The sequence below is a fragment of the Physella acuta genome, unplaced genomic scaffold, assembly GCF_028476545.2.
Source record: "Physella acuta isolate Inbredline_101_S28 unplaced genomic scaffold, ASM2847654v3 ptg001213l, whole genome shotgun sequence".
In the NCBI taxonomy this organism is placed as follows: domain Eukaryota; kingdom Metazoa; phylum Mollusca; class Gastropoda; family Physidae; genus Physella; species Physella acuta.
The window spans coordinates 741-144,919 of NW_026732730.1; the positions used below are offsets into that span (position 1 = coordinate 741).

The following is a 144,179-nucleotide window of genomic DNA, read 5'->3' on the forward strand; positions in this document are numbered from 1 at the left end:
CACACACCACCCCCCCCACCCCCACCCCTACACACACCACCCCACACACACACCACCCCCCACCCCCCCACCCCCCCCCAAAAAAAACATGTCTACCGTCCCATTCAACGAAATATAATTATATACTTTTTCCAGTGTCCGCCCCCTCCCCGAAAATTCTACACCCGCCCCCGAAAATTTCAAGTACCCTCACCCCTCTCCGGGGAGGAAAAAGTCTAAATTAAAACCACCCCCCCACTCACCCCCACCCCCCCCCCCACACACACACACCACCCCCCCCCCCCCCCCCCCCAAAAAAAAGCATGTCTACCGTCCCATTCAACAAAATATAATTATATACTTTTTCAGTGTCCGCCCCCTCCCCGAAAATTCTACCCCCGCCCCCGAAAATTTCAAGTACCCCCACCCCTCTCCGGGGAGGAAAAAGTCTAAATTAAAACCACCCCCCCCCACTCACCCCCCATCCCCCCCCCCCCCCCACACACCCCCCCCTCCCCCCACCCCCCCACCCACAACCCCCCCCCCCCTAAAAAAACATGTCTACCGTCCCATTCAACGAAATATAAATTATATACTTTTTCCAGTGTCCGCCCCTCCCCGAAAATTCTACCCCCCGCCCCCGAAAATTTCAAGTACCCCCACCCCTCTCCGGGGAGGAAAAAGTCTAATTAAAACCACCCCCCCCCCCACTCAACCCGCCCCCCCCCACCCCCACCCCCCCTCAGACGTTCTTACGCGGGGGTGGGGCTTCGCCCCTACCCGAAGAATTGTATGCAAGAAACTCTTCACGCAAACCATTTAGATTAGACAACATTTCCTTTTTTTCAATGTTTCAATGACGTCATTACATTACTGTGTGCACTCTCTGGTTTGAGATTATGTTCTACTCTACGCTAAATGTGTCGACGTCATATTTCGTTTTCGAATTACTGTGCAGGTTTTTAAATTCCTTGTGTTTTCTCTAGAGCGTTCTTGTCAGACAGATAGATAGATAGATAGATAGATAGATAGATAGATAGATAGATAGATAGATAGATAGATAGACAGACAGCGAAACCTATTATTATAGATAAGAATATTCGAGAAAGTTTAGGGGAGATCACTCCCGGTTTATTTCTAGTTCCGCCCACTGCTTTTAACACAGAAAAGTAACCAATTGTGTTACATTAAAAGAAGAAAAGGTAGTTGAGGGAGTGCTTTTCCGCCAAGATAAATGGAAAGGAGTTACACCGGAACGGTGAGCAGATACATCGCTTAACACTTGATGAAATTTCATATACAAGTATTATATCAAATTTGTGGTAGTGTATCAACTTTTCAGCGATTTCCGATAACCGGAAGTGGAACTTATTCTACTTTTGGTGTTTCAAAAGCCTATAACTTGACTACTATTACAGATAAATTAACGAAATTTCAAAATAGGTAAAATATCTAATTTTCTGCCTATTGTCAAATTTTGAGTTATTTCCGTTGACCGGAATTAGTAATTTACGCTATTTCCGATTCCTAAAAAAAACGCATGTGGATTTATAAGGTACTAATAATATTCCGCATTGTCAAACACAGATTATTTGGCTTTCACTTGGTGCGCACTTCTTTTTTTCTACGAGTTTCTATTCTATTTTTAAAAAGTATAAGTAATTAAAATGGATTGAAAATCATGTCTATATCCCGAATTGCCATCCCCTGTAGTGTTATATAAGAATAAGAGCTGACCCGTGGGGTATCATACGCCGCTATTGTTTTATTTTCTACATTTCAGTACTTCATAGTTAGTGAATACTACTCTCCCTTCCATTTCCCTTCCCCCAACCCACCCCCATCCCCCGCCATCGTGAAAGCATCAGTCAACACAGATTTTAGTGAAATAACCGTCTGTACAGCAGGCTAATTTTTTGCATGCACCTATTATTATTAAAATAAAAGTAAATTATGTAGATAAATACGTATAAATAAATATGGATGAACTGTTTGGGGGATTTTTTGTTACACTTTTTATACTTTTTTTTTTATAAAAAAGGGGCCCTTTTCCCTCTTTTAAAAATTTTAACTTTCTCATTGTAAATATTTGTTTTATGTAGATAATTTTAAATAGAAAATGGAAATGCACATTCTTTTCTACTCAAGAAATAATTAAAAGTTCCAAATAGGCCCCCGGCTCTTTATTACTGTACAAAGAATGGCATTCAGTAGGGGAGGCCCGTTATAATAACACTACCTACAGGCGTTGTCGCATTGTCAGGCAAGCCATTAAGAGAATTAGCATATAAATAAACTTTTTTGTGAGATTGTACATGTATCGCTACAAACCCCAACTGACTGTGAAATTACCTACACCTCTCTCCTACCTGAAATTCCAAATAATTTTAAAGATTATATAGGGAAATACTACTGTTCATTTTTTTTTTACCGAATTATGAAGTTTTCCCAGATATAGCGAGTTTTTTCTGACACCCCTAGTAGTTCTTCTACGGCCTAACTAAATATCAATGGGGGTCGTTCGCCAAAAGTTATTTCGTTATATAGCTCTAATAAGGAGAATTTCACTCGCGGTCATTTTTTTAGCCCTCGTCGAGGACTTTGAGTAGAACCGACAGTTTTTCCATACGGCCTAATCATTTACCAAGGTGCTTGCAAACAATTAGCCAGATGTACAGACGGTAAGTGCCCTAAAATCTGTGTTGATATTACCCTCTGTTTTTCCTGTAAATTACAAATATTATATAGAGAAATACGACTGGTCAGTTTTGACCACTTTTCGAAGTTTTCCCAGATATGGGTAGTTTTTTCTGACACCACTAGGCGTTCTTCTATGACCTCTCAAAATATCAAAGGGGGGGGGGGGGGCGTTCGGCAAACGTTTTTTTTTTCGATATAAGGCGCCGGTCAGTTTTGACCTCCTCATCGTCGACTTTACGGCTGACAAGCACGGGCCCCGGTGTTTGAAGCCCCTGCGGCGCCGGGAAGTGCCCCGGGCACCCGAACACTTTGCTTTATTGGCCTAGGGTCCTATAGAATCTTTTTATTCTTTTCATAAAGATTTGCTTTTTTAAAGAATTGTGACAAGATGTTCTATTTTTGATCAGGAAATACATTTGCATTCTGGGATATATCCGCTAACCTCGCCCTCCTACACGGAAGAGGCTAACAATCAATAATTAAAATAAACACTTCAGATTAAGCTAGATCTAGACTAGCTCTAGTTTAGGTAAGAATTTTATTTTACGAGTAAATTTTTTTTTAGCTTTTATAATGATGTTGTTTGGGCTGTACTTTACTAAAGAACGAGATCTAGATCTAGGCGCTAGAATGCATTTGTACTTGCTACTACACTTTTGCGATTTTGATTGATGACTCTTCTTGAGTCTTCTTCCACTTCACTTCATCAACTCTTCACTCTTCCTCTTTTCTAATTTTTAAAAATAAATTAAAATAGATAGATCTAGGCCTAGATCTTATATGTTTACATAACTATTAGATTAGGTCTAAATTAAATCTAGAGATCTAGATTCGGTAAAACTCCATTTTAGCATATTTTTTAAATTCCTCGCTTCATGTTCACCTCCAGTTTAGCGTATTTTATTATTTTAAAATTTTGTATTATGGCCTATTTATTTAGGCATAGATTAAGAAAAGATTCTTTTTAAAAAACCTGCTAGTGATTAGGGTTCCCACAGAGGGGGGGAAAAAAAGAGAATTTTAAGATAAAATTTCCCGAAGAATAGGCCTAGCTGGTAAATTTTCACAATGGCTGGGAATTATTTTCATCCCCCAAATATCGTGAGATTTGGACTACGCATGAGCCTAATCTTACGGTACTGTAGTCTCGCCTGTTCACGTGGGTTAGAGTTAAGGCGCACAAAACTAGTCTCGTATTGGAGCAAACTATAGGCCTAAGTATAATCACATATGATTTGCTATGGTTGCTACAATTTCCAATTTTTTCAGGGGTGCCACTTTTACGGATTATCCATTCCCGGGTTATCAAAATTTGAGTTTTAAAATGGCCAGGTTTGAAGTTAGAAAAAAAAACAAGTTGACATATGATTGTAGAAATCGATTTTAGTCCGGAGCCTTTTTACCATTGATATGTTTTCCGCCAATAGCACAAGCCTATATGCAGACATGCCTACCGTCCAGCCAAAAGCAGAACCGTTCCGCTTTTTCACCTAAAAAAGTAATTTGTTCAGTCAATCCGGTTTTGACTCAGTTTGTTCCAATTTTTTTGAAAAAAATAATTAATAGCCTAAAGAAAGGTAATAAAGTGAATTGAAAAAAGGCAGGGAAAAGCAATTATCTCCCTTTGGCATACGTTTCTGTTTCCTAGTTTACGTACAATATTTACAATTATCATCTAATACTAGATCTAGCTAGTAAATCTACTACTACTAGATCTAGAATTGTATCTAGATCTACTAGTAGATACTGAAATAGTGAACACTGATCTATCTTGTAAGTTGTAACTTAACTAGTAACTACTATTATGAAGAACTTAGTAAGAAGTAACTAGGACTTTTACTAGGTAGATCAAGGGTCTTTGCTCTTAACTTATATCTATATATATATATAATTCTCTTCTTGGAGACGTTAGTCGTTAGAAAACACCAAGCTGTAAGCCTGCTCCCTACCACCCCCACCTCTACATGGTCTGGTGAGCTGTGGTTCACGCTAACTCCGACTAACTGACTTAGATATTGGTTCGAACAACTTGTCACTGAGCGCAGGGTAAACTCGTACCGCACCGTCGAGTAAAAATGATATTATATAACATCAATAATTAATATTTGTGCAAGGAGCTGGAGAGCTGCATATGGACATGAAAAGAGCAGCATGCGGCTAGCAAGACGCAGGTTGCCGACCCCTGGCTTACGGCTTAACTCACTATATTAATACTAACTGTATAAACAGTTTTGTATTGAGGGAGATTCTAGAAATGTAATGTCAGTTTTTCCAAAAAAGTCTGCAATTTCATTTTCAATAATAATTTAGTATACTAATCCTATATATATTAGGCCTATATATAAAGTTATCACAGCCATATTCATCAGTTACCTCCTTCCTTAGCCATAAATCTTTTGTCAAATTGACATGCCTAAAATTATAGATTACTGATCCTTATCATATTTCTCATCAAGTTTCAAAATTTAGATCTAGATTTCTATTAGTTGTTAGTTGAATTGCTGCTAGTGCTAGCTAGATGGACTAATTCACTAATCTACTAAATTTACAATTAAACTGTAACTGTCTTGAACTTTGGATATCCACCTAGGTCAGTAGAATAACTTATTAGTAGCCCATTTTACTAAATTTTGCATTGATTTATGCATGCACAGTCTAAAGAAAATGATGCCTTCCATAAAGGCAATATTTTCATTCCAAAATGCATATGTTAACAAAAAGGCACTTTCACCTGACCTGTTCTTTCTTGCCATATATTCATAATATTTATTCTTTGTTGATATTATTATAGAAACTGCTGCACTTAGATATAATTAATAATTGTGTTCCATCATTTCAATAGTCTCTGGAAATAAAGCACCTGTTAGTTTACTCAATTCACGCATATGCTAAGCCTTGATGACACATAAAGTCTTGTTAAGTTCTACTAAATAAAATTATTGCTGAAATTTAGTGCGAGACAGTAAAAAAAAATGACATGTGTCTTCAAGCAAGATGTGCCATTTTTACTTTCTCGTATATACGAAGTATAGAGAAATTGTAATTGTGCAAAAAAAAAAAAATCGAGATTTTAACAAATCTCGACGTTTTACACCTCACTGATACGGAAAAACATAATTTTGCAATCTTGTCCGTGTGTCTTTTGTGTGTGTAAACACGATTACTTGAGTACCGTTACAGCTAGGTTGATGAAATTTCATATATAAGTATTTTATCAAAATCGTAGATCCGTATCAACTTTTCAGCGATTTCCGATAACCGATAAGCCTATAGCTTGAGTACTATTTCAGATAGATAAATGAAATTTCACATGTTAGTAAAAGATCTAATTCTCTACCTTCTATCAAATTTTGAGTAATTTCCGTTGACAGGAAGTAGTAATTCACGCTATTTCCAATTTCTCAAAAAACGCATGTAAATTTATAAAGTACTAATAATATTCCGCACTATTATGCACATTTTGTTTAGGCGTTCGCTTGGTGCGCAATTCTTTTTTCTAGGAGATTCTATTCTATTTTTAAAAGCTTAAGTAATTAAAAATCATGTCTATATTCCGAGTTGCCATACCACGTAGTGCTATATAAGAATATTCGAGAAAGTTTAGGGGAGATCACTTCATGTTTATTTTTAATCAAATAAGTTTAATGAGTTAGCCATCATAGCGGGCGTTAAAAAATTAAGATGAAACAATTTCAGAAGTTTAATAGTTTAAGAATCAGGTGGATGTCAAAAATGAAAGACCTCATAAGTGGTTTGCCCACACATTATTTGACCACAGTGAGGGTTTGTCCACTGCTGGGGTTTGATCACAAGTGATTTGACCATAGGTGGTTTGCACACCTAACACCAATCACCATCTACATGACCAACACCTAATTTGTCCACGGTTAGGGTTTAATCACACTGACAATGGTGCTCATTTTAAAGATCACTATACATCAAGAATGGACTACTATAATCCTTGACTAAATTTTATTTATAATCGATCGCACTTTTTAAAACGACTGTATAGAAAAATAATGGAGTTCATAAGTTTCAGTGACTCACCTTGCATTTACTTTCCTCAACTCACAGACATTATGTGGAATTCATTTTGAGATCTGAACCGGAGAATATTCTGTGTTCTACTGCGCGGCAGTGAGATCCCATATTATATAAATTCTCTCCACCAATGTTTAAACTTATTTTATCCCATAAACTATTGTATTAACTTGATAACAAGGGATGCCAAATTGCACTCTACCGGGGAGCTGCACATGCGAAATTGAAATTTTGTTTCCACAGAAACCTCCCCAGGAGTCTTCAACAACTTCCCAAAGTTTCATGGTGATCAGATAAAAGGTGTAGTAATAAGTAAAAGACAAACACACAAACATACACATTGCTTTATATATATATTATATATATATAGATAATAGATCTAATTTGTTTTATTTTCTACATTAGTAATAATGTAAAATAAATATTTCAGTTTCTTTTTCTTTACTGTAATGTAGCAAGTAGCACAATTTTGTTTCCCTTGAGCTTGATATTGTTGGATTTGGATTCGCTTCACTAGTGAAACTTTGTAGTTTTTATTTATACATTGTTTTAATGAGCCTCCTTTAAGTGTACTTTATTATTACAGTGTGTATAATAAATAAATATATGTGTGTATATATATATATATATATATATATATATATATATATATATATATATATATATATATATATATATATATATATATATATGTATAAAAAGATAGAATTTTTTACTACTCTTGGCATATTGTGATGAACTTAGAGTTATTTTAAAATAAGCTTGTGATGAACTTAGAGTTATTTTAAAATAAGCGGTAATCCATTTATGGCGTCCACAAATAAAGCAACTGCAACTGTTTTCTGAGACGGGTGGCATACAGTTACATCTCTTATACATTTATTCATTATTTGAGCTGATGTTTTTCTAACATGAGAAATGCCTGTGTCATTCATATATTTGACCCCACATTCATGCACATTGACCCCCCTGTGCACATGTGTCCATAAAAGTTGATTTTCTGGACCCCTCCCCCTGGTGGACATGTCATAAATGGATGACCCCATCCAAAAGCACAGTTGACCAGTAGTTTTATTTCTTTTTTTTTTTAAATTAAAAAAAGATGTTTGGTTTTAAATAGCTGTTTTGTTGGTGTCGTCTGGATTCCACATGCACCTATCTACTGCATTTTTCTGCTTATGTTCTCTTTAATGTTGTAAACTTTAATTCTCAGTAATCAATTTTTTTTTAAAACCAAAAGTAATATGAGATTTATACATTAATAAAGTTTATATTACAATAAACTTTATACAAGCAAAATTATAGTTTGTCAGGAAAACATTTTATTTTATTGTGTCTTTTATTATGACTAATCAGCTTGTCAAATATTGGAGTATTAAAAAAATGTAATCTAGCTGTTAGGTTGGTAAAAATATATTTGAATTGTAAGATAAAAGAAGATGATTTTTTTTTCTTTTAAATAATTTCAAGTTTAATAGTCATTGCAAATTTACATTGGATTTGTTATTGGTATTGTATGCTAACAACAATTAACAACTTAAAAATTTATCAACAGAATTAAAAAAAAAAACATTTAAAAAAAAGTGATTACACATTTTTAATTTTTACATGCTATAATTACTTGGTTTAATTTGTATTTTTTGTTTTAATAGAAGTGTGACTTTTATGTAGTAGTAATTTAGTCATTATAAAGAACTTGTAATGATGATAGCACCACTTTTCCCTCCTCTCACAGAATAACCATACACCTGAGTGGATGTAAATTAACACATAACAAACTGCACTGTAGTAATAATTGAGCTTTTTTTAAACTTGGATTAGTTGTTTTTTAATTAAATATTCAAAGTATAAAAATTAGACTCCTAATTTAGACAATTTAGATTGCTAGCTTTTTTTCCTATGTAATGTTAAAGCCAGAACCATTAACCCTTTCCTGTCTAGTATTTGACTTAACTTGAGGGGGAGGAGTCAAAGTATGTTTATAGAATTTAGAATGATTATTAGTATGCTTTTCTCTTAACATTACTAGTCTTAACTGTCTAGGATTTAATAATTGAACTTAACAAATGGCTGTCAATTGTGCTAAAATGATTTCACATCTCTGAATACATAGCCAGGCAGTAAACCTAGATTGCTGTTACAAATCTAAATAAAAACCAAACTAACACTACTTGATATTGGAAAGATTAACTGTTACTGCCCTACCCTGTTTTCTAAAAGCAAAGTGTTCATTTCCTTGTATTAAGTGACTAGGTTTCACAGTGTATCCATCATTTAGGATGGTAAGGGATCCTTCTGATAGAGGAAAGATAGTTTCTTTGCTTTTGCACATTTAGAGGTGGAACTTGACTAAACCATGTAACCTAAGAATAAAATAGTTTAACAAATATTATGATACAGCTTAATCTGATACACAATACTATTTTTAAATAAGCTATAAGCTAAGACTTAAATACAATTGATTAAGAGGCATTGAACATAAAATGGGCACATATTTTATATGCAACTACTTTTAATTTAGAAGTACTAATTATTGATTCTATAACTATACCAAATATTGCACCATCTAACTCAAGATTTAACTAATAGCCTTTTATACAAAAAATGCAATAATATTTATATTGTGTAATACCTAAATTGAGTCATGTCAGATGATGCTTTGACTTGAAGTGAAATGTGTTTTATTCTTGTAATGGACATAATATTATGTTAAAATTAATTGTAAACAAAACTAGCAAGCTATTTTACTATTTAGAAATAAGTAAAGATGTTATATTTAACTGTGGTTTAACAGTAGACTGTTTCTAATTATTTATTTGAATATAACATTTTTGGATACTTTAAAAACTCCACAGCAGTTTCTGTTGCTGTTCTACAGAGCCTTTAGCAGAAATGAGAGAAGTGTATCAATGATGTTTTGTTGTTGTGCTAAAGATTCTGACAAATATATTGTTGATGAGGAGAAGCAAAAAAACACATCTCAGACAGCTGCATCAAAGAAAGAAACTCTGCCTTCATCTAGTCAAGGGCATTCAACAGAAAGAGAGATAAAGCCCAGTTCCATTTCTGAGAAGGAAACTGCAATAACATATCAACCCAAATTACAATCTAAGATTGAAACTAAACTCACAGTAAATGATCAAACTAAACTTGAAGAGAGCAAATCAAACACAGTTACTGAACATTCTGGTTTAAATTCTGACAAATCTAAGGTTGAATTAATTATAGCACCCAGCTCAGTGGGAGAAGCTGTATCTCACAGATCTGTTACTAAGTCTGAAGAATCTCCAATGTTCAATGACAATTTTGAATGTATAAATATAGATCTTATAAAATTAGAAAAATTAATTAGTGAAGCCGAATCCAAATCTTACTTGGCTCCCAAAGCTAGACTTCCTGAACTAGGCAATCAACTTAAAGTTTTAACCTCTCAGGTATTAGCATCTTTGACTGACTCTGAAGTTATGGGAGACACCAAAGCACTACAAGATCTTGTCTTACGGCTAGAAGCTGTGACATCTAGACTTGAATCCCTGGAATTAAAATCTGGTGTTGCTGCTCCTGCTGCTGGAGGGGATTTTGGTAAATAGCATTTAGAAACTATTTTTAAAACATTAATTTTTTTATCATAAATTACTTATATTTGATTATATATACATATGTATATGTGTGTATATTAATGTATAAATACTATATATATATATATATATATATATATATATATATATATATAACGTGTGTATATGTATGTATGTATATATATGTATATGTATGTATAAATGTGTGTATATGTGTGTATGTATAAATGTATGTATATGTATGTATAAATGTATGTATATGTGTGTATGTGTGTATGTATAAATGTATGTATAAATGTATGTATATGTGTGTATGCGTATATAAAGTCACCGTCTAAAATCTCTTATTTAAGTTAAAGTGTTGTTTTATCAAAACACTTAATTTTTAGTGAAAAATCTGTTTATTTAAAAAATTTCCAAAAGATACTGTGTCTCCATTTGTTCTTGCCTATGATGACATTTTATCTGGACAATTGGCTAAGTTTTTGTCGGTTTCTCATGAGATTGGAGGAGATGTCGAGACTCAGGTATAACCTTCAATATTTTTCTGTTTCGTTGTTTTTATTCTCTTAGAAACCATTGTTTGTTTTATCACAATAAATTATTGTTAATAGCTGCAGCATTTTCTTCTTGTTGAGTATATATATATATCATTTATGTAAAACTAATTTTCTTATTATTCATACAAAATAGGCTAATCTTGTAAAGGCAGCTTTTGATACTCAAAGGACATTTTTAGTTGTAGTATCTAAGAGCAAACAACCTGATCAGGTATATTTTACTTCATTAATAGTTTAATGAGTCATTTTCTTTTTTTTTTTATATGTTGCCTATAGATATTGAAATAAGAGATTTAATAAATGCTGTATATTAAAAATTTTACCATGGTTTCCTCTGTTAAAACTTAAGAGCTGATTTGTTCTAAAGAATAAAATTTCTTTTTCCTTTATGAAACTACCAAATTGTTCAAAACCCATATTTGCTGTATATTGAAACTTTAATTTTAAGGCTTGTGTACATTTATTTCAATACTTTTAGAATACTTTTATGGAACTCTTAAAATCATCGGCAGATAAATTGCAAGCTGTTCAGGTAAAGTGTTAACTGGCATCACTTAGTTTTTTATTTTAAAGCAGTTATTTATAGTATTATTAATCTGACAATAAAATTGAATATAGTCATAATAAACTCCTGATGGTTCTTCTTCTGATAAATAATTTCAGGATTTTCGTGAAAGTCATCGTAAAAGTGAATACTTTAATCATCTTTCTGCTATAAGTGAATCTATTGCATCTTTAGGATGGGTGACTATTGTAAGTACACTATATCAATATATATATATACGAGCCGACCCGCGGCATATCATACGCCGCTATTTAGTTTTTGTTTTTTCTACTTTTCAGTAATTCATAATTTGTGAATTCGACAGTACCAACACTGCCACTGAAAATATTTCTTTAAAACACTATAATTAGCTCGTTAAGGACGATAACCCCCCCACCTTCCCCCCCTCCGTTAAAGTAAACTCTACTTAGTTACCCCCCCTCCCCCCTGCGTTTAAAATTGTTTCAAACTAAATTATCTGCCCCTAATAGTCGTCACTAAACCCGGCTCTGCTTGTAAACATTTAGCGTGAACCACAGCTCACCAGACCATGTAGGGGTGGGGGTGGTAGGGAGCAAGCTTACAGCTTGTTTTCTAGCGTCTCCCAGAAGAGAATTATATATATATATATATATATATATATGTATATATATATATATATATATATATATATATATATATATACATTTTTGTAAAAAATATTTAAAAAACAGTTGTAGACCAACAGGTTAATAGGGCAGGGTTAAACAGAGTTCACAAGTTTCAGTGACCTTGCATTTACTTTCCTCAACTCACAGACATGATGTGGAATTCATTTTGAGATCTGAACCGGAGAATATTCTGTTTTCTACTGCGCGGCAGTGAGATCCCATATTATATAAATTCTCTACACCAATGTTTAAACTTATTTTATCCCATAAACTATTGTATCAACTTTATTAGTAGCGACTGTGCTAAATGTTTTTTATTTTTATGGATTCAGTTGATTTCTCTATAACTGCAATTTTAGAGCCCTGCTCCTGGTCCATATGTGAAAGAAATGCTAGATGCTGGGACATTCTATACAAATCGTGTACTGAAGGATTTTAAAGAAAAAGACGCTAAGCATGTAGAATGGAGCAAGTCATGGATCAGTACTCTTACAGAGCTTCAGGCATACATTAAGCAGTTCCACACAACAGGCTTGGCATGGAATCCACAGGTCATAACATTTAAAAAAAAAAAATTTTTTGTTTAAAGGCATGAAAAATGCATCCAGTAAAAAGATTCAGATATCACTAATTTAAATATGTCAATTTAATGATGGGTAGATACTTCATTTTAAATTTTCTTCTTCTGATCATAATTAATTTTATTTTCTTATGGTCAAAGCTAACAGAAATTTGATTAGTTGTAAAATGTATTTTTGAAATTAAAATATGTACATTAATTAGGGTAAAGATGCCAAATCTGTCAGCCTCAAAGTTAGCAATGAAGTCACTTCACCTCCAAAAGCAGCAAGTGGTGCACCACCACCACCACCACCACCACCTGGTCCCCCACCTCCACCCGAGATGAGTGCTAGTAACAAAAACGATGAAGAAAGTGCTGCTGCTAAAGCTGCATTGTTTGCAGCTTTAAATAAAGGAGAAGCAGTAACCCAAGGTGAGTTTTATTTGCTTTGGCCATTCCCATTGTCTGCACTTACCAGACCTTATTCCAATTTCTGATCTTTTTAGATGAGAGTAAGTATCTTGTACTCTTAGGGAAGTCAGTTTTCCACTTTTTTATGGAAATTTTATAACATTTTTTGGAGGAAACCTGTACAAATGTGAAGTGAAGGTTGAAAAGAGTGTTTACTCATTGCTTCACCCATGTGAATTCATTAACCCCTTAATGCCTGAATTATGTACCAAGCATGTAAAAAATTATTTGTGCTGATTTTCTCTCATACTGACACTGAATTTGAGGTACATTGTTGTTTTTATATTTGGACTTTTTTATGTTAATTACGGTATGCGAGAATTCGCGATATTAAGTACTAATGGACCAAACAGTGACTTAAAAAATTGTAGGCTGGGTCATTGTACTATTTTTACTGACAGGCATTTCTCTAAATATCCAGGCACAAACAATAGGATATCACCAACTAAACATATGGGTATGCAAGGAGATGTGACTCGTAAAATTCATGAAACCTATAGTTTTAACTGATCAGGCATAGAGTTACATAACTCTGCTACACCTGCTGATCACTGTACTGTATACCTCTTATGAATGGGTATTTTGAAACGTTGTTGTGGTTCTACTACACTACAGTAACACCACATATAAAAAGACTTCCTCAATGTATATAGCCTTCGATGTCCCTGATTACGCCCTTATCATGAACTTCTATTCACGGTCAGCTAATAAAGACGCATATTTCTCATTTGACCCATATTTGCTCTACACAACAAGCAAGTGAACACGTACTGTCCAAAATGACAGCCATTGTATATTTTTCCATGCTCAATTTATTTGCTGTGGGTGCTTAATGTCATTGCTATGGGTAGTCAGTGCCACCGGTGTGGGTACTCACTGCTATTGGCGATAGTACCCAATGTTTCTGCTTTTGGTACTATGTGCTACTGCTGTTGAACTCGAATGATACTGCTATGGATACCCAATGAGTGTGCTGTAGCTACATATTGCCACTGCTATGGGTACTCAGTGCTGAAACAGAGGGTACTGAGTGTTGAAGCCATGTGTACTGAGTGCTGAAGCTTGAGTACTCAGTGTTACTACTGAATCATGTGTTTTGGTACTCAGTGCTGAAGATTTGAGTACTCAATAACTTTGCTGTCAGTACTAAATGCCACTGTTATGGGTACTCAATAGCACTGCAATTGTTACTTTTTTCAGTATTCAACCGTACTATATTTATTACGAGGTTTAGGTCTGTGCTCAGTGTTATTATTCACTGTGAAGACCTATCTTTAGGGTATCAAGGATAGTGGTCTACCAACTCACTTCCTGTTGTCTATTTATTTTTTATGTTCTCCTAATATTTTACAATGCTATTTCAAAGATAAATTTGTCATATTATACTGAGTGCATGATCACATTCCAGCATCGATCTCTCTCCATATGCCAAGGTCAGTGAAACAGGTGAACTCTACTTCACCTGCTGCATGGACCGCAACGTTCAGAAATGCACTTTTATACATAGGGGAAGACTATATTGTAAATCCTTTACTTATTTATAATCATACTTTAAGAAATCACAGCTTGGCAAGGCATCTTATTTTTCTATACCTGTTTGACATCCTAGTACAATTTTATGTTGCCGGATGTGGCAAAAACTTCACAAACAGTAATCAGAAGATAACTTCCTAAATTATTCTCATATGTGATTTATACTGTTTATATACATAAACAGGAGTGCCACTTTTCCAGGATATCCCAGATTTCCCGATTCGAGAATCATATTTTTTTCACTTTCTGGATTAGCAAAAATTTGAGTTTAAAATTTCCGGGTTTGCATTTTAAAAACAAATAAACTTGATAATTGTTTTAATTAGCAAGACACCTGAGCATTTATACACGCTTATGGACCTTAACGCCTTTCGTGCATGCGTAGATGTCCACTGCCGCGAAGGCTAGGCTAGTCATAACCATGGGTGTGATGTCATTTTTACATCGCAACTTTTGTTTTCTTAGCCAATGCTGAAATAACTTAAGTGTGATTGTACATTGGTACCACCTTATATAGTTCAGGCCTGCTAAACACATTTCTAAACAAGATGTTTTGGTTAATGTGCATTGGGGAGTGGGTGGGGCTGTAGAATAGCATATTTGGGGGTAGAGATGGGTCTACAAATATTTTAAACAAATTTTATTATAAACACAATACTTTAAATATTAATTTTTGTTAGAAGATTGTATAAGAGATTACCACTTAAGGACTCTATAGAATATAATAATGTAAACATAATATGAACCATATGTCTAAAAAAGGGTTGGTAAAATTTGGGGAATGATTTTCAGGATTCGATAAAAAAATTAGTGGCACCCCTGCATAAAAGAGTGAATAATAAAGCTATTAGTATTTTTTGTAGTAAAAATAATCAATGTAAGTAGGCTGAATTCAAAAGTAAAAATATTTATGATGCGCATGAGTGTGACGTCATAAATTTTGACTTGACAACGTGACCATTGGTACCGATGCACAACGACCAGCAGCAGTAGTATAAATGTACCTATGCACAAATTCTAAGCGTCAAATCGGTATGTCGCGTTTTAGCGACAGTCTGTGTTAAGGGGTTAAACTATGCCCAAATTGACTAAAAAAACAGACTAAAAAGTTATCAAATTTTACAAAGCAATGTTTTGTAATCATCACATATAAAATAAGCTGGAATTGTTAAGTAACAGATCACACACATACAACTCATTATGGAAGTGTGTGTATTGAGGAGAACCTGCCAGGTTCTCCAATATTAAAGGAGTACACCATCACAAAACATATGACAACATGTGTTTTACAATAATAATTAATGGCAGAATATCAACTTTTCAAATATCATATCCTCTGTTTTTCTCTTTGAATCCTCTGTTTTTCTCTTTGAAGATGTAATGTATTACAGAAATCAGTCCACTAATATTTTTCGATTGACCATATTTTTCCAAAAACAAATGGGAGGCATTAATGACAAAATTAAAAAGGGATTATTAAAAGATTAATGTAGTATAAGATTTTACACTTTTATTTTCTTGCATTAATTATTGTCATTAATAATTGTTATATTTATTTGTTTGATAATGTGAAGGTATTCTTCACTGTTTTTGACAAGAGTAGAGTAGTAGACACAAGTTTTAATCTCTATTTCTTCCAAATAAAATTGTCAATACAACTCGTCTCTTTCTATCACAACCCTTCACTGCCATAAACATCCACCATTACACACCTTCCGTTTACTCCGCTCACAACACACCCTTGTCAAGTGAGTAGTTGCCTTTCTTGTGAACTCTGCACAACAACATACATGTCAACAAATCTGGACTCCATTTGGTCTAACAATACAATAGTATCAGTACTCACACATGGTTTACAGTACTTCGTTCCACATTAATATCTGTCATACATTTTACATCACTGTAAAAATGGATGTGTAAAATGTCAAATGTAAGGCTTTAATCTTTTAACTCTTCATCATTAAAAAATGAAAAATTGCGTTTAGCTTTTTTGCAAATAGATACTTCTCTCTTATCCTAATAAAGGTTAGTTTAACCTACTTATATTAGGGCTCAAAGGTTCTCACTTACAAAATCCTATCACAACCCCTGAGACAGACTCACCAAACCCCTGAGGTTCGATCAAACCTAGGTTAAGAACCACTGATTTAAACTTATGTACAGTAGCAGCTAAATATACTATTGGTTTAGTAAAGTTGCTTTTTAAAGTGTTTTTTTATGTGTTGTAAACTATTGACACATCATTACTGTATGAGCTGCTTAGATACCATATCTGCTTTTGATCTTTTCAGTCAATATGAAGCATTTTAGCGCTGATTTTAATTTTGAAGATAGTTTAGTCCTTGAGTAGTCATAGTTTACCGTTAACTCTAAACTAAAATGGGATTCTGCTTAAACATATCTCAGTTAACAGAGAGCTCAGCTTGTAAAGATAAAAGGATTTTAATAAAGCAGTGTCTAGTAGATCATAGTTCATTTTAGAACAGCAAGGTGGCTCATCTAACACATCACCAATAACACATCACTTATCACTATACAAGTTAAAAGATCATTAAAAACTAATTAGATAAAAAAAAATGTATTTTAACATATTCTTTTTTTTTGTTCTGTAGACAAAATGAAGAAATAAGTTAATGAGCATAAATTTATTTTAATTCAGGTCTGCGCAGGGTGACAGATGATATGAAAACACATAAAAATCCTGCTCTTCGCCAAGGTCCTGCTCCATTTAAGCCAACTCCAGCATCTAAGCCACAGACATCTCCAAAACCAACACCTAAAACCAATGTGCCATTAAGTAAGCCTCCAGTAATTGAATTACAAGACAAAAAATGGGTTATTGTAAGTATAATTATTACTTATTTCAATACATTTTACTTTAATAAGGTACAATGGTACTTCAAGTCACAGAATTAATATGTTCTGTGATATTGCTTGTATGGCAGATTGCTCTTATCTCATAGCAATTCCATCCCCAGAAGTTGATATAATTGCTGTTGATTAGTTCCAACCCCCAAAGTGCTGTCCCATTGGTTATTGTTATGATAACTTTTGTATAAATATACATAATTCTAGAAAATGCAAAGAAATAAACAAGTTTTTTAAAATGTAGTTACCTTGGAAACCAGCCCACTTGTGTGAACAGAAGATTGTGGCAGAGGAACTTAACTTTCTTCACCTATCTATTCTAAAAGTTTTCTGTCACTACTTCTATTCAATGACTTGCTACACTAAAGCAATGTTTTTCTCAAAATTAAAAATAATTCAGACTGTTTATTTTCATGAGAATAACCAGACTTGCCAAATGTTCCACCTATTGCAGAATTGTTAACTAATTTACAAAAAATATTGTCTTGTTCTACTTTAGTTTTTTTTCCCACTAAATAGCAAAAAAAGCAAAACTATGTAATAAAAAAAATTAGTGAATGGAATAAATAAATTAAGATTAGAGGGCTAAAAATCATATCAAAATTTTTTTTTCTTGCACATTGAAGTAGAATCTGAAAGTGTGTTCCTCTTTTTTTATTCAAATTCTTCTTTTTAATTGTGACTATTCCTTCTCTTGCATGACAGTTTTTGCAGAGAGGAGGGGAGAGTAGAAGTTTGTGACATAATATTTAAGTTGAATGTAACTGGTGGTTTTGTGCTTTAGATAAGGCATAAACCAAGGCCCAATATGCTAGAACGAAAATATGCCTAGAGCAGATTTTTAACTTATTGAAAAAAGCTTATAACAACCACAACATTCTATGAAAGCTAATAAACCTTCAAAAGTTACACATAAAAGGTGGGTTTTTTTCAGCTGAGCAGTGTTCAAACATTATTCCATTCCATGTCAATAGAAAAAACAAAAACACATTTTTATGGTTTTCTGTACTTTTTGTTTGTTTTAGCATTAGTCTATTGATGTTTGATGAGGACAAAGTGAGACCAAAAATTGTTTTAAGATTTATCTCTGTTGCTTTTGCCTGTTGTTCTTGCCAAAGGTCTTAGTCAGGCAGTAAATTTATATTTACTTTTGATATCATATTGATATATTTGTTAATGTTTTAAGCATTTAAAAAAATATCTGCAGTATAACTTTTGAATGAATTTCTCACTTTCAGTCGCCTAAATTAGAATTTTAGTTTAATCAGTATGTTACTTAAAATAACTGAAATTTATGATTTTTTTTATATGCTAGAATACCAGAGGTAAAACAACTTCTTTATTTGCATATAAATATGTTTCATCTTCTTTTGCTAGGAGTACCAAAAAGACAACAAGAACATTGTTCTTGACAATACAGAGCTCAAGCAAACTGTTTATGTTTACAAATGTGAAGGCTCTGTTATTCAGGTTAAAGGAAAGGTCAACTCCATCATATTAGGTAAGCATAATTAGAGTAAGCAAGTTTTCTTTTAACTATTTTATATTCTTAAAATGTATGTATTGTTTACACTTATGTCACATACTTGATACTATCCAATTCATGTTATGAATTTAGCAAATTATTCATTGTACTGGGGAAAATAATGATATACTCACAAGCTCCTTCTTTGTCCCCACCTAGTAAGCTTGTAAATCAGTTAATATGATATTTATGAATAGCAGATTAGGAATTCAAAGTACTAAAATGCTTTTTTATACCAGTTCAAAGTTAGAGACCTTAACATAATTGAAAACTAATGGTTATCTTGTTTCCAGATTCTTGTAAGAAAACAGCTGTAGTTTTTGATGATCTTGTCTCCTCAGTTGAGTTTGTTAATTGTCAGAGTATGCAAGCTCAGGTCAGAAATATTATATTTAAAATTTAGAAACATTAATAGAAACAAGTTTAGAGCTCTCTGTATAGTATCTGAATACTTTAAACCAGTTCACCATTTGTGGTGAGATCCATTTTTAATTTAGTAACACAAGATGAACTTGCAATTTTAGCTTTCTTATTCACTTTTAATGTAAACTCACTTTTTAGAAAATAGTATTGATTCATATCTTGAAAACAGTATAATCTGATTCTTAGGTTACTGGAAAGGTACCAACTCTAAGCATTGACAAGACAGATGGGTGCCTTGTTTATCTCAGCCCTGCATCACTTGATGTAGAGATAGTAACTGCCAAGTCATCTGAAATGAATATTTTAGTTCCCCAGGGGGACGGAGACTATGTATGTGCAATATTTTTGTCTAGTGGAGTCTATCTATGTGGGTTTTTTTTTTTGGAAACTTAACCTCTCTCCAGCCATCACATTGTCTTTATTTTACATATAGTATCAGTTGGCTGCTAGCTATATGCCAAGATCAAGAAGCATGAACTCTTCTTCATCTGCCCCATGGATCTTTAGGTCCAAAAAGGGAACATTACTTTTATCTTTTAGACCAGTCCTCCTTCTAATCTCTTTGTTTGAGATTAATATATTGTACCTAACTAGTACCTCAATATATTGGAGGAAGAGGGTATGTTTGAAGGATGTGACTTTTCAAAAGTAATCTAAATTATTCAGTTTTTAAAATGAATTTTACATCTTCCAAGCCTGGTAATCTATCGATATAGCATAATCAAAGGAAGTAGAAGTGAGACTGTTTCAAAACCCATTTGAAGCAGATGTGGCCTATTGCCCAGATGAACTGCAGCTGGAGGTCATTGAGTTTGTTAGCAAATGACCTCCTTAGGGACAAGTTCAATAAAGGACTGGTGGGTTTTTACAAGTTTTTGCTCAAAGAAGACTTTCCTAATTCCAAAACTTATGCATCAAAGTACCTTTCAATTTTTGTAACAACATACCTGTGTGAACAGACATGATCAAGAATGAAATATGTGAAGAACAAGTTGAGAACAAACTTTTCCGATGATAATCTTGGATCACTGTTGATGATAAGGACATAAAATCTAAAGCCAGAAGTTTTTGCTATTCTGGCTTCCAGGAAACCATTTCACAATTCTAATACAATGACTTGCTATCCCGTGTAGTGTAGCAATGTGTTATTAAATAATAACTGAATAATATAATATTATACAAATAATTAAAACCAACATCAATGTTTTGATTCGGACCCCGAACTGGTATTTGATAATTAAAGTGGCCCTCAGGCTGGAAAGTTTGGAGACCCCTACTATAGAATAGGCCAACAGATTAAAAAAAACTGAACTCAATGTGTCTTGACTGTCTTGTTTATAGAAGAAAAATTACTATACCTTTCATTTTCCATCATCTGAACCTAAAACTTTCACATTATAATTAATCTAAATCTACACTCTTGACAGTTGAAGACTTTTTTACCATGCCATTCTTTAAAATAATGTAATGCATAATTTAAAATTGAAAACAAGAATACAACTAGACTTGATTAGTACAGTTTAGCTTTATGTTCAAATAAAATTGCCACTTAAGTAAAAAAAAATTTCTTAAAGTTATTTATCAGGTAAACATTAAATTGCAATTAGACAAGACTTACAATGTTATTTTAGAGTAACATGAACTTCTTTTATTTAAACTATTCTTCATTAAACAATTAATAATTCAGTAACTGTGAGACTGTTTTAACTGTGGTAAAAAAATAGATAAAACATTGAGTTCTTGTGCATATATGATTGCTAACTGCATAAGTCCTTAGTTTGGATACCTAGGCCGATAAGGCACAGAAGCAGGGGACATAACCCATCTAGGAGAGAAAACTCCAAAATGGAACACCTATTGTCTTTAAGATTGTCCAAAACTGGACAAAGGCTATGGAAACAAATCTAGAAAGAAAAGCAGGCTGAACATGTTAACTCAATCCTCAATTGTATCAAAGGAAATCCCTTTCAACTTAGAACAAAGAAGAAGAATGTGCTTAGAAATAAGCAAACTGTACATGGTTACTACTGAATGATGATAATCTGTGTTAGACAATGAAGGTAATTACCGTAGGGGTCATCTGTTGTTCCACAAAAATTTGGAAACATCTTTACTATTAAAATTTGGCAAGTCAGCTTGACATCATACTTTTTACTGTTTTACTAAACATTGTAATTATAGACACTTCTTGACACACGTTTCCATATCACACCTGACCACATGAGCACATTTTATTGCTTGAAAAGCTATATTTATTTATAATATTGATATCATTTGGAATACTATGTCTGCTGATTTTCCTTTAGTCTTAATTTATTTCTTAATTTATTAAATTGTTAGCAATTGTTAAAAACAAACTATTCTCTTGATTCATGTTGATTTAACCCTACATGATTCTGTGAGTATGTCTATTTTCTTTTTGTTTTCTGTCCATAAATTCATAAACACACACACATACATACATATAAATATATATAATATATATATATTATGTATATTATATATATATATATATATATATATATATACATTATGTTTTTTTACTTTCTGTCCACAGAAAGAGTTTGCCCTTCCTGAGCAGTTTAAAACAAAGTACAATGGTCAAACAATGGTAACCATTATTGCAGATAGTATATAATTCAAGCAAAGCGTTTGTAGTAATTAAGATTACCCTATAATAAATTGATTTTAAATATCATTAAGTAATGTATTTCAAATAAAACATTAACCTTGGAAAGTTTGAGATAGGGTTAAATCTTAATTATTTCTGTTTAAAAAACATTTTTATTGAACAAAACATTTTACCCAGTTCATAAATAATGATGCATTTTTCTTCTAATTATATCAGCTAATGGTCACAGCAACTTTTTGTTTTTGTAGATTAATGCTTATTGTGTAACATTTAGATTCTAGTAGAATTATTCTTCAATACTATGTTAACATTTATTGTTTAAAATTTTGTGCTAAAATATTCACTTAATAATTTAGGACTGATTTAATTAGGTGTGGTTTTTTTTTTTTTTTTAAATGTAGACAAAAACGTTTTGTATCAACTGTCACCTTGTCATTTTTAAAAATGCTGCTAGTGCTTGGGATTCACAAGCTTGTTGTAACGATTCATATCTATGCAATTTAAAGAAATCTGTTCAACTGATTTTATTTATATTTTAATATCTTGTTTTTTTCTTCTATTTCCGTGTAACTAACTGGTCATTAATCAATAAATCAGTGAGTTGTTGATTAAAATAGTGCATGATTCATTTATAAAATTATTGGTTCTACCAAGCCCACTTCTTTGTGATTTAACTGTACTTTTCCTAAATTGGAAAAAGCATATTTTTAATGTTTTTTTTTGTTATACTTATTGTTATGGTTCTGACTAGCTCTGTATGTATACTGACTTTGGTAAAGTAAGGACAATTTTTTCTTTTAAACAACCAATTTAATTTAAAACCAGTTAAGTTAGCATTTCCATTTCTAAATTTTGTGTAAAAGTAAAATGTTATAATTGCCAATAAAAATTAATATAAAAGAAGGTAGAACCTGTAAAATAAGCATACCTAAACATTAATATTTTTATTGAACAGAGATAATTGTCAAGTGTAATTTAGTTATTTTAAGTTGCATTGTTCTATTACCATTAGCTGCTTTTAACAAATGTATTTCTTACTCAAATATTATAGTGGTTGAAGTTGATAACAATATCAATAATAAAATCCTGCATTTTTTACTGTCAAAATTTTAGCCTTATTTTCTGTTTTGAATTTTCCAGTAATGATACTTTGCAAGATAATACTACTTAATTTTCTTTTTAAGGACATCTTAACCGTTTTACACTTTGTTATTTAAAAATTACTGTTAATAAATTGAGTACAGCTATTTTTTGTTTATGGTACACATTAATTGGTCTTTTTAAAATAATTTACCAAAATGTACATATGTACTCCTCAGCCATACAAGTTCAGCACTTTCAGTTGAACCTATAATACAGATATTTATAGTAGTGGTACCTTAACAGTACATTTTTAAAAATGTATTAATTTATATAAAACTAGTAATTTTTTAAAGCCTAAATTTGTGTACTGTGTATGTCATTATTTCTTAGTTGCTGGTATTTAATGCTTGGTTTAAACTTGATTATTAAAAGCCTAACAAATGAACTTACCTGTTTTCTTTCTTTTTTACTTTCTCATATATACGAAGTATAGAGAAATATTGTAATCCTGCAAAAAAAAATTGAGATTTTTTGTTTTGTTTTAGAAATTGTGGTTAAAATTTACAATAGTTATTTAAGTTGAGCATCAGTGATGCAGCAAATATTTGTTCTAGATCTGTATGCTGAGGTCAACTCTACTTCACCTGCCCAGTGTCCTCCCAACTCAGACATGTTTTTGTCTGTGAAAACACACATTTTGGCTGAGTGTGGGTCTGACCACATATCTCTTCATATGCTGTCGTCACATGTGAACTTTTCACCTACCCAACACTACTTCACCTGCCCAGTGTTCCGCAAAGTCTCAGACATGTTTTATCTTTAAAAAAAAAAGATTCCGGCCGAGCACGGCTCTGACGACACTATCCACGATATATACTGAGGACAAATAAACAGGTGAACTCTACTTCACCTGCCCTGTATCCTGCTAAGTTCCAATAGGCAAAGGCAACATCATTCACAACTAAAAACAAAAAAAAATATTAAAAATAAAAAACACTAGCATGTCTAGAACCCATGCCCAGGGGGTCAAAACTGACCTCGACTTACCGGCGCCTTATATGGGCTATATTACGAAAAAAAATTTCCGACGACGACCCCCCTTGAAATTTTGTGAGGTGGTAGGAGAATGCCTTGCGGTGTCACAAAAAACTCGGCATATCTGGGAAAACTTCGTAAAGGGGTCAAAACTAACCAGTTGTATTTTTCTATATAATATTTGTATTTTATGGGAAAAACAGAGGGTCATTTGAAAACGGATTTTAGGGCACTAACCCTCTTTACATCTGGCTAATTTTTGGCATGCTTATAGGTAAATGGCTTGGCCGTAGGGCAGACCTGACGGTTTTACTCAAAGCCATCGACGAGGGCTAAAAAGTGACCGCGAGTGAAATTCTCTTTATATGAGCTCTATTACGAAAAAAATTTCCTCCGACGACCCCCCTTGATATTTTGTGAGGTGGTAGGAGAACGCCTTGGGGTGTCACAAAAAACTCGGCATATCTGGGAAAACTTCGTAAAGGGGTCAAAACTGACCAGTTGTATTTCCCTATATAATCTTTGTATTTTATGGGAAAAACAGAGGGTCATTTCAACGCAGACTTTAGGATACTTAAACTCAGTATATCTGGCTAATTTTTTGCATACTCTTAGGTCAATGGCTTGACCTTTAGGGAAAACTGTCGGTTTCACTCAAAGCCCTCGACGAGGGCTAAAAAGTGACCGCGAGAGAAATTCTCTTTATATGGGCTCTATTACGAAAAAAAAATTTCCTCTGACGACCCCCCTTGAAATTTTGTGAGGTGGTAGAAGAAGGCCTTGGGGTGTCACAAAAAACTCGCCATGTCCTGGAAAAAATCGGGAAATGGGTCAAAACTGACCAGTCGTATTTCCCTATATAATCTTTGTAAAAACAGGGAAATTTTAACACAATTTTTAGGTTACTTAACGTCTTACATCATGCTAAGTTTTTGCATACACTACTATAGATGACTATGCCGTATGGAAAAACTGTTGGTCAGACTCAAAGCCCTCGACGAGGGCTAAAAGATGATCGTGAGTGAAATTCTCCTTATATGATATATATATATATATATATATATATATATATATATATATATATATATATATATATATATATATATATATATATATATAGACGAACGATCCCCTTAATATTATATGACGTCGTAGACCAACCCTGGAAGGTAACAAAAAAAAATTATTCCCGTCGGAAACAGCCCTTATAGTCGTTAAATATGTTCATATACCGTAATTTCTTATATAAGCATAGCAACTGTTTGTAAAAAAAAATAAACAAAGACTTACGTCATACGGTCAGTTTTCAAGGGAGGTAACGTTTGTAAAATTATTATTTTTCAAATAATTGTATACTATTTTAAACAGAAACAGAAAATAACGAAGTATAGCATTTGTTTTAGTACAAAATTAAGTTGTTAATTCAGTTACGTATCCTAATTAAATAAATAAATAAATACATTTCAAAAGGCAATGTAATATAAACTATGAGATATACTGTTCATGGAACCTGTGTAATTCTAATTCCATTTTAGTTATACACTAGGCATGCTGCCCAGCCTCGCTTAGGCTTACGAAAACATTGAGAATTTGAATGCTTAATTAATTCGCCCGAAGGTCGGTCTACGACCTCAAGAGTTATGAAGAGGTTCCTCCGTGGACATTTTTTTTCGATTTATAGCTCATATAAGGTACCGGTCAGTCGAGGTCAGTTTTGACCCCCACATCGTAGACTTTTCGGCCAACCGGCCCCCGTGTTCTGTCGCACCAAGGCAAGATCATGCCAAATTTGAAGCGCCTGCGGCGCCGGGAAGTGCCCTATCGGACACCCGACAATCTAGATCTAGATCTAGATTCCTAAAAGAACTTTTTTTTTAAGTTTAGCCCGAGCATAATAAAAAAGAATACATTAACCAAGTTGACTTGCTGTGTCTCGAACCCGCACCACCTGCGTGGTTTAATGTACACTAACATCTCCGATATTTAGGCACCTTATAAAATACGGAGAATGAAACACGTATTTTAAAATCTTAACTAACGCGAATATGCCTATTCTTTTAAATTAATTTTTTATCCCAAATTAGCCAGTTCCAAACAAAGATTTTGTATAAAATAAATAAGTCTTGAAATAGTTTAGTCCTAATATAGAAATTTATTTTTGGAATTGATTTTAGAGAAGTTAGAGTCTAAATCTAGATCTTAGCGTCTACGTCTAGATCTAGTTATTGCGTAGATTTAGATTTAGTCTAGATCTAGAATCTCTAGATCTAGAATCCAAATACATAAAATACATTTTATGAGTTTAGTCCGGAAAAATTGTATTGTATACATTTCATAGTGTACGTAGATCTAAATCAAATTTGAATGAAATAGTTCATTTCTTTTCATTCTAAACACGGCAGATGACGTCATTAGTTAATGTATAAGCAATAGTGACGTCACAGTTTTATGCGTTCTTTTTCACACATATTAATGCTTTTCCGGTTGCATAAATAATACTGTTTATCTACATTCGAATACGCCTTTAATTTTTATTTTTCTTCATTAACTGAAATTATGGTTATACATTTAAAACATCTAACATATTATTTTCAACAAAAGTCCGTAAAAAGTTCTTCATATATCGCTGCCGATTGTGACGTGATGTCCGGCGAAAATATTTTGCGGACAGACAGAGAGAGAGAGAGAGAGAGAGAGAGAGATGTGCGAACGTGGGGATTTATATATTAGGATTGCGTACTTTCCAATATCTCTCTCAGAGCGGTATTTAAATGACAAACAAAAACATTTTTTCTCTAAAGTTAGCATTACTGTTTAAATTAAAGCTCTCCACACCCAATCCATCGCTAAATAATTAAGTATTCAAATTCTCAAATGTTATTTAAAAACCTAAGCGAAGCTAGGCAGTATGCCTAGTTAGTACATAAAAGCTTGTTATTAAAACGTTTTTTTAATGACTTTTTTAGTACTTTATATGTTTTTATTTACAACTAGACTTACCCGTCATCCCTTGGATGACTGTGGGTTTCGGGGGTCATCCATAAAAAAACATCGCGTCTGTCACTTATCGTCACAAAAAACCAGACCCCACATTCAAAAAGACGTTTTTCATCTTTTAAAAACACCGATTTCGGCTGAGCATGGGTCTGACCACACTATCCCTTCATATACTGACGTCACAGGTGACCTACTTAACTCTACTTCACCTGCCCAGTGTCCCGCCAAGTTTCAGACAACATGTTTTTATCGTTTAAAAAAAAAACGATTCCACCCGAGCATGACTCTGACCACACTATCCCTTCATATGCTGAGGACAAAGAAATAGGTGAACTCTACTTGTCCTGTCCTGTGTCCCGCGAGGTACCGATAGTCAACTTGATCATTCACGTTTAAAAAAACAAAAATTAAAAAAATAAATTTACTTTGTCGTGATGTGTCTCGAACCCGTACCACCCACACAATAATAATAGTCATTCCACTGTCATCTTAGCTATAGCCGCTATAGCGGTACTGACAAACCGATGTGAAATTAGTCCTATGATGTACTGCAAAGTAGAAACCAGTTACGCGAATAGGTCCTAATATTTAAATTTAATTAGGGACCTAGATCTAGATCTATATCCCAAATTAGCCAATTCCATAGCTTAACAAACAAAGATTTATATAAAATAACTAGCTGCATCCCGTGCTCCGCCACGGTAAATCTTTTTTAAATGTACCAAGTTGGGAACAGAACAAAACTAAACACAACGCAAACGAACGCAAAAAAAAAACACAAACGAAAAAACAAACACAACACTCATAACATAAACTCAATTTAAATGTAATCATAAAGGCATATTGCTCACAGTCTATCCCGTAGCGCCACATCGCGCCCTTTCCGAGCGCCGGCGGACGCGTCTGACACAGAGAATGACTATAAAACAGAGGCGTAGCTACCCTTTCCGGCGCCCGGGGACAAACTTTTGATTTGACCCCCCCCCCCCTTAAACTTACGATTTGCACCCCCTCCCCTCAAAATTTCAATTTCCACCCTACCCCCCTCAAACTTTCGATTTGTACCTCCCCTTAGACTTTCGATTTGCACCCTCCAACTTTCGATTTCCACCCTTCCCCCATCACCCCCCCCGCAAATTTTTTCCAACCCACATTGGCGCCCATTTAGGTCGGCGCCCGGGGACATATGCCCCCCCCCCCCTTGCTACGCCTCTGCTATAAAACCTCTAGCTTGTCCGCAAACCAAAAGATAGAATAATAATTAGTAAACAATACGTTCAGTGTATAAAGTAAATTAAAGGCAGTATTTAGAATATCCGTGTTTTACCGACCTTATTGCACTTTATAAATTCATGCATTTTTTTCAGTACTTTTTAAAATTTACAATAAAGTTTCACGACTAAAACCATTGCGCACCTAATGAACGTGATGACTTAATATAATAATGGAGAATAGTTGATAAAACATTATAATTAGTAAACAGTACATTCAGTGAATAAAATAAATAAAAGATAGCCTTTTATCAATCAATTCTAATTATAATATTCCAACAATAATGTACTCTTACACGTCTGCATAATTTGCATTCACATTTTGCTAATTATATTATTCCAACAATTATTCCGTCTTGCAGATTTTGCATTCACATTTTTAGCGCGGGTTCAATTTATTTTTAAATTACCTCCTTTGGCAAAATTACTAAACAGTTTAATTAGATTTTTCTACCCTGCTGTTATTATGTTATGAAAATGTATCCATTTTTTCTAGGAATATAAACGAAAATGATATTTGACATTGATCCTTTTAATATGCTTTAGCAATGTGCGTGTATTTAATATTTTCTTTACGTTATGCAAAAAAAAAAATAAAAACGGTGGCAATTATAAAATAGCTCTATGCCGTTATATAAACAAACCCTACTCTATTTCTTATAATAAGACACTGCAGTGCACTGAAAAGCACAGTATGGTGCGATTTTTACTTTTATGGTTTCAAAATCTATAGCGATGACAGAAGGACTGACACACGCTCAGCCCGCTTATATTATAGACGAGAAAAATGGCCCGTTGAGGAAGGATACACCGGGCGCTAGGTTGATAGTGCTGTCTCTTTTCTCTAAACTAAAACCAACCCATCCCCCACACACACCTACCCCCAACCCCCAACCCCACCCACCCCACACACCCCAACCCCACCCCACCCACCCACCCCCACCCCCACCCCCCAAAAAAACATGTCTACCGTCCCATACAACGAAATATAATTATATACTTTTTCCAGTGTCCGCCCCCTCCCCGAAAATTCTACCCCCGCCCCCGAAAATTTCAAGTACCCCCCACCCCTCTCCGGGGAGGAAAAAGTCTGAAAGAAACACTGGTGTTGCGCTTAGCCACTACGCGAAGAATTGCATTAAAGAAATTGCGAGAAAACCACTTTTTAGATTAGACACATTAATTAGGCGGTAATTTTATTATAGAGTATCGATGAGGAAACCACCCCACCCCACCCCCACCCCCCCACCCCCCACCCCCCACCCCCCACTCCCAAAAAAAACATGTCTACCGTCCCATTCAACGAAATATAATTATATACTTTTTCCAGTGTCCGCCCCCCTCCCCGAAAATTCTACCCCCGCCCCCGAAAATTTCAATTACCCCCACCCCTCTCCGGGGAGGAAAAGGTCTGAAAGAAACACTGGTGTCGCGCTTAGCCACTACCCGAAGAATTGCATTAAAGAAATTGCAAGAAAACCACTTTTTAGATTAGACACATTAATTGGGGGGGGGGGGGGGCTCAGACGTTCTTACGCGTGGGGTGGGGCTTCGCCCCTACCCGAAGAATTGTATGCAAGAAACTCTTCACGCAAACCATTTAGATTAGACAAAATTTCCTTTTTTTCAATGTTTACGCGAGAATCAATGACGTCATATTACTGTGTGCACTCTCTGGTTTGAGATTATGTTCTACTCTATGCTAAATGTGTCGACGTCATATTTCGTTTTTCGAATTACTGTGCATGTTTTTATTTTGCTTGTGTTTTCTCTAGAGCGTTCTTGTCAGACAGAGCGTTCTTGTCAGACAGAGCGTTCTTGTCAGATAGACAGACAGACAGCGAAACTATTATTATAGACGAGAAAAATGGCCCGTTGAGGAAGGGTACAACGGGCGCTAGGCTGATAGTGCTGTCTCTTTTCTCTAAACTAAAACCAACCCACCCCCCCACACACCACCCCCACCCCCCCGACCCCCAGACACCACCCCCACCCCCCACCCCCACACACCATCCCCACCCCCCACCCCCACCCCCCACACACACCACCCCCTCCACACACCGCCCCCCCACCCCCACCCCCCCACCCCTCCAACCCCCCCTCCACCGTCCCCCCCCCCCCCCCAAAAAAAAACCATGTCTACCGTCCCATTCAACGAAATATAATTATATACTTTTTCCAGTGCCCGCCCCCTCCCAGAAAATTCTACCCCCGCCCCCGAAAATTTCAAGTACCCCCACCCCTCTCCGGGGAGGAAAAAGTCTGAAAGAAACACTGAAACCAACCCACCCCCCACAAACCACCCCCACCCCCCACACACCACCCCCACCCCCCCACCCCCCCCCCACCCCTCCACCCCCCCCCCCCCCCCCCCAAATAAAAAATTGTCTACCGTCCCATTGCAAGAAAACCACTTTTTAGATTAGACACATTAATTTTATTATAGAGTATCGATGAGGAAATTTCTTTTGAGTTGGGGAGGGGGAGGGGCTCAGACGTTCTTACGCGGGGGGTGGGGCTTCGCCCCTACCCGAAGAATTGTATGCAAGAAACTCTTCACGCAAACCACTTAGATTAGACCAAATTGCCTTTGTATTGAATGTTTACACGATAATCAATGACGTCATATAACTGTGTGCACTCTCTGGGTTTGAGATTATTTTCTACTCTGTGCGCTAAATGTGTCGACGTCATACTTCGTTTTTCGAATTACTATGCATGTTTTTAAATTGCTTGTCTTTTCTCTAGAGCGTTCTTGTCAGACAGATAGATAGATAGATAGATAGATAGATAGATAGACAGACAGCGAAACTATTATTATAGACGAGAAAAATGGCCCGTTGAGGAAGGGTACAACGGGCGCTAGGCTGATAGTGCTGTCTCTTTTCTCTAAACTAAAACCAACCCACCCCCCCCACACACCACCCCCACCCCACCCCCCCCACCCCCACACACCACCCCCACCCCCACCCCCCACACACCACCCCCCACCCCCCCCCCCCCCACACACCCCCCCCCACACACACCACCCCCCACCCCCACCCCCCACACACACCACCCCCCCACCCCTCCACCACCCCCCACCCCCAAAAAAAACATGTCTACCGTCCCATTCAACGAAATATAATTATATACTTTTTCCAGTGTCCGCCCCCTCCCAGAAAATTCTACCCCCGCCCCCGAAAATTTCAAGTACCCCCCACCCCTCTCCGGGGAGGAAAAAGTCTGAAAGAAACACTGAAACCAACCCACACACCACACACCACCCCCACCCCCCCCCCCCACCCCCACACACCACCCCAACCCCCCCCCCCCCCCCCCCCCCCCACACCCACCCCTCCACCCCCCCCCCCCCCCCCCCAAAAAAAAACATGTCTACCGTCCCATTGCAAGAAAACCACTTTTTAGATTAGACACATTAATTAGGCGGTAATTTTATTATAGAGTATCGATGAGGAAATTTCTTTTGAGTTGTGGAGGGGGGGGGGGGGGGGGGGCTCAGACGTTCTTACGCGGGGGGTGGGGCTTCGCCCCTACCCGAAGAATTGTATGCAAGAAACTCTTCACGCAAACCATTTAGATTAGACAACATTTCCTTTTTTTCAATGTTTACGCGATAATCAATGACGTCATTTTACTGTGTGCACTCTCTGGTTTGAGATTATGTTCTACTCTACGCTAAATGTGTCGACGTCATATTTCGTTTTTCGAATTACTGTGCATGTTTTTATTTTCCTTGTGTTTTCTCTAGAGCGTTCTTGTCAGATAGATAGATAGACAGACAGCGAAACTATTAGTATTAATTAAGGCCCGAAATAGATTCTAGATGTAGAATTTACATTAAGTCTAGATCTAAAATTTACGTTAAGTCTAGTGACCTAGATCTAGATTCATAACTTTTTTTAGCGCAATTTCCTTACAGGAATTGCGATTACTCGTCATTTCTGGATGGATGGATGTGCGCAGCTTTGAGTCGTATCTCCTCCTCAACGAAGCAATATCGAGGACTAGTTACAAAAGCAAATATGTTAAGCAAGTTCCGAGGATGATTGTGGGCTAAAAAAATTCCTGGAATTCCTTCCTGGATTTCCCGGAAAAGCCAAAAAAACTCGAAAAAAATGCAGTTTTTGGCCCATATCTCGGCAACCAGACCACTTAGCGACTTTAAACATTTACCAATCGATTCCTGCCATAATGTAGAACAATATTGCCGAAGAAAGTTTTCAAAAATATCCTTTCGTTCGGTCACAAAAAATTAATTAAGGAAATTGCGCTTAAATTGTCACTAGACTTTTTATTAACTTGTTTTTTATATACAGACTTATTCAGTATGATAAATATAATGGTAATAATTCTCACTTCACTTGTCATTTCCATTATGTGTTTTTAACTGGCAGAAAATTGTGCACGAGATGTTTTTGCTTTCATAAAAATTGCCTTCAAATATTAATTGCAAATATTCTGCACATGGAACGTTTTTTTTTAATCTGTCCGGCTCATTAGCCTAGAGTGACCACCATATTACATTATTGCAATTATGTTTGGTGCCATCATTCCAGACACATAATTAATTCGTCGTTTATCCTCCTATACCGGATAAAATCAAAGTCCCAAAGAGTAAATAGTATTTTGCTTGCCATGACACTGACAGCATCATTGGCCAGCACATCTAAAATAAACCAGGAGTGATCTCCCCTAAATTTTCTTCGAATATTCTTATATAACACTACGGGGGATGGTAACTCGGGATATAGACATGATTTTTAATTACTTAAACTTTTAAAAATAGAATAGAATCTCGTAGAAAAAGAATCGCACACTAAGTGAACGCCAAACAAAATGTGTATAAAAGTGCGGAATATTATTAATTAGTAGTTTATAAATTCATATGCGTTTTTTTGTGAAATCGGAAATAGCGTAAATTACTATTTCCGGTCAACGGAAATTACTCAAAATTTGACAGAAGGCAGAGAATTAGATTTTTTTAACATGTGAAATTTCATACTTGAAAAATTGAAAGTAGAATAAGTTCCACTTCCGGTTATCGGAAATAGCTGAAAAGTACACATTTGATATACTACTTAAATGTGAAATTTCATCAACCTAGCTGTAACGGTACTCAAGTTATCGTGTTTACAGACACACACACACACAGAGACATACGGACAAAATTGCAAAACTATGTTTTTCCGACTCAGTGAGGTGTAAAACGTCGAGATCTGTGAACATGTCGATTTTTTTTTTCACTATTACAATACTTCCTCTATACTCCGTATACGAGAAAGTAAAAAAAAATATTTTGTGGAAAGGGTCATAACAATAACATCCTGCCTCATCCAATTCAAGATCTTAAATAAATACCAAGATCTGGCCATGTCAATAGTGACAATAGTCTTGAAAAGTCTTTGTAATCATACTAAATAAAAAAATATCTTTAAAAACAAATATGGCAAGCGATAAAATTATAGTTACATTTCAAAAACTTTAAGCTGTTTGGGAACCATCAATTACACTTATTTTCATATTTTTGTATTGACTATAAGCAGTTGAAAAGAATTATTTTACCAATTCAAATATTTAAAAAAAACGCCTTCAACCTTTCCTTGAAGTCAACCGGAATGGCCAAGGAGAGTAAAATAATGAAAATCAGGACACGTGTTTTCCATGATAAATTTGACAATAGATGTCTATGATATATAGCCTAGTGTTGTATTTATATTCTACAATAAAACATCCCCTATCTCCACAATACCATTGTTCTGCTAATCCAAATTAAAAATAAAAGTGTTAGCTAAATTATTGTTACATTACTAGTACTTATTTGTCGGACTATTCCTAGCCATAAAACCGGAAGTGATTTTGTACTTATTTAACAAATATTAAATTGGTTGAAAATATGCTTTCTGGCAACAACAATTTGGAACCAGCTTTTCATGCCTGTTGGCATAGATCGGTGGTTACTTTATTTTAGGGATTGAAAACAATCTTGGTTTGATTTGTTTTGATATTAATCTTAATGTAAAGGAAAACAGTTTACTATTTGAAAAAAAAAGAAGAGTTCTGTTTCTTAGACATACATGAAAAGATTCGTGCGGCGTCTGAACGGCCAATGTCAAAACGGTCTCGACATAAGAGCCCCGTCTATAGGGCCAGCGACAAATGGACCCCGTCATAAGTGCTCCCACCGTTATGACTACCGACAAAAGGGCCCTTGTCAATAAGATTTCCAAAGTCTCCCGGCGAAACGTCCACATTGCCAGTGGGACCCCTTCATCAATGCTTTTTTGTTAGCTTAGCAAACACTTAAATAACTCAATGTATTCATCTCTTGTTCGTCAGGCCTTATTTTCATTTTATTTTTATCTAGTATAAGAAATAGCATGTTTTAAATTTAAGGGTCATCTAGCTATGACTTTCATCTATTGAGTCTGTTGTGGGCTGCTCCAACTCCATGTGTGGGGAGAGAGGTCCATGTTGTACATTTACCTGCAGTATGCTTGTAGGTTATCAAATCAAAATGCCGTTATCCTGTCAGCAGCATGTATATCATACATTTAATCGTCAGTGTCAGTGCTCAATTTTAAGCAACAGATTTTCACTGTTGTAAATTTAACATTATCAAAATTTTAACATTGGTTGAATTTAGCTGTTAAGAGCTCTATTTGTTTGTGAATTGATGTTGGTTCATGAAAAAAATTTTCATTCAGGCATTTAAAAGAGGTTATAGTGGTAGTTGAGGTAGGAACTGCATGTGGTTGGTGGGTTGGACAAATTGGTTACGTTTATGCCAATAGTGGTCATAAGATTCATTTGTCTGGAGCCGATATGTCGGGAGCCCATTTGTCGAAAGTCCATTTGTCGGGAGCCTATATGTCGCGAGTCAACATGACGGGAGCCGATTTGATGTGATCCAAAATGTTGTGGTCCTTTTGACGGGGCTATTTTGACTGCGTAGTTTTGTCGGGGCCGTATTGACGGTGTACCGAAAAGATTATGTTTAACGCCAGTGCACTCTGAGTCCATTAGGCGGACTTGGGAACATCTAAATAAAGACTTACAGGTCAATGAGTTGAAAAAGAATTAGTTTTCAACTGGATTTCTTGACTAACATATAAATCAGTTAATAACTAAAAACAAAAGTAATAGTCATATAATGTATAATCTGTTAAGTATAAATTTATTTGAAGTCTTTTTTATGGTAACTAAATTAAGGAGATTATAAAATGTAATTTCTTTGTAAAAGGAGTTTTGAAAACAAGTAAAGGTTTAAAATATTATGCTGACAGACAGTAGTAATTGACTTCCTTTAGAAATGCTAATTTACAATTAAAAGGTGATAGTGGTGATTAAAAAAATATTCTTCAAAGTCAAGACAGTGTTCTCTTTGATTTTTCCAATGACTTAATTTACACGGTTTGTGAGGAGCCCATGTACATCTTTAAGAAGCGCTTCTACTCTCTGACGCTGGAAAAAAAAAAAAAAAAACTATTTCAATTTCATGCTTTCTTTGTGCTTGCAGTTGAGTTGGTAATATAAAAGCTGTAGGTAAAAATACAAATTTGAAGCAAAAATTCACTCCACATACATGTGTTATATGATTTTTAAAAGGGAAATGAATTTCAACCAAAAACTTTACATTCTTACACTAAATTTATCTAGTAAATCTCCTTTCTCTTTTATCTCTGCATGTGGGGGTACCAAGGCTTGCAGTCGTACAGCTTTTAGGGCTACAGGTTGACAAGCAATCAGATGGGAGATTTCTTGGGCCTGAAAAAATAAAATACATTTCTTTCATTGTCTTTGCTTTTTATAATCTTTTTTTTAATCATTGTATCACTGCGTATCTCCCTAAAAAAACCATAAGAGCAGTGGTTCTTAACGTGGGTTTGATTGAGCCCCACTGGTTTGGGGAATCAATCTCATGGATTTGGTGGGTGTCTTGACCTCCATCAAATCCATGAGATTGATTCGTATGATTCGTGATAGGATTTTGTCAGTGCAGACGATAAAACCATTAGGAGGTCGGTTAAGCTCATGGTTGCTGAACCGTAAATGTCCCGAGTTCGAACACCCAGGTAGATGAGGCTCGATAGCTGGGGACAGCCACTCATCTAGGAGAGACAATTCAAAAATCAAACAATAAAGCTCATGGTTGCTAAAAATCAAACAACTGCTGCCTTGTAGTTTGTTCTTGGTTGGACAAAGACTATGGAAGCAAAAAAAAGAAAAGAAAAGCAGGCTGAAATCGGAGGCAACAGCCTATATGACGTACAACAAACTGACACGTATTACTTAAATGTGTTGAAGGGAATCTCTTCCACCACTAAAATTAAGAACGAAGAAAAAGATAGAACTATAAAGAAAAATTTGGTGAATATGCATATAAAACTGGTGAGGTTTGGTATATCCAAAAAGTTAAAACCACTAACATTGAGCTTCCTTATTTTTGATAGGAAGTAAATAATCTCTAAACTTGTACAGTGGCTCTAGATGTCATTTCATCATATTTATTTTATTGATTTTTACTTTTTCGTATATTCGAAGTATAGAAAAAAGTCTTGTAATCGTGCTTAAAAAAAATCGAGATTTTTGCAAATCTCACCGTTTTCCACCTCCCTGAGTCGGGAGAAAAAAAAAGTTTTGCAATCTAGCCCGTATGTTTGTGTGTGTGTGTGTGTGTGTGTAAACACGATAACTTGAGTACCGTTACAGCTAGGTTAATTAAATTTCACATATAAGTAGTATATCAAATGTGTACTTCTTTATCAACTTTTCAGCGATTTCCAATAACCGGAAGTGGAACTTTTTCTACTTTCAATTTTTCAAAAGACTATAATAACTTGAGTACTATTTCAGATAGATAAATGAAATTTCACATGTAAGTAAAAATCTAATTCTCTGCCTTCTGTCAATTTCTGAGTATTTTCCGTTGACCGGAAGTAGTAATTTTCGCTATTTCTAATTTCTCAAAAAAAAAAAAAAAAAAAACTGCATTTAAATGTACAAAGTACTAATAATATTCCGCACTATTATACACATTTTGTTTTGCGCTAACTTGGTGTGTAATTCTTTTTCTACGAGATTCTATTCTATTTATTAAAGTTTATGTAATTAGAAATGGATTAAAAATCATGTCTATATCCCGAGTTGCTACCCCCTGTTTTATATAAGAATATTCGAGAAAGTTTAGGGGAGATCTCTCCCGGTTTATTATTCTAGAAACTAGACTCATTCATTCAAGTTTAATCTTTCAACATAATGAAATACAGGATGATTCAATATTTCAATAATTTTTGTTCAATGTTTTTATAAAAATATTTACCAGAATTTAAGGCTTAATGAAAAGTATTTAATTCATAATTTGTCATATTTTTCTAATTTGTGTAACTTACTTTGGTTGGTCTAGTTCCCTTATATAATAACTTTTTAAATGATCTATAATGATCGCTTGCAGCCCACAAAATACGCCAATTCCAAAAGTAAAAACAAATATTTACCCTGTTAGCTTGATAGCGCAATCTCATGACCCGTAATCTATTTCTTGCTTCTGCTGCTCTAATGAACAGAGTAAAACAAAGTTCTAAGCTCACATAAAATAAAGGGGAGCTCGAAACAATATTTTGTTATATCTGTATGTATGTATGTATGTATGTATGTATGTATGTATGTATGTATGTATGTATGTATGTATGTATGTATGTATATATATATATATAGCAAAGATATATATATATATATATATATATATATATACATATATATATATACATATATATATATACATATACATATATATATATATATATATATATATATATATATATATATATATATATATATATATATATATATATATATATATAAAGATAGATGGATAACTTAATCATAGCTTAATGCAACAAATGCCTGTCAGCCACTTGCCCGAAATGAAATAATATAGTAAATTACATTATTACCTCATTGCTTAACTTAAACACTTTATCTAAATAAGGTGCATTAAAACTAAGTGTGCCGGCAGATAAAGCTAAGTTAAGAGAAAATTAAATAAAAGTAACTAAAAAATTGAACAAAAACATAATTTAGTTCAAACTAGAGCACGTGTTGCTTCAAACTTGGAAAGAAATTCAAGGAAACGCTTTATGATAACATTCAGTTGTTACCAATGGGGTATTTAAAGCCGCTTGACCTAATTTTCAATCCCCACCTATCACAAGCATATTGCATTTGAAAACCCCAGACTTTCAGTATACGTTAATCACTCCCAGCATGGGTGAGATCGAACACTCCTCGGCAAGCAACCAGGTGTGAGGGTTGTTTCTATGTGCTATTGGGAGCCACAGGTTACAAGACAGCATGGGATCATGGTGCAACCTCTGCTTCAAGTTTAGTTATTGAATGTAGCAGCCCAATGTTTCCTTTGTGTATAAAACTGTTTAAAACATATGTAGATGCCATAGTGCTCTTAGGTCACCTAACCGATGCGGTACTGGCTGATGCACCTAGTGCAGCCCTTAGGGAACTCGGGATTAGAAATCCCCTTTAATTGGATAAAAGGTGTAGTAATGCATAATGACTAACTGCCCACAGCAGACCCACATGCTTTTATTTTTAAAACATATAAAGTTCAGCAAGTTTAGTTACATTCAATTAAGTTAAAGGATAAAGAGTAGTAATAAGTGTAGTACAGCTAAGGTAAGTAAATGCAAGTATCAGAAATAGTTTAAAATTAACAGCATAGCGAGTATGTGAATGAAATAAAGCTCCTCTGAATATCTCATCTACACTGGGGTGGCATTTTAGTACTGGGAAGGATTAATGGCATTGCTATAAATTTCATGTATAAATATATATGCATATTATATACATTATCATAGACACAGAGGTATAGCGAGGGGGGGGGGGGCGGGGGGCGGTGCGGACCGCACCGTTGACACCATTTAGGGGGTGACACCAAGGCAAAAAATAGCAAAACATATAGAGAAAAATGATAATTCCACTTAATTAAGTGGTTAATTCGAGTGTTAAATAGTCTTTTAAGAGGTGCAAATCAAAAGTTTGGGGGAGGGGGGTGCAAATCAAAAATTGAAAGTTTGGGAAGGGTCGCTATGCCTCGGGGGGGGGGGGGGGGGGGTGACACCATTAAGTGCCGCACTGGGTGACACCCGACCTCGCTACGCCACTGCATAGACATAAACATATATGCACACAAATATATAAATGTGCTTTATATAGATTCTGTAGTACCTAAACATACACGATTTTTTTTTTATAGGAGCTGTCAAGCAAGCTAAAATTTGCCATGAAATACAAGATAAGAGTAACTGCATTAGCGGGTTTTATAGTTAGAGGAAAAATCACCCTGACAAAGTTGCAACTGATTGTGCATCAGAGCTATTTAATGACTCTTACCAAACACATTTCCAAAACATTTTGAAATAGAAAAAAAAAACCTCATTGAACGGGTTTATTTTAACCACTTGTATGGAAAAATGGGCGGAGTGAGGAAAGTATGGCGAAAAAAAGCTGAGATGAACAAAGAGAAAAGCAGTGATGAAAATTATGCGAAAGTAACGAAATATTATATAGTAATATTTAGGTTCAATTATTTCTGGTGAAGTTTCATTTCCGTTAAGTTTAGAGATACAGTTTAGCATTAGGAGTGTAACAAGTAAGTGATTTAAAGAGATTGAAAGAGCTTAGCTTGAACAATGAGTAAGTTTAAACGATGTGAAGCTCCTCCCCTTATCTCTTTCACCCTACACCTCCACCAGCATCTTCCGCAAGCTAAAAGCTAATTTTCAAGGTAGATACACGTTTCAAAACTAGTTTATTTCCTTGCATTATCATATATTATGTTATTAAAAAATATCTGTCAAATATAAATACACTTTTCTTATAAAAAACACCAAAAAATAAATAAATGGGGCAACATTTTCGGAATGGAAAGGATTAATAGCATTTCAATTAATTTCAATGAAGAAAACTGCTTCAACATAATATAATATGAGCTATTTGAGGTACGAGTAATGTTACAGAATGATGCAATTTGTTTCTCGAGGGGACACTGTACTGTATTAAGAAAAATTAGATTTATTTTGCAGCAATCGAAAATTGAATTTTTCATTTTTTTACGTTTTTTTTTCTCCATTTAAAAAAAAAATGCCTATTGTCCGAAAGGCTTTGCTGCTTATATACATGCATATATATATATATATATATATATATATATATATATACACACACACACACAAAGTGTTGGCATTAAATATATTAAAAATTAATCATGACTTACTTTAGTTGTCCAATAAGTTTAGCATGCTTTTCTTTTTCTTCTGCTTCTTTTTCATTCAATGGTATATTTTTACTGTGGAAAAAAAAAATCCGGTCTGCTCTTTCAACTAGGCTGACATGTAGATTTGTAAATTTCCAATGTTATTTCACCCCAATCCACTTCGGTGGACTTTGTATTTCATGTTACCAACCCCCACCCCCTGCTAACTTTTTGTCGAATGGCTTCCATCTATATATAAAATTCTCTTCTGGGAGACGCTAGAAAACAAGCTGTAAGCGCGCTCCCTACCACCCCCACCCCTACATGATCTGGTGAGCTGTTGTTCACGCTAAATGTTTACAAGCAGAGCCGGGTTTAGTGACGACTATTAGGGGCAGATAATTTAGTTTGAAACGATTTTAAACGTATGGGGGGAGGGGGGTTATCGTACTTAACGAGCTACTTATAGTGTTTTAAAGAAATATTTTCAGTGGCAGCGTTGGTATTGTCGAATTCACAAATTATGAATTACTGAAAAGTAGAAAAAACAACAACTAAATAGCGGCGTATGATATGCCGCGGGTCGGCTCGTTTATATTAATCCACCCAGTGGCACAGGATCGTCTCATGGGTTGGGGGGGGGGGGGGTGGGGGGGTGGGTTTCACATTTTTTCCATCATTATATATAAATATATATATATATATATATATATATATATATATATATATATATATATATATATATATATATATATATATATAGCTGTATGTCATTGTAAAATAAATTGAAAGAAGTACTGTGATTAAATAAGAAAACATACAATGTAGGCCGACAAAAAATAATTATCACTCTAACCGCGAACAAACAAAAAATGTACACACAATACAACCAAAAACAATGAACGCAACACAATATGTTTTGTAATCGTTTAAAAAAACAATTTGACATATTGATTCCTAGAATATTAATTAAGACAAGCGAACTAGGGGAAATAATCACTTTCTTAATATAAATATGTATATCGTAGTGAATTTGTTAAGAATGGGTCAATTGTGCTTAGTAGTGCATAAGGAAATTTCGTATCTTATCAATTTTTGTTGATATAGCATGAAGATTAAATGAACTATTAGACCAAGCTAGATCTTTAATTAGAATATCTTAGTGTTAGTTAGGACCAAGTCAATTTTCTTTTTTGAAAATCTAATTTAATTATGTGTATTTGATGATATTTTTACGTTATTTGCATGTTTGAAGTATTATAGTGAAAAACCTTATTGATATTGTTTTTAATTTGTATCATTGTGAAGGGACAGTAGCGTACGCAGGGGGGGAGCAGGGGGAGCGGCCGCTCCCCCTCTGGCCATTTTCAGCAAAGTGGCGCCTTTTTGGAAACTTTTTAAACTCAAAGTTTTAAACAATGATATTTGTTAAAAATATTTTTGGTCGGCACATCTATGTAAATCACAAGATTTCTTTTCATGCAGCAATTAAGCATTATTGTACTAGTCTAGTAGTGTCTACGTTTACAACACGTATTAACAGCTGCATCAGTTTGCCATTCTAAAAATAACCATTACGATGCATTGCAATGTTTAAAAAACCTCTACGGGTAGTACCACTTGGCAAGAGGGGTGTTAAGTTTAAGGCAACTGTATAATGTATTTGCTTACGAATAATTGAATTAGAAAATGTTATACATAAAACTTCACACATAATTACTTTATATATACAGTTTGAATCGTGTGATTAATTTAAAAACAAGTTAATTAAAGGATATTTTTGAAAACTTTCTTCGGCAATATTGTTCTAAATTATGGCAGAAATCGATTGGTACATGTTTCAAGTCGCTAAGTGGTCTGGTTGCCGAGATATGGGCCAAAAACTGCTTTTTTTTCGAGGTTTTTTTTGGATTTTTCGGGAAATCCATGAAAGAAACCCGGAATTTTTATGGCCTATGTTCATCCTCGTAACTTGCTTAACATAATTGCTTTTGGAACTAGTCATCGATATTGCTTCGTTGAGGAGAAGATACGACTTAAAGCTGCGGACACACATCCATCCATCCATCCATTCATTCATACATTCATACATCCAGAAATGACGGGTTAATAAACGCAATTCTCCAGAATGGAAATTGCGCTAAAAAATTACAATACAGAAATAAATACAACTGATGTGGCACCTCTATTTAAATTTATTGATGAGCAAACTGCGTAGTGGTGGGGAAATTTTGACAAGGTCAACAACGTCAACACTATGAAGTAGTAGTATTCTTACAGTTTGGGCGATAGTGATTACGATTACAAATTATATGAAACAGTTACAACCTCCCTCCCCCATGGACCCCTCTGTAAAAAAAAATATTGTCATAATACCACTGCTACTTATTTAAATCTATTTGTGTAATATATATTTGTGTAATATATATTTGTGTAATATATATGTATGTTTAGAACAGTCATCTAAAAACTGACTCTATGTTCACTCTAAGTTGGTTATCTCCCCCCCCCCCCCCCCCCACACACACACCTCACCACCACAATTGTGTAGAGCGACATTAATGTCACACCTAGGTATACACTGGGTTGGATAATTGACCTAAAGTGACCGGACAGTGGCGAATGAAGTTGAACCCCCCCCCCAACCCACCCCGAACTGATCTGTTAAGTACATGTAGAAAAACGCGTAGTGATGTACCAAAGTACCATGCCGCCAAAAAAATTAGCTTTTTAAACGTAAAACTCTGTGAATATTGTTTTTGCAATTACCAGTAAACAGGTGTGTGATCAATTCAGTATTTCTAACCCATAGCTATCACTATGTTAAAAAATGATCTTTAAAGAACACAAAGAAGCAGTAGTTAATTAAAATAATATGATCTGAACTAAAAGACGGATATTTAGTTAAATGTAGGCTTTTATTCCGAATGTTTTCTATTATATCGAAAAGCGTGTTTTTATACCAACTCTGATTTAAAAAAAACTTTCATTATGCTGTATTACTTTAGCATTTATGATGACGATATATTAAATTATGATTAAAGACAAAAACATTTTGTAAACACGAATAGTGTTAAACAATGTAATTATATTCTAAAGTAATTATTTATTTGTTTTGACATTTATAATTAAATGTGTAGATATATACATATTTATATTAAGAGAGTGATTATTTCCCCTATTTCACTTGTCTTAAATAATTTCCCAGGAATTATTATGTAAGAAATTTGTTTACAAGAATTACAAAACAGATTGTGTTACGTTCATTGTTTTTGGTTGTAGTGGGTGTAGATTTTTGTTGTTGTTTTTGTTCTAAATTGATACAATTTTTGTTTTGTCGGCCTACTTTGTGTTTTTTTTTCTTTTTACTTCAGTTGCTACTTATAATTTATTTTACATCATAGCGAAGTAATGACATACAACTAGTAATTATATATATATATATATATATATATATATATATATATATATATATATATATATATATATATATATATATATATATATATATATAATACACGTATATATATATAATACACGTATATAGATCGCGTTAAAAAATCGGCGCCTTTTTTTGCTCTTTTTGCTCCCCCTACAACGAAAACCTGGATACGCCTCTGTGAAGGGAGCTGGGGAATTTTAGGAGATTGTGTTAAGTTTTTATATAGAATTATTAAGGTAGGTTAGCACAAAACCAAGGGAAATTTTCACAGGTAAGCGTTAGGATTCGTACCGAGAGCAGGGTGTAATCCGAGACGCTCGCGGGTGGGGTATATAAACCGGCGGGCTAGCCTTAGGGGGGATGGAGAAACGACGTCTCTAGCCACTAATTTATTAGTCTTGTTAGATGCGCGCTACACAGACAATTCCCGGTCAAGGGGTCGTCCATAAATGGCGTCAAAAAATTTAATTGTAAATGTCTAAACAGATCAATAATTACTTTCGTATGTAATACTTTCGTATGTAATATAATAGCGTAACACTATTCGTATTCACAAAAATATTATTATGTTGTCTACAATCAGAATTGGGTGACGGAGTGGTCTAGCGGTAGAGAGCTGGACTGCTAACCCGTAAGTCACGAGTTCTGTTCAAGTCAGTAGACCGTCCCTGATGGGTACCTAACTCACGTTAGGGAAAGTAAAGGCGGCTGGGCATAGTGCTGACCAGTGGCGGAACTAGAAAAAAAGGGCCACCCCGCAAAGAATTTTTTTGGGCCCCATATATATGTATATATATGTATATATATATATATATATATATATATATATATATATATATATATATATATATATATATATATATATATATATATATATATATATATATATATATATATATATATATATATACGAAAATACCAACACAGAATACTCATTTCGGGCTTGTTCGAAATTTTAAAAAAAGATCACTAAAATACTTAGTAATACTTAATAAGTAATACAAGTTACAACAGGTCATTTGTGTGATTGCTATTAGTCTGTTTTGAAAATATCTGTTATAACATATCTACTTAGATGCCGTCATGATTAGGTCGGTCGAAATAATATAAAGCATGAAAGCTGTGTATGTGTAATGGTTTCTCGCCTTATGTTTATTTTTATGTTTTTTCCTTATAATATTATTAGTTTTAAATGCGTTTCCTTTTTATGCTTTGTTATTCTTTATTATGTATTTTTTTAAAAAATAATAATTAAGAGAAGTAATTGCTTTTTAATTTGTTTAGTGCAAATTTATTAAAAGGCGCTTAAGAGCACACATATTTGACTAGTTAAAAAAGGGAAATAAGTCATGGAAGTGGTTTGAACAATTGCGTATCTTTCACGCGATGGGTTTATTTTCAAAAGAATTTTGCCGACAACAGCGTGTGTTTGATTGTAGGAAAAAGAGGACTTGAGATGGTGTCTATAGAATAAAGAAAATCCAACCGCAGCTGCAGTATTCTTTTTACAAAACAACCATGAAGTAAAAAATGAAAGAAGATTATTTTTTTTTAACTGTAAAAAAATTGACTATGGTCGGCTGCGGGCCCCTAAACGTCCCGGGCCCCCCCGCAATGCGGGGTCTGGCGGCACTGTAGTTCCGCCCCTGGTGCTGACCATAGTATCGCTTCATATGCCGAGGTCACAGAAACTTCACTTGCTATATAGACCGTCAGGTTTGAAAAGGAACTTTACTTTACTTACAATGAGAATTAAATATATTGTCATCATAAATGCTCAAATATTACAGGATAATGAAAGTTTTTGAAATCAAAGTTAATATAAAATCAAGCTTTTCAATAATTTAGAAAAACTAAATCTAATAATTGGAACATTCTGAATAATAGCTAAAATATAGGTCATACAGATCATTCATTTTTTATTAGCTACTGTTTTTTGTGTTCTTAAAAGATCATTTTTAAACATAATAATAAGGTATGGGTTAGATCACTGTATTGATCACACACCTCTACTGGTAATTGTAAAAACAATATTTTCATAGTTTTAACTGTTTCATAACGTCAGTTTTTTAGATGACCGTTCTAAACATACATATACAATTATACATGCATACTGATTCAGGACTAGATTTAAATAAGTAACAGTGGTATTATGACAGTAAACATTTTTTTTACAGAGGGGTCCATGGGGGAGGTTGTAACCCCCCTACCTTCGTCACTGAATCCACATAGAAAAAGCATTTCGGGGCCTAATTATGTTACTAATTCAATTAGTTACTAATTCAATTAATTACTAGAAATTACTGCTTTTGTATTAACTTATTACATTTGGTGTCACCCCCCACAGGTTGATGGATATATCAGTTATTACAATTCTCAATAAAAACTTTTTTCCTCAGGCAAATATTATAACGTTTATTTGGTGTCACCCCCGCCCCATGATAGCTTTAAATTGTGCACACATTTAATACAGCTTTAATATTAAATGTGTGTAATATTTAAAGCTATCAGGGGGGGGGGGCTTGACAGCTTTAAATTGTTCACATTCAATACTAACGATGTTTATATATAATCAATTATTAATACAGCTGGATGTGGCATTGTTTTCTCTATCGTTAGCAGGTTTACGCCATGGTGTCATCCCCTCAAACTCACCCCTACCCTCTTTTGTCGGGATTTGTCAACTTTGCTCTTAAAAGACTATTTAATACTAATCATCTCATTTAACTGGAATGATCTTTTATATATATATATATATATATATATATATATATATATATATATATATATATATATATATATATATATATATATATATATATATATATATATTGCTAGTTTTTGCCTTGGTGTCACCCCTCTAAATGGTGTCACTCTGTGCAGTCTTTGACACTTATTATAAGTAGAATAATACTGCGTCTTCACACAGAAAATAATTTTAAAACTTCTATTTTCCTGAAAAAAATATAAACGGTTGATATCTTCATTCCATTTTGGTTCACACATGAAAAATTTCATATATTTTTACGGATGTCATAAATTGATGACCCTTTATTTAAAAAACGATGCCTGTAGTAGTCTACTTAACTTTTTCAGCCAAAAAAATTTAAAATTTATCATTTTCTTTTCTGTAGTTCAACAATTCAAAAATGTAGATAATTAAATATTCAACGTCTTTCATATTCAAGCAAACATGAAAGACGTTGAATATTTAATTATATATAAGCAGTATCAACCTTTTAATCTTAAAACATTTGTTTTAGGGTTTCTGCCTCTTATTTTAAAATAGCTAAGGGACTAAACACACCACTCACTGTAAAACTTGCTTTCTCTATATTTTTAAACTTGGTTTTAATTAATTTAACATTTAAAAGAGTAACACTACATACGTATTAAGCTTTTGTTTTCTTTCAAGAAGCCTTTTTTTAGAAATGGCTTGAGCATCCATGACTTCTTTGGGAGGTTCTTGGTACTAAAATTGTTATTATTTATTTATATCAGTATGCATACATTTAATAGAGATGAATTTGTTTTGGACATAGACTACCACATCAGCTGACCTGTGTTTGTTGCTCACCTTAACAAAACAAATTATATTACTAGATCGACATCAAGTGACATGTGGTACCTAAGCACTTTACACATTATTCAATCTACATGTCTCAACACAACTTCATAAAAACAGATAGCTTAAATTAGGTAAGAGCTTGAATAATTTAACTGTTCCTAAAAATTAATTTGTATAAATTGAACTATTATAATAATCGCTACTTACAGCCATGTAACGACTCTTTAACTGAGGTGGCAATTTTTGCAGCTCTTCTAATGGAAGCTGTTTACGCAGAGGTTGTCGCTTATTCTTAAAGTCAGTAAAAATTTAATACAAATCAGCAATAATTTTAAGTGAATTGTGAACAACAAAAAAAAAAACCTGTAAAAATCAACAATACAAACAAGGTGGTATTATTTAAAACTGAATTATTGTATATTCTATTAAAAAACTTAAAACAGCTTAAAATTTAAAAGTTACTAGTTCAATTAATTACAAAATTATCACTGCTTTTGTAGGAATTTATTACATCTAGATTCTAGATAAACCATCTATAATATCACGCTAGTGGTAGTGTGTCAGTCAGTTATTGCTACAGATTTTGGAAGTCTCTCTCTCTCTGGGTGCAGACGCCCGGGTAAACGTGTTGTAAGGCGGCGGTTTAGATGACGACGTGGGTCTGGGGGAGGAGAGATGTCTGGGCGAACGTTTGTGACAGCATTAGGCAATTTTTTTTACCTTAGTTTCATTTTCATGAATATCCATATTTGCACCAAAGTGCTACCGACACCTGCGCGCACCGCGGTGCGCTGAAGGAATATCCGCCCCAATGCGGGGACCCCCATCCGCGCGAAGCGCGGTAAACTCTGAGGTAATATCCATATCCACACCGTAGCGGGGCACGGGTATAAGCGTTTGTGATTAGATTTTGTTCTGTTCCCAAGCTATTCAATAACAGTTTAGAAGCCACTCCTAAATATCCCCTATGTATACTTTTATCTTTCGGTTTGCTTTGCTTTGCGTTTTCTCTTGTGTTTGTGTTTTCTTTTGTGTTTGTGTTTAGTTATGTTCTGTTCCATAGTTGTTACATTTAAAAAGATTCCTTGTGGCGGAGCACGGGTATGCAGCTAGTACAGGGGTCGGCAACCTGCGGCTCGCGAGCCGCATGAGGCTCTTTTGATGTCAAGATGCGGCTCTTCAGTTCAGTGCACAAATAGAAATAACGAGCCAACCCGCGGCATATCATATGCCGCTATTTAGTTGCTTTATTTTCTACTTTTCAGTAATTCATAATTTGTGAATTCGACAGTACCAATGCTGCCACTGAAAATATTTGCTTTAAAACACTATCAGCAGGTCGTTAAGAACGATACTACCCCCAACCCCTACCCCCCCAACCCCTACCCTACACCCCCCCCCAGTGTTTCTTCCAGATATTTTTCTCCGGGGGGCGGTTGAAATTTTCGGGGGGGGGGGGGGCGGTAGACTTTCTTCGGGGGGGCGGACACTGTTAAAAGTATATTTTCTATATAAATTTCATTTCGTTCGGGGGGGGGGGGGGGGGGGGCGGTAAAAAAATTTCGGGGGGGGACGACCAAAGTCGCCGAAGAGATGCCTGAAAGAAACTCTGCCCCCCCCCCCCGTGAAAGCAGCCTCATCTTCGTTACCTCCCCTAAGTTTAAAATCGTTTCAAACTAAATTATCTGCCCCTAATAGCCGTAACTAAACCGGCTCAACGAATGTAAACATTTAGCGTGAACCACAGCTCACCAGACCATGTAGGGGTGGGGTGGTAGGGAGCGCGCTTACAGCTTGTTTTCTAGCGTCTCCAAGAAGAGAATTATATATATATATATATATATATATATATATATATATATATATATATATATATATAATTTTATTTTCAAAACTCATAAAATATTGTTGTGCAACACTACTTAATGAACGATATGATAATAAATATAAGCAATAAACACTCGCTCTTCTATTAGAGTATTTAGTTACTCCCCATTTCAATGTACTTCCTATTAACTTGTCCATCCCGAATTGAAACATTCAACTTCATGGTGGATATCACAAATAAACTAAATGAGCTAAATGTAAAACTGCAAGGAAAGGAAAACCTAGGCTATGCCTTGCTGAAAGAAGTGGATTGTTTCGAGAAAAAAAAATCTTTTTTTTTGGTTGAAAACACTGAGAGCGATAAATTATTTAATTTCAATAAATATGAACAAAATATTATGATGAAACAAATGCTACCATTAACATAAATCAATTCAGCATTGCTATAAACAGAATGAAGAAAGGATTCGCTGAGAGATTTGAGCATTTCAAAACAAGTTCTTTGACGTTCATAGTTAATTCTCTCAACACAAAAACAAATGCGAGCAACATTGAGCCATTTAGAATTGGTGCTGGCTCGCTTTAAATGCAATTGCTGGATTTGAAAACCAAACATTTGTGGAGTGGTAAGTTCACGGAAATCAAGACTAATTAGAAGAGTAGGAGGTCCAGAGAAACATGCACGTTTTGCTGCACAAGTGAACAGCTCTACAAGAAATGTCGCGAGTTGAGGCACTATTATGTGACGCATGGAATAGTCTTCCAGGATGCTAAAGTGAGGTGAAGAAGTTGGCATTTGGAGTGCAGACGGTCTTCGGGTCAACATATTCGTGCGATGAAGCATTTTCTTGCATGAATATAATAAAAAGTAAGGAAGTCAATCAGTGTTTCTTCCAGGCATTTCTTCGAGGAGTCTACCGCACCCCCCCCCCTACCTGAACAAAAACAAGTTTATTTAGAAATATATACTTTTAACAGTGTCCGCCAGCCCCCTCCCCCCGAAATTTTCAAGTGCCCCCCTCCCCCCGGAGCAAAAAGTCTGGAAGAAACACCGCAGCCAACTAACAAATAAAACTCTGGAGGCGTGCTTGAAACTGAAAACAAGTTATGAGCCAGGTTTAAACAAACTTTCAAAAGGCTTGCAAGACAAAACTATTGTAAATATTATAAAAAAAATATAGTTATGTAATTTGATTACTGATTTTATTATTCTAGAAGAGCTAGTTAAAATACGTTAATATGTTTTGTGGGAAACATGTGTATGGTTTTATATGAATAAATATTATTTCATTTTTAAAGCTAATTATTTTCAATGTGTATATATATTACGGTCAAAGCCCGAAGTCGGTCAATGCGCGCATTGGCCAATATTGCCTCTCATTAACCGGTCAAAGTCCGAAACTTAACTTGATTTCGGCGTTTGGCCGATCAGTCCACGGACTGGCCATGGTGGACCGGCCAAAGTCCTAATTAGAAGATCATGAGCCGATTTAGGGTTTTTTCATACCGTAAAGTAAGTAAAGTTTCCCTTTCAAACCTGACGGTCTATGGGGCAAGTGAAGTAGAGTTCACTTGTTTCTGTGACCTCGGCATATGAAGAGATAGTGTGGTCAGCACTATGCTCAGCCGCCTTTACTTTCCCTAACGTGAGTTAGGTACCCATCAGAGTTGGGTGGACTCAGGGACGGTCTACTGACTTAAACCCGGATTCGAACTCGAGACTTACGGGTTAGCAGTCCAGCTCTCTACCGCTAGACCATACCGTAAGGATCACGAAATTTTGATTATTAATTAAAGTAAATGACAGAAACATTCAAAGTATTTTACTGTACTATAGTCTCAATCAATATTATCACTTGTTACACCAAGTTGAACTTTTATGGCATTCAGAATTACATAGTAGCTTGTTATTTTTACACTTGCAGCGATATACAGATGCGATGGTTTAGAGATGCGAACATTACCTCCCACTTCAGCTTGTTTAAAATTTTTATCTGATTTTTTTTTAGCGTCTTGGCACCTTGAGTTTGCAAGCTAGTATGAGATGCTGACCTGTTGTCCATGATTTCTTGTTTAATGTGACATAATCTGCAAGTAATGTTCCCTCCGTAACCTTCGTCTGCTTCATATTCCATGGACAACGTTGGCACAGGATCTACAAGAATGGGCTGCACTACAATATTTTTCACAAACTACACATAATCTATTGGCCATATTATTGTCACGCAACTGGTCTGGACGTTCCGCTACGGCAGTATATGTGTTAGCTGAGGATGTCGTTGCATTTATGACAACCTCCATTTCTTGTTCAATGTTCTTCCTCAGTAACTAAATTATCGAGAGCCACTCTTGTTAGATTTGAAGTGCTAAGTCCCACTTTTATTTTGCATCCAAACATTGATTCGTATGGTGATTTGTGGTTTACTTTATGAAAAGAAAGGTTTTTCATAAATTGAATGAATTTCAGACTCTCGGCCCAATGAGCTGATTCATTTGTCTGCATCCATGTCACCATCATGTTTTGAACATCTTGGTTGGCACGTTCTACTGAACCTTGGCTTTGGCTATGCTTTGGATTTCCGTGAACTAGTTTAAGTTCAGGCCACATGTTATTTAGTTCAGAAATAACTTTATTCACAAATTCTCTTCCATTAGGATTTGGATTATTTATTTTGGCAGCCATCTGGTATGTCCGTCACTTGGTCTGACGGCCCTTTTGGTCCGTGTCGCATTGCTTAAAGAATGCTATACAAAGAACAGCCAATCAATACGTTACTCACAATGAAACCTCACCCAGAATAATGACAACGCGATCACAACTTAGTCTAGATAGAACATCCCGGCCAGTGCGCGCATTAGCTGGCCAATGTATGAAATACTTCGTCAATTTTAAACTCTTCGGACTTTGGCCATCACGCCCCGGCCAGTGCGGACATTGTAGGAAGTACTCTGTCAAGTTAAAGGTCTTCGGACTTTGGCCAGTACGTGCCGGCCAGTGCGCGCATTGGCCGGCCAATGTACGAAATACGCTCTCAGTACTAAGCTCTTCATGCTTTGGCCAAGAGGGCCAGCCAATCCTGGCTTTGGCCGCACTTCGGGCTTTGAGCGTAACATATATATATATATATATATATATATATATATATATATATATCCATATATATATATATATATATATATATATATATATATATATATATATATATATATATATATATATATATATGGGACGGAGTGGTCTAGCAGTAGAGAGCTGGATTGCTAACCCGTAAGTCTCAAGTTCGAATCCAGGTTCAAGTCAGTAGACCTTCCCTGAGTCCACCCAACTCTGATGGGTCCCTAACTCACGTTAGGGAAAGTAAAGGCGGCCGGGCATTGTGCTGACCACACTATCTCTTCATGTGCCGAGGTCACAGAAACAAGTGAACTCTACTTCACTTGCCCCATAGAGTGTCAGGTTTAAAAGGGAAACTTTACTTTTATATATATATACATTGAAAATAAATAGCTATATATATATATATATATATATATATATATATATATATATATATATATATATATTCCTAATTAAATATCATAATATTGAAATAAAAATGTTAGTGGCTCTTTAAAAACTGGGAAATTTTGTAAATTGTTACATTTGGCTCTTCCGTCTCAAAAGATTGCCGACCCCTGAACTAGTATCATATGTAACTAGATCTAGAATCTAGATCTAGCAACATTGATTTTAAAAAATGACTTAAGTTTATTTGTAGCAAGCTAGATCTATATGAAATAGTCTAGAATCTAGATCTACTAAAATACTAGATCTATCTATACACTAGATCTAATCTATATATTATATCTAGTATAGTATCTATATATATAATTCTCTTCTTGGAGACCATAGAAAACACCATGCTGTAAGCGCACTCCCTACCACCCCCACCCGTACATGGTCTGGTGAGCTGTGGTTCACGCTAACAGTTTACAATCGTAGAGCCAGGTTTAGTGACGGCTATAAAGAGCAGATAATGTCGTTTGAAACGATTTTAAACTTAGGGGAGGTAACTAAGAGGAGTTTGCTTTCACGAAAGGGGGGGGGGGGAGGGGTTGAGGAAATGAGGAGGTATCGTCCTTAACAAGCTACTGATAGTAGTGTTTTGAAGCAAATATTTTCAGTGGCAGCATTGTAATGTCGAATTCACAAATCATGAATTACTGAAAAGTAGAAAATAAAACAACTAAATAGCGGCGTATGATACGCCGCGGGTCGGCTCGTATACTATATAGCCTAGGCCTAATATAATTATAGAATCTAGATCTAGATCTATCTAAAAAAAACTACCTCAATGTCCTCAACCTGAGATACTCCCTATGTTGTATGTAAGCTTAATAAATGCTGCTTTTTTTAAAGATGGGTTCTAGACCTAGATCTAGTAAGTAACTAAGTGTTGGCCTAAAGTAGTAGACAAGTAAGATAGAGCTCTATTAGTACTAGAGCTCTATCTTACTTAGGTCTACTACTTAGGGCTTAGGCCTACTGTAATAGTCTAGAGCCTCTAGACTATTACAAAATAAAAAAATTAGTTTGAAGATTTCTAAAAGTCAAAAGTCTTTTAGAAAAGTAAACTAGTCTAGATCTATTTTCTAGATCTAGATCTAGCTCTAGATCTCTAGATGTAGAATTTGTAGAAATCTAGATCCAGATCTAGAGACTAGATCAGTCTATTCTATTATACTATAAAATCATAAAAGAAGACCTGTCCAGACTTACCTCTGACATGTTTATAACTTTTAGATACAGGGCTTAGCTCAAGATATAGAATCTAGAAGTGATTTAACTCTTTACCTTATCTCAGTGGTAAGTTGTAAAACTGAATGGTTTTGTCATTTTTATAAAACTTGTTACCATGGAGATTTGCACAACAAAATCTGGCCAGTTAAAACAATCCATGCTATTTTTTTTTTTGCCAAATTAAATAATAGACCTAGTAGGCCTAGCTAAATGCTGTCAGCTATACTATATGTGCTCACAATATTAATAACATTTACTTTTTGTCATGCCATGTGACATGTACCACTTAGGTGTAATAAGCTAGTAGCTCCTTTCCTTAGAGCATTTAACCACAGTCCATTGACATAGATCTAAATTACTTCAATTAACAAATAAATAACTTATAGACCTATTGTGTACTCAAATCTAAGAGTTAGCAGTTTGATAATAATAATATTCTAGGCCCCCTTATAGGCCTAATAATAATAAATGAATAATAATAATTTCCTGTGTAATAAGGTTGATTAGGCTCATTAGATATTAGTAATGTTATATCTGTACTAGCTGCATACCCGTGCTCTACCACGGTAAATCTTTTTAAATGTACCAACTTGGGAACATAACAAAACTAAACACAAACACTAAAGAAAAAACAAACACAAACACACTGCAAACACAAATGCAAACGCAATAAACCCCAAACGAAAATGCAAACAAATAACATAAACACAACTTAAATGTAAACATAAACACAAATTGCTCAGTCTAGCCCGGGGCGCTAAATCGCACCCGGCCGGGTCGCCGGCATAACCGTCTAATACCCCAACTTATCCATAAAATAAACAAAAGGCAATATTTAAAATAGCCATGTTTTACCTACCACGGTGCATTTTATCAATTCATTCTAATTATAATATTCTAACAATAATGTCCTCATAATTCGCTTTGACATTTTTAAAAATTAGTAACGTGTGAGTTGAATTTCTTTTTAAATTACCTCCCCTGGCAAAATTATAGAAGATTTTAATTATTTAATTAATTCGTTTTTTTTGTCCGCCCCCCCCCCCCCCCCCCCCCGCCCCCCCCCCATTCAGATAGTTTATTGTCAAACTTTTGCATTCTAGATAGAAAACAAATTTAAGATGCTAATTAGCAATTTAGAAACATTTTTTTAATAATTTGTAATACGAATTGATTAAAACACTGTATGCTGTCCGAGTCCAGCCAAGATTTCAGAAAAAAATCAATGTTTTAAGAAAAATTCAATTTTTGAGAGGGTTGTAGGCTAAGGAGTGACATCATTTTAGGGGGGGGGGGGGGTGTCTGGTTATTTGTGACCATGTGTAACAGAGGAAAGGGGTGTGACTTCTTTTATGGATGACCCCTTCCCATTTGAGAACTTTCTAAGTATAGCCAAAAAGAAACAGATGATATGGGCATGTCACACAAGTTAATGACCTAACAAAAATAATCATGCATGCCAGAAAGAAGACGACAGAGATGGTAAAGATGACATTGGATGTAGGAAATCAAGGAATGACTGAATAGTCCATTTTAGAATGAAAGCAGCATAATACCAACAAAGAAGACAGAAAATTATGAAAAAATCAACTGGTGCCCCAATAACCCCCAAGAGTTAAGGGACAATTGATTGATATATTGATTAACTGAAATTTTATTTTAGCCTGGTACTTTAAATAAGCCTACACAAAGACTGCAAAACTAAAAGTAAAACAATTGTCTAACTTAGTAACAATATATACTAACAGTGGTACCTCGAGATACAAGTTTAGTTCCAAATGTAAAATTGCTAATATGTAAAAAAATTAATCTCAAAGCAGTTCTTTCCATTGACAAATTATGATATGCCATTAATCTGCTCTAGCCTTCCTCCAAACTGAAACCCAAGTTATTTTTGTCAAGTATTTTTAATAAATAGCAAATGGTGTATAAACATAAAGAAGGAGAATGTAAAGAAATAAACTGGTTTTAAAAAGTGTGTATTCTTTGTAAATCAGCTAACTTGAGCTTACTTAAGGTGCTGGTGGAGATGTAGCAGGGAGGAGCTTTACTTCATTCACCTACTCTATACTTTGATAATGCTAAACTCTTTTGGTCACTTTAATTCACTTAGGCGTTAAACTTTTAATGCTACACTTTATCCCTAAACTTAATGTAACTTAGCTAAAAATCACTGAACATAGCTGAATTTAAATACTACTTCATAATATATTATAACTTCCATTTAATTTAGTGACTGCTTTTCTCTATACTGGTCTTTGCTTTCTTTGCCACGCTTTACTCATTTTCATATGAAAGCCGTATAAAACAAAGTATGTTACAGTTACAGCTTTTAGATAACTGTTTTAATAAATTGTAATAGTTTAGACAAGATTTTAGAAATATATCGATGTTTTAAAAAAATTCAACTGCAATTTTGAGGGGGGTTGTAGGTTGAGGTGTGACGTCATTTTAGAGGGGGGGTCTGGCTTTTTGTGACGACGTGTGACGGAGGGGAGGGGGAGGTAAAAATCGTCAAAAAAAGCGTGACGTCATTTATGAATGACCCCCAAAGCAAAATAAATCACTCTTCTCAACAGCTCATATCTTGAAAAGCTATTAGCTCTGCGCACTTCTTCTTCTTCTGCGTTATTAATTGAAATTATTCAGAGGATTTAAACAACAAGTCCAGCTTCATGGATGAACTGGACTGATCTCCAGCTCTGCGGGTGCCCCATATAGTTTTTCCCGGGTTGCATAGGGCCAGTGTTTGGATCGCGCCTGGTTGTACAAGGGGCAGTCCTGAGAACATGCTATGCATTCTCCAGAGCCATGCCACAAGGGCAAGTTTTGCCAGGACAAACTTTTTGTTTTTATACCTGTGCTGTTTCAGTCTCTTGTGGCCTGCACTGAGTCTGAAGATAATGTTTTGTTCTTTCAGTGTTAATTTGTAAAATCATGTTGTCTTTTGTGTAATTTGGATGCATGCCAGACCAAATTTGAGATTGTTTTATTTTAATGATTCTTTTGAATGTAGTGAGATATCTGGTTGTTTTTCATTGCCCTAATTTTTGCTAGCTGGTCTGTGATCTCATTTCCTTGTATGCCTGGGATACACTGAAGCACAATCATGCTGAAGGTATTGTTTAGTCTTTCAAAGGCTGTCCTGAGTTTGTAATTCTGGAGTTTTTAGAGACTGCAGGACAGATTTTGCATCCATAAGAAAGACTATCTGACTATTTGGGGATTCAGGGTAATTTGACAGGTTTGCTGCATGTTCTAGTTTCTTTTTCTGTTCTAAAATTTGGCACTCATATGTCAAGGTATTACTGAATCAACAAATATAGGTCTAGTTTAAGTAATTTTACTTAGCAGTTGAGTTTGTTAAGCTTTTTTCCTTAAACTTAAGTGAAAAATTGATTAATTCCCTTTAGTTCTTACTAGATCTATATTATATATATAATATTCAGTGGTGTCGCTAGGTCGGGTGTCACCCGGTGCGGCACCTCATGGTGTCAGCCCCCCCCCCCCCACCAAATAAACAAAAGTATAGGCTATATATATATATATATATATATATATATATATATATATATATATATATATATATATATATATATATATATATATATATATATATATATATATGCAATAGATGTCACTTGCCAAATTTGTGAATTTGTGAACACAAATTAATTCACCTACTAATTCAAGTGGAAAACAGCAACGTTTTCATTGTAAATTACTAGATAAGTTGTCACCCGGTCATTGATTGATTAGTTTACTTTTCCTCTGTAAATGTTGCAGTTCATGTCACTTTCACCCCAAGGTGATAGTTTTAAAGTCTTCAATTAATGGTAACGATGTTTATCTTTAGATGGTTATTAATACAGCTGGTTGTAGCATTGTTTTCTCTATAATTTGCAGGTTTACGTCATGGTGTCATTCCTCCCCCCTCCCCTTTCCCCTCTTTGTCGACATCGTCAATTAGTGCTTAAAAGACTTTTTAAAATCTAATTAATTGTATTTTAACTGACAAAAGGCATTTTTCTTCTATATTTAATGGACATTTTTGTCTTGATGTCACCAGGTGCAATCTGCACCCCCAGCCCGCGCTCATGACGCCTCTGATAATATTATATAGGCCTCATATATATTTTATTACTAATATAGTTTGTAGCTTTAGGTTTATAAAATTTATATTATAAAAACTGGGGTTAAAGATCACAGGAGCAAGTTGACAAAAGTAACATACTACACAAGTTTGATAATTTTATTTAAATTCTAAACTATTTTTAAAAAAGATTAGCAAGAGTACAAGTAAAATGATAAATGAAACTTCTCACACTTTTTATTCTTCAAATGCTATTAAGTAAGTCAATTCAAATTTTCAGTGAATTTTAAATTGTTGCAATTGTGGAGAGAAAACATGTTTTATGAAAATGTATTAATCAAGCTTAGATTATTTAAAAAGAAAAAAAAATCTCAACTTGGTTATTTCCCTTGTTGTCCAACATTTCTGGCATAAAAAAACAAAATGGTTTGACCTGCAACCTGTTACTTTCATTTATTCTCCAGGGAGTAGAGGGGGCAGACGATGGGATTTAAGTATATATTTTCTAATTAAATTATAATACCTTTCATTTTACCCAGGAGAGATGCCCGAAAAAAATTAAATTGTCTTAGAATTAGACCTATATCATATACAGAAAATTTCAAGCTCAGTTGCTGAGTGACTTAAATAAAAATTTGCATTCTCTCTAGTTTTTAGATAATTTATTGTTGAATTGTAAGAAGAATAGCTACATCATTTTCCTTTAAAATAATCAAGTAGTGTGTCCATAATCTATATATCTACATGTTTATTTTCCTTTGATTACTCTTTCTATTATTTATCAAAGCTTATAGGCCTATAGATCTACTACTATATAACAATAGCAGACGCTCCAGGTCAACAGTCATGTTTGTTTTCAAAATATAAAAATATATAAACGCTGCTACAGTAAAAATGTTCTGGAGAAAAAAGTCTGGAAGAAACACTGTAGGGCATTCTAGGGACCTATTCTATTCTATAGTCTAGATTAGCTATGAGCTAGACTGATAGGCCCAATATTTTTAATCAGAACAAATTAATATTGCGATAATTAGTAGATTCTAGAAATCTAGACCTCAATAGTAGAGCTGCCTAAAATAGTAATATAATATAATATAATAAATATTCGCCTAAGTTAACGTAAGTAATAGGCCTTTATTATATTAATTATATTATATAGGCTATATAGGCCTGATATATTAATTAATATTAATAATAATTAGGCTAATAATAATAATTGGTAATCTATCGTTTTAGGTACGTAAAATCGGCCGAGGCTAGTAATGTGCGAGAAAGGTGGCTCATCAATATGGCTTTAATACAAGTATATTATTATATTTTTGTGTCAAATATAATAGATAATTGAATAATAAACCAAAAGCAATGTCTAAATTTATCAATAAAGGCCAGATATTGACTTTAAACAGACTTGTTTGCGAGCAAGATTTGCTAAATATTACTATATAAATAGAGGCCATCTGCAAATTAGAGTGGTTTCCCCTGAATCTCTCACTAAAATGTTACCAAAAAACTTAAACAAGATGGCTTCTAAAGTAAAATGAGCTTGGTTGCATCTGATGAAAACATAGCTAATCTTTATTTATTACTGAAAAGTTTTAATACAATTGTTTTAAAATAGGTAGGCCTACATGAATGAAGGGTTGAAACATTTCTGTAACTTTTACAACATAAATCTTTCTAAAAATGTGAAATAATTACAAAAAATTGATGAGTCACCCCTTTTTCGCCTCGGCCGATTTTACGTACCTAAAACGATAGATTACCTAATAGGCCTATAACAATAATTAATAGGCCCTTACGGTGCCCTAAGCCTATCTATCTACTAGTATCTAGAATCTAGATCTAGATTCTAGATCTTGAATCTAGATTCTAAGTCTAATAGTAATAATCTAGTAGTAATTACTAATAAATAGTCTATTCTTAGATTCTAGATCTAGACTAGATCTAGAATCTAGATCTAGTACTAGATCTAAATAAATTTAATTAAATAGAACTACTATTAAATCTAGACTATATCAATATTACTCGATCAACTTACTTTACATTATTTAGATCTAGATCTAGAATCTAGTATTTAGTCATATAGTCTAGACTAGTCTAGAGTCTAGCTGATAATTCAACACACTTGTAATGTTTGTTGCCATGGAAGTTGAGCAACAAAAGATTGCTAACCTGGCAAGCTTAAGACAAACCCAAGGGAAAGAACTGAAACAGCAGTAGCAAATTTAAGTGTACTACAAGGCCCTCTATACTTTGACTAGTCTGGTACTGGGGTCGGCAACCTCCCATGCGGCTCTTTTGATATCAGGATGCGGCTCGCCAATTCCATAATTATTATATTATTTTATTTTCATAACTCATAAAAATATTATACTGTAAAAAAACAAAACAACTTTAAACCAGTGGCGTAGCCAGGGAAGGACGGGTGGGGCGGCCGCCCTGGGGGCCGACCCTAAGGGGGCGCCAAAAGGGGGAGAAAAAATAAATTTAAAAGCTAATTAATTACTAATTATAAGCTGAAGTATTAAATTATATTCAGTCAAAGCTACGAAAATAAACGACTTCAGGGCTTTTCACATATTAATTTTGTGGCACCGAAATAGAAAATCTAATGGCATAGTCACTGGTAGTGTAGGTAAACCCGTGTCCCGATAATTATGATCCAAGCGCAGGCATTGTTTACATTTAAATAATTCACTTTTAGAAAAGACGGTCACACGTCTAAGAACATATGATTGGTAACGCGTTTCTGAAATCCTTCTAATACATTTCGTCAAATTTTCTTCTATCCCCGCGGCAACGCGCGGGGGACGGGTACGCTAATATATATATATATATATATATATATATATATATATATATATATATATATATATATATATATATATATATATAAACTAACGTACCCATCTGGCCGTTGCTGCGGGCTGACGCAATATTTTAATGGATTTACCAATGCGTTAACAATCGCGTAATTCTAAATGCGTCGCCTTTTTTTTTCTAAAACTGGATTCTTTAGAAATGTAAACAATGCCGGCGCTCTATGTCTTGAATCTAAGTCGTTATGGCGCGGGGTTGTCCATGCTATCTCCTAGAAAGTCTTGAGTATATGTTAGTCACCCTCTCTAATAGTGAGGTAAGCATTCTTCGGCGACCGCCCATGTGTCGGTGACGTCACTGGGCTCTCTAGGGAGCCACCGGTTACAGGGGCTCCGGGTAGGCTTCTAGTTTGGTTTAATTATCAGATATCGTGTGGCACCGTTTTGTTTAAAATGAATATAGGTGCCATAGTGCTCACAATGTAGCCCGGGGTGCTACTCCCGACATCTTAAGCTCGGGGAACGCCCTTGATTAGATTTAGTAAACGATATACTAGCATATTGTGTCCATAGTGTATCAGTCTTTAAAAGGAACTTCGGTCAACAGCATCTATGTATGCATGATCGGAAAATATTAGCAATTTATGTTTCTATGCATTTAAGAAAGAATGGTGGCATTTTTTAAATTAAAATGTAGAGGAATGAGAATAAAATATATACATCTATATATGCACACATACACAGACCAACTTAAACATGCAACATAAACACACACACACACAAACACACACACATACTTACACAATTTTCTGCCTGTGCATTTTTCTGTGTGCGCAAATTTCTGTTTGCGCTTTTTTCTGAGTGCGCTTTTTTCTGCGTGCGCATTTTTCTGTGTGCACAAATTTATGTTTGCGATTTTTTTCTGGTTGCGCAATTTTCTCTTTGCGCATTTTTCTCTTTGCGCAAATGTATGTTTGCGCTTTTTCTGTTTTGTGCTTAATTGTTGCGCATTGTGTTGCGCTTTTTTCCGTTGCGCATCTTTCTGGTTACCTAAATGCACACACTGATTAAGAGATTTAAATGATTCCGTCAAAACCGAAATTTGAGCACACAGAAAAAATGCGCAAAGAGCAAAGTGCGTACACAGAAAAATGTGCAAAGAGAAATGTGCGTTTCACAGAAAACACCCAAATAAATATTGGCGCACACAGAAAACTACACACAGATCGCTCACCAATGAAGATTATGGCAATGTGAGTGTGATGTGTGCTTGCATGGTTGAGTTTGCACGTGCCTATGTGCATACATAGACAGAAATATTTTATTTCAACCTCTGTATATGTTTTTGTTTAATAATAAAAGCGGAATCATTTTCTAAAATAATAAGTAGAATAATCAATTCCTAAGATTTCCGATTTATTTATGCATTTTGACCAAAAGCGATAAGCTCAAATTTTCTTTGATCACAGCCAAGGGGTTTCCACAGGCAGTTTGTTCACCGCGGGTGTTGATCACAGGTTATTTGACCATTGGTGATTTGCATAACTAAACCTACACCTACACTAAAATATATACCTACATTTACAGCTACACCTACCGCCTACCAACGGACCGAATGACCCACCAACACACACCTTGCCTACCTGTCTGTCTGCCTGTCCATCAGTCCGTCCATACATCTAAATATCATTCAAATTCGATTGTCATTGGAATAACAGGTTGTCGGTTAACTAAAAGAGAGCAGTGCAATTGCACGCAAAAATATCAGTACCTCCATTTGAACATGTCAAAGAATAACTTGTAAGCAGGATGGACGGATGCTTAGCTCATGTAATAACTTACAGGGAAGCAGTGTTTCTTCCAGACTTTATTTCCGGGGGTGGGGGGTAGCGGAAGCTGATACTGTTATAAGTATACATTTTCAATATTAATTCCATTTCGTTCAAGGAGAGCAGAAGACTCTTATGGGGGGGGGGGGCACTGCAAGGAACGCCACTAATGCTTGACTTCAGTGTATTAGACCGCAATCTGTGATGCTATTTTAGGGAAAATAATTGCTGTTCGTTCTGCTACCCAGTCACCCATCTGCAAGACTCTCGTGATTTTGACTTAGGTACAGTGCCGGATCGGTCGGTCGGCTCGTCGGTCAGTCGACGGTCGGTGTAGGTTTAGGCGTAGTCGTGCAAACCACGTTTGGTCATATCATCTGATTACACAGCCCTGGTTTACAAATTCGCGTGGACAACCCTTCGCTGTTGTCAAACAACGTGTGAGCCAATCATCTATGGTCGAAGAACCTTCGGTCAACAGCATCTATGTATGTAAGGTCGGAAAATATTAGTAATTTATGGCATTTTTTATAAAAATATAGAGGAATGGGAATGAAAAATATACGTCTATGTATACACACATATACAGACCAACTTAAACATGCAACATAAACACACACACAAACACATACTTACACAATTTTCTGCCTGTGCATTTTTCTGTTAAAAATACCTTAATATTTTGTGCCAATCATGTGTATGTTTAATAAATATTATTTCATATTAAAAGCTATCTATTTTAAATTATATATAGGCATATTATATATATATATATATATATATATATATAAATATATATATATATATAGTCACACTTATAATTGATGAAAAAACTGTGTTTCATTTTCTTTGTGCATATTTTTCTTATTTGCTCATTTTTCCGTGTGAGCAATTTTCTGTGTGCGCAAATTTCTGTTTGCGCTTTTTTCCGTTGCGCATTTTTTCCGTTGCGCCTCTTTCTGGTCACATTGGATGGCATATAAATGCGTCACAGACACAAAGACTGTTAACCTGTTCAGAGCTACGGTTATTCTATATTTCCATATAGCAGGATCTGCTGTAGATGTCATAATTTATTTTTGTATTTAAAAAAAGACGCATTTTCGACAAATTGTGGATTCTGCACTCTTTTGATTAGACGTGTTTCAAATGTAGGCCTACGTGTTATACGCATACATATTTCTTAAATTAAAAAAAGCGTTGTTCCCCTAGATTTTGTTATAACTACTTATCAATTATGCTCTTTCATCAGATATTTTGTTGGTGATTTTTTTTTAAATGTACAAAATTTGTGTTTTTTTACTTCCCTTTTTAATTTTATAAAAAGTGAGAAAAGCTAATTACGATGCAATTAATTTAAATGATACTTATTTTTAAGGTTTGAAAAACAATGAGTCTTTTCTCTGTGGGTCTATGTGTTGAGTTCAAAAGATTGAGTTTGTGTGATATACCTTTACAGATATAACTCCCAAACATGGCACTTTTTATGATGTTGAAAGACAATTAAAAAACGAACTTTTTAAAACGTCATAATTGTTTTTACTACTTGAGATTTATGAACAAAAAAAGCTCTGGGACTGTTTTAAAAAGGCAAAGACAGGAGCCCATGACAGTGCATATATGAAGGAGGCACTGGGTGGGGCACACTCTGTGAAAGGCTCACTCAAAAAGTTGAATCGCTAGTGAGTGGAGCTCCCAAAGAAGGCAGAAGATAGCGGGCCCAAAACGGAGTCTTGGGAGACTGCAAACTCGACAGCCGGGGACAGGACAAAATGGAAGGTTATGATTAAGATAGGGGTCTTAAAGGTTGAAATGGGCTCCCTGCGAAATACTATGAGACCGCCCCTTGAGGAAGAGAACTTTTATGAGGAATCTATTTTCCTAATCAATTCAATATTATTGACACATTTTACATTTAGCAGGCATATAAACGAAATGACAAAGATGGGCATAAAATGTTTTTGTACTTTTTTTCATAATTAGGAAAAATATTATATGTGAGAAAGTGAGCAAGGGGTAGGCATTGCCACACAACCCAAGTTTGAAAAGTAAAGTTAAAAGTGACCGCATATGAAGGGATAGTGGTCAGCAATACTCCGTCGGCTTTACTTTACCAAATGTGAGTAAGGTACCCATCAGAGCTGGCTAACTCAGGCTGAACTCAAGCCCAGGATCAGAACTCGATACTTTTGGGTTAGCAGTCGAAAGCTATGCTATCCAACTACGCTATCTAATTAAACTGCTATACACATGGCAAACGTTCTACACATTTAAGCTCTTCATTTGTTTCTTCTGTAAAATAAAATAAACATAGCAAATACAGTTTAAACTTAAAGATAATAACAGGCCTCTCTAAAAAGCTTTTAAAAAGTCAGCACACAAAAAAAGTGTTAAACAAAAAAGATGTTTATAGTGTAACTCGCAATTTTATTATGACAACTTGGTTGCGGCTAAGGATGTGCTTTTGATTCCTTTGTTTGCTTCCTTACTTTGCTTTTTCTTTAGCTGTTCCATTTGTCTCTCTTGCCTCTCTTTTCGTCTTTTTTCTCTGATAGCTTCCTGAGCTTTCCATGTTAAATCTTCTGAAGCATCTTCTACATCCCAAGCATTAGCTTGATCTTCCCAAGCTTCCAATTCAGAATGCTATAATACAATAAAAAAAATTTAACCCACGAACTGTGGTACACAACCGTTTAGTATTATTATATATTTAAAGAAAATATTTTATTTTCTACTTTGAATTAATCGGAAATTTTCAAAGTTGGTACGTGGGTCAAGACTTGAAGACAATGCAATAATACAATAAATTTGACTGAATTGGATGACTAATTAATTGTATTATAAATTAATTAAAATTTTATGAAATTTGTAGGGAGACTTGTGCTTCTATTTCCGCGTTATCATGTTCATTAGGTGCTCAATTGTTTTTAGCCATGCAACTCTATTAGGCTATTGCACGGGTTCCCAAACTGGGGGTCGTGAAAGCCTTTCAGAGGGGTCGCCAACTGGTATGCTAAACCTTAGTAATGAGAAAGAAAACATAAATATTTAAAGGAGTATCTGACATTCGGCTTTACTAACATCACTGGAAATGGAATAGGGAAGAAGCAATGCGTACTGTACAAATTTGTTCTCAGACACGAGATTATGAAATCTCCAAAACTAAAACGCCACTTGAGACAAGTCATTCGGAACACACCAAAAAAAGATATGGAGGTCTTTCGTCGGCAAAAAGCGAGCTGCAAACGTCAGCGACTTGACAGAACAGGAAGTTTTCACGAAAGAAACACAGCATTAGTGCAAGCATCAAATGAAGTCGCGATAGAAAATGCCAAGCAAAAAAAAAAAAAAAAATACACAATAGGAGAAAATCTCATCAAACGCTGCATGTTGAAGATGGGGATGTTAATTCTTGGGGATTCCAGTGCAGTAAAGATGCAACAAATATCTCTTCCTAATAATACTATTCAGCGGCTTATTTCAGACATGTCCTTAGATGTTAAATAACACATTTTTTTTATTTAAATCAAACTTTCACCATTGTTTGCCTTTCAAGTTGATACATCAACAGACATGAGTTCGTGTTAGCAGTTGCTGGTCTTTGTCTATATTCATTTAGATGATAGCAAAGAAGAGTTGCTATTTTGTGAAGATAGCATAGAGAACATAAATACGTTTTATGAAACTGGGTGATTAAAATGGGTTAAAACTGCTGTGGAGGTTTGTACGTATGGTGCGCCATCTATGTTTAGGTTAAATCGGGCTTTCAGAAAACAGAAAAGATTAAGCTCCCTAACCACTGCCCTCGCCATCAAGACTTCATTGGTAGTAAAAGTCGTAAATTATATTAAATCTGGAGCCTTCAAAGAACTGAGCAAAGACATAAATAAAGATCAAGAGGTTCTGCTTTTCTACACTACAGTACGCTGGCTTTCCAAAGGAAATGTGAATCGTGAAGCTTGAGGGAAAATGAACGAATCACTTTCCATGATAATCTCGCGGCATTTTTTTATCAAAGCTGCAAAATCGGCGAAGAAAATAAATCTCGGAAATATTGTAAATTTGAGAAACTCTGCAGTGTGGTAGATGAATCTGATTGTGAGATAATTAAAATTTTGAAAGAAGCAATTTCTGGGCATCTTGAATCTCTTGATAACGAACTGCAGCGCTATTTCTCTGAGCTGAAAAAAGAGGAATCTGCATTGACGCATTACCCATTCTCTTCTTCCTTTAATGTTCCCAGCATTCCCGATGAGTTACAAGATGCATTCTTTGATTTGCAGAATGATTTCGCGTAAGATGAAAAACTGTACACACAATTTTGCTGTAGTATTCACCATTCATACCCAAACGTAAAACAAAATTAAGAAATAAATTGAATGTTGATAATGACATAGGTTGGCGTTAACAAAAACTTAACCGTGAATGTTTAGTAAATGGCATGCAATTTTACTCATGGTATTAAAACAGATATAAAGGGTAGTTTATATTGAAAGTCTACTAAAAAATCTTATCTTAGTGCTTGTTAATTTCCATACTAATTTCGGCTTTTTAATTCTATGGGGGTCGCGGGTCACTTACTTTTTATAAAAGGGGGTCGCCATTCGAAAAAGTTTAGGAACCACTGGTCTAATGTATTAAAAAATTAAAGCACTGAAAAAAGCTCGAATATACTTATGTAACACTACGCGGGATGGCAGCTCGGGATATAGACATGATTTTAAAAATAAAATTTAAATTACTTCAACTTTTAAAAATAGAATAGAATCTCGCAGAAAAAAAGAATAGCGCACCAAGTGAACAGCAAACAAAGTGTGTATCATAGTGCGGAATATTAGTACTTAATAAATTCATATGCGTTTTTCGAGAAATCGGAAATAGCGTAAAGTACTATTTCAAGTAATGGAAAATTACTCAAAATTTCTCAGAAATCATAAAATAAGATCTTTTACTGATAACTGAAATTTCTTCTACCTGTCAGAAACAGTTCTCAATTAAAAGACTATTGAAAAACACGAACGAAGAATAAAGTCCACTTCCCGTTGCCGGAAATTGCAGAAAAGTTGATATAAAATTACAACTTTGATATAATACTTATATATGAAATTTCATCCACCTAGCTGTAACGGTACTCAAGTTATCGTGTTCACAGAAATACACACATCCGCACAGACAGAATTGCAAAGCACAGTTTTTCCAACTCGATTAGGTGTAAAAAGTTATAGTTATGTAAATAGTAGTGTATCATTAATTATAAAATATTTAAAGAAAATCATTTATTTTCTTCGTATGGATTTTTTTTTTACTTAATTAAAAAAAGTCTTGCATTATTAAAAAAAACACATGTAATTATTTTCATTACATTTTATTTCGATTTTTAAAAATATATTTCTACGCAACAATGTGTGTTACCTACTGTAGAACAATCACTGCTATAGTACACTTTTTAAAAAAAAATTCTATCAAGGTGCACGAAAAACATGTATGAAAATAAAATTCATTGGTTTTTTGGTCGGAATTGCTCCCTCCTCCTTGCCAGGCCTGGCGGCAAGATAGTTCCGCCCCTGTTACTAGAAAAAGTAAACGCGAACATAAACACAAACTTAAATGCAAACATAAACGCAAAGTGCTTACAGTCTAGCCCGGGGCGCAGGCGGAACCGCCTGGTTTAAATTAGTAAACGACTATAATAACCCAATTTATTCATAGTCTTTTGTACTCACTGAAACGAACTTAGGCGCAATAGCGAACACGGGAATGCCCGAAGCGCAAAATAGAGTCCTTTCATATGACGTCACGTCCGTTCGTGATACCTACGCCCGCCGCCACAGTGGTGTACATCGGACGTAAACACAATCAGCTGTTCACCAGCGCTGGACGTGTTCACCAGCGCTAGACGCGTTCACTGTGTGTAAAGAACGGCACCCGCGGAAAAGGAAAAATACGTTAAAAAACTTGAACTCTTAGGAATTGAAGATCCTTATACTGTTATTGACAGTTTCGTAGATAATATAAATATGTGACCAAAATTTCTAAATAAAAAAACTGTTAGTAATACTGTTTGCGTTTAGAGTTTAAGTAGACGAATCTGATCAAATGCAGTTCTCGATACTTTGTTTCAGGTAAGGACAGTAAAATAATAAATTTCATTTTAATTATAAAAGATAACTATTAATAAAAGACAAACTCAAAAGTAATAATAAGAAGAATAAGATCTAATAGTAGGCCTAATAATAGTGTTTTAATATCTAGATCTAGAATCTAGCTCTAAACATGGCGTAAACTAAATTCGGACCACATATCTAGATTCTGGATTTAGGGTGACTGGCTCCGCTGACATAGAATCTAGAATCTACTTCTTTACTTAAATTTAATTACAAAATTTAGATCTACATTCGATTCAAAATACACCCATAATAAATCGAAAGTAGTCATAGGCCTAATAAAGCATTTAATTGTCTCTAAGATCTAAAATCTCGCTCTACAATCTAATCACTTTTTTAGCAAACGAAATTTTCTGAAATTGAAATAGATTGTATGACTAGACTTAGATCTACAATCTGCTACTTAAATTAAATTTTAAAAATTTTATACAAGCATATAATTGATATTGTAGTAGAAGACTTTAATAAATTACTATGGCCTACCTACTTTATGTCTTTTTACAGCAATATGTATCTGATACTGGACTGAGTTTAATTAAATTAAAATGCATATCTAGTAATTAGTCTACTAAGTTTATGTAGCCTAGTAGTAGAATCTAGATCATACCAGCCAACAACAAATAACCACATTATTATTATTTGGTTAATGATTAGGCTAATTTTTTAAAAAAAATCCACTGTTTATAAAAGAAACAAATCAAGCTAGAAACATTATGAGTGAGATGGTTTAGAATAATAACAATGGACCCAGTCTACAATTGATACAATTGCAGGTCTACATAGGGCCTACAGTCTAGTAGTTTACAGTAGGCACCTAGTGTGTAGCTAGTATACTAGTGTGTAGCTGTCCAGAGTTAAGATTCTTAATGCTTTCCCCTGATAAGCCATGTGTGCTATAAATGACATAACATGACATCGAGGTGAGAAATGTTGAAGGGAGAGCAGTGGGACTTTCCCCTTTGTTCTCCCTGCTGGGCCCTGAGGGTATCACGGAGGTGAGAAATTTTCAGGGGAGGGCAGTGGTACTGACTCCTCTTTGGTTTTATTGAGGGTTGAACATCAGTATTAATGTGTCTGATCACTTCCCTGCTGGATTATAAGGGTCTTAAATTGTATAACATGCTACCCAGATTGGCTGAGATCTAAGAACAGCAGTGGTTATTACCCATGAATTATATTAGCCGTTGTAGTGTGTGTTTTTTAGGAGTTAAATGGTCTCACGTTTGCTACAGTAGTGTGGTTGTACTAGATCTGTTGCTACTAAATCTTGTACTTAACAGAGAATCTATAATCTACATTAACCAGATTTAGATAACCTATAATATACCTACTTAAACTCTTAACGCAAACAGTATTACTAACAGAATATTTATTTAGAAATTTCGGCCACATATTTATATTATCCACGAAACTGTCAATAACAGTATAAGGATCTTCAATTCTTAAGATTTCAAGTTTTTTAACGTATTTTTCCTTTTCCGCGGGTGCCGTTCTTTACACACAGTGAACGCGTCCAGCGCTGGTGAACAGCTGATTGTGTTTGCGTCCGATGTACACCACTGTGGCGGCGGGCGTAGGTATCACGTGATTTAGGTCACGTGTTTGCAAGGACTCTATAGCATACTGTCGGGGAGCCGGAGAACGTCCGAATCCGACTATTGTTAAATTCTATTGTAACCTTTCTTATCCATAGTCTATTGCACTGTTTAAAACGAACGTATGCACCATAGCGCTCATAGGATAGCCCAGGGCGCCAAATCGAACCCTGCCGGAATGCCTTATTCGATTTAGTAAACGACTACAATACCCCCAGCTTCTCCGCAAACCGACAGATAGAAGTAAACATAGAGGACATTCATGAGCGGCTTCTAAACTGCTATTGATTTAAAAAAATAATTAGTAAATAGTACGTTCCGTGTATAAAATAAATAAAAGGCAGTATTTACCTACCGCATTGCACTTTATCAATCCACGCTAATTATATATATTTTTTTCCAACACCAAAACAAACAAAAGAAAAAAATCCCACCTCCCCCCCCCCCCCCCCCCCGATGTAATGTTTTTTTAAAGGGAAGTAAACATTTTATCTTCTTCTGATTTATCAAGGGAAGAGATCGACGATAAATGAAATGACGTTAAGTGATTTGTACACTTTTTAAATTTTTGTGAAGTATGATACATTTTCCTTAACTTGTTTATTTCACGTGACGTTATTTAAAATGGCACAATTGGAAAATGAAGTTTGTTTTTTTTTACAAAACTATCCATATTAATTTTTTAAATCACTCAGTTAGATAATAATTACTTTAAGAATATTACGCTAAGGCTATCAAATCGAGTTTTTTTTACTATATACCTTTCATATTATTAAGGGCCCGTCATCTGTCCACCACATACAGGGGAGATCACTCTCGCTGTATTTAATTTTTATTTTTAGTGCAAACTGCATTAATAATTACAATATTTCAACGGATAATAATCTATTATAGAGTTACGTAAGAATTAATTATATGGTTAGTCTAAGGAAATAATATTGAGGAAATCTTATTTCATCTAAACCAGTGGTTCCCAACCTTTTATGAGTGGCGACCCCCTTTTATAAAAAGTAAAAGACCCGCGACCCCCATAGAATTAAAAAGCCGAAATTAGTATCGAAAGTAATAAGCACTAAAATAAGATTTTCTAGTAGACTTTCAATATGAACTACTCTTGATAACTTTTTTAATAGCATGAGTAAAATTGCATACTATTCACTAAACCTTCGTGGTTAAGTTTTTAATTTTTTAAAATTTTTGTTAAGGGGATAGGCTCCCGAAAAAAACGGGGAAAAAAACTTTTTAATTAAAAAGCCTTTTACATTTATTTGTGTATGTATAAGTTAGGGTACTTAAGGAAAAATATTTGGATGTACCAGGGACTCTTCTGAAAATATGGTTGCCATGGAAACGGCGGCCATCTTGGAAAAAACTACCGATGTGGAGTTCTAAAATTTCCTAAAGTAACATATAAACCGCACATATAATCATTGATCTTTATTGTACTAACACCAATAGAGCCAGCTGGCTAATTTTTGTAACCGAAAAACAGCTAGACATATTTTTTTCAAATTTTCAAAAAATTTTTTTGTGAAATCCCATTGAATTTAGCATTATTTTCATTGGAATTTCGTCACACCGAATTTTGAAAATTAAAAAAAATATTTCTAGAGTGATTTCTGTTACAAAAACTAGCCAGCTGACTCTATTAGCGTTAGTACAAGAAGGATCAAAAGAGTCCCTGATGCATGGAAATATTTTCCTACATGTACCCTAACTTAGATATATACAAATAAATCAATAAAAGCTTTTAATTAAGAAGTTGGTTTTTTCTGGAGCCTACCCCCTTAATGCCAACCTATGTCATTATAATTATCTTAATTTTGTTTTTAATCGAAGAATAGTGTTGAAAATATATTCTCGAAAAGTCAATCAATTTTACGTTTGGGTATGAATGGTGAATACTCCACCAAAATTGTGTCTGCAGTTTTTCATCTTACTCGGAATCACTCTGCAAATCAAAGAATTCCTCTTGTAATTCACCGGGAATGCTGGCAACATCAAGGGAAGAAGAGAATGGGTAATGCGTAAATGCAGATTCTTCTTTTTTCGGCTCAGAGAAATAGAGATGCAGTTCGTTTTCAAGAGATTCAAGATGCCCAGAAATCGCTTCTTTCAAATTTTTAATTATCTCACAATCAGATTCATCTACCACACCGCAGAGTTTCTCAAATTTACAATATTTCCAAGATTTATTTTCTTTACCGATTTTGCAGCTTTGATAAAAATGTCCCGAGATTATCATGGAAAGTTATAATATTCGTTCATTTTCCCTGAATCTTCAGGTTAAGCTTATCTTGATGTTCGAACACATCTGCTAGGTATGATACTCTCTCCAACCACTCAATGTCGTTTTAAGTATACCAAAAAGTCTTGATTCCTTTGCACTTCCAAGAACAATTTGATTTCAGATTTCAATTCAAAAACACAATTTACAACATTTCGTTTGACAGCCAGCGTACTGTAGTGTAGAAGAGCAGAACCTCGTGATCTATATTAATGTTTTTGCTCAGTTCTTTGAAGGCTCCAGATTTTATATAATTTACGACTTATACTAGCAATGGACTCTTGATGTCGATTGGTTAGGGCAGTGGTTAGGGAGCCAAATCTTTTCTGTTTTCTGAAAGCCCGATTTTGAGCTAAACATAGATGGCGCAACATCCGTACAAACCCCCAAAGCCATTCTAACCCATTTTAATCATCCCGTTTAAAAAAAAACGCATTTATTTTCTCGATGCTATCTCCACAAAATAGCAACTCTTCTTTGCTATCATCCGCATGAATATAGACACAGACCAGCAACTGCCAACACGAACTCACGTCTGTTGATTTATCAACTTGAAACGCAATGGTGAAAGCTTAATTTCAATAAAAAATGTGTTATTTAACATTTACGTACATGCAGCGTTTGATGATATTTTCTCCTATTGTTTTTTTTTTTTTTTGCTTGGCATTTTCTATCGCGACTTCATTTGATGCTTGCACTAATGCTGGTGAAAACTTCCTGTTCGATCAAGTCTCTGGCGTTTGCAACTAGCTTCTTACCGACGAAAGAACTCCATATATTTTTTGGTGTGTTCCGAATGACTCATCTCAAATGACGTTTTAGTTTTGAAGATTTCATAGATGCGTGACTGAGAACAACTTTGTACAGTGCGCTTTGTTTTTTCTCTATTACATTTCCAGTGATGTTAATGAAGCCGAATTTCAAAAATTCTTCTAAATATTTATGTTTTGTTTCAAATTACTAAGGTTTAGTATACCAGTTGGCGACCCCCCAGAAAGACCTTCGCGACCCCCAGGTTGGGAACCCGTGATCTAAACCATAAGATTTTTTCCCTTGAAAGCCCGTTAGAGGATTTAAGCATAATGTTTGTTGCCTAAAAAGCCCGTCAGATGAAATAAGAGCTTTGCTTATTTGGTCTATTGTTGACGTAACTAAGCACTACCGGTACGGTCAACGTGCTAATTTTAATTTTTAATCCAATTATATTTTTATGGACGAAGTTATTTTGAGATATTGTATGACATATACATGTGCTGGGGTGTCATTTATTCGAGTTATCCAGGAATTCCGGATTCGAGAAATCAATTTTTTTTTTTTACTTTTCGGATTTCCAAAATTTGAATTTTAAAAACTTCAGGGTTTGAGTAGGCAATATAAAAATAAAGTCCTTATACTAAATGCTGGAGTAATCCAGATTCCATACAAACAGAAAATGAAAATCTAATGACATCACAAACGATCTCAAATATGTTTCGGGCCAACTACACACATAAGTATGAGCACTAATGTGATTGTTTCTGAGATTATTTACAGGTAAAATAACACTTTTTAAAATTTCATAATATAAAATTAAGATCTTACAATATTTCTTTAATGTCATAAAGTGATAAGTAACAATATTATAAATAAACAATTTAATCATACTTACAGCCAATGGTAAGTCTGACATGACTGTCAGTCTATTTGATACAGGAAATGAACTGTATACAGTTTCTTTTTTTCTTATAAATATCTGTAACGTTCATAATAGGTATGTTAATATTTTAACCTTTTCTTTTTAAAAATAAAGATATAAAATAAAAATAGGGGTCATCCATTTATGACATCAACAAAAATTTGGAATTTTACCCCCCCCCCCCCCCCTACAAAAATTTAGTAAATCTCTTAAAACAAGCTGCAAAATCACTGATTTATTAAAATGTAATGTGTACATTGTTATATTATTAACTGATGTTATATAGGGATTTGATATTTTGGGTAACATCTATTTCCAGGCCTAAATAATAATTGGGAGTTCCAACTTTTCCAAGATATCCGCAAGTCTACGGGCGTGTAAATTCGCTGTGGTTGTGTTAATTGTGCTAAGATTACCTAAAACTGTTCTTAATTTAAAAAAAATGATCGCGCATGCATCTCGATTTTAAAAGTTTTTTTACCCACTATTTTTCATAAAGAGTCAGAGATTGCAGGCATTCATAAAATAATTTTTTCTATTGAAGATACTGTAGACCGAACTTTTTAATGTCACTTTGTAGCGACTATATAGGTTAGGGTAAATTGGCTAATCAGAGTGACGTCATTTACGTTACACGTGTTTACATAACAAACCACCACTCCCCCTTTTGTGTGTTCGCGCTGACCATTAGCCCTACACACCTGAACAAGCGAGCACATTATTTATACACACGCTGATATTTAAATATCTAAATTGTAACGTGGTTATTTTGGGTTTTTTAAATGAAAAAAAAAATGATAAGATCAACATCATTTTAGCCTTTGACACAAATTAACGATTGTAGGACTACTATTACTGTGATTTATTTATAATTGTTTGAAATGTTTAAAAATGAACTTGAAATAGCAAGAATTGTTTTAGAAAATTGCCGCGGTAAATGACCCGCCCCCTCCCGCTTGTAAAAAAAAATATTTTTTTTTAGGCTGGCGGTTTACAGCTGCATTTCTGATACATTTAACACAAGAACTGCCGACTTAATGTATAACCTACATTTATGTACAATTTTTAAATATTTTTTCATTATTTTTTTCGGACCCCCCCCCCCCCCCCCACACACACACACTTGTGTAGACGTCATAAATGGATGACCTCATACAGGAAAACAACTTAGAGTGTTTAATGTGATTTAAACAATTCTTTGAACATTAATTACACAAAATATCAGTAACAGCTTACGTTTTCTTTTCATTAAACAATTGAAAAAAACTTAAACCTTAGGTTGCCGAATCACTTCTGGTGCCATATCTTCAAAAAAATTAACGTCTGGCTCTGTGATATCATCAGTCTGCTTCTGGTTAACTTGATACTTGTTTACATAAGCAGCCTTCTCAACAGGAGATTTCATTGCATTGATAGTGTTTTTATCCTTTCTCTGTACATTTATATTGGGGACATCTCCTGGCAAAGATTGATATAGTCCATCGATAGGCTTTTCATCCCATGCATTCCAAGATATCATTTCAGTCTGAAAACAAGGTAGGGAAAAATGTTTATTTTAACAAAAATTACTCTTTTTAATTGCAATCTGTGTCAGTTATAACTAAAGTAGTAGCTTCAAAAGAATGAATCAATAGAAATAGATGAATCAATAGAAATAGATGATGCAGCTTATACATATCTTTTGACCTTCAAAACTTAGTATGCAATACATATTTTCAACTAAAATATATTCTACACCTTTCTTACTGAAGCAGGACATTACTCACACTTATCAATTACTACCCTATGTATTGCACCCCCCCCCCTTTCTAACGTGCAAGTAGAAATTTTACCCCCACCATTTTCACTAATGATTGTAAATAATATAATGTGTAGGCTCTGGAACGGAATTAGTTTTAATCAAGGACAGTAGACCCCCATCTGTAAAGGAGTTTATTTTCTTGGACTTGAATGCCAATTTATCAATGGACACCAGCGAGTTGACGAGATTCCTTCCCTAATGTTGTTGACATGGAATAAAAATGTGCTTTTTTAGATTTAGGACCATAAAACTAATAAAAGATAAAATTTTATCAAAAACTTAAGCCTAAAATTAATTCAGAAATGTAATATTTTTAGAATCAATGCTATACAAGTTGCAGATCCAGAGAACTTGAACATAATTTGTTGAGTTTAAGGCTACATTTCTATTTATTTTCATCAAGCCTAAGTTTTAACCCGATGTTTCACTTTCGTAAGACAAACATTGATTGGCTGTAAAGGAACTCCGTGATCGATTTCTGACAGCCCCACTTTATAGTTATTTTGTTTACAAAACTTTGCAGATCAAGTTTTTAAATAACTATGCAAATTTAAATACATGACCTATTTTTTCTATTTTTAGCTTACAATGTGTACAATAAAATTTAAGGCGGCCATTGTTTATGTCGCCATTACACGTGAAAACCAAATTGTTTTTGCTTTTTTTTTAATTTTTATTTAGTTACCGTAAATTTTAAAAACATCAAATACACCCAATCTTTAGTAAAGTCCGAAAAAAACCAGACAGACAGGTTTTTATAACCATATTAATTGTAACTACGCCGTGCAAGATTTTTAAATGAATTTATACACCTCTCAAATACCTTTGAGACTTTTCTCGCTGGTGTCCATTAGAAGAAATGAATCTGGCAGCTTGGTTGGCCTAAACTCTGATAACAGGAAAATCAGTTTGTGTAAAAAAAATTATATGGAGGATGCTGGGTTACGACCCCGGAATCCAAAGTAAAGACATTCAGGTTAGCAATTGTATGTACGCTCTTCATCCTACCATTCCACCCCATGGGAATACTCTTGAGATGCCCTTTGAATATTAAAACAATTGTGTGTAGTGTTATTAACATAGAATGATTATAAAACTCGTGTGGAGTAGCCGATTTTCAATCGAGCGCCTCTCCGGGTGGCGGATACGAATGCCACCATGGAAGGTGACGGGGAAATCAAATACCCGGGGTGGACCAAAATCGGCAGCTATCCTGTGATCTGGAAGGTGATTCCCTTAAGGTTGGGCTCTGGGCTAACAACCTGGTCCTGTAAAACAAAGCTCGTTACAGAAAGGCCAAACAGATAACATTTAGACAATTCTGTCCTGGGAGTAAATATACTAAAAAGATCTTCATTACAAAGAGACATGACGCGGACTGGAGAAAGCCGATCCGCCGACAACCCTTCTTTTGATCAGGAAAATTAACGTCGGTGCCTGGAACGTATGAAGCAGGAAAGACAGCACAGGTGCCAGCCGAACCGGATATAAATAGACTAACCGTATTAGGCGAAGTATGGTGGACACAGGCTGGGCAAAAACGACTGGTAACATCGGAACTACTGATTTAATCCGGGCACAACAACTGCAATGGACCGCGCAAAATCAGAAAGCACTGATCGAATGGGAGGTATACGGCCCAAGAATTACCGTAGCATCTATTTGCACATAGAAAAAGTACATCAAACTGAATATCGTCCAGTGCTCTGCTCCTATAAATGACGGAAAGAAAAAACTAATTTTATAACAGACTCGAAAACATTCTGGAAATATATCCAGAAAAGGACATCACCATTTTCTTGGGGGATTTCAACGCAAAAAAAATAGGGCCAAACAATAATTCTACCGCCCCCCCCCCCCCGAACGAAATTTATATAATTTATATAGAATATATATACTCTAACAGTGTCCGCCCCTCCCCCCAACCCAAAAAATTTCAAGTGCCCCCCCCCCCCCCCCCCCCGAGAAAAAAGTCTGGAAGGAACACTGTCAATAAATAATATAGCTTTCGGTGCAACTACCGTTGCCCACCATGTTGCAGACATGAAACACTGTGACTCAAATAGCGAAAAATGCTAGCAAGTTTCGCAATTTTTCAATTGCAATGGATGAGTCGCTGGACAGCGGTTCCACCTCTCAACTACTTGTGTTTATTAGAGGTGTGGATGAAGACATAAACATAACACAAGAGCTGGCTTTTTATGATACTGTTACCGGAGAGGATATATTCAATAATTTGACCAAAAAAAAAACCCTTGCTGATTATAATTTGGACTGGACTAACCTCAGTTACCTGACTGTTGACGGAGGGAGAACATTAGTGGCATAAAGAAAGGCTTGGTTGGACAAGCGGAGCAGATGTGTAATGAGAAAAACATTCTACAACTAATGTTCCTGCACTGTATTAATTATTCAACAGTAAGCTTTGTGTGCTACATATGTGGACATACGCAGTGTAGTGAATCCTGTGTTGAAGATGGTGAAATACAAACAGAGAATCGCAAGATTTACCAGTGCAATGACTAAGTTTTGAGAAAGTTCTGAGCAGGGTATTTAAGTTAAGAAAGGAAATAGGTGACTTCCTGGAAAACAAAGCAAGCCGCTGCCGTTAATGTCTGATGAAAAGTATAGAAATTGGCCTCTGCTGCAAACGTAACACGTCATTTAAATTTTCTGAACCTAAAACTACAAGAGAGGGAAATCGTTTCTGATCTATACACCCATCTAAAGGCCTTCAGAATCAAACTTGTCATGTTTTCGGGACAAGTACAAGCCAACAACTTGACGCACTTTCAGCAGTGCAAGGTCTTCATAGCTAAAGCAACAGCTGTGCCCCAGGTCATTTCCATGCATTATCATCAAAGACATCCAGCTGCAGTTTCAGTGGCGGTTTGCTGACTTGGATTCACAGGCAGAACAAGGAAGACTATTTCAACACCCATAAGAAGCAAATTTGGCCAGTTGCCCAGATGAACTGCAACTGGAGGTCATTGATGAATGACAAGCAATTTACCTCCGTAGAGACTAGTTCAAAGTAGGAAGGGTAGGTTTTTTAGAAGTTTTTGACCAAGGAAGACTTTCCTAAAACGTTTGCATCAAAGTACCTTTCAAATTTTGCAACAACATACCCGTGTAAACAAACATTTTCAAGAATGAAATACGTGAACAACCATTTGATAACAAACTTGGACCTGGTGTTTGTTGTTTGTCCCCTAGCGTCTTTCTTTCAGACTTTTTTCTCCGGGGGAGGGGGTGGACGACGACACTTAAAATTTGTATATATTTCTATATAGATTATATTTCGTGGGGAGGGTGAGATTAGGTAGACATTCTTCGGGGGGGGGGGGGGGGGGCTCTACCTCCCCGAAGAAATGCCTTGAAACAATTCTGGCCCCCGAACTGTTTTATATTAAATGCGGCCTTCGGGCTGAAAAGATTGGAGACCCATGACTTAGTGGAACTCCTAAATAGATCAGTAGGTCTACTTCTGAACCCACCAGACATCGACCTTAATGAAGTTGATCTCACCATCAACTGCGAGATACTAACTAGAGAAGATATTAAGATATCCCAGCAGACCAGGAGGCACCTGTAAAGATGTAGAAATAACGGCGGACTGGCAGGAAGGTCATCTGATAAAACTTCCCAAGCAAAGCGCCCTCAGTAACTGTAACAGTTACAGGGGATCATACTCCTTATAATACTTGGGCAAGTTTTCAACAGAGTACTCTTAAATAGGCCGAGAAATGTCATTGAACCAGAGCTAAGAGACAAACAAGCAGAATTTCGACAGAAAAGATCACAAGCCAGATCGCATAATAGTTTAGCAGTCAATAGAGTAGAATTCACCAATGTACATTAATTTGATTGATTATGAAAATGCTTTCGAGAGAGTGGATCGAGCTTTCTGGAAGCTCGTACGCTACTACGGCATTCCTCAAATATGGTGAACCCGATTTAAAAACAAACAAACACGAAGTCCTGCAGACTCCTGCTGAGTTGTCGATGGCGGGCAACTTAAAGACTGTTTTTAGGTGCCAACCGGAGTCCCGCGAGGATGTCTATTGTGCCCACTCTTCTTCCTTCCTACCATCGACTGGATGATGAAGACAACCACCAACATTCGTTAAGTAAATCTGTACGTTCTGATCATCTTGACTCATATTAACGTTCTTCAAGTTGTGTGAGAATGTGTTTACTTTTACTGTACATCTATTCAGTCCCCCCCCCCTACCCCCCCAATATAGTTGCATAGAGTTTTTAACACAATCCATTTTAAAATATGTGCTTCTGTACCAGATACCTTAGGAACATTTTCAAGAACAGCTGACAGGCAAAGGATCAGCAGTTTCCCTTCCTGCTAGTATTAACATATTCAAGATAAGCAAAATCGTATTCTACGGGGAACACTTTAAGTAAACAATTTCCCTACGTTTCTAGACTGATCTTAAAAACGTATAACAGACGGATGATTGTATTGAGCCTGACAACTTAAACACACGTGAATTAAGATCGACATGCAGGTGGTTAGCGGTCTAAATCCAACGAGGATAACTCATACAGCTGATGTACAGGTGCTAACGTAAACCAAGAGGTAGGCTATAGAATAGATCTTTTACTTGCGATGAGTTATTTAAAATGTGATATTTAGGGTACATAACATGATAGTTTTAATTGCGGTATCAGTAATGTGTTTGCTGTTGTCCTTTTTTACAACGTGTGTGTGTTGCAGAACTTGTTTTAAATTGTAACTATTCTCCAAAAAAAAATCTTCGTGGGGGGAGCGCCCTCCCCTCACCACGCATAAGCTACTTTCTAAACACCTTGAAGTTGAAGCATTTATGCTTATTTCAATAGAAACTGATGTTTTAAGTGAACTGTTCAAGTGATAGATTATAGGCCTAATTGATTATAACAGCGGATTTCTGTTTTATACACAAGGAAGTATTTAATAACAAGCTTTTATGTAATTATGCATTTAAAAGAGAAAATAGATTATTTTCTATAAATATATAACAATACACTATTATTTAAATAATTATAAAGAAAAGCGGACAGAGAGAAAGTGAGAGAGAGGTGCGCAGATGGGCATTTATATATTAGGATTTTAAAATGTAATATACGAGAATTTAATTTTTTTATTTCAAGTATTTTATTTTTTTATTAAGATTATTAGTATTTGTGCAAGGAGCTGGAGAGCCGCATCTTGACATCAAAAGAGCCGCATGCGGCTCGCGAGCCGCAGGTTGCCGACCCCTGTCCTACATAGATTACGCTGGTAATAAATTAATATAGTTATTTTTTTTTACGCACAGCGGTAGTCCATTAAATACGTTACATGTGACGTAAATTCTGCAAATTTTACCATCAACACATATCGTCAAATAGCCAGACAGCAGCTCGACGAATGACATAAAAAAGTTCCATCTACTAGCTACCCTCATCCCCCCCCCCCCCCACCAAAAAAAATCTTTTCATGATTACCAGCAACCTCTGACAAACTGTATCACTTTATGAAAAATAGTATATTATGTACCGTTTAGAGGTATTGACCATGCAGATATTAATTTTCAATAAATAATTTTAAACAGTGGTAGCAAATCGATACGGTTACAGTAAGTTTACACAGTAGACTAACTAACCATTTCGTGTCGAATAACACAGTAACTGAGTGAACTGGATTCACCTTGATCTAGTATAATAAAAAAGAGATTAAATGTCTACCTTTGCTTATAATTTATAACTAGGCATGCTGCCCAGCTTCGCTTAGGCTTTCGAAAACATTGAGAATTTGAATGCTTAATTAATTCGCCCGAAGGTCGGTCTACGACCTCAAGAGTTATGAAGAGGTTCCTCCGTGGACATTTTTTTTCGATTTATAGCTCATATAAGGTACCGGTCAGTCGAGGTCAGTTTTGACCCCCACATCGTAGACTTTTCGGCCAACCGGCCCCCGTGTTCTGTCGCACCAAGGCAAGATCATGCCAAATTTGAAGCGCCTGCGGCGCCGGGAAGTGCCCTATCGGACACCCGACAATCTAGATCTAGATCTAGATTCCTAATAGAATTTTTTTTTTTTAAGTTTAGCCCGAGCATAATAATCCCAAATTAGCCAGTTCCAAACAAAGATTTTGTATAAAATAAATAAGTCTTGAAATAGTTTAGTCCTAATATAGAAATTTATTTTTGGAATTGATTTTAGAGAAGTTAGAGTCTAAATCTAGATCTTAGCGTCTACGTCTAGATCTAGTTATTGCCTAGATTTAGATTTAGATTTAGTCTAGATCTAGAATCCAAATACATAAAATAAATTTTATGAGTTTAGGCCGGAAAAATTGTATTGTATACATTTCATAGTGTACGTAGATCTAAATCAAATTTGAATGAAATAGTTCATTTCTTTTCATTCTAAACACGGCAGATGACGTCATTAGTTAATGTATAAGCAATAGTGACGTCACAGTTTTATGCGTTCTTTTTCACATATATTAATGCTTTTCCGGTTGCATAAATAATACTGTTTCTCTACATTCGAATACGCCTTTAATTTTTATTTTTCTTCTTTAACTAATATTGTGGTTATACATTTAAAACATCTAACATATTATTTTCAACAAAAGTCCGTATAAAGTTCTGCATATATCGCTGCCGTTTCTGACGTGATGTCCGGCGAAAATATTTTGCGGACAGACAGAGAGAGAGAGAGAGAGAAGAGCGCACATGGCCTTTTATAAATTAGGATGGTTGTACTATCACCCAGTGTTTCTTCTAGACTTTTTTCTCCGGGGGTCCACTTGAAATTTTCGGGGGAGGGGGGGCTGGTAGACTTTCTTCGGGGGGGGGGGGGGGGGGACGACGACGACACTGCATATTTTCTATATAAATTATATAAATTTCATTTCGTTGGGGTGGGGGGCGGTAGAATTTTTTCGGGGGGGGGGGGGGGGGGGGGGGACTTTCCCATGCAACATAACTTATTTTTTGAATAACAAACTCATTTTAAAATTTTTGCAAGGTGGTTGGTTGTATCTTTGTGTGGAACAAAAATTACGATCTGATAAATATTATTGTTTAAATTTTAAGTAAATTAAATTTAAAAAAACAACAATAAAACAACAGTCACTTTACAGAAAGTGGCCATAGGAGAAGCTGCTCATCCCATGTATGTGCAACTGCCTATTATTCCGTTTATAATAAAGTAAAAAGCATATGTCTAAAGTTCATTTCAATAGAGTTCAAATTCAAGAAATATCACATACTCTGAACATTATGAGTGAATATTGTGGTACCTTGTTTTTTTAGATACAAGCTGGCAAATGAGCTAAAATTTAATTTGACATACGAATACAAGCAAAAGAAGTCGGATTTGCTGGTTCGTGGGTGGAGGAAGGAAACACTAAAAATTATTATTAAAATTAAAAAAAAAAAACCACGTTTTCTGATTGAACTAAAAAGTTTTTTTGGCCATTCAGTAGGAGGCCAGAAGAGGGAAAGTACTGAACCTTGGTTTTATCAAATTACAATTACTAGGTTATGTCCCTTTTTTGTACAAATCAATATGCGTCTAAAATGATCAATACAATTTTTCCATGGATCAATTTAGTAATAATAATAATTGAATATTGTATTGTCATCGGAAACAAAGCTTCCCTGAAAATTTCAGCGCGCTAGCTAACTGGGAAGTGCCCGAAATTTCGATCGCAAGATTTGATGGAAAGACAAACAGACGCGAAAGCAAGTTAAAGAAAACGTGGGAAAAAGCTGCAGTTGATTGTACACGGGAGCTGTTTAATGACACTTAACGAACTCATTTCTGAAACATTCTAATAAATAGGGACTGGGAGGACAGGTTTAACGGCCTGAGTGGAAAAAATAAAAGGAAAGCGAGGCAAAAAAAAAAAGATCAGCAAAGAGAAAAGCAATGCTTTTCAAGCCAACACACTTTATAAAACCATTTCCTTGCGTTATCCCTTATTATGTTATTAAACAATTAACATTTGTATTTAAAAAAAAAAAACAACTGGGTGGCATTTTGGGGGCTGGAACGGATTACTGGCATTTCATTTATTTTCAATTAACATCATTGCCTGTTATATGAGCAATGTAATGGAACAAATTAAACTTGTATCTCAAGGTACCACTGTATGTTTTCTTTAGTTTAAACAAACAAAAGGCAATTATTAGATATTAGAAGTTAATCTTATATCTTACTTCCTTCATTTCCTTATTATTGGAGATTTGCAAATTAAACTTGAAAAATTCAGTCTCTACTGAAACTAATTCTGAATCATTTGTTTCTGGCAGCCTATGCTTCAAACGAATTATGTTCCGCAGGGGTTTCAAAATTGAAAGAAGTATATTTATGGTGCATTTTATAACTTTCAACACAGCTTTCCACATCCTCTATCTATAAGTTTTGAAAAAAACAAGTGCATGTGTAAGAATAATGATAATATCACATTTTTAAAATTTTAAGTTTAAATGTAATAGCCTACATTATTGATGATTAATTAATAAATTAATTAATAAATATGCACATATATATATACATACATACATATAAATAAATATATATATATATACATACATACACACATATATAAATATGTATACATATATATACATACATCTAGATATACATATAGACATACATACATATACATAGACATATATATAAGCATACATCACATGTATATACATATATATACATACTAGTGTGCCCGTCCCTGAGCGTTGCTGATGGGAGGAAGGAAGAAAGTCTGAAGAAATATAAGAAGTGGATCATAAATGCTTTACCAATCCTGTATTCTTAGATGTGTGACTTTTTTTAAAAACTGAGATGAAATTTTAATTTAAACAATGCCTGCGCTTGGAGCATATTTATCTGGGCCAGGTTTAACTGTGGCATGTAGTGGGGTAGAACATAATTCCGTGACCGCCCATGTGTCAAAGACATGGTGGGGTGCTCTTGAGAGCCCCCGGTTACACTACCGCAGGAGTGCTGGATAAAGTCCCTGGCTGTTTAAAACTATCATAAGCGCCCTGGTGCTAACAGGATAACCCAAAGCGAAAAATAGCATCCTGAAACAATGATGCAGATTGCATCATTCTCTACAAACAAAAATCAACTGTATTTTATCTTTAACACGTAGGAAAAAAATTATTTGACGTGTTATAAACATTAGTCTGACTGATGCACTTTTGTTAGCGTTACTAATAGCAATGGTGTATTATTAGATGCTCAATCTCAATTTCTGATTTAATCGTCTAAAAATAGATGCTAATTGCATCATTTGCAAAGTGACTAAACTTTACAGAATGAATTCCTCGTGTAACAAAGTTATTTTTAGAAGTGTGACTTTTATTTTTAGATTTGAGCTGCCCTCCGAAACTTAATTTTTTAAGGAAATATTTTCATTATTTCGAGAACTGTAGGCTTTGGAATTGTTTGAATTTTTTTTATGGACAAAAGGAAACAACGCAGTTAATAATCTAACCTTGGTTAATTTATCTGATTATTCAATTGTTTTTTTTACAGGGCCCCCAGTGGCCCATGTGAGCTTTTGAGGGCCGAAACTGAAATTTTTGTTCGCAGCCGAATCTCACCATACAAGGGCGATGGCGGAAACGCCTGATTTAATTTAGTAAGCAACTGTAACACTCCAACTTATCCTTTGTCTATCACACTGTGCCAAAGGAACCCAGCAAGGGTGCCGGGGAACAGGCCTGGTTTGATATAATCAATGATTATTGTTACCCATTATGTCCTCAAAATATAGCCTTTTTTTAACGAACATAGGCTCCATATTGCTTGCAGGTGAGGCCTGGGCATTTCGGGTCGTGCAATCTACGGGGTGCCGGCTGTTGTACCCTGTTGCACCTGTTGAAGTTTTAATGCTGAATCTAGTAGTACCCCTTAACGGCTATACAAGACGCACAATTAACGGATGCCAAGTGCTAACATAGCCGCTCTGGAACTCTGGGCACCAAATTGTGTATTGACGAAAAATGTGTGTTTATATATATGTATATATATTTGTATATATATAAATGCATATATATATATGTATATACGTATATACATAAACATATATATATATATATATGTACATATATATATATATACATATATTTAAATACATATACATATATATACACATATATAAACATATATATATATATATATATATATATACATATATTTAAATACATATACATATATATACACATATATAAACATATATATATATATATGTATATATATATATATATATATATATATATATATATATATATATATATATATATATATATATTCATATATATATATATATTCATACATATATAAACATATATATACACATATATATATACATATAGGTTATATACATATACATATATATATATATATATACATACATATATAAAACTCATATATATACATATATGTACAAACCGGCTATTCTAGTGTTAAAAATCTTGGCACAAAACGAATCAAATATTTTCTGTAAGTTTACAGTTTACTTGTGATCAGCAACGCAGTTGCAAGATGCAATCACACAATTTTACACCACAGCAATCAAAGTATTTATAGGTAAGGAAATTAAATTAATTATGTTGATTTATTCTATTATATTCTATTATTTTAAAGAATAATAAAAAGTATGTGTTTAATATAGCCTATTTCCAGTTAGCTTTCCAAGAACCAAACTGCTTTGTTTACATTTTTATTAGGCTAACACAATGCTTTAACACTAGATCTAGATTCTAGAATCTAGTCTACATCTAGAGATCAATTTAGAAAATATTTGTATCAAATTTCCACAAATGTGTGCAATTAATATATTTATTTTTCATTCATTACTAGCTTTTGATAGAGTGTTTATATGGTAGGTTACAAAATGTTTGGCCTGCATGTTAAATGACAAAATTAGACTTCTTGGAACTTAAATTCAAATGTAAAATGGTAGCCTACTTAATATTGAGATGACTATTCAGTTTATTAAGTAACAAGCATCTTTCAATGGTTAACATCAAACTTTGGCAGGGTACAGTGATTAATATTACATGTTTAGATTTCAGATCAAAACTTGAAATTATTTAATCACATGATCTGAAATTGTATTTACTGATGCTACCATACAGCTGAGGGAGATGGCTATTTAAACTTAACTAGCAATCTCAAGCTGTCAAGCAACAAAATAATGTCATTTTAGTGGTCACTAAAATATTACTGTCTGACTTACCAACAAAAGATCAGTTATATCTTTCAAGATACCAGCCTCTCATTAGACCAGTCTTACCATACACAAGAGACCAGCCTCTTTAAACACATGTTTTACCATCCAAGAGACCAGCCTGTCAACAGACAAGCCTCTCACAACAGACCAGCATACCTAACAACAGTCCAGCCTATCTCAAAAGATCAAAATTGTTGATAATACTCCTAGGGAGGTTTGTGCAAAAAAACATTTTTCAAATTTGCAGGGGTGGTGCCCCGGCAAGGTGCGATTTTTTTTCCACTATATATGGTATACAAAAATAAAAATCGATAGCTGTTTCACACCGTTCATCCGAGTGCCATGAAACTTTGGAAAGTTATGAGAATACTCCAGAGAAGGTTTTTTGAACAAAATAATTACAATTTGATATGGGCGCCACCGCCCAGAGTGCAAAAGTGGCTATGTTAGCACTTGTCATCCGTTAATCGTGCCATGCAGCATAGCATGTAAGGGGTACTACTCTATTCAGCGTTAAAACTTCAACAGTTGCGACCACCTGTGCCCCGTAGATTGCACGACCCGAAGCACCCTGGGCTCCCCTGCGAGCACTATGGCGCCTACATTCGATTAAAAGAAGGCTATACACTAAAGACACGATGAGCAAAAATGGGCTTTCCTGTGAGCGCAATGGTGCCTATGTTTGCTGTGCACAGAGCGATAGACAATGGATAAGATGGGGCATTACAGTTGCTCACTAAATTGAATAAGGCAAGCCCGCCGATGCCCTGGTAGGATGCGATTAGGCTGTGAACAAAAAATTTCAGTTTTGTCACTTTGCAAATGATGCAATTAGCATCTATTATTAGACGATGCAATCAGAAATTGAGATCGAGCATCTAATGATACACCATTGCCATTAGTAACGCTAACAAAAGTGCATCATTCACACTGATGCTTATAACACCTCAAATTTTTTCCCTACATGATAAAGAAAAAATCCTGTTGATTTTTGTTGTTAGCGAAAGACGCAATCTGCATCATTGTTTCAGGATGCTATTTGGCGCTTTGGGTTTTCCTGTGAGCACCAGGGCATTAACGTTAGTTTTGAACAGCCAGGGACAGTACTAGGCGCCCCTAAGGTAGTGTAACAAGGGCTCTTAAGAGAGTCCCTCTATGTCCCTTACACCTGGGCGGTCAACGAATTATATTCCACCTCACTACATTATGGTGAGTGAATAACTTACACATCTAAGAATACAGGATTGGTAACGCATTGATGAAACACATCTTATATATTTTGTCAGACTTTCTTCTAACCCCGAGGCAACGCTCGGGGACTGGCACGCTAGTAGAATATATTTTTAGGCCTAGCCAATAGCCATTATTAGGCCCTCTAGTCTAGTCTTGCTTACTCTAGCTTCTAGATCTATTGACACCTGATGTAAACTTATCTGTCTTATTTTACTAAACTAAGACCTAATGACACATGTAAGTCTTAGTTTATTCTAGATTCGAGAGGTTTAGAATCTAGTAACTAACTAGGGCCAAATTATGACTAGATCTAGATCTAGAATTAAAATAGATCCAGCAGCCAGCTTCCTAATCAAAATCAGTAGGCCTATTAGTAATTAGGCTACTGCCAACTAGTACTACTTACAAAAATACTAATAGCTTAATAGGCTATTAATTTTATTATTGTAATAATTATATTATTATTATTCCCACTGATAAGTATTAACTTAATAATTATTAATTAGGCCTAATAAGTAATTGGCCTAAAATTAATTTATTAATATTAGGCCTAGGCCTACTATTATTAGGCTAATATAAAAAAAATACTACTATTTAAAGTAGGCTAGGGACTAACTCTAAAAGGGTAAACTATCGTTTTAGCTACATAAAATCGGCCGAGACTAGAAAAAGGTGACTCATTAAATTTTAGTAGGACTAATTATTTCACATTTTTGGAGGATTTATGTTTTGAAAGTTAAAAAAAGGTTTCAGAGTTTTATTAATTGATTAATGTAGATCTACCTGTTTTTTTTTAAATTGTAGGCCCTATTAAAACTTTTCAGTCAAAAATAAAGACTAGCGATGTTTTTATCAAATGCAACCAAGCTCATTTACTTTAGCAGCAATCTTGTTTCAGTTTTTTTTTTGTGGTAAAAAATTAGTTAGAGATTCAGGGGAAACCACTCTAACTTACAAATGGACGCTTTTTATATAGCAAATCCTGCTCGCAAACACTGCTTTTAAAGTTAATTTCTGGCCTTGATATTTTAAATTTTCATACATTGATTTTGGTTTATTATTCAACATTCAGTTATCTCTAATATTTGACACAAATAGGGCCTATATCATAATGATCTAGATCTAATTCTATTATTAAAGCCAATGAGGCAACTTTTTCACCCAATACTAGCCTCGGCAGATTGTATGCACCATCCTAAAATGATAGATTAAAAAAAAAAGTAGGCCTACCTAGATCTAAATCTAGAGAAGTAAAATGTTAAACTTTAACTTTTAAAGTTACATAGTCTAGTACGTAAATTGTCGTAAATCTAGAATAATAATAGGCCGCTGCTAGCCGGAAAAAAGTGCATGTGTAATGGAAACTACGACGATGTTTTCGATGGTACTGCGCATGCGTGTGTTTACAACCGCAGAACCCTAGCCCTAACCCTATTCCTAGCCCTATCCTTAATCCTAGCCCTAACCCTATCTCTTACCATAACCCTAGCCATAGGTCACTGCGCATGCGCAGAACTATCTTTTGCCGACTAAGTGGAGACGTTGGGACGAAAAATCTTTTTCCGAGTAGTCACTTTGTAATAAATAATATTATTTTAATAAGATCTAGATCTAGTTTAGTTAGGCTTAGTGGTTTAAATAGTAGGCCTAATTAAATACTATTAATAGTATTAAATAGGTTAAATACTAATAGGGCCTAGATGTAATAAATAACTTTAAATAATAGGGCCTAAATGCCTAAATATTATATTAATGAAGGATTGAAGGATCTATTCTAGGGCCTAGACTCTAGGCGCCAGGGCCCAACGCTAGGAAATCAGGTAATCTATCGTAGTTTTAGGTACGTAAAATCGCCCGCGGTTAGTAATGTACGAAACAGTTACCTCATTGTCAAGGCTTAATAGAAGTATATTGTGATATATTTGTGTCAAATATTATAGATAAATGAATAATAAACCTATATCAACGGCTAAATATATCAATATAGGAAAGAAATTAACTTTAAACAGCAGTGTTTGCTAGCAGGATTTGCTATATAAAAAGCGGCCATCTGTAAGTTTTTTTAGAGTGGCTTCCCCTGAATAGTGCACTATAAATTTACAATTAAAAAAAATAAACAAGATGGCTGCTATACTATAGTAAATGAGCATGGTTGCATCTGTTGGAAACATCGCTAGTCTATTTATTACTGAAAAGTTTTAATTTAATTATTTAAAAACAGGTAGGCCTACATAAATTAAAAGAAACAAGGAAACATTTTTGTATTTTTCAAAACATAATTCAATAATTCCTCATCAAAATGTGAAATAATTATTAAAATTTAAGGAGTCACCTGTTTTTCACATTACTAGTCGAGGGCGATTTTTACGTACCTAAATTGAAAATCCTAAAACGATAGATTACAGGGAAATCACTAATCTAAAATAGTCTCATACTATTACTAATAATACTTAACTATACTTATAGCCCCGCCACTATAGGCCTACTTATACTTTATATACTGGGCCTACTCAGTTATAGTTTATACTTTGACTTTATAGTTATAGTTAGGCCTAGATCTATACTTTATGTTTAATTATTAATTACTATTACTAAATTAGCCTATACAGTACAGTTATACAGTAGTAATACAGATCATAACAGGGTTCCTACTAAAAAAATAACTGTATTTACTAAATATAGATTATAGAATAATAAACCAACATTACAGTAGGATTAATCAATGCAAATTTTTTGAAATTCACTATTAATTCTAGAGAATCTAGAAGATCTAGATCTAGTTCTATTAGTACGGTTTTTTGAGATATAAAATAAATGTGCTATTAAAAACACCAGCCATCTTTTAATAATATTTATTAGAGTACTTTCCCTTTTAATTAAGTTATACTAGACTGAGTTAGGCCTATCGCGGGTAACTTTATCCATAAATGACGTCACATTTGTTTGACGATCTTTCCCTTCCCCAATGTCAAACGTCGTTAAATAAACCGAGAGTGATCTCCCCTAAACTTTCTCGAAACTATTATATAAGCGGGCTGAGAGTGTGTCAGTCCTTCCTTCATTCCTTCCTCCATTCAGGAGCGGAACTACAGTGCCGCCAGACCCCGCAATGCGGAGGGACCCACGCCATTTAGGGGCCCATAGCCGACCATAATACATTTTTTATAGTTTAAAAAAATAAACCGGGAGTGATCTCCCCTAAACTTTCTCGAATATTCTTATATAAAACAACAGGGGATGGGAACGGGATATAGTTATGATTTTTAATCCATTTTAAATACTTCAACTTTTTAAAATAAAATAGAATCTCATAGAAAAAATATTATTAGTACTTTATAAATTTAGATGCGTTTTTGAGAAATCGGAAATAGCGTAAATTAGTACTTCCCGTCAATAGCAATTACTCAAAATTTGACAGAACGAAGAGAATTAGATCTTTTACTTACATGTGAAATTTCATTTATCTATCTGAAATAGTACTCAAGTTATAGGCTTTTGAAAAATTCAAAGTAGAAAAAGTACCACTTCCGGTTATCGGAAATCGCTCAAAAGTTGATACGGATCTACGATTTTGATAAAATACTTATATATGAAATTTCAGCAACCTAGCTGTAACGGTACTCAAGTAATCGTGTTTACACACACACACACACAGACACACACACAGACGGACAAGATTGCAAAATTATATTTTTCCGTATCTGTGAGATGTAAAACGTCGAGATTTGTAAAAATCTCGATTTTTTTTTTTGCACGATTACAAGACTTACTCTATACTTCGTATATGCGAGAAAGTAAAAACATTTCTTGCATTTTTGACCTGACGGTAAAAGCTTGTGTAAATAACAAACAAATCTACTCAGTGGCGTAGCGAGGTCGAGTACGGCACTTAATGGTGTCACCCCCCCCCCCCCCCAGAGACGTAGCGACCCTACCCGGCTCGGGGACAAACTTAATCAATTTTCGAATTGCACCCCCCCCCCCCTCCACCCTCGTCGGGATTTGTCAAATTTGCTCTTAAAAGACTTTTTAACACTCAAATTAATCAATTAATTAACCCTTTATCTATTGACGGTACTTATTAGTACCACTTTAATTAAGCGCCTGTATTAATTTTAATTTAAGAGGAATTTTTAAAAAATATTGATGTAATCAATAGTATCATCTCCCCTGAGTCACAGGTAGGTGAAGGGATCGATGTTTTTTGAAAATTTCTGGTGTGGCGCCATTTTCAATCTCTACCTGTATCGGTAGTTCACAATCGTTCTGTACATATCTCACATGTGTTCCTATTTTCCTTTTGTTTTACCTTATTCTTCAAGTTTTCAAAACCGAATATTTTTTATTGGGATCTTCAATAGTCAGGTCATTGTGTTTAACTTCTAGTTATACAATTTTGATCAAAGTGTCTTTGTATTAGATCGATATTTACAAGTGGACTTATAAGTACTGTCAGGGCACACGGTCATTTTTTTTAAGGATTTCTTGGAAATTGCAGATTTTCGACGTGGAGTGTTATAAATATTATTTTGATAATTAATTATCGAAATGTACTTAAAAGATTATATTTATGCATTTAACAGAAGGTTAGCATAAGGTTTTCCTCAGAAATATTGTAATTAATTGCAGATTTCTAGTAGTAAAAGAATAACAAGGAATAGAGGTGGCAGTTGCAGGCTCGTTTACTAGGTTTTGGTTATTTATTGCAAAAAAAAAAAAAAACTGTCTTGCCTACAATAACTAGCGTGTATGTAATGTATACATGTAGACTAGTAATAGTCCATACATTTGCATGTAATATTGATCGTTTTGTAAATTTTAATCAGTAAACACAAAACAGTAGGCCACTACGGCTATTCTAAACACAATGAGCTCACTTCTATTTATGAACTTTACACTGTAGTGTAGACTTGTCATAAAATTCTAGTAGGCTACACTAGTATTACTAGTAGTAGTGTACTGAATGACAAGGATTTCATTTTCAAAATATGTGTTTATGCTTCTCATTGTAATGGCTATCGGAAGCTTCCAGCAAAAGCAAGTTCAGTCCGGCAACTGTTGCCACACCAAAAAGACGACAGACAAGAATGTATCAGGAATGATGAATGAGGGAGTATGACATGTCGGCACCTTTTGCTGCGTTTGACGTCTAAGATGTGTTCAGATAGAAAGTCCAGAAAAAATCGCTCTCAAAATATACTTTTGTGCTGGGTTTATGTGTGAAAATTACAAAAAATAATTGTTATAATGATTGCCATGTTATTAGTTAATACGTTGTATCGTTTTTTCCTGTTTTGTAAATTTTTTAATTTTTGGAAAAAATGTCCTACATTCCTGACGATACTTATAAGTACCAATATATGTTTGGGCCATTAAAAATTTATAAATCAAAATTTCTTTTGACATATGCTTTAAATGTGCCAAAAGCAATATGATAAAACTTTGTTTAAGAAGCAATGTAATTCGGAACCTAATTCCGTAAATAAAGGGTTAAATGGAATTATCATTTTTCTCTATATATTTTGCTATTTTTTGCCTTGATGTCACCCCCCCCCCCCTAAATGGTGTCACCCGGTGCGATCCGCACCCCTCGACCCCCCCCCCCCTCGCTACGCCACTGGATCTACTACAGTTGTGATGGGGATCCGGACAAAAGGCCGACATGGACAAAAGGCCGACAAGACAAAATGCCGACTGCCAAAAGGCCGACATCCAAAAAGCCGACAAGACAAAAGGCCGACTGCTAAAACGCCGACAAGACAAAAGGCCGACAAGACAAAAGGCCGACAAGTTTTATAAAACAACAAACTACAATTACAGACATGTTTAATATCTAAAATATGTAATTATATACGACTATTTAAGTTTCTCATAAATATTTTAGGTACATACAATAGGATAAAATAATACACACGATGTAACCAATTATTTGTTGACGATATATTGGTCCATATATAGGGAAATCACAGGGGCAAGTTTACACACACACACACACACACAATAACTTACCAATTTTGGCAGAATTGTATCAAAATCACAACATAATTAATTAATCCAACGAATATAGTATACACTTTTTTTTCACGCCATTCGCAATGGACGAAACTAAAATATAATTCAAATTTGTCGGTAATTAACATGTAGTCTAGTCGAGGCACGTGATCGTGATTCTGCATTCGATTTCTTTGCGTAATATGGTGGCAACGCCACCTATCTCCAGTCGCATGGACCCAATTGTCCACCTTATAAGGATCGCAACTAACATTGTCTCTTCCACCTTGTTGCATGTGGGCTATAATGCCGACAGCTTTTGACTTTGTTCTTTGATGATTATCTCACCCCTTTGACATAGAAGGAGCTATGAAAGACAGCAGTGACAGTATTTCACAATATTTAGGTGTTGATCCTTTGTGTTTAAGACACTTCCGTAATCTCCAGTCGCTTGACCCGATGGTTAACCTTATAAGAATAGCAACTAGCATCGTCTCTTCTCTTCATGCCTTATTTCGATGGTTGTCAAGATAGAAGCTATGCAGTAACACATATTTTGCGATACTATTATTTTTTATGCTTTTCGGCTTTATGGTTTGTCGGCCTTTTGGCTGTCGGCTTTATGTCCTGTCGGCCTTATGTCCTGTCGGCGTTTTGGCTGTCGGCCTTTTGTCCATGTCGGCCTTTTGTCTTGTCGGCCTTTTGTCCTACATCCGTTGTGATGTTATACAGAAGCTAACACATGCTGTTGCGTAAAAAAAATAATGCCTGAGCTGTAGTGTGGAAGATAGGCAATCGTTCAAAACACTTCCCTGACTTATTTCCCTTTTTTAAATAGTTAAATAGGGGTGCTCATAAGCTCCTTTTAATATATTTGTACTAAACAAATTAAAAAGCAATTATTTCTCTTAATTATTATTTTAAAAAATACAAACTAAAGACTGATGTAAGCCCTGCTAGGGGGGGGGGGGATACCTTAAAATCTATCTTACCCTTCCCTAGGCTTATCTAACTAACTACTGTCCGGTCAGCGCAAGCCCGGACAAACCCAGACTGGTTAATACCTTAACCTTAGTCTAAATTTAAAAAAAAACAAAAAAACTTTAACAAATTAATAAAATTTATTTCATGGAACCAATCAAAATCACAAAAAAAAATAGATAAAAACTACTGACACAAAACAGACAAAATAAAACCAAACAAAACAGTTTATATACAACAAAACATTACGTTCGACCATTTGCTGGTGTTGCACCGACTTATGTCTAGGATGGTCCAGGCCCTGACACACAGAAACCTCCCTTCATCCATTCTCGACATCCAAAAGTCCACACCAAACAAAACACTACGTAAAACCACTACGTACAATACGTTACGTACAATACATTACGTAGAAAATACGTACACAACAAACTCTTTACACCAAACAAAACAATTCATATATAACAAAACACCCAGCCAAGTTGCCCAAGCAACCTCACTGGAAGGGGGGGGGGGGGGGGAAGAGAAAAAGAAAAGGAAAACATAAGAAAAGTGCATGGTAATGGCAGATATATACATAAATATATACACAAGTTCAAAATGCTACCTACTACTTCTATCTAGCTAAAGCCTCGAGTAAAACTAATCCTTACTATACAATTCTAAAAGCAATTCTCAAAAACAACTAACCACTGTCTAAAGAAGAACTAGCAACTTAAAAATAACGTGTAAACAAATTCATTGTAGAACCAATCTTTCCTACACAAGGAGCAGCCCGAAGCCATTGGTCTACATAAACAATATCCATATTGATAACGTTAAAGTTAACACACTCCGCTAAGGCCCCAATGAAGGCAGACACAAAGCAAGCGATACTCAACATGAAGTTGCACGAAACAGCACACCCATTAATTTTAAACAACCTAAAACTCGAGGCAACTAAAATATACTAATTTACTAATCTAATTACTGTCTAAAACAACTGACTATTGACTAAGCCAATCCTAGTCAATAACACATCATAAAACAATCAGGTAAATGCACACACGCATTCACACCAGTTTAGGAAACACTCCTAAACACACTGATTAAACCACGTGGTCCGAAACACACGCCACGGGTTTAGAAAACATAAAATACATTTTAAATCTTTCAAAATAACACACCACGTGCATACCAGACATGCCGATGCTGACTATCTCGTTTTAGACGAAAATGAAAGAAAACGAGAAACATCGGCAGTCGCATTCATACAAAGCACATAAAGATAAATTAGTATAAAAAAACAAATACCTCCACGCGTGAGGTGCGCCACGCGCCCACACAGAAATCTGACCCGACCTACATCTCACCGCGGGTCAAAAAGGAAGAAAATCCTCCGAGCGGTCAATTTATACTGACTGCTTCGGACGGAAGGGGGACCCCGTGGCTGTTCCCCATTGGAACACCACGCACTCACAGATTCGCAACAAATAAAATAATACAAAATAATCCATTCACCCGCTCACACTGACATAGCATAAAAAGGAAATATATTCAAAACAAAAAATATAAATACAGACAAACATAAAAATACACATAACACGAGAAACCATTGCACATACAAAGCTTTCTCGTTTTTTTTTTGTTTTTTTTTTTGACCGGCTGAAAACTAGAGGATCGGCTGTATTACAGCAAAAATATTGAATAAACATGTTCTAAATCTTTAAAAAAAAAAAATTCAAACAGACTAATGCACTCTCACACATGACATTTTGTAATCTATATATATATATATATATATAATTCTCTTCTTGGAGACGTTAGAAAACAAGCTGTAAGCGCGCCTTGCAGTCCCCTTTCTCCTCTCTAGGAAGTCTGGTGAGCTGTGGTTCACGCTAAATGTTTACAATCGTAGAGCCGGGTTTAGTGACGGCTATTAGGGGCAGGTAATTTAGTTTGAAACTATTTTAAACTTAGGGGAGGTAGCTAAGAGGAGGCTGCTTTCACGGGGGGGGGGGGGGGGGGTTAGGGGTTGGGAGAAAGGGGAGGGGGTTATCGTCCTTAACGACTTACTGATAGTGTTTTAAAGCAAATATTTTCAGTGACAACAGTGGTACTTTCGAGATCACAAATTACGAATTACTGAAAAGTAGAAAATAAAAAAAAACTAAATAGCGGCGTATGATAGCGGGTCGGCTAGTTTGTTTAAATTTAAAAAAAAAAAGACTTTTTTTTTCAAAACCCGATCAGAACAGAAATAAGTATCCAATGAGAGGTCCTAGAATTTTTTTTGCGGGGTGGCACTTTTTTTTCTAGTTTCGCCACTGCCTCCATTCATTCCTTCCTTAATTTCTTCCATCCTTCCGTCATCGCTCTAGATTCTGGAACTTAACACAAGTTTAGAGTAGGGATTTGTTTATATAACGACATAAAGTTATTTTATAAATGCCAGTTTTTACTCTTTCGCATAACGTCAAGAAAATATTAAATACACGCACACTGCTAAAACATATTTAAAAGATTAATGTCAAATATCATTTTCGTTTAGATTCTCAGAAAAAGTGGATACATTTTAATAACATAATAACAGTAGGGTAGAAAAATCTAATTAATTAAACTCTTTTTTTCTAATTTTGACAAGGGAGGTAATTTAAAAATAAATTTAAATCACGCTAAATAATTAAATTATTAAAATCTACGGAATGGCTAAAGTTAAATTAAATGTATGTGGTTTAATACATGTCGTATATCGGCGGTTTATATTACACCACGGGGAAGGGAAGAAGAGAAATATTGGCAGACATCAGTTAGAGCGTTGCGCCATTTTAAAAAAATGTTATATTGTTTGATAAGTAAAATTAAATTTTTGAGAGTTTTATGAGTTACGGTTTTGGTTGCTATATCAGCATAAAAAAACATCACAGATGCAGCCGTTTGGATAATACAGTGATGTACGAGTGGTGCTTGCGGGTTGATGTGGCTAGGACAGGGGTCGGAAACCCGCGGCTCGCGAAATGCATGCGGCTCTTTTGACGTCCAGATGCGGCTCTCCAGCTCCTTGCACACATATTAATAGTTATATAATTTCATTTTTACTGGACGGTGGGGTTCGACTTTACCCTGCGTTCAGTGGGATAGAAGATAAGCCTTATGAGAACCAAAGGATAGAAGCGTACGATGCAAGTTATTCAAACCGATATCCAAGCCAGTTAGTTGGCGTTTGCCGTGTTGAGGCCTAACTAGCTAATGGGAGACACCTCCTGAGCCGGCGATATCCGTAAAGAAAAAATAAAATAAAAATTAACAGCTTCTAAAGTGGATTGAGATAGTCCTAGAATAATATTATGTGATTACTAATTTTACTATTCTGGCGAAACATGTCTATGTTTTTATATGAATAAATATTATTTCATATTCGAAGCTATTTATTTTAAATAACAAATCAAATTTATTTACCTAATCCTAATCAAATAGGCTACCAAAATATTGAACTAAAAATTGTGGCTCTTTAAAAACTGGGAAATTTTGTTGTAACTTTTGGCTCTTGCGTATCAAAAGGTTGCCGACCCCTGGGCTAGCAGTGTTTCTTCCAAACTTTTTTCTCGGGGGGGGGGGGGGGGGGGGGCACTTGAAATTTTCGGGGGGGGGGGGGGTTGGGCGGTAGACTTTCTTCGGGGGAGGGGGCGGACACTTTTAAAATGATATATTTTCTTTATAAGTTATATAAATTTCATTTTTTCGGGGGGGGGGGGGGGCGATAGAAATGCCTGGTAGATGCCTGAAGGAAACTCTGTGTGCTAGGAGAATGAGTTAGGTGTGGATCGGTACAGTGTTGAATTTTTTTGAGATTGCTGTTTATGTGTCGTAAGGTCTATTTTATGGTGGTCGGCGCTGTTATTTTAATGTATTGAATTCTCATTGATTAAACTGTCTCTCATAGAACCCTTCCAAAAAACATAAAGATTACAATTGCGCCACTTTTTTACACGCTCCTTATAGAAAGATAATGATGCAGTCAGCTGCTTATTCATTTTGCTTTAATTGCTTTAAGGGGGTATGCAAGTGTATCACTATAGTATAACAAATCATTAAATCTCTGTTCCCAAGATGGTACATTTAAAAAAGATTTACCGTGGCGGAGTACGGGTATGCACTAGTCCTAATATATATAAGACCATGTGCGCACTTCTATCTCTCTCTCTCTCTCTCTGTAAGCAAAATATTTAGCAGGATATCACATCAGAATCCTTAGCAATATACGGAGAACTTGATACGGAATTTTGTTGAAAATAATATGGTAGATGTTTTAAATGTATAACCACAATTTTATTTAAAGAAAAAAAAATAAAGGCGTATTCAAATGTAGAAAAACAATTTTAACTATGCAACCGGAAAAGTGTTTATACTTGGGACAAGAACGCATTTAACAATGACGTTAAATTCTATTTAAATTCTAGATATCTAGATCTAGAGATTCTAGAGATTCTAGATCTAGACTAGATAATCTAAGCACAAAACTAGACTAGACTTAGACTAGACGCTTAGACCTAGACCTAGATTTAGACTCTACTCTAGAATCTATTCCAATAATAATTTCTATATTAAACTGTTTCAGGCCTTAATTATTTTATAGAAATCTTTGTTCGTTTAGCTATGGAATTGGCTAATTTGGGATCAAATTATGATTATAAGGTACCTACATAGCTGAGACGATAGTGTACTTAATACCACGCAAGTGGTGTGGGATCGAGACACACCAAGTCAAACAATTTTTTTTTGTATGTGTATCTTCCGATTTTAGACTATAATGAAAGGAACTACTTCATTCAAATTTGATTTAGATCTAGATCTATAGATCTACTCATAGGTACGCTATGAAATATATACAATTTTATCGGTCAAACTAATACAAATTATTTAAAAACAACATAATGACCATTGAATAGCCAGATTTTTAACGGAATCATTTAACGGAGTCACTTAGTCAGTGTGTGCCTGTGTTATGTTTTTTAGCTAATAAGTTATTTCTTTGCTTTGTCACTAATATCATTCAGCGTGTAGTAAAGCACATTGCGTTTTGACCAATAACTATTTCATAAATTATTTTTCACAAGTAAGTACAACATTTTAAAATATATAGGCCTATAATTCACGTGAAACGGGTACAGATGGCTAGTATTCTAATACAACACTACGTGGGAGGGATGGCAACTCGGAATATATACATGATTTTTGTTTAGGTCTACTTAAACTTTTTAAAATAGAATAGAATCTAGTAGAAATATTATTAGGACTTTATAAATTTACATGCTTTTTTTTTGAGAAATTGGAAATAGCGTAAATTACTACTTCCGGTCAACGGAAATAACTCAAAATTTGAAAGAAGGTAGAGAATTAGAACTTTTACTTACAAGTGACATTATACTCATCGATCTGAAATAGTACTCAAGTTATAGGCTTTTAAAAAACTCAAAGTAGAAAAAGTACCACTTCCGGTTATCGGGAATCGCTCAAAAGTTGATACGGATCTACGATTTTGATAAAATACTTATATATAAAATTTTATCAACCTAGCAGTAACGGTACTCAAGTTATCGTGTTTACAGACACAGACGCACACACACACACACACACACATATATATATATATATATATATATATATATATATATATATATACTGGGCATGATGCCTAGCTTCGATTTGAATACTTAATTAATTATTTAGAGATGGCTGAGGTGTGGAGTGCTTAATTTAAACAGTAATGCTAATTTTTAGAGAAAATGTTGTTGTTGTTTGTTGTTTAAAGTCCGTTTTCAGAGAAAATAATGGAAAATTCGCAATGTATCACTAAAATGGAATGAGAACTACAGAGGTGCCATGAACAGTATATCTTATAATTTATATTACATTGACTTTTAAAATTTAATAATTTATTTAATTAGGATACGTACCTTAATTAGCAACTTAATTTTTTCTAAAGCAAATGCAATACTTTGTCATTTTCTGTTTATGTTTAAAATAGTATACAATTGTTTAAAAAATAATAATTTTAAAAATGTTACCTCCCTTGAAAATTGAACGCATGACGAATGTCTTTGTTTACTTTTTCATAAACAATTGTTACAAAATATTAGGGAGATCGTTCGTCAATTTATTTATGTGTCATGTATCTCATATATGGGGAATTTTACTAGCGGGCATTTTTTAGCCCTCGTTGATGGCATTGAGTCTGACCAACAGTTTTTTCATACGGTCTAGTCATCTATAGAGGTGCATGCAAAAAATTAGACAGATATACAGAGGTTAAGCACCCTAAAATTTGTGTTGAAATTACCCTGTTTTTCACATAAAATACATAAATTGTATATGGAAATACGACTGGTCAGTTTTGACACATTTCCAGATTATTCCCGGATATGGCGAGTTTTTTCTGACACCCTTAGTCGTTCTTATACCACCTGACAAAATATCAAGTGGGGTCGTCGGGCAAAATAATTTTTTTATAATATAGCTCATATTAAGAAAATTTCACTCGCGCTCACTTTTTAGCCCTCATTTATCTAGGTGCCTGCAAAAAATAAATCTGATGTACGGAGGGTAAGTACCATAAAATCGTTGTTGAAATTACCTACTGTTTTTCACATAAAATACAAAGATTATATTGGGAAATACGACTAGTCAGTTTTGACACATTTCCTGATTTTCCCCGGACATTGCGAGTTTTTTTGTGACACCCCTATAGGCGTTTTCCTACCACCTAACAAAATTTCAAGGGGGGGTCGTCGGGCAAAAGCTTTTTTCGTAATAGAGCTCATATAAAGAGAATTTCACTGGCGGTCACTTTTTAGCCCTCGTAGAGGGCTTTGAGTTAAACCGACATATTTGCCCTACGGCCTAGCCATTTACCTAAGAGTATGGCAAAAATTAGCCTGATGTACAGAGGGTAAGTACCCTGAAATCTTTGTTGAAATTACTCTCTGCTTTTCACATAAAATACAATGAATATATAGGGAAATACAAGTGGTCAGTTTTGACCCATTTCCAGATTTTTCCCGGACATGGCGAGTTTTTTGTGACACCCCTAGGCGTTCTCCTACCACTTCACAAAATTTCAAGGGGGGTCATCGGGCAAAAGTTTTTTCATAATATAGCCCATGTAAGGCGCCGGTCACTCGAGGCCAGTTTTGGCCCCCTCTCGTGTTCTTTCGCCCCAAGGCAGACTCACGCCGAATTTGAAGCGCCTGCGGCGCCAGGAAGTGCCCTATCGGTCCCGACAACATTGCTTTATATATATATATAGATATACTAGCTGCATACCCGTGCTCCGCCACGAGGAATATAGATACATAGACCAGAACATAAATAGAGAAAATATACATACCCCCCCCCCCCCATCACAGACGGGAATCACTCTTACTCTTATGTTCCTCGGACAAAATATCGCTTCATATGCTGTGAAGACAGATACGGGTGAACTCTACTCTTGAACCCGTACCGCCCGCATGGTAACTGTTACACTATCAACTCAGCTATCTGGGAAGTTCCGAATAGATATAAAATTAGTGGTGTAGTTTACATAGGGAGTCCGCGTTAGAAACTTAAGTTATCCCAAATCAGCCAATACAATAGCTAAACCAACAAAGATTTATATAAAATAATTTAGGATTGTATACATTTCGTAGCGTATGTAGATCTAATTCAACTTTGAATGAAATAGTTCATTTCTTTATATTCTAAAATTGGAAGATTACGCCAATAGTTTTGTGTTCTTTCCTTAGTGTAAACATATGATATGTGACGTCATTGTTTAATGCGTTCTTGTCACGACAATAAACGATTTTGTTAGAAATCTGTTTCTACATTCAAATATGCTTTTATATTTATTTTCCTTCTTTAAAAAAATAGTTTATACATTTATACCGTGCACCATATTAATTTCTACAATAGTCCGTATCTCCATATAGTTCTCCATATATTGCTGAACATGCTGACGACGTTGCCAAAAATATTGCGGACTGACAGAAGTGCGCACGTGGGCTTTTATATATTAGGATAGATAGATGAATAAGAATTAATCGCGTGTTTTTGTGATTTTCAACTGTGCATTTTCTATGAGGGAAAAGTAAAACATAAAAATTTAATATTAACAATTTGCGTTTAGAAACCGTACCACCTATCATGTTGACCAGCTAGGTAGGTACTTTATAAATTCACATGCGTTTTTTGAGAAATCGGAAATCGCGTAAATTACTAATAATATCCCTTGCTATTATACATGTAATGTTTGGCGTTCACTTGGTGCGCATTTCTTTTTTTCTACGAGATTATGTTATACTAGCTCCATACCCGTGCTCCGCCACGGTGAATCATTTTATTCTTTCAGCGCACTGCGCTGCAGGTGGATGGAGGTCCCCTCATTGGGGTGGATATTCCCACAGCGCGCCACGCTCCGCGCGGGTGTCGGTAGCACATTAGTGCGAATAACGAAAATGAAGCTACGATTTTATAATTATAATTAGGATACATATTTTAATACTTAACACAAATTATACTCAAATAAATGCTATACTTCGTCAAATTTTGCACGATGATGTCTTGGGGCGATAGAACACGAGGGCTGTGACAGTTGGCCGAAAAGTCCACGGAGAGGGGGTCAAAACTGGCCTCGACTGACCCGTGCCTTATATGGGCTATATTACGAAAAAACTTTTGCCCAACGACCCCCCCCCCACCCTTGATATTTTTTGAGGTGGTAGGGGATCGCCTAGGGGTGTCAGAAAAAACTCGGCATATCCGGGAAAAATCTGCAATTGAGTCTAAACTGACCAGTTGTATTTCCCTATATAATCTTTGTATTTTATGGGAAAAACAGAGGGTCATTTCAACGCGGATTTTAGAGTACTTAAACTCGGTATATCTGGCTAATTTTTTGCACGCACCTCTATAGATGACTAGGCGGTGTGGAAAAACTGTTGGTCAAACTCAAAGCTAAAAATGATCGCGAGGGAAAATCTCCTTAAATAAGATATAAAAAATTAATTGAGGAACGACCCCCCCCCCCCCCTAATATTTTCTGAGGTCGTAGACCGACACTGGAGGGTAACAAAAAACTTTATTCCCGACGAAAAAACCTTTTACGGACGTTAGATTTGTCCAGGAGACGTATTTTCTTATATAAACAATTGTTTGTGAAAACGTAAACAAACTGTACGTCAATTGGTCTTTGTAAAGGGGAGGTAACTTATCAAAATAATATTTTAAAAAATAATTGTTATACTATTTTTAAAGAAAGAACAAAAATTACAACGTATTGTATTCGTATGAATAGATATTTAGTTATTAATTAAAGTATTTATTGTAATAAAAATGGAAAAAAATTAATAGCGAAACTGAATTTATTATATTTTTTGTTTATTCTATTTAGGAAGGCTTTGCAGTTCTAATAACTTTGCGAGTTATAAGCTTGCGAATACTTCATCAATGTTACCATGACAAGAAATTACCAGTCTCTTTAAACTTAGGCCCTAGGAACTCCGATTAACAGCATATCACCATTGAACTTCAGTTCTCATTTTCAATATTGTAATTTATCTTTTGTTGTAATTACACATGTACATTTTCAACTATTGTATTTTTTATACAATGAATAAATTAACATGTTCATGCCAATTAAAAAAAAAAACAGCATATTACCAATTAATTAATCATTCAAATTCTCAATATCTTTAATTTAAAACCTAAGCAAAGCTAGGCAATATGCCTAGTATATATATATATATATATATATATATATATATATATATATATATATATATATATATATATATATATATAAGGTCTTGTATGGAATCCCAAATGCGCCAAGGCCTACAACGTTCTGTCTGTAGGAATTCTCGCCTCTAGGCCGCGGAAACCTTATTTGGCACCGGTATACCCACCTGATATAAAGGAGCACCCTCTGACCGCAGGTTCAAGATTACAACACTCTTGAATAATCACAGTTCAGATAATTAGGTGAATCTCAACAGACCTCCAATGTCACAGGTCCAAACACTATATCACTCCGTCCTTCTACTAACAATCATCTCTGTATTTATTTTACCTCCGGTCGTCCCATGTTCTCTTCTGCCTCACATCTTCTCTCTCACAGTGTTCCTCCACTCTGTGCACACACTTTCTCTATCCGTTTCTGTGCTCATCTACTATCTCGCACACTCACAGTGTTCCTCTTTTCTACCCAAAAAGTAGCGCTGCTTATATACACCCAGCATTATCAACAATATTAAGGTCAAACTATTCTATTTCGGTACTACCTCTTGCAGTCACTGATAGCTTGTCCATCTGTCTTTATGTTTACAGGTAAAATTCTATTAAGGTCACACCAGCTACTTTTTTGTACAATATCTGTTGCATAATAACTCTAAATAACTCAGTTCAGTTTTGGCCTTGACATTGTCGCTATAGACAACTAAATACGTTGTTTTTGTAATTACACTAGTTACCTAAGATGCAAAAACAACATAAACTAGCGTTTACAAATTAATAACTTTATTTAACCTAAATACAAGAAAATAGCACATTCTTAAAATTAAAGCAAGAATCACAATTAATGATTTATACAGAACTGCAGGAAATAGAGGTGTATGCCCAAACGGTGACAGCCAAAGTCCTCTATGACAGGCATCTCTTAAATGGTGTGATATGACCGATGATACCAACATTAAAATTAAAATATAACTAAAAATGCTTTTTATTCGTTTACAGATTATAATCATAACAAAAAATAATATAAACAGCAAAATCAGGCTTGTGTTGTGAAATGGTGGTCTGCCAACAATTTGAGTTGCTTCCTGAAAAAGTGGATCAAAAAAATTTAAAATAAACTTATAAATTACAAGATTTTATATAAATAAATTAGTGTTCAGTAATGTCGCCGAAATGTGTATTGATAGTAGGTAGTCCAAACTGGCGAAAAAGTGCGTTTTAGGGGCAGTTTTTGCGGTTTTCAAAAAAAAAAATTCACTACTTCTAGTTGTCCTATAAGAATAAAAATTATATTTCAATAAAGTTTAAGTTTTTATCTGTCGTAATCTGGTATTTTATATCTGTAACACATGTTTGAATGTGTTTTATATTTGTTTGAAAAGTATCAGTTACGTCAACAAAGTTCACCGTTTTGCGAGTACCGATCGACCCCACACTGTTTCATTTAGTTGCGGCTTCGCGACGAAGCATCGTAAAAGCATAATCTTTAATGTCATTTTAAGAGCGAATTCTAGTCTATCGTTTGATGTATAAATTGAAAAAATAACTTGCTTATTTCATTTTAAAAAATCAGTTTTTAAAATTTAAATGACGATATATACACGAAAACAAACTAATTCTGTTTCAATTTTTACACCGAAGTAAAGTTCGCTTTTATAACTACTTTGTGTTGTAAATTCAAGTATTTCTGATTTACCGTCGCGAAGCCGTGCCCTCATCAAGCATATAACCCTCGAGTCAACTTTCAGCCCCGAATTAGTAGCTCGCCGAACGGTTTTAAAGGTTGACGACCGATGATGCTAAACGGATTTTACCCTTGCTAGAGCCTTCAAACAAGTTGTAAGTATCATTTTTAAAGTTTCATTTCCATTTTAATAAATGAATTTTAAGTTTGAATATCAGTTTGGTTTAATTAGTACACGTTATTAATGTAAATTTGAACGCTACTAGTCCACGGTTTTAGCGTGTGAACTACGCTTGTACACAGGGTGTGTTTAGACGTGAAGCTATTTAATTCAGGACATTCTAGGGACTTAAAATATGGATGCACTTAACTATTAGATGCTAGTGTTTACTAATTCTTTAAAATCTATCTAATGGGATTAATGATAGGGTCGTATTACTACAGTTTATCTGGACTATCACGTCAAAATTATGAATCGACAAATTCAAAATGGCCACCAGACAATCCTGGTTACTATGTGGACGAACTCATTTACAGGGAACGAAGGTTAAATACTTATAAAATATTAATGAAACACAAAAGAAATTTATAATTATAATAACTGTACATTTTTATTAATTTATTTAAAACAAAAGACACTAATTTTTAAGGACTAATATGATTAATTTTTTATTTTCTGTTGTGCACTCTGATTCTGATTCCCCTGCTGAATAATGTGAAATGGTCTGCGCCAGTCTCCTTAATAAAATGTACCAGATCAATTTTTAGATGGTAATTTATTCAGATTGTACATGTTGTGACTTAGTTTTAAATGTTATATTAGTTGTAAGTGTAAGTAGTAATAGTAGTATTTCTCATTATTTATTTATTTTATATGCATATAGTAACAATGAAGGACAGTTAAGTTGTCCTATAAGATGTTGAGAACCACAGTATGGCACCTTCATCATTGGATATCTCAACCATTTTGGCACAAACAACGAATATTTCATTCAATAGAATTAATATTAAAAATATACTATCAAGTATACATTACTTTTAACAAAAAGGTGTTTTCAGGCTTTTTCATATGTTTCCAGTTATAGTCATAGGACAAATAGTAGGCCTACACAATAGGCTAGTAGTAAATTTAAATATATTTTATTAATCACTAAATAAATTATTTATTCCATAGCTGGAGACATTTATGGTGGCCTATCCAGAAGTTTCCTTACAAGGGAAGGGAAGAAGGCCAAGCCCCCCCCCCTACAGTTCCCAAAACATATCACTTGCTCTTGATGCTCCACAAGATCAAGGTTGAGGGAAACAAGACATACAAAGATGTGGAGTTGTGGTTTTAAAAACTGTTCCCCCAAAGCAGTTATCAACCCGATAGGTTTGAATGTAGCATCAACTGCTGCATCACTTGTAGGCATCACGTCTTTATTAGATTACATTATATTACTCCACTAAATTTTGATTCTGTTTCTCCTGCACTAGATAACTGTGGCATTTTTTAAAAAATAATATTTTAACTCATGTGATTTTTGAAAATAATGAACACATTCTTCCTGTTAATGTTACCAACACAATAGTTTTAGAGTTATTCTACGTCCAAAGCAAAAAAAAAAAATGAATTTTTTTTTTTTTAATGAAAATAAAAGTGACCAAAACGCATTTTTGTCATTTTCAATTATTTTTTTACCTTAGAAAGACTCACTTTCTGAAAGAAATTGGGCATATATATTACAAACTTTGCAGTAACTTTACCAATTTCTACACTTCTATGTTATTTAGTTTAGAAAATATGGGTTCTCAAAAATGGCACTTTTTGAAAATCAGTTTTTTACCAAATTTTGCTTTTTTAAAAATCGCATAACTTTTTTATTTATTGAGATATTTTTATAAAATTTGCGGCATAGAGCTTACAATTAAAAGTTTTTTCATGACATACTCACTCCATAAGTCTGCAATCAATAGTTAATTTCAGTTTGGACTACCTATTGATAGATGTGACAATGTAGGCATTACAAGAGGCGTAGTGGGGGGAGGGGGGGGGGGTAGGAGGGTGCGGATCGCACTGGGTGACACCAATTAGGGGTGACACCAAGGCAAAAATACTTTTACCATTGTCCGCCCTCTACCCCGAACATTTCAAGTAGCCCTACCCCACTTGGGAGAGAAAAAAGTCTGAAAGAAACACTGGTCACATTTATAGATCATACAGACTAAAGGTAGAGCCTAATTTTATAATGTAGACCCGTTGGCCTTAGACGTTGTACCAGAGGGGGCGGGGGGCTTTGTCCCTACCCGAAAACACTGGTTTTGTTTTGAAAATTTGTTTCCCAATTTAATAAAATAAAATTGGGGTGGGCCGATGCAACGCATACAAAAGGGACGTTCTACCGGCAACCGTACACAACCGTTATCAAACAAAACAATCTGGGTTACAAATTGGCAAGAGAGAATCCACATGGGACTAAGCTTTACATACAAGAGGATTCAATAAAAATTATACTTTTTTACCTTTAAGTCCAAGGTCCTTGCGACCAAAAAATGGTCTATGTCAACAGATGCTGCTAACAAGGAACACCAAATACACTGCAAGCATATTTTACATTTGGTAAACATCTCTGAACCAACACTTACTATTGTCCAAATTAGTCCACCAACAACAGCATGAGTACAACTGTCAAGCAACGCACATATAAAATGTTTATTTTCAACCTGATCCATGTTTGAAATAGTTATTATAATATTATCACCAAACGTACACACTAAAATTATAATGATAAACAGCACACTTGTGGCTACAGGGTTAGGAAAGCATTGTATAATAAGTTCAGTCCACATTGTTTCGGAAATCTGCAATAAATGTTATTTAAATGCATTTTAAGATTTACATGATAGAATTATATAATTAATTACACTAGCTCTATTTTGTACTATGATATACTATAATTTAGCCTATACTAAAAATAATGTTACGCAATTTTAAACGATTTTTACCAACCACCCTCACACTCCCTCCCTCTTGTCAGAAAAATCAAGCTGACATCTCCCTCTTCTGACATCCTCCTCATTAACCTTTCAAGCAAGTGGAGTCTGTTAAACACACCTTAAATTAGATGGGGTACTAGCAAATAATTTGCTGAGGAATTTCTATTGCCAATTTGTGCGGTTCTCTTTCATTCTTAAGGGGGGGGGGGTGAATATTCGACCACTTGCAAAAAAGTGCGTGAGTGAGTATTGCGCAAGCAGAAAAATGCGGACACAGAATAATGCGTAGCTAGGAAATTGCGCAAACAGAAAAATGCGCAATTACAAAATTGTACACAAAGAAAATGCACAAATGCACGTCCGTCGGTCAGTCAGGCAGTAATTCGTTTTACAGATACGTCTGTCTATTTTTCTCTCTTTAAGGTATTTATAATTTCTCAAACAATGTTACTTTTACTGGACGGATTTATTTCAAACTTGTCAAGAGGGCAACAACAAAATGAAAATGGCTTAATTAGATGTTTAATAATTTTTTGATAAATTAATCAATGTTTCCTTGATAAATTACTAATTTTTCGCTCAATAATACACGTTCATTTTGGTATGTAATTCTTTGTTCTACTCAATTAAATTATTTTTTTTAATTTAAGTTGTTTTTTTTTAAGCAATAAAATATTCATTTATATTGCATGCTTTCCCTGAACGTGTCATCTTTCTTACTGGGTTAAACGAATGTACTAAAAAGTTTAGGGGAAATCACTCCCGATCACTTCACTTAAGGCGACATAAAAATAATTTTAAAAAATAAGAACTTAAGTATGACAATATTTCCAAAATTTAAGTTTTTTTTTTAAATCAATGTTAAAGAAGTTGCAAATCCAGAGGACTTAAACATAAATTTGAGAATTTAAGGCTACATTTCAACTTTATTTTCATGAAACCTAAGTTTAAACATTGTTTAACTTTCACTTTCATAACACAAACATGTGTAACACATGGTTACTAGCCAAGGGGGGATAAGTAATAAAGTTGTAATTCATTGGGTTGCGGCCCTGTAGGACCGCACCCCTGTTGATGTAGTTTTTTTGCATGTTCCTTGGTGAGCGATTTTACCTATGGGTAGTTCGTGCCTAGCCGTGTCAGTCAGACCCAAAGCTGCTGTCTGTGCACACGGAGGGTGACGGTACCTAGAGGTATTGTTCCTGCTAATGCCGCATGTTGCGCACTAGTTAGGTGTTGACTATTTATTTAAGTAGTTTTTATTGTGCTACTTATTGCTACTTATTGGCAGTAACATATTTTATTGCACCAGTGTATTTTTGTAGCCTACACATGGTATTGCCAGTGATAACCTTTTGTTTACATTTGTTTTAGGGATATAATTCATTATTCATCTATAAGTCGTGGTCTACTGTTTTCTACACTGTTTACTACTGTTCTTCTACATCGCCGTTTATGGCTTGATGTAATGCCGATAAAGCCAGTAGTTGACAACAGCGTCGTTTCAGTGCATTCTAAATCTCAGGGTCAGCCCGTCTTAACCACAACACCTCAGTGGGTTAAAAACATCCCCACTGAGTGAGTGTTACACATGATTGGCTCTACTATATCTACACGAACTCCATGATAGATATTCTGAAAGAGTGTCCATTCGTAGTTAACTACAAATACTAAAATAGCCTTCTGAGGGCTATTTGTAGTGAGCTACTAATAATAGCCTAAAATATATGCTGAATACGTTTAGCGTTGTAAATTCGGCCGAAGCTTATAGTAATGTGGGAGAGAGGGAATTAATGAATGTCTTTAAATACGAGTAGGACTATATTTTCGTATGTTTTAATAAAATATTACAGATAACTGAATAATAGATCACGATTTATGGCTAAATCAATTTCAATCTCCTGAAATGAATTATTAACAATACTGTTCGAAATAGTAAATGTGTCATTAAACACAGGTAGTCCAAACTGAAATTAACAATTGATTGCAGACTTCTGGAGTGAGTAATTTCTAAGATAAAAAAATAATTGAAAATGACAAAAATGCGTTTTGGTCACTTTTATTTTCATACAAAAAAAAAATATTCAATTTTTTGTTGTTGCTTTGGACATGAATAATTCTAAAACTATTGTGTTGGTAACATTAACAGGAAGAATGTGTTCATTATTTTCAAAAAATCACATGAATTAAAATATTATTTTAAAAAAATGCCACAGTTATCTAGTGCAGGAGAAACAGAATAAAAAATTAGTTGAGTAATGTAATGTAATGTAGTCTAATAAAAACGTGATGCCTACAAGTGATGCAGCAGTTGATGCTACAATCAAACCTATCAGGTAGATAACTGCTTTGGAGGAACAGTTTTAAAACTAAAACGCCACATCTTTGTACGTCTTGTTTCCCTCAACCTTGATGTTGTGGAGCGTCAAGAGTAAGTGATATGTTTTGGGAAACATGAAAAAGCCTGAAAACACATTTTTTTGTTAAAAGTAATGTATACTTGATAGTATATTTTTAATAGTAATTCTACTGAATGAAATATTCGTTGAATGTGCCACACTGGTTGAGATATCCAATGATGAAGATGCCATACTGTGGTTCTCAACATCCTATAGGACAACTTAACTGTCCTATAAAAAAAAAATAATGAGAAATACTACTAGTACTACTTACTCTTACAAATAATATATTATACGAGCCGACCCGCGGTGAATCATACGCCGCTATTTAGTTTTTTTTATTTTAAACTTTTCAGTAATTCATAATTTGAATGCTGCCACTGATAATATTTGCTGTAAAACACTAAAACCCTCCTTTCCCCCAACCCCCCCCCCCCCGTGAAACCAGCCCCCCCCCCCCCCCTTAGTTACCTCCCCTAAGTTTAAAATCGTTTCAAACTAAATTATCTGCCCCTAATAGCCGTCACTAAACCCGGCTCTACGATTGTAAACATTTAGCGTGAACCACAGCTCATCAGACTATGTGGGGGTGAGGGTGGTAGGATATGCCTAGAGAGGAAGAGAGGGGGCTGCTAGGAGGCGCGCTAAGAGCTTGGTGTTTTCTATGGTCTCCAAGAAGAGAATTATATATATAGATAACATTTAAAACTAAGTCACAACATGTACAATCTTAAAAAATTACACCACCATCTAAAAACTGATTTGGTACATTTTATTAACGAGACTAGCGCGGACCATTTCACATTATTCAGCATGGGAATCAGAATCAGAGTGAACAACAGAAAAAAAAAAAAAAATAATTACATTAGTCCTTAAAATTTTGTGTCTTTAGCTTTTAAAAAATTGATAAAAATGTATTTACAAAAATAGTTATTATAATTATAAATTTCTTTTGAGTTTCATTAGTATTTTGTAAGTATTTAACCTTCGTTCCTTGTAAATAATTGCGTTCGTCCAGAAAGTAACCAGGATTGTCTGGTGGCCATTTTGAATTTGTCGATTCATAATTTTGACGTGATAGTCCAGATAAACTTTAGTAATACGACCCTATCATTAATCCCATTCGTTAGATTTTAAAGAATTAGTAAACACTAGCATCTAATAGTTAAGTGCATCCATATTTTAAATCCATAGAATGTCCTGAATTAAATAGCTTCCCGTCTAAACACATTATGTGTGCAATCGTAGTTCACACGCTAAATTTACATTAATAACGTGTACTAATTAAACCAAATTGACATTCAAACTTAAAATTCATTTATTAAAATGGAAATGAAACTTTAAAAATGGTACTTACAACTTGTTTGAAGGCTCTAGCAAGTGTAAAATCCGTTTAGCATCGTCGGTCGTCAACCTTTAAAACCGTTCGGCGAGCTACTCACTCGGGGTTGAAAGTCGGCTCGAGGTCTATATGTTTATCGAGGGCACGGCTTCGCGACCGTAAATCAGAAATACTTGAATTTACAACACAAAGTAGTTATAAAAGTGAACTTTACATCGGTGTAAAAATTGAAACAGAATTAGTTTGTTTTCGTGTATATATCGTCAGTTAAAGTTTAAAAACTGATTTTTTAAAAATAAAATAAACAAGTTATTTTTTTTTCAATTTATACATCAAACAATAGCCTAGAATTCGCTTAGATTATGCTTCTAAGATGCTTCGTCGCGAAGCCGCGACCAAATATGACAGTGTGGGGTCGATCGGTACTCGCAAAACGGTGAAATTTGTTGACGTAACTGATACTTTTGAAACAAATATAAAACACATTCAAACATGTGTTACAGATATAAAAATACCAGAATACGACAGATAAAGACTTAAACTTTATTGACATATAATTTTTATTCTTATAGGACAACTAGAAGTAGTGACCTTTTATTTTTGAAAACCGCAAAAACTGACCCCAAAACGCACTTTTTCGCCAGTTTGGACTACCTTTGATCTGTATTTAAATTTAACTTTGATTATATTGTTTATTTATATAGGCCTACAGAGCATTTTTTTAATTCTTCCCTATGAAAAACTGAATTTACTGACGAACAACATCATCACTTCTAGAAGTATTGTGAGATGCAACGTGTATCCAATTATAAAATCCCGTTTGTAGTACTAATGTTTATTTAAACATTACTACACAGTTTGAGTTTTTTTCTTATTGTTTGGATGTTTGCTATATTCATTTTAGGTTTTTAGTGTTTGATTTATTTAAATAGTAACTCAATCGTAAATTATATCAGTTTTTTTTTACTTCTCCTTACCTAAGTTGAACCCTAATCATCATATTTTCGTTGTCAACGTTAACATAGAGTATTTATATAACTCTGTCAACATAGAGTATTTTAATTAATTTCTATTACACTTTATTACAACAGTTTTCTAAAATGCGAAAACAGCCCCCATAGTTCCTAAAACATATTGCTTACTCTTGACGCTCCTCCAGAAACAAGCTGTACAAAAATATATAGTTGTGGATTAAAAAACTGTTACCCCATAGCAATTAATTATTATCAACCCGATTGGTTTGTAAAAAACTAAAGCATGTGGCAACAACTGTTATATCACTTATATCACTAAATTTAGATTTTTTTTCTCCTGCACTAGATAAATGGAACATTTAAATTCATGTGATTTTTAAAAGTATGAAAACAATCTTCCTGTTAATATAGGGCTGTTAAGTAGGTCACCAACCAGTTCTACGGCTCAATAAAGCCTGCATGAGCCATAGAACTGGTTGGTGACCTACTTACCAGCCCTATTACTAACCCAATAGTTTTAGAGTTATTCTGCGTCAAAAGCAATATATATATATATATATATATATATATATATATATATATATATATATATATATATATATATATATATATATATATATATATATATATATATATATATATAAATATATATATATATAAATATATATATATATATATAAATATATATATATATATAAATATATATTTATATATATATATATATATATATATATATATATATATATATATATATATATATATATATATATATATATATATATATATATATATATATTGTATTTTTTAAAATTTACTTTTTTGGAACGAAAATAAAAACGACCAAAAAGCACTCATGTAAATTTCAATATTTTTTTTTTTTTTTTAGATGACTGAAAAAAATTGGTCATGTATATTACAAACTTTGCAGTTACTTTACCGATTTTCACACTTTTATGTAATTTTTGTAGAAAATATTGATTCTCAAACGGCACTTTTTAAAAATAATTTTTTTTTTGTTTTACCAAATTTTGCTTTTTTAAAAACCGCATAACTTTTTTATTTATTGGGATATTTTTTATAAAATTTGTGTACAATCGAAAGTTCTTTTAGGAAAAAACTCACTACAGAAGTCTGCAATCAATAGTTAATTTCAGTTTAGACCACCTACGTAAAAACTGTAATTCCATTTCGCGAAACTGCGCAAAAATGTAGTAATGTTCCATCTTTTGAGGACTTTTTTCTTGGACTTAAATTGAAATATGATGTTGACTGTTGGGCTTAATACACAGCTCTTAATTTTCGAATGACAGTTTTAATATATCAAGATTTAGAACTTTAATGTACTTAATATACGTGTCATCTTATCGTTGATTGTGCTTTTTATAAAGTGCGGAGCACCTTCAAAATCGGACGCCCTATCATGTTGTTACCAATCGCATCTTAATGACTGCTTCTTCTGGAGCTTAATGGGTAGTCTAGTTTTATACAGTGGTAGCTTAATGCATTTTTAAAGGGCTGAAAGTCTCAAGACAGCAAGCTTGCGGAAATAACCATGTACGTTTAAATGTACGAGTGGGGGCGAGAGGAGTTGGGGTGGGGGAGGGGGGTGAGGGGCTATTTAATAGAACAGCAATATGAGCAATCAAATAAAACGTCATTTAAGTTTTAAAAAGGTAGTGCTGGTTGGTTGTTTTTTTCTATAAAATTAGCCTAACGGGCGGAGGTACCGGTACATGACGTCAAGCACGTGCGTGAACTTGGGAACGATGTGCTAAATTGAATATGAAACTGTGGGGTTCAAGAAATGCGACGCGGCATGCTTTTTACATTTCTTGAGCCTTCTCAATTTTTCTATCGTCCCCACTGACTAAATCTGATTGTGAATCATATGAGTCGAGTGTGCGTCTTGACCTCCGCCGAATCCCTGAGACTGACTCACCGAACTACTGGGTTCGATCGAATCCAGGTTAAGAACACCTGTATTAGTAGTACGGAGGGTAGATATATATCAAATTAAACGTTTTTAGATCTATTCGTTAGTCAAAATGCGTAAAGTCTCAAAACGGTACTACTTGATTTGAACTTGGGGACGATAATATGTTAAGTTGGAGATGAAATTGTGGGGTAAAAAAACATGACGCATACGTTTAATATTTCTTTTAAAAAACAAATATCGAACAGGTAATCTATTTTAGAGGGAGTGGAACTTTGAGACCTAATTATATGTTGAATGGCTTTTTATAAAGATTAGTGGTGGGGAGGGGTAAAAATCGACCATAGAGATGCAAAAAAAAAAACGAATGAAAGCTGGAAGCAAACGAAGCAGTTACGGAAAAATATGTAGTATTTAAATAATAAAGCATGTTTTGATACGTATAAAATTCATAGCTCATAAAAAGTGTTGGCCTAATAATAACAGCCTACCATTAAATAAAATAAACACCTAGGCCTAAATGGATCACAAATGAATGACGCGTCATACTTCTACAGCTGGTCTTTCTCCCCCAACCATCCACATTTTCACCCAAAAAAAACCTGACCCGTCTCAAAATCCCATCGCTGAGTTCTACTCAACATCTCCTCACCACACGTCACAATTTATAAATTGTTCAGTAATGGTGCACGCTGTCATAACTATCTTAACCTTATAAGAGCGACATCATCTACGGGCGATCTAATATTGATTTGGTTACTGCAAAAAAAGTGTTCAAAAGCTCGACCACCAAACAATTGTTGTCTTGGATGCGCACTATTAAGTCTGACTAGATTCATTCATTTCAACTGTATTGAAAAAGAAAAATTGCTATAAACCACAAAATCAACACAACAGACATTCGAATACACAATTTTTCAAGGGAAACAACTGTAATGTTGTTTTTGAAATGTGGATGATGCTTGTATTTACTCATTGTCTCGAACATGGTAGTTTGAAGTTTATTCCATGATATTTTTGATTGGTTTGGTCATGGATTGTGATTTGTTATTCAATTATCCGTTGTATTAATTGTATTATATAAAACTAGGCATACTGCCTAGCTTCGCTTAGGTTTTTAAAAAACATTTGAGAATTTGAATACTTAATTATTTAGTGATGGATTGGGTGTGGAGTGCTTAAATTTAAACATTATGCTAACTTTAGAAAAAATGTTGTTTGTTGTTTAAATTCCGTTCTCAGAGAAATATTGGAAAGTGCGCAATGTATAACTAAAATGGAATTAGAACTACACAGGTTCCATGAACAGTATATCTCATAATTTATGTTACATTGCCTTTTGAAATTAATTTATTTATTTTATTGGGATACGTAACAAAATAACAACTTAATTTTGTACCAAAACAAATGCTATACTTCGTCATTTTCTGTTTCTGTTTAAAATAGTATACAATTATTTGAAAAATTTAAAAACGTTACCTCCCTTGAAAACTGAACGTATGACGTATGTCTTTGTTTACTTTTTTTTTAACAAACAGTTGCTATGCTTATATAACAAATTACGGTATACGAACATATTTAACGACTATAATGGCTGTTTACGAAGGGAATAATTTTTTTTGTTACCTTCCAGGGTTGGTCTACGACGTCACATAATATTAAGGGGATCGTTCGTCAATTTATTTATATATATATCTCATATAGGAGAATTTCACTCACGATCAGCTTTTAGCCCTCGTCGAGGGCTTTGAGTCTGACCAACAGTTTTTCCATACGGCCTAGTCATCTATAGTAGTGTATGCAAAAACTTAGCACGACGTACAGACGTTAAGTTAAGTAACCTAAAAATTGTGTTAAAAATTTCCCGGTTTTTGCCATAAAATACAAAGATTATATAGGGAAATACGACTGGTCAGTTTTGACCCATTTCCCGATTTTTCCACGACATGGCGAATTTTTTGTGAAACTAAAAGGCGTTCTCCTACCACCTCACAAAATTTCAAGCGGGGTCGTCGGAGGAAAAAAAATTTCGTGATAGAGCTCATATAAAGAGAATTTCACTCGCGGTCACTTTTTAGCCCTCGTCGAGTGCTTTAAGTGAAACCGACTGGTCTGTCCTACGGCGAAGCCATTTACCTATAAGCATGCCAAAAATTAGCCAGATGTAAAGAGGGTAAGTGCCCTAAAATCCGTTTTGAAATTACCCTCTGTTTGTCCCATAAAATACAAAGATTATATAGGGAAATACAACTGGTCAGTTTGACCCCTTTACGTAGTTTTCCCAGATATGCCGAGTTTTTTGTGACACCCCAAGGCGTTCTCCTACCACCTCACAAAATATCAAGGGGGGGGGGCGTCGGAGGAATTTTTTTTTCGTAATATAGCCCATATAAGGCGCCGGTCAGTCGAGGTCAGTTTTGACCCCTCTTCGTAGACTTTTTGCCAAACCGTCACCGGCCCTCGTGTTCTAACGCCCCAAGGCACCATCGTGCCAAATTTGACGCGCCTGCGGCGCCGGGAAGTGCCCTATGGGGCACTTGACCACTTTGCTTTATATTTATAGATATCTGGTAAAACCTTAGTTTAGCGTCGTAAATTCCAACGAAGCTGGTAATGTGCGGTGGAGGCAGAGCCGGCGTTAGGGTACGCGGGGCCTAGGGCCAACCATCCGCGCGGGGCCTTATATTTTTCCATTGGTGTCTAAAACATGCACAGAGAGGCGGTTTTTTTTTCTTCTCAACGCGAATTAATATTTATAACGATATATATGGTATTTTTAAGCTGCTTATCAATGTCGTATATTAGTTTTAACATAAAGACACTGATTAAAAAATAACTAGCTGCATCCCGTGCTCCGCCACGGTAAATCTTTTTTAAATGTACCAACTTGGGAACAGGACAAAACTAAACACAACACAAACGAACGCAAAAAAAAAACACAAACGAAAAAACAAACACAACACTCATAACATAAACACAATTTAAATGCAATCATAAAGGCATATTGCTCACAGTCTAGTCCGTAGCGCCAAATCGCGCCCTTTCCGGTGATTTGCACCCCCCTCAAACTTTCGATTTGCACCCCTGTCCGTCCCCCCCCCCCCCCCGCCCTAAAAACTTTCGATTTCCACCACCCCCCCCCCCTCGCAAATTTTTTCCAACCCACTTTGGCGCCCCCTAAGGTTGGCACCCGGGGACATATGCCCCCCCCCCCTCGCTACGCCTCTCCTATAAAACCCCTAGCTTGTCCGCAAACCGAAAGATAGAATAATAATTAGTAAACAGAATAAATAATAGGCAGTATTTAAAAAATCCGTGTTTTACCTACAATATTTCACTTTATCCATTCACGCATTTTTTCCCAGTACTTTAAATTTTAAAAATTTACAATAGAGTTTCATAACTAAAACCATTGCGCACCGAATGAACGTGATGACGCGTCTATAATAGTGCTTAATAGTTGATTAAAAATTATAAGTAGTAAACATTACATTCAGTGAATAAAATAAATAAAAAATAGCCTTTTATCAATCAATGCTAATTATAATATTCCAACAATAATGTACTCTTACACGTCTGCATAATTTGCATTCACATTTTGCTAATTATATTATTCCAACAATTATTCCGTCTTGCAGATTTTGCATTCACATTTTTAGCGTGAGTTCAATTTATTTTTAAAATACCTCCCTTGGCAAAATTACTAAACAGTTTAATTAGATTTTTCTAACCTACAGCTATTATGTTATTAAAATGTATCCACTTTCTCTAGGAATATTAACGAAAACGATATTTGACATTGATCCTTTTAATATGTTTTAGCAATGTGCATGTATTTAATATTCTCTTTACGTTATGCAAAATTGTACAAACAGTGGAAATTATAAAATAGCTCTATGTCGTTATATAAACAAACCCTACTCTAATACTTATAATAAGACACTGCGGTGCACTCAAAAGCACTGCATGGTGCATAGTTTATTTTTATGGTTCCAAAATCTATAGCGATGACGGACGGACAGACACAGCCCGCTTATATTATAGATGTGTTCACTTAGAAGTGCTTTTGAAACGTTGCTTGTTTCTGTTAAAGCTTTTTGTTTGAAAAATAAAAAAATAAAACAGATATAAGTTAGAGACACGCATTAAAGAGACGATGAACATCGGCTTCAAACTTGATTTTTTTACATTAATGTTTATTTATTAAAATCATACCAGTACGTTCACAAACGAAGATCTACTTTTTTTGCCTTTCGTGAGGAAAATTCCTTGATTATATCATCATAGTCCAAGTTGGAGGCAATGTCTTTTTCTATTGACAGAATCGACAGGCCGCATAGCCTGTCTTGGGACATCGTTGATACATGTTCCCAATTACCCGGATCGTATATATCTTTTACGATCATTGGGAATTAATTATTTTCGTCAGAATCATTTTCACTTCATCGGTCAGAATACAATGGGGTATCTCATTACGTGTTTTCCTGATTTTACTTCCCATGTCAGGTCGGGGGCTAATTCGCAACCGCCATCACCAGTCACCTCAGGTCAAAAGCGAGTCGACACTAAGCGAGGTGTGACACTAATGTTTTCGTATCGAATGACGGTCTGTCCCAGGTCATGTAGGGGATAACTCACTAACATCAGCCTTGGCCTCAGTTTATAACAATCAACAATTTCGGCCATTTTTTTTTTCAAATTCAATACAGCAAAGATTATTTAAGTTTACAAACTAATTCAGACAACAATGGCGGTGCTGAAGCGCGGGGGCCCCTTCAAGCGCGGGGCCTGGGGCGGCCGCCCCGTTTTCCACCCCCTAACGCCGGCACTGGGTGGAGGTAACTAATACAATTTTTTTTTCATTTGGCGATATTTATGACACATTTTACATAATATAACAGATAATTGAATAACAAATCACAATCCATGACCAAACCAGTTTAAAATTTTCCTGGAATAAACTTTTAACTACCCTGTTCGTGATAACAATAAGCTAATACAAGCAGCGGTCATGTTTCAAAAACAATTATACAGTAGTTTCCCTTGAAATCACTCGTCCATAATTTAAACGTACGTGGTTATTTCTGAAAGCTTGCTGTCATGAGACTTTCGGCCCTTTAAAAATGTTTTAAGCTCCCACCGTATAGAACTAGACTACCCATTAAGCTAAAAAAGAAGCTTGGTGACAAAAGGATGGCCGTCCGATTTTGAAGCTGCTCTGCGCTTTATAAAAAGCAGAATAAACGATAAGATGACACTTATATTAAGTAAATTATAGTTCTGAATCGTGATACATTAAAAGTGATGTTCGAAAATTAAGAGCTGTGTATTAGTATTAGGCCCAACAGTCAACATGTTATTTCAATTTAAGTCCAAGAAAAAAAAAGGCCTCAAAAGATGGAACATTACTACATTTTTGCGCAGTTTCGCGAAATTGAATAAAAGTATTTACGGCATCTTACAAAGCGGGATAGCCTACTGGTGCTCTAAAACGGCCCCGTTTGTATAGTCGGACCCGGGCCCCACGCTGATGGCCGTATTCCTAACGCCCCGCATTAGTCGCTGCTTATTCGTCGACAGGCATTTTTGACGGGTATAATAATGTGTTGAGGCCGTTTTGGCAAACGTCTAAAACTAGCAGGCTTGCAACATTTATGATGATTCGTTTTGAGCAAGGTATACGTATACTAATGCTTATTTATCGTTATTTTGATTGAACATAGTATTATAGAGGTTCTCCATTAATGACCTAGGTATTTTTCCCCGTTTACCTCCTTTCATTAGACCTACACGTCATAAATTGCGGAGGCGCCCGAGTTGACGTCACAAATCTTCACTCACTCCCGTAGCAAATCATATGTGACATCATTTATGGACAGCCCGATATCACTGATTTGGGTGTTTGATATTGACATTTTGACAACACAACAAAGGATAACCAAAATGTGTCTGAAAAGTAGTGACTACGGATAAGAGAACCCGCACTAAGGGGTGGAGTGGCTGATATTTTTAAGTGATGTTTTACGAGGGAGGCTGGTGGATAATACTTTTGTCTCTCTATATAATAAACCGGGAGTGATTCCCCCCCCCCCCCCCGCAACTTTCTCGAATATTCTTATATAACTCGGAATATAGACATGATTTTTTATTATTTAACTTTTTAAAAATAGAATAGAATCTCGTAGAAAAAAGAATTGCGCACCAAGCTTACGCCAAAACAAAATGTGCATAATAGTGCGCAATATTATTAGTACTTTATAAATTTACATGCGGTTTTTTGAGAAATCGGAAATAGCGTAAATTAGTACTTCCGATCAACGGAAATTACTCAAAATTTGACTGAAGGTAGAGAATGTGATCTTTTACTTAATAGTGAAATTTCCTATATCTATCTGAAATAACACTCAAGTTATAGGCTTTTGAAAAATTCAAAGTAGAAAAAGTACTACTTCCGGTTATCGGAAATCGCTCAAAAGTTGATACGGATCTACGATTTTGATAAAATACTTATATATGAAATTTCATCAACCTAGCTGTAACGGTACTCAAGTTATCGTGTTTACACAGACAGACACACACACACACACAGACACACAGAGAGAGAGACACACACACAGACATACCAACAAGATTGTAAAATTATGTTTTTCCGTATCAGTGAGGTGTAAAACGTAGAGATTTTTGCACGATTACAAGACTTTCTCTATACTTCGTACATACGAGAAAGTAAAAATGATGAAAAACATTTATTTTTGTCAGAATTATGGCTAGGGATCTTAGATAAAGGCAGAGTGAAACGTAATTTTTTACATCATGACTTTTTGTGACATTGACAACGAAAATATGATGGAGGTTGGGGTTTAATTAAGGAAAAGAGAAGTAAAAAAACTGTCATAATTTACGATAGAATCACTTATTAAAGAAAAGAAAAACCTGAAATGAAAATAGCGAACATTCAAACAATAAGAAAAAACCCAAACTGTATTGTAAAGATCAAATAAACAGTACAAAAAACGTGATTTTAATAAAAAATTTACATAGATACAAGTTGCATATCACAATACTTCTAGAATTGATGATGTTATTTTTTTTTTAAAATACTTTGTGGGCCAATACAAATACAAGACAATCATATTTAAATACATTTTCATACGAATAGAAATGAAAGGGAAGCTACTCTAAATAATATTTTCTTAAGATGGCTGCTGTTTAACTGTTTTTAATAGCAAATTTCGAACAGTTGATAAAAATTAATTTCAGGGTATTTAAATTGATATAACCATAAATGGTGATCTATTATACAATTATCTATAATATTGTATTATAATATACGAAAATATACTCATATTTAAAGACATATTCATTAATTCACTCTTCCCCACATTACTAGTTAGTTTTGGCCGAATTGAATATTCAATATTCATTAGTTACTTCCACTACACCTTACTAGCTTCGTCGAAATTTACGACGCTAAAGTAATGTTTTACCAAAAAGGTAATCTCATTAATTTACCAGTTTTTAAACAATTGTATTAAAACTTTTCAGTAAATAATCAAGACTAAAGATGTTTTCATAAAATGAAACCAAACTCATTTACTTTAGCAGCCATCTTGTTTTTTTTTCTTTTGGTACAATCATTGCTAGAGATTCAGGGGAAACCACTCATTAAAATGACCGCTTACAAATTAACGCTTTTTATATAGAAAATATCTATAATATTTGACACAGATATATCACAATATACTTCTATTAAAGCTATAACAATGAGGTAACTTTTCGCACATTTCTAGCCTCGGCTGATTTTACGCACCTAAAACGATAGATTACCCATTTTTTGTAACTTTCAAAACATAAAACCTCCTAAAAATGTGAAATCTAATATAGAGATCTATAAAGCTCAATTCTGTATGTAACATGTTTGTAAAAAAAAGTTTGTCGTGGATACTTCGATGGATTTAAGTATTAGATTATTATAGTACTCACTGTCTAAATTTATGAGTAAAAAATTACTATTGAAAGTCTTTAAAAACCATTTTCATTTTATATACTTAGAATAATAATTTTTAATTATGAACATTACATAAAAATTTTAAAAAGTGTAGGGGCCTATCAACGTTTATAAAATTTCTAAAATTGTGTCTGAAATGTATTACACAGTCACTTCCCTTTAAAAAAAATCATTAAATCGTAGGAAGAAAGAATTTACTTTTTATTACTTTGTTTTGGTGTTAAGAAAAAAAATAATTACATAATTAGCGGGGATTGATTAAGTGCAATGTCGTTGGTATTTTTAATACTGCCTTTTATTTATTCCATACACTGAACAAATACTGTTCAATAATTATTTTTTAAAATCAATAACATTTAATAAGCCAGGTCCTACAAATCCTATATGTTTATTTCTTTCCATTTACGGATAAGCTTGGAGTATTATCATTTTGTTCACTAAATTGAAACAGGCGCGTCCGCCGGCGCCCCTGCACGGTTCGATTTGGCACCCTGGGCTATCATGTGAGCGCTATGCTGCATAATTTTGTTTTAAACAGTGCGATAGACTATGGATAAGAATGGTTACTATAGTCTTTAAGTGAATCAAATCCGGGCGTCCCCCGGCACCCCGACAGGGTTCTATTTGGCGCCCAGGGCCTTCCCGTGTACGCTATAGTACCTACGTTCGCCTGAGTTCAAAAGAATATGAATAAGTTAAGTACTATAGTCGTTTACTAAGTTGAATCGTGCGGTTACGTCATGGTGCGTCCTGTGGCGCACAGACAGGGTGCTATTTGGGGCCCCGGGCCTCCCGTGTTCGGTTTGGCGCCTACGTTCGTTAAAGTGAGTGCAAAAGACTATGAATAAGTTGGGGTACTATAGTCGTTTATTAAGCTGAAACAGGCGATTCCGCCCCGGGCTAGAATGTGAGCACTTTGCGTTTATGTTCGCGTTAGTGTTTTCTTTGTGTTCAGGTTGGGTTTGCGTTAGTGGTTGCGTTTTGATTTGGTTCGTTTTTGTTCTTTCTTTTTTCGTTTTCGTTTGTGTTTTTTTTCTTTGGGTTTGTGTTTGTATTTGTGTTTGTGGTTGGTTTTGCGTTTGGATTTGGTTTGTTTTCGTTTGCTTTTTCGTTTGTTTTTTTCTTTGTGTTCGTATTGGTGTTTGTGGTTGTGGTTGGGTTTGTTGTTAGGTTTTTGTTTTCGTTTGCATTTGTAATTGTGTTAGCGTTATGTTTGCGTTTTGTTGTTTTGGTTTTGGTTGGTTGTGGTTTGGGTGGGCAATGCCGGGTTTATGATGATTACTAAACACACAGGTAATGGTCTTTAACAGAAAGGTTTTTCACAGAAGACAGAGCAGAGCCTGGCCGGGACGGCTATTAATATCTAAAATTTCATGAGACACATTGCTACTCTCGGCCGAGTTTACGTACCTAAAACGATATATTACCAAAGTGTCTTCAGCATATAAGTAATAGGCCTACTAGATCTAGTTGGTCAATATTACAAGTAAGCAGTGGCGTGCAGACCTATGTAGATCCCCGGGGCCAACTCAAGAGGAAGATGCCCCCATATATATATATATATATATATATATATATATATATATATATATATATATATATATATATATATATATATATATATATATATGTAAGGCTTAATTAAAAATACAAATAGAGAAGCAATTTAAAATAATTGTACTTATCTAGATGAAAACATTGACTAAAGCTTAATCCCAAGGAATCAACAACTCAGATGTATTAATGGGTGGAACTTCGGGATGGGGAGACAGTTTGGGTGACATGTTGGGGGGGGGGGGGGAGGTTTGATGCACTACAAAAGAGTCTCATCCGTTTTTGTATTACTGTCCGGGACCTCGGCGACAAAACAAGTTGTCCGTGTCTACAATTAGGGCGTCAGATACGCCTTTATTTATGCGCTGCTTCTCTCTTGGCCTGCGCAGGAATTTCTACAGGGTAATCAATACAGGTGAGAGTGTGCATTGAAATAGAGATGCTTCTTTTTTGTATCTCTAAACCAGTCGGTCAAAAGGTCAATGCTTTACCGAAACTCACTTCGCAACATACTGAACGTTACGAACAATAGATGACGACGATCCAATGGAGAACACAGAATGACGCTACGATGTTTCCATATTTTATTACATATAATACCAACAGCTACATAGACGATAGACGGGACGACGACTTCTGAACATCCTCACAAGACGACGACAAGACTAAGACTGACTTCCAACTATCTTCATAACAACCAAAACCATTCTCTCCTACGTCACATCCTTATTTATTCACGCATTCATAATCTTCTATTAACACCACTACACACATACTCTCAAACCATCCACAACTTTATAAACTCCATTCAACTACACACATACTCTCAAACCATCGACGACTTTATTAACTCCATTCAACTACACACATACTCTCAAACTCATTCCATACACTTAGGTCCATTTACAACACTCACCTATCGCCATCAAGACTCCATTGCTAGTATAAGTCGTAAATTATATAAAATCTGGAGCCTTCAAAGAACTGAGCAAAGACCTGAATAAAGATCACGAGGTTCTGCTCTTCTACACTACAGTGCGCTGGCTGTCAAATGAATTGTTGTGAATCGTGTTTTTGAATTGAAATCTGAAATCAAAATGTTCTTGGAAATGCAAAGGAAACAAGACCTTTTAGTATACTTAAAACGACATAGAGTGGTTGGAGAGAGTATCATACATAGCAGATGTGTTCGAACATCAACATAAGCATAACCTGAAGCTTCAGGGAAAATGAACGATTATTATCACTTTCCATAATAATCTCGGGGCATTTTTTTCAAAGCTGCAAAATCGGCGAAGAAAATAAATCTTGGAAATATTGTAAATTTGAGAAACTCTGCAGTGTGGTAGATGAATCTAATTGTGAGATAAATAAAATTTTGAAAGAAGAATGATTGTTTTCACCTGTGGTTTTTAAGTCTACTTGAAGAAATAAAATAATAATCAATATTAGTATTAGACATGAATAGCGGGTCTACCTAAAAATAAGCTTAGCTAAATAATAGAAATATGACAACTAATAAACCGGGAGTGATCTCCCCTAAACTTTCTCGAATATTCTTATATAAAATAACAGGGGATGGGAACTCGGGCTATAGACATGATTTTTAATCCATTTTAAATACTTAAAGTTTTAAAAATAGAATAAAATCTCGTAGACAAATTGATTGCACACCAAGTGAACGCGAATAAAAAAGCGCATAATAGTGCGCAATATTATCAGTACTTTTAAAATTTACATTAGTTTTTTGAGAAATCGGAAGTAGCGTAAATTACTACTTCCGGTCAACGAAAAATTCTCAAAATTTGACAGAAGGTAGAGAATTAGATCTTTTACTTACATATCAAATTTCATTTATCTATCTGAAATAGTACTCAAGTTATAGGCTTTTGAAAAATTCAAAGTAGAAAAAGTACCACTTCCGGTTATCCGAAATCGCTCAAAAGTTGATACGGATCTACGATTTTGATAAAATACTTATATATGAAATTTCATCAACCTAGCTGTAACGGTACTCAAGTTATCGTGTTTACACACGGACACACACACACACAGACACACAGACATACGGACAGAATTGCAAAGCCCAGTTTTTCAGACTGGAATACGCATAAAACCTTTTAATTTTGATAAATCTGGATTGATAATTTTTGCCCGATTAAAATAAGTCCTCTATACTTCGGATGTGATGAAGGACTGAGGTGTAATACGGTGAAAATAGTTAAAATTTCAAGTGATTTTTGTGCACGATTACAATACTTTCTCTATACTTCGTATATACGAGAAAGTAAAAATATACTAACCATAAAGGCATAATGTACTTACTTACTGTTGCGTGCAGAGGGGGGCAGGCACCGGGCATCCACTTCAGTGGGGCATCCAACGAAAGTTTTTTTTTTTTTTTTTTGTATTTAAAAAAAAAAGTTGCTGACTGAGTTATTAATTTGCCAATCTCACCTATATCAAATACTCAATCGTCTATCCCTCGTTTTGACATTATACTGTCCGTATCGCAAAAAATACATAGAAAAAGCAGGCATCAGTGATGAGTAGTTCCATGGCAGTCATTCGATATTCCTATAATAAATTCGGTCTTTATATTAAATGTAGGGGCATCTTTTAGAGTAGTTTTGCCCATATATTTCCTTTACACTGTAAGTGCATCTTTAAAGTAATTATGCCCGTATTCGTTATACTAATTTTCAAAGGCATTCGTACAGTAATTATCCACATTTATTTTTATAAACTGTAAGGTCATCTTTAAAGTAATTATTCGTATACCCATTATATTATATATCAAGGGCATCCAATAATATGCCCACTTGGCTTTGAAATACATTTTAAAGGCATCCATATAGTAAGTATGCGTATTGTCATATTATATATTGTAACGGCATCTCGAAAGTAATTATGCATATATACATTCGAAGTGCATCCATAGACCTATCACCATTGTGTCTATTTTTGGGAACAATTTAACGTTTTTATCTACATGCTCATTATAATGCATTTTAAGTGCATCCAAAGGGAATTACTGGCCTGGTGGCGACACCAAATTATAAAAAAGCATTATCCTAATCTACTGGGTTCCTTACGCTAAGAAAATAAACCTCATAGGATAACATATCATCACATATCATACATTGAAAATCATATCATTATAAAAAATCAATTCCAGATCAAAGTGACATTATCATCTTGTCAACAATATAACACCGCCCTCAAAACGGCGTGTCCATATAAACTACAACAATATCAATTATCACTAATACTGATGTATTACTTATCATACTACGACCATCATCAGCATAACACAGCAATGGGCTCATAATACCTACAGCCCCTGCTTAATCACTACTATTTTTGGTTCCGCTAAGACGTAATAGAAAAAAAATGTACATGCCTACTACTTAAAAAATATATGAAGAGGTAGCCTACTACTTATCTAGTTTGTAGAACTTGGGCATCATCATCGGCTTCATCACAGAACATACACTTCCCACACAGATCCCTTTGTCCTTCACAACACAGGTCCTCTCAGCACGGTCTTCACGTCAAGGTCCTCACAGCACGGTCATCACATGTTCTCCCCACACGGTTCTTCATGGCATGGGTCCTCCCAACACGGTTTCTGACAGCACGGTCATAACGGCATAGGTCATCAGAGCACGGGTCTTCGTAGAACTGGTCTTCATACATGTCTTCAAACACGGGTCTTCTTAGCACGGGTCTTCACACACGAGTCTTCTTAGCACGGGTCTTAACACACGAGTCATCAACACGGGTTTTCACGCTGGGATCTTCACACACGGTTTTCACAATAACAGTCCATATATCACAGAGACATAGTCCGTACGAAAATTATATCGATGAAACTTGACTGATTAGACAGTGATAGCGTTTTCTGGCTAGATGTTGTATATAGCTTCTAAGTGCTTTTAAGCTACGTCACCTTGTTATACTGCTTCAAGCTATTCTAGCTGCTTCACGATGTTATGCTGCTCCGCCATGTTACGCTTTGCTCAGTGCGAGAGGGTTTGAGTCACTTGACTCGGTCAAATACCATTTTAATTCATCTCCACTACCATGTAGAGAGGTTCCAACCTTAAGAATCAATAAGGTTATCTCACGTTCCGACGAATATATGACGCTCAGAGATAAGGCAAACTCAGTACTACTTGTACAAATCTTTATTCTTGTATCCACATATATATCTCTAGAATCTATCTCCCAACTTGAGTCATACCGGCCAGCACACGTCCTTTCACACCGACATTTAAAGACGTTAATTAATTTATTGATTTATTCATAGGTAGATTAACCACATTAATTTTAAAAGTTTAAAACATTGACATTGTAAATTCTACATCTAGAATCTATTTCAGGCCTTAATTATTTTATATAAATCTTTGTTTAGCTTCAATGATCATCTAATTCGAGAATACATGGGATTTATCTATCTAGGTTCTAGATCTAGATATAGTAGGATTACTCGCTAACTTGGAGGCGTGATCGGTTGCTAACAACAATATGGCGTCCGGATCGGACGCATAACTTCCGACCATTTTTAGGCCATGTTTACCACGAGCTAATGGCGGGTTTTCACGTTATAGGTGGCCAGATAGGTGGCTAGATATGCCAGAAAAGCATTTTAAAATAAATTTGCTTTGGAGAATGAAGGCTAAATTTTAAAGTCGGTGTCATTAAAATTAATAGAACTTTTAAAAGGTCACCTGTGACGTCAGTATATGAAGGGATAGTGTGGCCAGAACCATGCTCAGCCGAAATAGGTGTTTTTAAAGATAAAAAGCGTCTTTTTGAATTTGGGGTCTGGTTATTTTGTGATAAGTCACAGATGTGATGTCATTTATGGAAGCCCCCCGAAACCCATAGTCATCCAAGGTATGACGGGCAAAGTTTTAACTAATTCATAAATAATTAATCAGGCAACCAATTAAGTCAAATTTAATATCATGTTGCATTGTCTTCATGTCTTGACCCACGTACCAACTATGAACCGTATCTGTCAACAGTGGCGTAAGGAGGGCGGGTGTCACCCCGGTGCGGAACTTAATGGTGTCATCCTCAGAGGCGTAGCGACCCTTCCCGGCGCCCGGGGACAAACTTTCAATTTTCGATTTGCACCCCCACCCCCTTCAAACATTTGATTTGCATCCCCCACTCCACCCATGTCGGGATTTGTCAAATTCGCTCCTAAAAGACTTTTTAATACTCGAATTAATCACTTAATTACGTGGAATTATCACTTTTCGCTATATATTTAGCTATTTTTTGCCTTGGTGTCGCCCCCCTAAATGGTGTCACCCGGTGCGGTCCGCACTCACGCTTCCCCCCCCCCCCCCCCCCCCCCCCGCTACGCCACTGTCTGTCAGAAATGCCTGCAATTTCGTTCGGGCGTTTCAATCTAGACAGACAGAGAAAGTGAGTTAAATAAAGCTTGTAAAAAAGGACCACCTTTCAGAAAATACTAATACTTTTTTATACGAAGTAAATACTAATTGACATACTAATTTCCGAATTTCTTTGTTTTCTTTTTGCAATTAAAATATTTAATCTAGATCTATTACTGTATTGCTTTTTTTTTTTAATTTAGTATCCCACTAATGGTTTTTTTTCAATTCTGCACATTTTACTGATATTTGTTAAGAAATACGTTGAATGCTCAAAAAAGGCCCGCGAGTTGAATGAGAGAGGGGTCAAATCGATTCCTGCTGTTGAAAAATCATCTCGGTGATAGTTTTCAATGGTCGAATGAGATATAAGGTGTTATATTAACAACTATAAAAATTATGCAGAAATAGAGGGCTTGAATTTACTTTTAATGGTGCCAAGCTTACTTCAGTACGAGCACTTTTTATTATGGAAACTATGAAGTGAAAAGCTACTACATTTGGACATAAACGGCGTGGTTTTTAGCGCAATTTCCATACTGACAATTGCGATTATTAACTCGTCATTTCTGGTGATGGATGGATGTGTGTCCGCAGCTTTAAGTCGTATCTCCTCCTCAACGAAGCAATATCGAGGACTAGTTCCAAACCAAATATGTTAAGCAAGTTCCGAGGATGATTGTGGGCCAAAAAAAAATCCCCGGAATTCCTTCCTGGATTTCCCGGAAAAGCCAAAAAAACATCGAAAAAATGCAGTTTTTGGCCCATATCTCGGCAACCAGACCACTTAGCGACTTGAAACATTTACCAATCGATTCCTGCAATAATTTAGAACAATATTGCCGAAGAAAGTTTTCAAAAATATCCTTTCGTTCGGTGACAAAAAATTAATTAAGGAAATTGCGCTTAAATTGTCACTAGGCTTTTTATTAACTTGTTTGTTAAAAACTAGCTTTGTTTTATATACATTTATACAAATCAAGTTTTTTTAAAAAGTATCGGTATCGTTCTACCTTATGAGGTGTCTAGCCATAATTCTGATGAAAATAAATATTTTTCATCATTTGCGTATTGAGAATTAGAGAGAAGAAATCAGATGGCATATTATTTCTTACCTACCCTCTTCCCTTGGAATGGGTCTCAAAAAGCGTCACTCCACCCTTTAGTTGTGATATGTAATTAGGTAGTCTAAACTGAAAATTAACTATTGATTGCAAACTTCTGTAATGAGTATGTCCTGAAAAAACTTTTAATTGTAAGCTCTATGACACAAATTTTATTTAAAAAAATATCTCAATAAATAAATAAACCGGGAGTGATCTCCCCTAAACTTTCTCGAATATTCTTATATAAAACAACAGGGGATGGGAACTCGGGCTATAGACATGATTTTTATTCCATTTTAAATACTTAAAGTTTTAAAAATAGAATAAAATCTCGTAGACTCGTAGACAAAAGAATTGCATACCAAGTGAACGCCAAATAAAAAAGTGCATAATAGTGCGCAATATTATTAATACTTTTAAAATTTGCATTCTTTTTTTTTGAGAAATCTGAAGTAGCGTAAATTACTACTTCCGGTCAACGGAAATGACTCAAAATTTAACAGAAGGTAGAGAATTAGATCTTTTACTTACTTGTGAAATTTCATTTATCTATCTGAAATAGTACTCAAGTTATAGGCTTTTGAAAAATTCAAAGTAGAAAAAATACCACTTCCGGTAATCAGAAATCGCTCAAAAGTTGATACCAATCTACGATTTTGATAAAATACTTATATATGAAATTTCATCAACCTAGCTGTAACGGTACTCAAGTTATCGTGTTTACACACGGACAGACAGACAGACAGACAGACATACGGACAGAATTGCAAAGCCCAGTTTTTCAGACTGGATTACGTATAAAACCTCTTAATTTTGATAAATCTGGATTGATAATTTTTGCCCGATTAAAATAAGTCCTCTATACTTCGGATGTGATGAAGGACTGAGGTGTAATACGGTGAAAATTGTTAAAATTTCAAGTGATTTTTGTGCACGATTACAATACTTTCTCTATACTTCGTATATACGAGAAAGTAAAAAGTTATGCGATTTTTAAAAAAAGCAAATTTTGGTAAAAAACTGATATTCAAAAAGTTTCATTTTTGAGAACCCATATTTTCTAGCATAGAAGTGTAGAAATTGTTATAGTTGCTGCAAAGTTTGTAATATATATGCCCAATTATTTCAGTCATCTAAAATGAGCCTTTCTAAGTTAACCCTATCCCTACAACCCTATTTCACTGTATTCGACTACAAGGCGGGTCAGTTTGACCCTTATACTTTTTATATAAGAATCTATTATTGCATATGTATATTTTTTATAGCATAACTATTATTTAAATGATAAATGAACTCTAAAATTATAGTTTAAACATTTCTACACTAAATTTTAGTTTTAGGTATTTTATTATTATACTGTTTAGGCATAAATAAAACTAGGCGTTACTAAATGTAAAAACTTATACCTTTACTATCAATTTATTTTTCATATGCAAGAAAACTTTATCACAATAATTATCAGTTTGCACAGTAAAGCTATATAGACTAGAGATAAATGAATTTATATATTTGACAAATAGTTATTTTACTATCTAACATGTTATCGTATCTCGCATAATAACTTTTGTTTGGATGACGCTATTGGGCCCAACACTCAGTGGGTGGTTTCAGAAGGCTTCTTTTTGTCTTCTATTTGATCTAATGTGAATTGCAGTAGCTTGGACATAGTTCTCTGTGCTCAATGCTCAACTTGGGGCAGAACCAACTCTTTTGACAATATACAAATTTTGTAAATCTGCTGCGGTCTATTTGTAATAGCTGTCACTTTGTATTTCAACTTATTGGGGACATTAGTTGCAAACTGAAAAATATGGTCATTAGCTACCACTTAGTTTGCCCATTGTGGCATATTGCTAGAGCCATACATGGATGATTTCATGCAGTCTTTCCACTTTGATGTCATCATTTTGGCACCAATATACATGCTTGACACAGATTAGTAGCCAAAAACTTAGTCCAATGTAAAGTACAAAATTATCAGAGATTGATACATTAGTTATCACTATATCAATATCCATTGATTTATCAAAATATGGTTCCATGTGCTTCAAAGCTGGTTAAGGGGATATGCTATGTTTTTTTCTATTTTTTACAGTTTAAGATCTAAAGCCTTTTGAATACTTTTATCATATTTGGCATATAAAAGTAAGTATTAAACAGCAAAAAAAAAAGTCGAAAACAATTTTGGTTGTCATGGAAACCCAAAAAACCTCCGCCATTTTGAATTTTTCGGTACTTTTTAAAATACTAAGGCTTTTTTATTTATGCACCTATAGCAATCAAATTTAAACTGCTTATATTTCAGTATATATTAAAACTTTTGTCACGACAACTTTTTGAAATAATTATTAGTAAGAATTTTACAAGGTCTAAAAAATCGTACCCTTTTTAGTATACAAAAGTTTCAAAATTTGCATATTAATTACCAAATACTTTTTTTCTATGAAAGAAATCACAATTCCCTCGTGACAAAAGTTGTATTTTTGCATTAAGAACAATTACTGACAATTTGGTTGGCATTGTTTAATAAATAAAAAAGTAGTAGGCTTTTTAGTGTTAAAAACATGCAAACTGAGAAAAACAGCCAAAAGTAACGAAAACTAGGTCAGGAAAGTACCATATCTGTGTAAACTGCAAAGCCGATTGTAAGCTTTGGGTGTTTCCGAGATGTAGGAAATTAAGTTTATTAAATACATGAGAAATCCAGCTTTCCAATGATGTCAAATACAATATAATGACGGATATAAAACTTTTCATAGAGAGCTTGTAAGATTGGGAAAAATTGATTATTTTTTAATTAATAGGGTCATAAAAATCGTAATTCAAACACATAAAATATTTTTTTCTCTTTAAAGTTATTATTTTCTTTATACAAAAATGGACAAAGTATCCAAAAGTGCAAGAAACCGATCATGACCAAAAACAAGAAATTTTGTGATTTTTTTCCACGCATATCCCCTTAAGGAGTTGGTCCTATTTTACCCAACTATGGTTGGACTGTCTGAGGTAACATGGTCTAACACCCACGGACCATAAAACTGAACTCATCAGATGGCTTTTATCGCAAAAGACTGCATAAATACAAATCAATATTGGCTTCCTGGTGTATCGTTATTATATCAAAGCCTGTTACACAACTTCCTAAAACTTTATTGACAGTATGGCCCTAATTTCCAAATTCAGCAGCAAAAATAAGTTAAGGTCTGATTCATCGCTTTCAAATTGATACAGTAGCCAATGAACCCATGCAGTCATCAGTTGGTATGTCTTTCCTTACAACTTCTCAATGTGTAGGCCCAAACCTAGTAATCCACTACAGTTTCATTTGTAACAAGAAGGTTGAGTCTAAAAACATGCTAGCAACAATGTTGAACAAAGGATTGATGTGCTTCGGCGCTGAAAAAAAAAATGTTTCTAATGGGTGTCTTCAGTAAGGCAGGAAGGGATACAAACTTATGAGCCCAAAAGTCTAGCCCCAAGGGAAGTTGTTTGAAATTAGTCTAGATTTATACCACTTTCCCCTACAATAGTAGAATTTTTCTCTATATAAATGTATACGGGTCAATTTTACCCATGTTAGTAGGGAGAGCAATAGTGAACATAAACCTGCTCACTCTTGTGCACACGTGCAAAATTAAACATTCATTTTTATGTTGAAATCAAGCATTGTATGTGTAGGTAGCATATCTAGAAGCTCAAAACGATTGGTCCAGTGGTTGACCGGTAATTAACTAAAATGTAGCATTGTCGGGTAAATTTGACCCGCCTTGTAGGGATAGGGTGTTAAAAAAAATAATTGAAATTGACAAGAATGCGTTTTTGGTAATTTTTATTTTCATACAAAAACAAATTAATTTTTTTTTTATTGCTTTGGACATAGAATAACTCTAAAATAATTATTGTGTTGGTAACATTAACAAGAAGAATGTGTTCATTTTTTTTTTTAAATCACATGAGTTAAAATATAATTTTTTTTAAAATGCCACATTAGTCTAGTGCAGGAGAACCAGAATTTAAATTTGTTGGGGTTGTAATGTAATGTAGTCTAATAAAGACTTGATGCCTACAAGTGATGCAGCAGTTGATTTCACATGCTTTGGTTTCTTTTCAAACCTATCGGGATGATAACTGCTTTGGAGGAACAGTTTTAAAACTAAAACTCCACATCTTTGTAAGTCTTGTTTCCCTCAACCTTGATCTTTTAGAGCAGGAGTCTCCAAACTGCGGCCCGCGAGGTCCTCTGATCCGGCCCGCGGAGATATTTTTGTCCACGGAAAAAAACGTTTGTTGGTGCTGGCTGAGGAACTTTGCTCAGAAAAATCAAAGACGTGCCTGGAAGAAACTGGCCCCCGAACTGAAATTTAATAGGTGATGCGGCCCTCGGACTGAAAGGTTTGGAGACCCCTGTTTTAGAGCATCAAGAGTAAGCGATATGCTTTGAGAACTGTAAGGGAGGGGGGGGGGGGGGGGTTGGCCATCTTCCCTTCCCTTGTAAGGAAAGATCTGGATAGACCATCATAAATGTCTCCAGCTGTGGAATAAACAATTGATTTAGTGATTAATAAAATATAATTAAATTTACTACTAGCCTGTTGTGTAAGCCTACTATTTGTCCTATAACATGAAAAAGCCTGAAAACACCTTTTTGTTAAAAGTAATTTATACTTGATGGTTATATTATTAATAGTAGTAGTAGGTCTACAGAATGAAATATTTGTTGCTTGTGCCACACTGGTTGAGATATCCTATGATGAAGATGCCATACTGTGGTTCTCAACATCCTATTGGACAACTTAACTGTCCTTCATTGTTACTATATGCATATAAAATAAATAATGAGAAACAAAACTAATATAACATTTAAAACTAAGTCACAACATGTACGATCTAAATAAATTGCACCCCATCTAAAAATTGATCTGTTACATTTTATTAAGGAGACTGGCTCAGACCATTTCACATTATTCAGCAGGGGAATCAGAATCAGAGTGAACAACAGAAAATTTAAAAAAATAATTACATTAGTCCTTAAAATTTTGTGTCTTTAGTTTCAAATAAATTGATAAAAATCTATTTACAAAAATAGTTATTATAATTATAAATTTCTTTTGATTCATTAATATTTTATAAGTGTTTAACCTTCGTTCCCTGTAAATAATTGAGTTCGTCTACATAGTAACCAGGATTGTCTGGTGGCCATTTTGAATTTGTTGATTCATAATTTTGACGTGATAGTCCAGATAAACTTTAGTAATACGACCCTATCATCAATCCCATTCGGTAGATTTTAAAGAATTAGTAAACACTAGCATCTTATCTTATAGTTAAGTGCATCCATACTTTAAGTCCCTAGAATGTCCTGAATTAAATAGCTTCAACCCTTAACACACCATATGTGATGTGTACAAGCGTAGTTCACACGCTAAAACCGTGGACTAGTAGTATCGTTCAAATTTACATTAAAAACTTGTACTAATTAAACCAAACTGACATTCAAACTTAAAATTCATTTATTAAAATGGAAATGAAACTAAAAATGGTATTTACAACTTGTTTGAAGGCTCTAGCAAGTGTAAAATCCGTTTAGCATCGTCGGTCGGCAACCTTTAAAACCGTTCGGCGAGCTACTCACTCGGGGCTGAAAGTTGACTCGGTGGTTATATGCTTATTGAGGGCACGGCTTCGCGGCCGTAAATCAGAAATACATGAATTTACAACACAAAGTAGTTATAAAAGTGAACTTTACATCGGTGTAAAAATTGAAACAGAATTAGTTTGTTTCCGTGTATATATCGTCATTTAAAGTTTAAAAACTGATTTTTTTAAAAACGAAATAAACAAATTTTTTTCAATTTATACATCAAACGATAGGCTAGAATTCGCTCTTTAAAATGACATTAAGATTATTCTTCTACGATGCTTCGTCGCGACCAAATGAAACAGTGTGGGGTCGATCGGTACTCGCAAAACGGTGAAATTTGTTGACGTAACTGATACTTTTGAAAAAAACACACATTCAAACATGTGTTACAGATACAAAAAATACCAGATTACGACAGATAAAGACTTAAACTTTATTGACATATACTTTTTATTCTTATAGGACAACTAGAAGTAGTGAATTTTTTAATTTTATTTTTAAATTACCTCCCCTGGCATACTTAATTTAACATTTTAAAATATATTTGTTTTATTCGACACTACTGTCATTAAAATTGATCCATTTTTCCCAGGAATGTAAGAGAAAATATTATTTGCCAATGATCCGTTGACTGTTTTAGTAATGACGTTCTTTTATTGACGAATGCAAAAGAAAAAAAAACCGAGTATCAAAATATATAAGTCGTTACATAAACAGACAAAATTTAAAGTAAGACAATGCGATGCAAGTAAAATCACGACATGAGGTGTTTACCTTTACGGTTCCAAAATCTAAAAGTAAAAGTATATGATACAAACTCAATCTTTTAATTAAACTCAACAAAAACACACATACGCAGCGAACAGACTTAATGTTTTTCAAACCTCAAAAATAAGTACATCTTTTAAATTAAGTGCATTGAAATGGCTATTATCACTTTTTAAAAATAAAATTAAAAGGGAACTAAATAACACATATTTTGTACATTTAAAAAAATCACAAAAAATTGTCTGATGAAAGAGCATACTTGATAAGTATAACAAAATGTTGGGTAACAACGCTCCTTTGAATTCAGATGACATGTATGCCTGTAACATGTAACACACGTTTAATCAGAAGAGTGCAGGGGTTCGTAATCTGTCAAAAATGCTTCTTTTTGAAAAAATAAAAATAAATAAATTATGACACCTACAGTAGATCTGGCTCCATCGAAATACAGAAAACCATAGCTCTTATTAGGTCAGCAGTCTCAGTGTCTATATAACTTATTTATATGCGATCATATGGTGGATGGAACAGTGCAAGGGTCTCATAAAACAAGTTAATACAAAGTCTAGTGACAATTTAAGCGCAATTTCCTTATGTTATCCATAACAATTTTAAATCGAGATAAATCATATATTCAGCAAATAAATAATGCAACACAAGTAGTTTTAATAATTCAAAACAAAATAGAAAAAATATTTATTAACGAAATTTTAAAAAATATGGGGACGTGTAGGGGGTAATAGAAAATATCAACGGAAATAGTTTTATTTTAACGAGTAGGCCTACACGATGCTCAGTTTAAAATACCATCCTATGCCTACAAGATGCTCAGTTTAAATAATTTTTAAAAAAAAATTGTGACCGAACGAAAGGATATTTTTGAAAACTTTCTTCGGCAATATTGTTCTAAATTATGGCAGAAATCGATTGGTAAATGTTTCAAATCGCTATATGGTCTGGTTGCCGAGGTATGGAGCAAAAACTGCATTTGTTCGAGGTTTTTTTTGGCTTTTCCTGGAAATCCAGGAAGGAATTCCGTGAATTTTTATGGCCTATGTTCATCCTCGGAACTTGTTTAACATATTTGCTTTTGGAACTAGTCCTCGATATTGCTTCGTTGAGTAGGAAATACGACTTAAAGCTGCGGACACACATCAATACATCGGACACACATCCAGAAATGACGAGTTAATAATCGCAATTGTCCGTATGGAAATTGCGCTAAAAATTATTATTAGTCTCAAGAACCAGTAGTGCACTAAAAAGTATATATGCACATTGCTTGTTACAACTGTAATAACGATTTAGCTTTTGATATTTAAATTGTAGGGTATATAATTTATGCTTAACTTTTTAGTGCATTACTACATAAAAGATTGTTACTGTAACGTTTTTTTATGAATTCTTATGGCAATGTAAAGTATTTCAAGCTACACATCCATGTACTATTTAGTTTAAAATCATCGCTGAAACCCAAAACCATCCATTATTAATACTAATAGTTTCGCTGTCTGTCTATCTGACAAGAACGCTCTGTCTGACAAGAACGCTCTGTCTGACAAGAACGCTCTAGAGAAAACACAAGCAAAATAAAAACATGCACAGTAATTCGAAAAACGAAATATGACGTCGACACATTTAGCGTAGAGTAGAACATAATCTCAAACCGGAGAGTGCACACAGTAAAATGACGTCATTGATTATCCCGTAAACATTGAAAAAAAGGAAATGTTGTCTAATCTAAATGGTTTGCGTGAAGAGTTTCTTGCATACAATTCTTCGGGTAGGGGCGAAGCCCCACCCCCCGCGTAAGAACGTCTGAGCCCCCCCCCCCCTCCCCAACTCAAAAGAAATTTCCTCATCGATACTCTATAATAAAATTACAGCCTAATTAATGTGTCTAATCTAAAAAGTGGTTTTCTTGCAATGGGAAGGTAGACATGTTTTTTTTTGGGGGGGGGGTTGGGGGGGGGGGTGGAGGGGTGGGGGGGGTGGTGTGTAGGGGTGGGGAGGGGGGTGGGGGGTGGTGTGTGGGGGGGTGGGTTGGTTTCAGTGTTTCTTTCAGACTTTTTCCTCCGACCGAGAGGGGTGGGGGGTACTTGAAATTTTCGGGGGCGGGGGGTAGAATTTTCTGGGAGGGAGCGGACACTGGAAAAAGTATATAATTATATTTCGTTGAATGGGACGGTAGACATGTTTTTTTTGGGGGGTGGGGGTGTGGTGGAGGGGTGGGGGGGGGGGGTGGTGTGTGGGGTGGGGGGATGGGGTGGTGTGTGGGGGGGTGGGTTGGTTTCAGTGTTTCTTTCAGACTTTTTCCTCCCCGGAGAGGGGTGGGGGGTACTTGAAATTTTCGGGGGCGGGGGTAGAATTTTCTGGGAGGGGGCGGACACTGGAAAAAGTATATAATTATATTTCGTTGAATGGGACGGTAGACATGTTTTTTTTGGGGGGGTGGGGGGTGGGGGGTCGGTGTGTGGAGGGGGTGGTGTGTGGGGGTGAGGGGTGGGGGGTGGTGTGTGGTGGGGGGTGGTGTGTGGGGGTGGGGGGGTGGGGTGGGGGTGGTGTGTGGGGGGGGTGGGTTGGTTTTAGTTTAGAGAAAAGAGACAGCACTATCAGCCTAGCGCCCGTTGTACCCTTCCTCAACGGGCCATTTTTCTCGTCTATAATAATAGTTTCGCTGTCTGTCTGACAAGAACGCTCTGTCTGACAAGAACGCTCTGTCTCTATAATAATAGTTTCGCTGTCTGTCTGACAAGAACGCTCTGTCTGACAAGAACGCTCTGTCTGACAAGAACGCTCTAGAGAAAACACAAGCAATTTAAAAACATGCACAGTAATTCGAAAAACGAAATATGACGTCGACACATTTAGCGTAGAGTAGAACATAATCTCAAACCAGAGAGTGCTTACAGTAATGTAATGACGTCATTGATTCTCGCGTAAACATTGAAAAAAAGGAAATGTTGTCTAATCTAAATGGTTTGCGTGAAGAGTTTCTTGCATACAATTCTTCGGGTAGGGGCGAAGCCCCACCCCCCGCGTAAGAACGTCTGAGCCCCCCCCCCCCCCCCCCCTCCCCAACTCAAAAGAAATTTCCTCATCGATACTCTATAATAAAATTACCGCCTAATTAATGTGTCTAATCTAAAAAGTGGTTTTCTTGCAATGGGACGGTAGACATGTTTTTTTTTGGGGGGGGGGGGGGGGGGGGGGGGGGTGGGTGTGTGTGGGGGTGGGGGGGTGGGGGGTGGGTTGGTTTCAGTGTTTCTTTCAGACTTTTTCCTCCCCCGAGAGGGGTGGGGGTACTTGAAATTTTCGGGGGCGGGGGTAGAATTTTCTGGGAGGGGGCGGACACTGGAAAAAGTATTTAATTATATTTCGTTGAATGGGACGGTAGACATGTTTTTTTTGGGGGTGGGGGGTGGTGGAGGGGTGGGGGGTGGTGGTGTGTGGGGGGTGTGTGTGGGGGGGGGGGGTGGGGGTGTGGGGGGGTGGGGGGGGGTGTGTGGGGGGGGTGGGTTGGTTTCAGTGTTTCTTTCAGACTTTTTCCTCCCCGGAGAGGGGTGGGGGTACTTGAAATTTTCGGGGGCGGGGGGTAGAATTTTCTGGGAGGGGGCGGACACTGGAAAAAGTATATAATTATATTTCGTTGAATGGGACGGTAGACATGTTTTTTTTTTGGGGGGGGGGGGGGGGGTGGGGGGTGGGGGGGGCGGTGTGTGGAGGGGGTGGTGTGTGGGGGTGAGGGGTGGGGGTGGGGGGTGGTGTGTGGTGGGGGTGGGGGTGGTGTGTGGGGGTGGGGGGGGGTGAGGTGGGGGGGGGTGTGTGGGGGGGTGGGTTGGTTTTAGTTTAGAGAAAAGAGACAGCACTATCAGCCTAGCGCCCGTTGTACCCTTCCTCAACGGGCCATTTTTCTCGTGTAAAAATATTCAGCTATTCTAAAAAGATTTTTAAAATATGTTGTAATTAATTTTCAAAGCACCCTCTATCAGAAAAGACAAAAATATTTGACCTAAGCAATCAGAAAAAAAAAAATTACATTTCGCTTCAAAGTGAAATGGGGTTTATAGTTAGGACGAAGCTGAAAAAATTACATGGAAGTCTAGTCATTGAATGGGAGTTACTATAGCTTTAACAATAAATAGAACCTGAATAAATGAACCAATAAAAATAGACTGACAAACATTTTTTTAATGAATTATCAAGCCTCTAAAACTTGCTAACATCAATATAGAAAAGCTTGGTGGTAACGAAGAAAACGGCTATTTCCTTCGACCGGGCCTATAGCATTTCAAATTTAAGTATTATATCAAAATAGTAGATCCGTATCAACTGTTGAGCGATTTCCGATAACCGGAAGTGGAAATTTGATATAATATTTACATATGAAATTTCATCAAACTAGCTGTAACGGTACTCAAGTAATCGTATTTACAGACACATACATACACACACAGACATACGGACAAGATTGCAAAATTATGTTTTTCCGAGTCAGGGAGGTGTAAAACGTCGAGATTTGCAAAAATCTCTATTTTTTTTTTGCACGATTACTCAATACTTTCTCTATACTCTGTATATA

At 35.0% G+C, this 144,179-nt stretch overlaps 4 protein-coding genes across 15 annotated transcripts; 1 reads left to right on the forward strand and 3 right to left on the reverse strand.

Annotated features, from left to right (window-relative positions):
• The first annotated feature begins 3,067 nt into the window (after positions 1-3,067).
• Positions 3,068-23,594, forward strand: LOC131957138 (adenylyl cyclase-associated protein 1). Of its 2 annotated transcripts, XM_059321855.1 has the most exons (14): positions 3,098-3,208; positions 6,964-7,020; positions 10,155-10,302; positions 10,722-10,825; positions 10,992-11,069; positions 11,337-11,390; positions 11,522-11,611; positions 12,412-12,603; positions 12,836-13,046; positions 17,278-17,459; positions 18,864-18,987; positions 19,305-19,387; positions 19,621-19,764; positions 21,992-23,594. In XM_059321855.1, exons 3-14 carry the CDS (start codon positions 10,185-10,187, stop codon positions 22,070-22,072), a joined length of 1,461 nt encoding a protein of 486 aa, XP_059177838.1. In that variant the 5' UTR covers positions 3,098-3,208; positions 6,964-7,020; positions 10,155-10,184; the 3' UTR covers positions 22,073-23,594. The 2 variants fall into 2 exon arrangements, with proteins under 2 accessions (XP_059177837.1, XP_059177838.1); XM_059321854.1 differs by lacking the exon at positions 6,964-7,020 and having other exon boundaries at positions 3,068-3,208.
• Positions 23,595-35,607: 12,013 nt separating this feature from the next.
• LOC131957139 (protein LKAAEAR1) lies at positions 35,608-60,683 on the reverse strand. Of its 4 annotated transcripts, none has more exons than XM_059321859.1 (7): positions 60,606-60,683; positions 47,941-48,024; positions 47,555-47,637; positions 40,745-40,816; positions 37,950-38,007; positions 36,097-36,219; positions 35,608-35,916 (listed from the first exon to the last, which is right to left on the reverse strand). In XM_059321859.1, exons 2-7 carry the CDS (start codon positions 47,944-47,946, stop codon positions 35,854-35,856), a joined length of 405 nt encoding a protein of 134 aa, XP_059177842.1. In that variant the 5' UTR covers positions 47,947-48,024; positions 60,606-60,683; the 3' UTR covers positions 35,608-35,853. The 4 variants fall into 4 exon arrangements, with proteins under 4 accessions (XP_059177842.1, XP_059177841.1, XP_059177839.1 ...); XM_059321858.1 differs by having other exon boundaries at positions 60,472-60,613; XM_059321856.1 differs by lacking the exon at positions 60,606-60,683 and adding an exon at positions 54,320-54,478.
• A 4,804-nt stretch (positions 60,684-65,487) lies between these two features.
• On the reverse strand, positions 65,488-92,162 carry LOC131957141 (receptor-binding cancer antigen expressed on SiSo cells). Of its 7 annotated transcripts, none has more exons than XM_059321863.1 (6): positions 91,785-91,945; positions 85,316-85,362; positions 84,815-85,010; positions 76,076-76,327; positions 74,776-74,859; positions 65,488-65,724 (listed from the first exon to the last, which is right to left on the reverse strand). In XM_059321863.1, exons 3-6 carry the CDS (start codon positions 85,001-85,003, stop codon positions 65,512-65,514), a joined length of 738 nt encoding a protein of 245 aa, XP_059177846.1. In that variant the 5' UTR covers positions 85,004-85,010; positions 85,316-85,362; positions 91,785-91,945; the 3' UTR covers positions 65,488-65,511. The 7 variants fall into 7 exon arrangements, with proteins under 7 accessions (XP_059177846.1, XP_059177848.1, XP_059177847.1 ...); XM_059321865.1 differs by lacking the exon at positions 85,316-85,362 and adding an exon at positions 89,238-89,301; XM_059321864.1 differs by lacking the exon at positions 91,785-91,945 and adding an exon at positions 87,850-87,932.
• Positions 92,163-106,564: 14,402 nt separating this feature from the next.
• On the reverse strand, positions 106,565-124,739 carry LOC131957142 (transmembrane protein 267). Of its 2 annotated transcripts, XM_059321868.1 has the most exons (3): positions 124,707-124,739; positions 109,988-110,326; positions 106,565-106,883 (listed from the first exon to the last, which is right to left on the reverse strand). In XM_059321868.1, the coding sequence occupies exons 1-3, from the start codon at positions 124,716-124,718 to the stop codon at positions 106,566-106,568; spliced, it is 669 nt and encodes a 222-aa protein (XP_059177851.1). In that variant the 5' UTR covers positions 124,719-124,739; the 3' UTR covers position 106,565. The 2 variants fall into 2 exon arrangements, 1 of the variants encoding a protein (XP_059177851.1); XR_009389027.1 differs by lacking the exon at positions 106,565-106,883 and having other exon boundaries at positions 110,192-110,326; positions 124,622-124,739.
• Between the last annotated feature and the right edge of the window lie 19,440 nt (positions 124,740-144,179).

Coding starts and splice junctions, on each gene's coding strand:
- LOC131957138 (XM_059321854.1), top strand. CDS start 10,185: ATGGGAGACACCAAAGCACTACAAGATCTTGTCTTACGGCTAGAAGCT. Junction 11,070..11,336: donor AGAGCAAACAACCTGATCAG/GTATATTTTACT, acceptor CAATACTTTTAG/AATACTTTTATGGAACTCTT. Junction 19,388..19,620: donor GTCAGAGTATGCAAGCTCAG/GTCAGAAATATT, acceptor TCTGATTCTTAG/GTTACTGGAAAGGTACCAAC.
- LOC131957139 (XM_059321856.1), bottom strand. Junction 40,817..47,554: donor AGAAAACAAAAGCTTAATAC/GTATGTAGTGTT, acceptor TTTTTTCCACAG/TAAAAATATACCATTGAATG. Junction 35,917..36,096: donor ATTTACTAGATAAATTTAGT/GTAAGAATGTAA, acceptor TTTTTTTTCCAG/CGTCAGAGAGTAGAAGCGCT.
- LOC131957141 (XM_059321866.1), bottom strand. CDS start 85,003: ATGTGGAAAGCTGTGTTGAAAGTTATAAAATGCACCATAAATATACTT. Junction 76,328..84,814: donor ATAATAAGGAAATGAAGGAA/GTAAGATATAAG, acceptor CCTTGTTTTCAG/ACTGAAATGATATCTTGGAA. Junction 65,725..74,775: donor TGTCAGACTTACCATTGGCT/GTAAGTATGATT, acceptor ATTGTATTATAG/CATTCTGAATTGGAAGCTTG.
- LOC131957142 (XM_059321868.1), bottom strand. Junction 106,884..109,987: donor CAAGGACCTTGGACTTAAAG/GTAAAAAAGTAT, acceptor CCACTTTTTCAG/GAAGCAACTCAAATTGTTGG.